The following is a 121,896-nucleotide window of genomic DNA, read 5'->3' as shown; positions in this document are numbered from 1 at the left end:
AAAGGACAAGTGGACACGAAATGACCAACAGTCCGGCAATACAGACAACTCTTCGTGTCAGTCCTGTATTGCCAGCCTTGCCTAGTGGCATAGGCTCAGGAAGCGGTGACTCAGCCGTCTTCCTCAGCCCTCGGGGAAGGTTGGGAAGTCTTGGGTTCTCTCGGCAACAAGACTGTTGGGATGTTCCGGGATGACTCGGAGGCAAGGTGGGATCCCTGGGTGTGCGAGCGAAATCCAAATTCCTCTCCCTCCGTCGTTCCCGTAATCGCCCATCGATATGGATGGTCAAAGTGATGAGGGAATCGAGCGCTGTAGGTAACTCCCAGAATGCAAGCTCGTCCTTGACCTCTGAGACGCCATGCAGGAACATATCGAACACTGCCGCTTGATTCCAAGCACTCTCCGCTGCCAACATGCAAAAATCAACCCATAATCAGCTACACTGCGGTAGTCCTGCCGAAGCTGGATTAGCTTCCGGGCGGCCTCTCGCCCTGAGAATGGGGCATCAAAGACCTTCCTCACTTCTCCCATGAACCCCTCCCGACTAGAGCATATGGCCTGCTGTTGTTCCCACATGGTAGTAGCCCAGGTGAGAGCCCTCCCGGACATCAGCGTGATGAGGTAGGCTATCTTGGAGCGATCCCAGGGGAAGGAGGAGGGCTGAAGCTCGAAGACGAGGGCACACTGAGCTAGGAACGCCCGACAGGTGCTCGGCTCTCCATTGAAGCGTTCCGGGGGAGGTAAGCAGGGCTCCCAAGAAGGTGGAGTGACCGATGAGATGGCGCTGCTAGCAGCTGAGTCGCTGAAGAGCTGTGGGTTTACCACTGTGGTAGGCGGCCTCGCAGACAACCCGTGAATTGCTCCAGCAAACTGTCCAACGCCCGGCATTCAGCCAACGTTTGGACCCCCTCCACAAGGCCACGAAGCAATTCCTTGTGCATACCGATGGTGGCTCCCTGGGTGGAGATGGCATTGCGCAGCTGTCCCAGGTCTGCTGGGTCAGTCATGGCCAGTTCGTACTATCAGGTATCAAGAAAAGACTCAGATGCAGACCGTGGTGAAGTAACAATGTTTATTGCAGCAACAGGGGCAAAGGTACAGAAAGGCAGGCAGGCTCAGGGTCAGGTCAGGCAGAGGTCAGTAATCCAGAGATGGGGCAAAGGTACAGGATGGCAGGCAGGCTCGTGGTCAGGTGCAGACAGAGTGGTCAGGCGGGTGGGTACAGGGTCAGAACAGGCAAGGGTCAAAAACCAGGAAGACGAGAACAGAGACACTGGGGAAAAGCAGGAGCTGAGACAAAAAACGCTGGTTGGCTTGACAAACAACACGAACTGGCAACGGACAAACAGAGAACACAGGTATAAATTCACAGGGGATGATGGGGAAGATGGGCGACACCTGAAGGGGGGTGGAGACAATCACAAAGACAGGTGAAACAGATCAGGGTGTGACACATGCAACAATTTCAAAGATTTTACTGAGTTACAGTTCATAGAAGGAAATCAGTCAATTGAAATAAATTCATTAGGCCCTAGTCTATGGATTTCACATGACTGGGCAGGGGCACAGCCATGGGTGGGCCTGGGAGGGCATAGCCCACCCACATGGGAGCCAGGCCAGCCAATCAGAAAGAGCTTTTCCCCACAAAAGGGCTTTATTACAGACAGAAATACTCCTGAGCACCCCCCCTCCCGATCCTTGTACGATCCCGCAGGTGAAGAAGTCGGATGTGGAGGTCCTGGGCTGGCGTGGTTACATGTGGTCTGCGGTTATGAGGCCAGTTTGATGTACTGCCAAATTCTATAAAACGACGTTGGAGGCGGCTTATGGTAGAACAATTAACATTAAACTCTGGCAACAGCTCTGCTGGACATTCCTGCAGTCAGCATGCCAATTGCACGCTCCCTTAAATCTTGAGACATCTGAGGTATTGTGATGTGTGACAAAACTGCACATTTTAGAGTGGCCATTTATTGTCCCCAGCATAAGGTGCACCTGTTTAATGATCATGCTTTTTAATAAGCTTATTGATATGCCACACCTGTCAGGTATATGGATTATCTTGGCAAAGGATAAATGCTCACTAAATGGATATAAACACATTTGTGCACAACATTTTAGAGAAATACGATTTTTGTACGTATGGAACATTTCTGGGACCTTTTATTTCAGCTCATGAAAAATGGGACCAACACTTTAAATGTTGTTTTTATATTTTTGGTCACTTTCTATAAACTGACATTATTGGTCATTAACCAATCCCAGCCCTCCTTTAGGATTGTACATTCAGCAAATCACCAGTAGAGGGAGCTCCCTTTCCATCCATTTTCCCAATCTCTGTGGTGGTGGTGTTGGTGGGGGTCAAAAGATTGATCATAACTTCAAAATTAGTAAGAGAGCCCACTCTAGAAATGTGTGGTACTTGTAGAGTATTTTGTTCCAAACATATACGGTTGTAAGAAAATGAAGGACAGCAAAACCATCTTGATTGTAAGACTCTTTACTTTCGTATCCGGCAGCAGAGTAGGAGACAATATAGCAGCAATGAAGCAGTGTAGCCATGTTCCTAACTCTGGGTCCAGTAGAGTAGACTGAACCAAGAGCTGAGTTTGCCCTCAGCTGTTGTAGTGTTTTACCTCTTTGATCTATGCCCCAACCTGAAGAACCATTTTAAGCATTAGCATGCCCATGTTCTAAATGCATGTTAATTGATTTGATAGTTCCTGTCACACCAAACTTGATTCCTCACCATCACTGGGTGTGGTGACACCTTCTCCAAATGAATAACCTTATAACACAAATCTACATTTTACACGGTTCATGGATCATAGGGCCTTACATGAGGCATGTTTAAGTTTAAAAAGAGCCTAAAATGTCCACTTTCAACATGATCTCCTCAAAAATGGTTTGTGATAGAAATCTGAGATACCAAAAATATTTTACGTCCATGCTCACATGAAATCGCTCTTATCGTTTAAAAGGGGCTTGAAGAATTGATTCTTAAAGAATTTAACTTATAAATGCCTTCTGAGCTTAGTTCCACTGTCATACCCCATCAGAACCCAAAATAGAAGCTTGTTTTACTCCAATGTTTGTAAACAAAGTAAATGTAAACAAATACTGTACAGCCTAAAAACATGGTCAAAACTATTATCTTGATATCATGGATGGTCAGTCCTTGCATCCATACCTCTGTCTATGAATTTGATAGTAGTACATTTCTCCAGCCCCATCCCTCAGCTTTTTAAATAAACAAGGGGGAATGCTTTGTTATTGTTTCTACTGCTGATTGACACTTTAAATAAGATGGGAGGCCAACTAAATAAACACTTGAATTTTCTCACAATTTACAATTTGGAGAGATGGGCTGAATGATCCATGAATTTAGTCATTTCCTATGAGCACGTATTTTATGAGGAGGCAAATACAATTTTCACACAATCACCAAAAAACAGAACACAGATTTCTGTGACTTTCAGTCCAAAACCCCAGTCCTAGATTCAAAATATTTTATTTGTTAGGCCAAGCAATTGACCTAATGCAATTTTTGGCACATGTCAAGGCTGGTCTTGGGCTGATTTAAATGTGTAAAGCCAGGCGCAGCTAGCTCATCAGCATTAGGTTAATCTAGGTCATTAAGAGGTATGCCAGTCCATCATTGTTTACATTGTGTCTTTGAAGCAGTTGGCTTCTCAATGAATCACCTACCTATTTACAGTGTTATGCATTGGGGCGAATGGAATGGGCAGAATAAAAGGCAAGCAGATCTCTAATCTAGACAAATGCCAAGAACTGTTAACACTGTCTATTAGCACTTCATCTAATGACAAACCAGATTTCCATTGTGTCTTTGCATCTCATGTTAATCACCTTTTGATATTGGTATTTGGGTCAAGATCACAAGAGCACAATGATGCTAGACCCGCCTAGATAACATTCCAAACCTTAATTTCCCACATTTCTCATCAGGACATCTACAGCAGTGGTTGCACCATTTTGGAGAGCACACCCTTTTCTCAAATATCCCAGAAATACACATTAGACATGACACCATATATGGAATTGCAAGAAAATTAGCTTTAACACTGCAAAATCTTCAGTGCACCCAATGACAAAATGTGAAGAATTGCAGTAAATAAGGGGCAGAGGAGGAGCGGGATATTCCCCAATGCTGGATGGGGGGCCTGAGTGAGTGTCACAGGAAGTCCAAGAAGATCATCATGGACCTCAGCCACCCGAGCCAAGGTCTGTTCACCCTGCTCCCATCTAGAAGGCGGAGACAGAACAGGTGCATCAAAGCTGGGACCGAGAGACTGGAAAATAATCTCCAGGCCATCAGACTGTTAAATAGTCACCACTAGCTGGCCTCTGCCCAGTACCGTACCCTGAACTTTAGTCACTGTTACTAGCCAGGTACCACCCTGCACCTTAGAGACTGCTGCCCTATATATACACTACCGTTCAAAAGTTTGGGGTCACTTTGAAATGTCCTTGTTTTTGAAAGAATTTTTTTTTTCTCCATTAAAATAACATCAAATTGATCAGAAATACAGTGTAGACAATGTTAATGATTGTAGCTGGAAATGTCTGTTTTTTTATGGCATATCTACATAGGCGTACAGAGGCCCATTATCAGCAACCATCACTCCTGTGTTCCAATGGCACGTTGTGTTAGCTAATCCAAGTTTATAATTTTAAAAGGCTAATTGATCATTAGAAATCCCTTTTGCAATTATGTTAGCACAGCTGACAACTGTTGTTCTGATTAAAGAAGCAATAAAACTGGCGTTCTTTAGACTAGTTGAATATCTGGAGCATCAGCATTTGTGGGTTTGATTACAGTCTCAAAACGGCCAGAAACAAAGCACTTTCTTCTGAAACTTGTCAGCCTTTTCTTATACTGAGAAATGAAGGAAATGCCATGCAAGAAATTGCCAAGAAACTGAAGATCTGGTACAATGCTGTGTACTACTCCCTTCACGGAATAGAGCAAACTGTCTCTAACCAGAATAGAAAGAGGAGTGGGAGGCCCCGGTGCACAACTAAGCAAGAGGACAAGTACATTAGAGTGTCTAGTTTGAGAAACAGATGCCTCACAAGTCCTCAACTGGCAGCTTCATTAAATAGTACCCACAAAAAAACAGTCTCAAAGTCAACAGTGAAGAGGCGACTCCGGGTGTTCCTCTGTCCAGTGTCTGTGTTCTTTTGCCCATCTTAATCTTTTCTTTTTATTGGCCAGTCTGAGATATGGCTTTTTCTTTGCATCTCTGCCTAGAAGGCCAGCATCCCGGAGTCGCCTCTTCACTGTTTGTCGTTGAGATTGGTGTTTTGCGGGTACTATTTAGTGAAGCTGCCAGTTGAGGACTTGCGAATATGACATTTTTTTGATAACCTTATTTGCATAAGTCTTCTGACCCTTTGCTATGAGACTCAAAATTAAGCTCATGTGCATTCTGTTGCCATTGATCATTCTTGGAATTGTCAGTAGAGCTCAGAGACAGGATTGTGTTAAGGCACAGATCTGGGAAAGGGTACCAAAACATTTCTGTAGCATTGAATGTCCCCAAGAGTGGCCTCCATTTTCTTAAATGGAAGAAGGTTGGAACCACCAAGACTCTTCCTAGAGCTGGCCGCCCTGCCAAACTGAGCAGTAGGGAGAGAAGGGCCTTAGTCAGGGAGGTGACCAAGAACCCGATGGTCACTCTGACAGAGCTCCAGAGTTCCTCTGTGGAGATGGAAGAACCTTCCAGAAGGACAACCATCTCTGCAGCACTCCACCAATCAGGTGGAAGCCATTCGCCAGTATAAATGCACATGACATCCCACTTGGAGTTAGCCAAAAGGCACCTAAAGGACTCTCAGACTATGAGAAACAAGATTCTCTGGTCTGATGAAACCAAGATTGAACTTCTTGGCCTGAAATACAAGTGTCACGTCTAGATGAAAACCTGCCACCATCTCTACAGTGAAGCATGGTGGTGGCAGCATGATGCTGTGGAGATGTTTTTCAGTGGCAGGGACTGGGAGAGTGCTCAGGACCTCAGACTGGGGTAAAGGTTTGCCTTCCAACAGGACAACTACCCTAAACACACAGACAAGACAACGCAGGAGTGGCTTCGGGACAAGTCTTTGAACATCCTTGAGTGGCCCTGCCAGAGCCCGGACTTGAACCCGATCTAACATCTCTGGAGAGACCTGTAATAGCAGTGGAGTGACACTCACCATCCAACCTGACAGAGCTTGAGAGTATCTGCAGAAAAAAATGGGAGAAACTCCCTAAATAAAGTGTGCCAAGCTTGTAGCGTCCTACCCAAGAAGACTCAAGGCTGCCAAAGGTGCCAAAGGAGCTTCAACAAAGTACTGAGTAAAGGGACTGAATACTTATGTAACTGTGATATTTCGGTTTTATTTATTTACTTCATTTATGCTTTGTCATTATGGGGTATTGTGTGTAGATTGGTGAGGGAATAAAAATATATATATTTTAGAATAAGGCTGTAACGTAACAAATGGGGAAAAAGTTAATAAATGCATTTCTATAGTTTCCAAATTCGGTGCCTTTTTTTGCACTTGCAAAGTTTTGGCACATTCATTCCGTGTAGACAGGGTTTAGAGGGAGGCGTAGATGATGCGTCTCTATTGGTCAACCCGTTTTGGAGTAACAGTTCATCATTATTTATATCCGAGCTAGCAGCTTTTAAAACAATGACCAGCACAACTACAGTGCATTCGGAAAGTATTCAGACCCCTTACTGTCTACATTTGTTCTTGCCATGTGCATTCTATTACAGACACCTTGTAGCAACTGATAATGTAATAAAATGCCAATAATGTATCAAATGCTGATAACGTAATAAATTACTAATATCATAATAAATACTTTGAACACATAACAAATATGCAAAGAGAAACAACAGTCCATCACTACTTGAAGACATAAAGGTCAGTCAATCCGGGAGATTTCAAGAACTTTGAAAGTTTCTTCAAGTGCAGTCGCAAAAACCATCAACCACTATGATGAAACTGTCTCTCATGAGGACCGCCACAGGAAAGGAAGACCCAGAGTTACCCCTGCTGCAGAGGATAAGTTCATTAGAGTTAACTGCACCTCAGATTGCAGCCCAAATAAATGCCTCACAGAGACAACATCAACTGTTCAGAGGATACTTTGTGAATCAGGCCTTCATGGTCGAATTGTTGCAAAGAAACCACTTTTAAAGGACACCAATAATAAGAAGAGACTTGCTTGGGCCAAGAAACACGAGGAATGGACATTACACTTGTGGAAATCTGTCCTTTGGTCGAATGAGTCCAAATTTTAGATTTTTGGTTCCAACCGTGTCTTTGTGAGACACATAGTAGGTGAACGGATGATCTCTGCATGTGTGGTTCCCATCATGAAGCATGGTTGAGAAGGTGTGACGGTGTGGGGTGCTTTGCTGGTGACATTGTCAGTGATTTATTTAGAATTCAAGGCCCACTTAACCAGCTTGGCTAGCACAGCATTATGTACGATAGACCATCCCATCTGGTTTACGCTTAGTGGGACTGTCAAACCCTGATCTGTTTCACCTGTCTTTGTGCTTGTCTCCTCCCCCCACCAGGTGTCTTCCATCTCCCCTCATTATCCCCTGTGTATTTATATCTGTGTTCTCTGTTTGTCTGTTTTGTTCGTCAGGCCAATCAGTGTTTTTCCCCTTGCGCCTGTCATTTTAGTTTTCCCAGTTTTGACCATTCTGCCTGCCCTGACCCTGAGCCTGCCTGCCATCCTGTACCTTGCCCCACCACACTGGATTATTGACCTCTGCCTGCCCTGACCCTGAGACTGCCTGCCATTCTGTACCTTTTGGACTCTGATCTGGATTATTGACCTCTGCCTGCCCTTGAACTGTCGTTTTGGCTGCCCCCTATTCTAGTAATAAACTTTTGTTACTTTGACACTGACTGCATCTGGGTCTTGCCTAAAACGTGATAGTATGAACTGGCCTAAAATGTGATAGCACGAACTGGCCATGACCGACAAAGCAGACTCAGACCAGCTCCACAATGCTATCTCCCTGCGAGGAGCCACCATTGGATGACACGAGGAGTTACTGCAATGTCTTATGGAGTGACTCCATACCCTGGCAGAATCCCATGACCAAGCGTTTGACTCTTTGCTGGAGCAATTCCGCGGATTCCCCACTGGGCAGCGGGTCACACCCGTAATCTCCCAGCCTACCCCAGTGTCCCGAGAACCCTGCTTACCTCCTCTGGAGCGCTACGCTGGAGAATCCAGAACCCGGCTTTTCTCTCCCAGTTCTCCCTCATTTTTGAGCTGCAGTCTTCTTCGTTTCCCTCAGACCGCTCGAGGATAGCGTACATCATAATGCTGATGTCCGCGAGGGCACTCACCTGGGCTAGGGCGGTGTGGGAGCAACAGTCCACCATCTGCCTCATTCTAGAGGAGTTCGTGGGGGAAGTTTGGAAAGTGTTTGATTCACCGTTGTCCGGCAGAGAGGCTGCTCGTAAGCTGCTCCAGCTACGCCAAGACTCCCATAGTGTGGCAGACTACGCAATGGATTTTCGCACTTTGGCAGCTGAGAGTGCCTGGAACCCGGAAGCATTGTTTGAAATGTTCTTTCACGGATTTTCGGAGGTGGTCAAAGATGAGCTTGCATCCCGGGAGCTGCCCATGGACCTTGACTCCCTCATAGCCTTGACCATCCGGATCGATGGGCGGCATCGAGAACCCTCCTTCCCCTCGATTCCCTCCTTTCCTCTGAAGAATCCCAGAGACCCCCCTGAGTGAACCCGACGTCACCTGAATTCTGTCGGGAATCAATGAGGGCTGCCGACTCATCTCCTTCGGAAACCAGGCACCTGGGCAGGGCTAGATTGACTCCAGCTGAGCGCTTACGTCGACATCACACCCAGAGCTGTCTATATTGTGGAGCTACGGGACATTTCGTAGCTACATGCCCATTAAAAAACAGGATCATCTAGAATCAAATCAGGGGCGAGTACTCTGGTGGGCCTTATGGAGAACTTTACTTCTCCCCTTACTCGCACCCCTTTCCTTTCCATGCCATCCTGCTGTGGGGGAACCAGTCAAAATCTCTCCGGGTAATCATCGAGTCTGGGGCCGATGAGAGTTTTTTTTGGACGCTACCCTGACTTCCAAGCTGGGCATCCCCACTCAGCCCCTCTCCATTCCCATGGACATTAGAGCGCTCTAGGCCGGGTCTCTCACAATACCACTCGCATCAACCTACAGGTGTCAGGGAACCACAGCGAGGCAATCAATTTTATGCTGATTAAGTCTCCTCAGGTTCCCGTGGTATTGGGATTCTCTTGTCTCCAGCCACACAATCTTGTCTCAGACTGGACTGCTGGTTCCATTATAGGCTGGAGCCCATTCTGCCACGCCCGTTGTCTGAAGTCAGCGCAGCCTGCCATGGGACATCTTCCTGTGGGCTCGGAAGTTGCCCCGGACCTCTCCGCCATTCAAGCGGTGTACCAGGATCTCCGTGAGGTGTTCAGTAAGGCCCGGGCCACTTCGCTTCCGCTGCACCAACCCTATGACTGTGGGATTGACCTTCTCCCAGGATCCACTCCGCTCCGGGGACAACTGTACTCTCTGTCGGGTCCGGAGACCAAGGCTATGGAGACCTACATTGAGGACTCCATAGCTGCAGGGTTCATCCGTCCTTCTGCCTCCCCTGCCGTGCATCGACTAATGGGGCCTGAACAACATCACAGTGAAGAACCGCTACCCTCTACCACTCATGTCCTCGGCCTTTGAGCCGCTCCAGGGGACCACCATGTTCTCCAAGCTGGACCTACGAGTGGAAGACAAGTGGAAGACTGCCTTCAACATGGCCAGCAGTCACTACGAGTATCTGGTCAGGCCATTTGGCCTTACCAACGCCTCAGCTGTGTTCCAGGCTCTGGTTAATGATGTTCTCCGTGACATGTTGAACCGGTTCATCTTCGTCTACCTCGACGACATCCTCGTCTTCTCCCACTCCGCCCAAGCACACGTGCTCCACGTTTGACAGGTTCTCCAACGCCTCCTGGAGAATCAGCTTTTTGGGAAAGTGGAAAACTGTGAATTCCATTGCTCCACCATCCGCTTCCTGGGTTACATCGTCACTGCAGGGTGTGTGCGGATGAATCCCGGGAAGGTGAGAGTAGTGGTGAATTGGCCCCAGCCTACGTCCAGGGTGCAGCTGCAATGTTTCCTGGGATTCGCCAACTTTTATCGCCACTTTAGCTGGGGTTACAGCACCTTGGCTTCCACCCTGTCTGCACTCACCTCTCACAAGGATCCATTCACGTGGTCCCCAGCTGCTGACCGGGCGTTCCGGGATCTCAAAAACTGTTTCACCACAGCTCCCATCTTGGTTCATACTGACCCGTCCCACCAGTTTGTGGTGGAGGCCGAGGCATTGGGTGTCGGAGTGGGGGCTGTCCTGTCCCAGCCTCAAGTTACATCCCTGCGCGTTCTTCTCCCAGTGCCTCAACGTCACTGAGAGGAACTACAAAGTGGGAAATTGTGAGCTTCTCGCGGTGAAAATGGTGTTGGAGGAGTACCCGCAAAACACCAGTCTCAACATCAACAGTGAAGGGGTGACTCCGGGATGCTAGCCTTCTAGGCAGAGTTCCTCTGTCCAGTATCTGTGTTATTTTGCCCATCTTAATCTTTTATTTTTATTGGCCAGTCTGAGATATGGCTTTTTCTTTGCAACTCTGCCTAGAAGGCCAGCATCCTGGAGTCGCCTCTTCATTGTTGACGTTGAGACGGGTATTTTGCGGGTGCTATTTAATGAAGCTGCCAGTTGATGACTTGTGAGGCGTCTGTTTCTCAAACTAGACACTAATGTACTTGTCCTCTTGCTCAGTTGTGTGCCGGGGCATCCCACTCCTCTTTCTATTCTGGTTAGAGCCAGTTTGTGCTGTTCTGTGAAGGGAGTAGTACACAGCGTTGTACGAGATCTTCAGTTTCTTGGCAATTTCTCACATGGAATAGCCTTCATTTCTCAGAACAAGACGAGTTTCAGAAGAAAGTGCTTTCTTTCTGGCCATTTTGTAATCGAACCCACAAATGCTGATGCTCCAGATATTCAGCTAGTCTAAAGAAAGCCAGTTTTATTGCTTCTTCAATCAGCACTAGTTTTCAGCTGTGCTAACATAATTGCAAAAGGGTTTTCTAATAATCAATCAGCCTTTTAAAATGATAAACTTGGATTAGCTAACACAACGTGCCATTGGAACACAGGAGTGATGGTTGCTGATAATGGGCCTCTGTACACCTATGTAGATGTTCCATAAAAATGTGCCGTTTCCAATAGTCATTTACTACATTAACAATGTCAACACCGTATTTCTGATCAATTTGATGTTATTTTAACCTTAACCCTAACCTTAACCATTCGGAATTAATGCCTACATTTAAGTTTAACCCTAACCTTAAGCATTCGGTAGGGATGCCCAAACTTCAGTTTTTGTTTAAACATTTGCAGAGTTTAATTGACAGTAAAGCTCTGGCCCACATGGCATAATTAAACATCAAGCCATGGCATAATTCTGTGACAGCTAAAATATGACAACACATGACGCAATTCTGTAAACTTCTGGCCCTACTTTGGCCACTGTGTTAACTAACCTCCAGACGAGCTTCAATGCCATACAACTCTCCTTCCATGGCCTCCAACTACTCTTAAATGCAAGTAAATCTAAATGCATGCTCTTCAACCGATCGCTGCCCGCACCTGCCCGCCCGTCTAGCACCACTACTCTGGACGGTTCTGACTTAGAATATGTGGACAACTATAAATATCTAGGTGTCTGGTTAGACTGTAAACTCTCCTTCCAGACTCACATTAAGCATCTCCAATCTAAAATTAAATATAGAATCGGCGCCCTATTTCGCAACAAAGCATCCTTCACTCATGCTGCCAAACATACCCTCGTAAAACTGACTATCCTGCCGATCCTTGACTTTGGCGATGTCATTTGCAAAATAGCCTCCAACACTCTACTCAGCAAATTGGATGCAGTCTATCACAGTGCCATCCGTTTGGTCACCAAAGCCCCATATACTACGCACCACTGCGACCTGTATGCTCTCATTGGCTGGCCCTCGCTACATATTCATCGCCAAACCCACTGGCTCCAGGTCATTTATAAGTCTTTGCTTGGTATAACCCTGCCTTATCTCAGCTCACTGGTCACCATAGCAGCACCCACCCGTAGCACGCGCTCCAGCAGGTATATTTCACTGGTCACCCCCAAAGCCAATTCCTCGTTTGGCCGCCTTTCCTTACAGTTCTCTGCTGCCAATGACTGGAATTAATTGCAAAATTCACTGAAGCTGGAGACTCATATCTCCCTCACTAACTTTAAGCACCAGCTGTCAGAGCAACTCACAGATCACTGCACCTGTACATAGCCCATCTGTAAATAGCCCATCCAACTACCTCATCCCCATACTGTTATTTATTTATTTCTCTCCTATGCACCCCAATATCTCTACTTGCACATTAATCTTCTATCACTCCAGTGTTTAATTGCTAAATTGTAATTATTTCACCACTATGGCCTTACCTCCTTTATCCTACCTCATTTGCACACACTGTATATAGACTTTTTTTGTATTATTGACTGTATGTTTGTTTATTCCATGTGTAACTCTGTGTTGTTGTTTGTGTCGTACTGCTTTGCTTTATCTTGGCCAGGTCGCAGTTGTAAATGAGAACTTGTTCTCAACCAGCCTACCTGGTTAAATAAAGGTGAAATAAAAATAAAATACAATTTCAATTTCAATTTCAATCCATGGCATAATTCTGTTATTGCAGTTACGCCACGGGTTTGCATTTTACTTGGAGATTGGGTTGATAAGATCCCACCTTGTCTAGCATATTTTGTTTTGTTGACATTTGTGACACATTTTCCGTTTCTATCTGGTCTGCAGTGACATTTTTTTATCCGCCTACTTTACTTATATTCAAAAAGTTTGGATGGAAACCTGGTTAGTGAATTATTCTTTTTCGCATTCATTTAACATTAATTTGCTCTTGCCATTCAAAATGAATTCCATGCAATATGATTTATTTAGATGTCAATACTTTTGGGTTATTGTTTTGCTTTCAATATCATTATTATCTTTGTTTGCAATAATAAGAATGTTGTTCTCAAATTCAAACGGGTTTCTTGATATTAAAGGCACAAAAGTAATTCCATAAATCTCTAGCACTAGTAATACTGTAGCCTAGCTATGAAACATCAGTGTCGAGCTAAACTAAAAGTGAAAGACTTCTGATGTGAGCACCTCACAGGCAGCCAACAGTTAGGCTACGACTCTTTTTGGGCGCAATTCACTGACAAGAATATGCAATAGTATGATATGTAGGCTACATTGATTTGTAAACTAAAATACAAATAAAATTCTTATTATGATAGAGGGAATAATGTTTTATGAAAAAAGACTTGGCAGCTTTGGTTATCTCGTTTTGAGTCTCGCCGCTGGCCGCCCACTGCCCTGTCCATGGTCCTGCAATAGGCTCATACACATTTATAGTGTAGGGTAGACAACCAATGCTAAATTTGTGTTGCGAGTATTTTGAGCTGGGGCCCTAACAAGATACAACAACACTACTGACACACACGCACACGAGGAAGGGAGGATGGGAAGCGCGTCACTAGCACACTACGATTGGTGAAGTGAGAGAGAAAATTGTGCAAGTGCCTTGTACGGTGAACCCCCATTCTCAAATGACAATGCGCGCTCCCGGCGTGAGAAGGTGTGCTCGTTTCAGGGGCTGCGGTCCCATTGACTGTTCTACATCTCCCTGACAGCGGCAGCATCAGCAGCAGAGCGCGGCAGCGTTAGAAAACAAGGCACCCAGCCAGCGGATCAACCTGGGCAGCGGCAGAGTAACATCTCTCCGCTGTGAAGAAAGCTAAGCCTTCCCAGGTGACCGAGTATCATTCTCCACCAGAGATGGGTTCCTGGTAACTGGAAGTGGAGGGGAGAGGCGGGCGGGCGGGGGGTGGGGGGGAGAAGAGAAAAGAGCGAGAGAGAGGCAGAGGAAAGGCGACTAGGAACCGAAGAAGCACTACAGCCGTGGGTGCCCTCCACCATGGGAGCCTTGCATCACTTGCCCGAGCCGTTGCTTCATCCGTGGGCCATGTCGTGATACGTGGGCTCCGCCAGTGGGATTTCTGTCCGTAATCCGAGCCGCCGAGGAAGGGGGGAGAAGATGTCCGCCTCGGTGGGCCCTCGGGGCGGCCCGCGCCCACCCGTTGCGCCGGCGTCCATGCCTGAGCCGGACCTGAGCCATCTGACTGAGGAAGAGAGGAAGATAATCATGGCTGTGTTAGCTCGACAGAAGGAGGAGGAGGAGAAGGAAGAGGCCATGTTAAAGTAAGAGAGACACTGGGGCTATTTCTGCTCTGGAGATGTTTGGGAGATGTAGTACAGAGATGGTACTCATACTGCTGCTCATTGGCTGCTAGGCTACCAATAGGCTACCAAACCTATACAAATATCTGCCTACCTAACCTTAACCAAAAATGCTATCTACGTGTGTGTATGTGTGTGTGTATCAGCATGTATAGCCCCAGCTCCTCTCAAGGCAAATATAGTGTAGCCTATTTTCGCCCTCACTCTCATCCATCTACAGCCTATAATTTAGTCTACACAGAGTCAAGGGTGACCTAACAAGATGCCCTAACACGCTGTGTGTGTGCGTGTGTGAAAGAGAGAGAGAGGAAGAGGTTTCTGAGTAAGCATGTGTTGGGTCAGCGCTGTCACAGGTGTAAGAGACGAACAGGGGGAGAGAGGGGGGGAGAAGGGGGAGAGAGAGGGGTGTGTCGTCCCTGAGACACTCAGCAGCGTCACACTCCAGTGTCTTCTGATGCCCTAACTAAATTCTTCTCAACCTCACCCATTTCCCGGAAATGCAATCATGTGTTCTGTCATATCCGAACAAATTGCTGGCTATATAGGTTATATATAGCCTATAGCCCAGTATCTTGAGCACTGCGTCCGCAGGCTATAGGCTAACTTCAGGCTGCGATTGCACAACGTGATTTGACCGAGATTCTCTTAATTTCTGCTTGTAAAATCAGTGCATATCTGCTCTAGCGGAGTGTTTCCGTCCCGTATCTCAACAGCTGTTTGCGTGTTCGGTCGCTGCTTTGGCGATGCGGTGGGTTGAGTATAACAGCCCAAAGTAGGCCAGCGACAGTCCATCTCTACTGAAAGGCTAGCGTAAATGCATGTAGCCTAGTCCATGCCCTATGTGCTGTTTTATTATAGTTGATGATGGTCGGAAATCAGCACAGTCAGCCTGTGCTATTTTAGTATTTTCACACACAGAGCTTGAGCCGGTGTGGAAGGAGCACGTCTATTGTATTTGTCACGCCAAAACATCGAAGGTTTGTTATCGTGAGTTAGATGTAACCTTATCTGAGTAGCATATTACTCCACTGATTGCCTGTCAAACTGCAGCGAGGCGATATGACGTTAAACAAGTCACTGCTATCGCATAGTCTTATAGCGAACGAATAACCGGGCTCCTATGAGAACTCCTCTGCTATTCACGTCTGTGTTCTATTTTAGGCTCCTTGTGCAGAGTGATGGCCCTGTACTGAAACTGCAGATCGATTCATTGCATCTAAAGAAGGAAGTGTCCAATGCACAAGTGGTCATGCATAATTTTCATCTTAGGCTATGCATTAGCCCTGTAACACTAGCATGTGTGTGTGTGTGTGTGTGTGCGTATGCATGCTCATGTGGTTTGCTGTGTGATCTTAATTGCAACATATGCTACAGTAGCCTGTGTGCTCTTACTCTAGTGAGGAAAATAGCCTTTTAAGTCTTCCACTCACAGAACTCACCTATATCTGATAGCATCATACACTCTAATCACAACATCAGATTACAGTAGACGCGGGCTGAACTGATACGTCATCTAATCTGCGCATTCTATGCTATAAAGCTATTCGATAAACCCACTAATGTGAGAAGCACAGATGAAACATAGACACAGGACTATGACACCCCATATACAGTTCCAGTCAAAAGTTTGGACAAACCTACTTATTCAAGGGTTTTTCATAATTTATACTATTTTCTACATTGTAGAATAATAGTGAAGACATTAAAACGATGAAATAACACATATAGAATCATGTAGTAACCAAAAAAGTGTTAAACAAATCAAAATATATTTTACATTTGAGATTCTTCAAAGTAGCCACCCTTTGCCTTGATCACAGCTTTGCACACTCTTGGCATTCGTTCAACCAGTTTCACCTGGAATGCCAACAGTCTTGAAGGAGTTCCCACATATGTTGAGCACTTGTTGGCTGTTTTTCCTTCACTCTGTGGTCCAACTCATCCGAAACATCTCAATTGGGTTGAGGTCAGGTGATTGCGGAGGCCAGGTCATCTGATACAGCACTCCACCACTCTCCTTAGTCAGATAGCCCTTACACAGCCTAGAGGTGCGATTTGGGTCATTGTCCAGTTGAAAAACAAATGATAGTCCCACTAAGTGCAAACCAGATGGGATGGCGTATTGCTACAAAATGCTGTGGTATCCATGCTGGTTAAGTATGCCTTGAATTCTAAATAAATCACTGACAGTGTCACCAACAAAGCACCCCACACCATCACACCTCCTCCTCCATGCTTCACGGTGGGAACCACACATGCGGAGATCATCCGTTGACCTACTCTGCGTCTCACAAAGACATGGCGGGTAGAAGCAACAATCTTACATTTGGACTCATCAGACCAAAGGACAGATTTCCACCGGTCTAATATCCACTCCTCGTGTTTCTTGGCCCAAGCAAGTCTCTTCTTCTTATTGTGTCCTTTAGTAGTGGTTTCTTTGCAGCAATTTCACCACAAAGGCCTGATTCATGCATTCTCTTCTGAACAGTTGATGTTGAGATGTGTCTGTTACTTGAACTCTGTGAAGCATTTTTTTGGGCTGCAATCTGAGGTGCAGTTAACTCTAATGAACTTATTCTCTGCAGCAGAGGAAACTCTGAGTCTTCCTTTCCTGTGGAGGTCCTCATGAGAGCCAGTTTCATCATAGTGCTTGATGGTTCTTGAAATGTTCAGTATTGACTTACCTTCATGTCTTCAAGTAGTGATGGACTGTTGTTTCTCTTTACTTATTTGAGCTGTTCTTGCCATAATATGGACTTGGTCTTTTACCAAATAGAGCTATCTTCTGTATACCACCCCAACCTTGTCACAACACACCTGATTGGCTCAAACACATTAAGAAGGAAAGACATTTCACAAATGAACTTTTAACAAGGCACACCTGTTAATTAAAATGCATTCCAGGTGACGACCTCATGAAGCTGGTTGAGAGAATGCCAAGTGTGTGCAACGCTGTCATCAAGGCAAAGGGTGGCTACTTTGAAGAATCTCAAATATAAAATATATTTTGACTTATTTAAAACACTTTTTTGGTTACTACATGATTCTATATGTGTTATTTCATAGTTTTGATGTCTTCACTATTATTCTGCAATGTAGAAAATAGTAAAAATAAAGGAAAACCGTTGAATGAGGAGGTGTGTCCAAACTGGTACTGATCACACACACACACACACACACACAGGCTAGGATTTAATCCAATCTGCCATATCAATATTTACACACTGCTTTTGTATTCATACTATCTGCCCTTGCATATGTGTGGGTGTGTGTGTACTGTATGTGCAGATATCTTCATGCATAGGTCACAGTCAGAAAAAAATGATCTGATGGTTGTAAGAATGCAGTGTGCTCCTCTGGTACTGTTTCCTAATAATTAGGTTTTGCTTATACATCAACTTTTTCACCCAGTCGGTGTAATTGAAGAATGGAGGTTTGAACAGCTGAAATACTGGACAGTCAGACACAGTTGCTATCGAACCCATTTTTTTTTCATAACACCCATCTAATGACAGCTCAAACACAATGTGTTATTACAGATCTGTCACCCCTTTCAGTTTTAAACAGAACGCCTCCATGTTGTGGGGTTCTCATAGGGATTTATCTGTGATCATCCCATTGAAGTGTCAGATTACTGAGGGGGGAAAAGAAAACAGTAGATATTTTGAGGTAAAAGTGAAAACATTCCAGTGTATAATTATTTTATCAGAAATATTATTTTTTAAGTCATTGTTATGTATGATGAATCAGTTCTTTGTTATTGTAATTGATGATCTACATAGCAACTTATTTTCTCTATTCTGATTGGTCAGGTGTTGGTTAATTGTTGATGGAGAACAGGAAGTAGTGGAATTGATTTATGGCTGTGAATGGGTTTTCACTAGATAGCACAGTCACAAAGTAAAAATTGGCTATATCATAACAATTCATGAAAACAAAAATGTGCTTTTTGGTCTAAATTTAAGGGTAGGGTTAGGCATAAGGTTAGCAGTGTGGTTAAGGTTAGGGTTAAGTTTAAAATCACATCTTAATAAGATAAATTGTACAAATAGGTGGGGTTTATGACTTTGTGGCTGTGGTAACTAGTGACGACCCTGTGAATGTGGTAATTTCATCCATCCAATGTTTAATCGCGTTCCCGTGCTCAAACGTTGCATGTATCAACCAATGGTTGGGTGCCATGTCATCGACTGTGCATTTGGGCACCAGATTGCCATAACAAATGATGTGGTTAGCTGATATGTAAAATACCTATTCAGGCATTGTAAGATCTAGCAGGTGTCAGCAACGTCTGAGCAGAGGAATCCGACCAATGTCTAAATAGCATCCACCTTCTAAAGAACCCTCAAACTACACCAATGTATAACATTTGACAACATTTTCTGACAACATTCCAACCACATTGTTCCTTTTGTGTGTTCCAGGGAGGAGAGGCCCATCCAAGCAAGAACTGTGAACCTGGTAGGCCAGAAGAAGCCTCCTCAGCAAAATGATGTCAGGTAAAAACCACTATACAACCCTATTTTGCTGACTATTTATTTTTAATGGTCAGCTGGTTATTGCAACACAGTCTTGGAATGGTCAGAAGGCCTGGGTTTGAGCCCAGTCGGTCACATTGCTTCCTAAACCGGGATGGGTCTCTGAGGACATTGTGGTCAAAGGGGGTGGAAGTGTAACGGATGTGGTTTGGTGCGCGCGTAATGCGTAAACTTCCCTGAGACCTGAAGATTTGTGTTAGCTCCCCAAGCTAATGGACAACATTCCACAACCCAGTGAGAAGATGGACATCACTTGTCAATTAACTCTTAAGTACTATTGAGCCATCATGTAGTCTTTGACATGGGTTTGTGCTGTGGATATGTGGTTAAACCTGATGCCCCTAACAGCTGGTCCACGGTCAGATATTCTGTATCCTCCTAGAGGTTAGAAAGTTAGAATTTGCGGTTGGGTAATCTGAGCCCAGCAACTTCCTGTCACTCTGGCTCTGATGAGAAAAACAGCCAGTATCCACCCAGAGTGATAAGTATGTCATATCGAAGTACCGGTATGTCAACTATAAGTCCAGCATATACATTTCCTTTGACTGAGGCAAGTTTGAGGATGCAGTTGAGAATGGGTAAGTGTTTGTCAGTATGTTTCGGTGTTTTTGGTAGTGGGAGGTGTGGTCACTACTTTACGCTTATGTCTGTAATAGAGATTGTCTCGGTAGCACATTGAACACAAGTTATGTGTGTACGTACTGTAAGTAATTATCTCTGCACAGTCGTGCACATTTATAGTGTGTGTGTGTGTGGTTGTCCATAAGAGTGTTTTTTTGCATTGACTTGTGTGTTTTGTGCAAGAATGCATGCGTGTGTGAGAGGTTGGATCAGAGAGTGGTGGGATGAAGGGGTAAATCACATCTGCTTCCCAGAGGAATCCCGGAATGTGGCCCATTATGACATTATGCCACGACTCCCAGTCAGTATTCTGACACATACGGAATGTCAGCAAGCCGTCAGAACGGGATACAGATAATAATAACCTCTATGGGCTAGCGTCCCACCTACTCAACAGCCAGTGTAATCCCGTGGCGTGTTATTCAAATACCTCAAAAATGCAAAAAGTTAAATTTTTCAAACATATGACTATTTTACACCATTTTAAAGACAAGACTCTCGTTAATCTAACCACACTGTCCGATTTCAAAAAGGCTTTACAACGAAAGCAAAACATTAGATTATGTCAGCAGAGTACCCAGCCAGAAATAATCAGACACCCATTTTTCAAGCTAGCATATAATGTCACAAAAACCCAGAAGACAGCTAAATGCAGCACTAACCTTTGATGATCTTCATCAGATGACACACCTAGGACATTATGTTATACAATACATGCATGTTTTGTTCAATCAAGTTCATATTTATATCAAAAAACAGCTTTTTACATTAGCATGTGATGTTCAGAACTAGCAAACTTCCGGTGAATTTACTAAATTACTCACGATAAACGTTCACAAAAAGCATAACAATTATTTTAAGAATTATAGATACAGAACTCCTCTATGCACTCGATATGTCCGATTTTAAAATAGCTTTTCGGTGAAAGCACATTTTGCAATATTCTAAGTAGATAGCCTGGCATCACAGGGCTAGCTATTTAGACACCCAGCAGGTTTAGCACTCACCAAAGTCAGATTTACTATAAGAAAAATGTTATTACCTTTGGTGTTCTTCGTCAGAATGCACTCCCAGGACTTCTACTTCAATAACAAATGTTGGTTTGGTCCCAAATAATCCATAGTTATATCCAAATAGCGGCGTTTTGTTCGTGCGTTCAAGACACTATCCGAAAGGGTAAATAAGGGTTACGAGCATGGCGCATTTCGTGACAAAAAAATTCTAAATATTCCATTACCGTACTTCGAAGCATGTCAACCGCTGTTTAAAATCAATTTTTATGCCATTTTTCTCGTAAAAAAGCGATAATATTCCGACCGGGAATCTGCATTTAGGTAAACAGACGAAAGAAAATAAAGCATGGGGTCGACTCGGGCACGCGCCTAAGCCCATAGTACTCTGATCGGCCACTTGCCAAAAGCGATAATGTGTTTCAGCCAGAGGCTGCCTCGATATCGTTCAGCTTTTTCCCGGGCTCTGAGAGCCTATGGGAGCCGTAGGAAGTGTCACGTTAGAGCAAAGATCCTCAGTCTTCAATAAAAAGAGCCAAGATGAACAACAATTTGTCAGACAGGCCACTTCCCATATAGAATCCTCTCAGGTTTTTGCCTGCCATATGAGTTCTGTTATACTCACAGACACCATTCAAACAGTTTTAGAAACTTTAGGGTGTTTTCTATCCAAAGCCAATAATTATATGCATATTCTAGTTACTGGGCAGGAGTAGTAACCAGATTAAATCGGGTACGTTTTTTATCCGGCCGTGTCAATACTGCCCCCTAGCCCTAACAGGATAAGCACTTTACTTTGATGAAAAGCAGTGAACTATAAGGAATTTGGTATCACTTGACATGCAGGCTGTTTTGTACATGCACTATCTGTTTTTCTATATATGATCCTAGATGAGCACAGATGTTGATCTGTCAAATGAATTTGGGGAGCTCAAGAAATGCAAGCAGATTTTTGTAAAGGGCAAGTGAAGTGAATTCAGAATGCATTAATGATAGACCTACTATTCCTGTTGATAGAGAGAAAGGTAAACAAATAGAGAGAAAAACTTTCATAACTCTCTGTACGTTAAAGACGAGCCCTCAACAGCCATGTAATTATTTAGAATGTGAAAAAATATATAATAATTTAGGAACTCTGTCGGGTCTCAACTTACTGTTGAGAGTATGAATAGTAGAATACACAAGGTGCAATTTTGATACTTAGTTGTGCATCAGCATTTTTCCTCTTGTTTTATTTCACTCACTGACATGTCAGTTAACACTTTTTAGATTGGTAAATTAGTCTAGTTAGTCTAGCCAGCTATCTAAACTTGTAGTAATCATGACTGAATTACCGACCCGGCATGCAGGGCACATGTCCAGGGGCCCTGACCTCCAGGGAGCCTCCATTGATTTTGTTTTTCACTCTCACTCATACAGTGGCTTGCAAAAGCATTTTTCCTATTTTGTTGCTTTACAACCTGGAATTCAAATGGATTTTATGGGGTTGGTATCATTTGATTTACACATCATGCCGACCACTTTGAAGATGCAAAATATTTTGGGGGGGTGAAACAAACAAGAAATAAGACTAAAAAACAGAACTTGAGCGTACATAACTATTCACCCCCCCAAAGTCAATTACAGCTGCAAGTCTCTTGGGGTATGTCTCTATAAGCTTGGCACATCTTGCCACTGGGATTTTTGCACATTCTTCAAGGCAAAACTGCTCCAGCTCCTCCAAGTTGGGTGAGTTCCTCTGGTGTACAGCAATATTTGGATTGAGGTCTGGGCTTTGACTAGGCCATTCCAAGATATTTAAATGTTTCCCATGAAACCACTCGAGTGTTGCTTTAGCAGTATGCTTAGGTTCATTGTTGTGCTGGCAGGTGAACCTCCGTCCCAGACTCAAATCTCTGGAAGACTGATACAGGTTTCCCTCAAGATCTTCCCTGTATTTAGCGCCATCCATCATTCCTTCAATTCTGACCAGTTTCCCAGTCCCTGCCAATGAAAAACATCCCCGCAGCATGATGCTGCCACCACCATGCTTCACTGTGGGGATGATGTTCTCGGGGTGATGGAAGGTGTTGGGTTTGCGCCAGACAGTGTTTTCCTTGATGGCATAAAAGCTCAATTTAGTCTCATCTGACCAAAGTACCTTCCTCCATATGTTTGGGGAGTCTCCCACATGCCTTTTGGCAAACACCAAACGTGTTTGCTTCTTTTTTTCTTTAAACAATGGTGTTTTTTTCTGGCCACTCTTCCGTAAAGCCCAGCTCTGTGGAGTGTACGGCTTGAAGTGGTCCTATGGACAGATACTCCAATCTCCGCTGTGGAGCTTTGCAACTCATTCAGGGTTATCTTTGGTCTCTTTGTTGCCTCTCTGATTAATGCCCTCCTTGCCTGGTCCCTGAGTTTTGGTGGGTGGCCCTCTCTTGGCAGGTTTGTTGTGGTGCCATATTCTTTCAATTTTTTAATAATGGATTTTATGTTGCTCTGTGGGATGTTCAAAGTTTTGGATATTTTTTTATAATCCAACCCTGATCTGTTTCTCCACAACTTTGTCCCTGACCTGTTTGGAAAGCTCCTTGGTCTTCATGGTGCTGCTTGCTTGGTGGTGGCCCTTGCTTATTGGTGTTGCAGACTCTGGGGCCTTTCAGAACATGTGTGTATATACTGAGATCATGTGACAGATCATGTGACACTTAGATTGCACACATGTGGACTTTATTTAACTAATTATGTGACTTTGGAAGGTAATTTGTTGCACCAGATCTTATTTAGGGGCTTCATAGCAAAGGGGGTGAATACATATGCACGTACCACTTTTCCGTTTTTAAATGTTTTACATTTATTGAAACAAGTTATTTTTTTTCATTTCACTTCACCAATTTTGACTATTTTGTGTATGTCCATTACATGAAATACAAATAAGAATCAATTTAAATTACAGGTTGTAATGCAACAAAATAGGAAAAACGCCAAGGGGGATGAATACTTTTGCAAGGCACTGTATATCATATTAAAATGGCATTTGTCAGCAAAATTTGTCAAATTGCAGGAAATTAGCTGTAAAATTGCAACAATTTTTTTCTTCTTCTGTAAAGCAAACTAATTTGTTTACTTTTTGTTAATAAAATACTTTTCTGCTAAAAGATCCCTATGTACGTATGAAATTATCATTTTTATTCCCTGTACTAAGTTAATGTGAGTTAATGTGTAGCGGCTAATTGTATTGCTTATCGGCTATGTGTTTGTAGATCGACTGAGGTGAATGAAATTACAGCAACCAATGTGATAATGGTTAGGGTCATTTTTGATTGCTGTTCTCCAATAAGTATTTTAGACTGTTTAAATTGTATAGAAATGCAGTCCATCCGTCCGGGCTTCACTAAAACTCAGACCCTGGTTACGGCCCTGCTCCTGCCCACTGACCAACACAGGCTATGTAAGATAACCTCTTAGCATTAGCATCACCTACCTCCAGGTAGCATTCTTGCTAAAACTCAAGTCAAACATTAGCTAGCATAAGTCACAGTTTCTGTAACTTTATATTTACCATATAGAGCTTACATTACTCTTCTCTCCATATGACAGGGATGTATGTTTGTAACTTTCTATAACAATGCACATACAGTACCAGTCAAACGTTTGAACACACCTACTCATTCAAGGGTTATTCTTTATTTTTTACTATTTTCTACATTGTAGAATAATAGTGAAGACATCAAAACTATGAAATAACGTATATGGAATCATGTAGTAACCACTACTAAAGGACACAATAATAATAAGAGACTTCCTTGGGCCAAGAAACACGAGGAGTGGATATTCGACCGGTGGAAATCTGTCCTTTAGTCTGATGAGTCCAAATTTGACATTTTTGGTTTCAACAACTGCCATGTCTTTGTGCGACGCAGAGTAGATGAACGGATGATCTCCGCATGTGTGGTTCCCACTGTGAAGCATGGAGGAGGAGGGTGTGATGGTGTGGGGTGCTTTGCTGGTGATACTGTCAGTAATTATTTAGAATTCAAGGCACACTTGACCAGCATCGCTACCACATTCTGCAGCGATACGCCATCCCATCTGGTTTGCGCTTGGCGGGACTATAATTTGTTTTTCAACAGGACAATGACCCAACACACCTCCAGGCTGTGTAGGGGCTATCTGCATCAGATGACCAAGCCTCCACAATTACCGACCTCAACCCAATTGAGGTGGTTTGGAATGAGTTGGACTGCAGAGTGAAGGAAAAGCAGCCAACAAGTGCTCAGCATATGTGGGAACTCCTTCACGACCATTGGAAAAGCATTCCTCTTGAAGCTGGTTGAGAGAATAGCAAGAGTGTACAAAGCTGTCATCAAGGCAAAGGTTGGCTACTTTGAGGAATCTAATATCTAAACTATATATTGATTTGTTTAACACTTTTTGTTTACTACATGATTCCATGTGTGGTATTTAATAGTTCTGATGTCTTCACTATTATTCTACAATGTAGAAAATAGTAAAAATGAAGAAAAACCCATTTATGAGTTGGTGTGTCCACACTTTTGACTGGTACCGTATATAAGGCCCAGCTTCTTTCACTATTATACCCTTTGGAGCAGAGATGCACCTGGGAGGATACTAGCCAATCACAGAGCACAGGAAGTGACTACCTGCCAATCCCAAAGCTCAGGAGTGGACAGCAGTGTTTCAAGAGACTGCTTTTAATCACGTGTAGAATATGCAAGGAGTTCCTGACTGCTTACTTCTGTGTGTCTTCATAGGAGAAAGCATGGATACTGTACACACAAGAGAAGCACAGTTAGTACACATCTTACTCAACACAACCCAGTATGACTTATGTCCTGTATTTCTCTGCAGTTACAGGATATTGTTCTTTGTGTGGTTCAGCTCGGTGTGTGTGTGTGTGTGTGTGTGTGTGTGTGTGTGTGTGTGTGTGTGTGTGTGTGTGTGTGTGTGTGTGTGTGTGTGTGTGTGTGTGTGTGTGTGTGTGTGTGTGTGTGTGTGTGTGTGTGTGTACGTGTATGTGCATGTACGTGTGTGTGTAGGCGTTGCCCATCCTACTGAAGATGGAGCTTCATACAGAAGTGTGTTTGTGTGTGATGGTAGGTGTGATTGTAGACTGTGCACTTCCCACCCTGCCGAAGGGCTCTGTACGACTGTGCCAAGCCATATGAAGCTGGGCATTTCCATGTAAAAGGACCCATGATCAACAACATGTGAAGTTCATAGGAGCATGTTAAATTGGGTGTCAAATGATCTAAGAGTCTATGTATTTTCTAAATTAAGGCAGATATACATTTTTCATACATTTTCCATCCTGAAAATCTGTAACGCTAAAATGTAGTGTAAATCCTTCTTCAGGATCAGTGTCCCATCCACGGGATGGTTGAGCTAACATAGGCTAATGTGATTAGCATGAGGTTGTAAGTAACAAGAAAATCTCCCAGGACATAGACATGTCTGATATTGGCAGAAAGCTTAAATTCTTGTTAATCTAACTGCACTGTCCAATTTACAGTAGCTGTTACAGTGAAAGAATACCATGCTATTGTTTGAGGCGAGTGCACAATTTTGAACATGAAAAGCTATTAATAAACAAATTAGGCACATTTGGGCAGTCTTGATTAAAAAAATGTATCCGCAATGCAATGGTTCATTGGATCAGTCTAAAACGTTGCACATACACTGCTGCCATCTAGTGGGCAAAATCTAAATTGCACCTGGGCTGGAATAATACATTATGGCCTTTCTCTTGCATTTCAAAGATGATGGTACAAACAAAAATACAAAGAACGCTTGTTTTTTTCTTTGTATTATCATTTATCAGATTGATTCTGTTATATTCTCCTAAATTCATTTCACATTTCCACAAACTTCAAAGTGTTTCATTTCAAATGGTACCAAGAATATACATATCCTTGCTTCAGGGCCTGAGCTACAGGCAGTTAGATTTGGGTATGTCATTTTAGGTGAAAATAATGTAGGCAACAATAACACAATAATGTTTAAGACCCCTGCCAACTAATATCAACACTTATATTTAGTTTTGGAGAAAGGATTTGCCTTCTGTAAGTTAAAGAAACATTGCCTTGTGCCCACAAATCTTTAAGATGAGGAGGAAGGATAATGAAAGTTAACAGAAGTAACAAGTAAAGGAAGACATATCAAATAGTTATAGTGTTTTTACTGATTCATTGTTAAGTGTTTAATTAAAACTCGTAATTATGTTACCATATCGGTAACAGAATTACTGTAATTGAATTGGCTAAAACTGGAAATCATAGCAGTCACAAACCACAGTTGAGTCACCTGCCACTGTCCTCCCTTCTACTGGCATACTGTTATGTTCAGCTCATAACTGTTTTCTTTTCTCTTTTTGTTGTCTGTTGGTCAAAGCAAGACTGTGAAAACAGTCTGGACAAGCCCCACTCTCCCTCTCTCTCTGCTTCTCTCTCTCTCTTTCTCTCCAGTTAATGTCACCTCTCCTGGCTCTTACTGACTTCTACAATAGCACCTACCATCTATCCTCTTTTCATTTACAGTAACAAGTATCCTCCGCCACTGAACACTTACTGACACCAGATGTCCATGGACGTTGAAAAGTAGTTGACATTTGGTCAGTCTGACCTGGCCAAATCTGAACCAGTTTGGACTAGGGTTGAATATTTTCCCGAGATTAAATCACTTTTCTTCCGGTATTTCCCGCCAAAACCAGAAGTGTAATTCAAAAGCATTATAAAGCATATAAATGTATCTGGATTATTTTAGAGCTTTGATCAGAATGAAAATTCAAACCTGATGCTACCTGAGACTGATGAGCCATATATTAAATACATTTTATGAGCCCTACTTTAATACCATTTAATTAGCCCAAGCCCAGAAAAGCTCAAATTATGTTATCGTTATCCAATACGTATATGGGCTAATGCACATTACACATGACAGAAAAACATAAAAGCCCATAGAAGTAGCTACCTATATCCTCTCTTGGGTAAATAAATGAAACTAACTCCAGTCGGCTAATCTTTTTGTGTGTGAACTGTATTACTGTACTGTATTGTATTATATGGACTGGAATTATGCACATCATTCAAACCATGATAAAGTAGAAGAGAACATGGGATTCTGGTGCACCACATGCATCTACAAAGTTACATGTATAGACTACCGAATTTGATTTTAATTTAGAAATATAATAGGGCCTATTTGTATAATTAGTAGGCTGACCCATATATACCTTTCATAATATTTCCCTTAATGTTATTAGCCTACCTTCTCTTTCTCTCTCTATTGTTGCTTCATTCCTTCCTCGCTTTCAACAGTTAAATTAAATAAGTTTCCTTATCTTCATCATTCTAATGACATCCTTGAGTAATATAGGACTATAATTAAATACAGAAGGCTTTCACTTCTCTTCATGGAGATTGAATGGCTGTGGGGCTGAATAAATAACTGCTATAGCCTACCACCATCTTGCGTTTGCTCTTCTTTCAAACTACCCGTGAGGTCTATTGGCTGCTGTATTTAACATTCAACAAAAAAGAGCTTGCGTCCCTCTTTTTTTTAATAGTCTATTGGTATAAATAAATGCTAAAAAAATTATGTCCAGCAAGCTATTCTAGTCTACCTTTTCCTGCATGGGACTCCAAGAGCTAAGGTGCATTTTTAAGGAGAGAGGCCAGTGGAGGACAGGTGCATGCCTATTGCGCAAGAGACAGAGCTATAAGTTAGAAGCTTATTATGCATAACCCATCATTAATTAGCTAAATATAAGGCTACTACAGCATTGTATTTATTACCTGAAAGAGGTAGGCTAGGACATCTATATATAGGGCTATGTATCGATCTAGAACAGGATTATCTATTTTGGATGCAATATGAATAGAGTTGATGGAGAGAGAGAGAAAGACTGTGAGAGATTGCTCGCACGTGTACTGATTTAAAGCAACGATATTCAAGTGATAGTCTGATTTTAAACTCTGCAGCTGCAATTAAAAAAATATAGAATCTTTACAATTAAAAAACAAGGAGACCTCCGAAAACAAGATAGAGATGGATAAATTAGACGCATTCGGTCAGTACGTTACTGTAGCATACCTGTCATAAGAAAAAGAGTTACCAGGATAGGTAGGTCTACATGCTTTGTGAACTGCACTTCATACTGAGATGGGCTGTCTGTCCCCACCCTGAGCATTGATTCATCATGCAGAGGCCATAGAGAAGGCATTTTTCGACATCACAAATTATTTAACAGTTCCATTTCACGTTATGATGTTCATATAAATAATTTGTTATAATTGACCGGTTACTTGATGTTATTTCTCCCGGGAAAAGGGAGTGGTTTTGCGCGGTAAATCCCGGTAACCGGCTCCCGCCATTCAACCCTAGTTTGGACAGCACAGTACAATACAGCAAAGTAGAGAACAGTAAAGTACAGTACAGTAAAGTAGAGTACAGTACGGTACTGTACAAGTGCCTTCAGAAAGTATTCACAGCCCTTGACTTTTCCACATTTTGTGTGTGTTACAAAGTGGGATCAAATTGTCAATGTTCTACAAAAAATGGTCTAATGTCAAAGTGGAAGAAAAATTCTAACATTTGTAAAAAAAAAATATAATAATAAAAAAATTAAACACTAATATATCTTGACTAGATAAGTATTCAACCCCCCTGCATCAATACATGTTAGAATCACCTTTGGCAGTGATTACAGCTGTGACTCTTTCTGGTTAAGTCTCTAAGAGCTTTCCACACCTGGATTGTTCAACATTTGCCCATTATCATTTGATCATTGCTAGACAACCATTTTCAGATCTTGCCATAGATTTTCAAGCAGATTTAAGTCAAAACTATAACTCGGCCACTCAGGAATATTCACTGTCTTCATGGTAAGCAACTCCAGTGTAGATTTAGCCTTGTGTTTTAGGTTATTTTCCTTCTGAAAGGTGAATTGATCTCCCAGTGTCTGGTGGAAAGCATACTGATACAGGTTTTTCCCTCGGATTTTGCCTGTGCTTAGCTCCATTCAATAATTGTTTTATCCTGAAAACCTCCCCAGTTTTTAATGATTACAATAATACCCATAACATGATGCAGACACCACTATGCTTGAAAATATGGATAGTGGTACTCAGTAATGTGTTGAATTGGATTTTCCCCAAACATAACACTTTCTATTTAGGTCAAAATTGAATTGCTTTACCAACATTTTTGACATATTACTTTAGTGTCTTGTTGCAAACAGGATGAATGTTTTGGAATATTTTTATTCTGTACAGGCTTCCTTCTTTTCACTCTCATTTAGGTTAGTATTGTGGCGTAACGAACATGTTGTTGATCCATCCTCAGTTTTCTCCTATCTGTAACTGTTCATCTACAGACTAAGCCCTGTCTAAGCCGTGGGGGGTCAATTTTTTCAACTGGTACCGGGGGACTTTCAGACGAGTCTTGTGAGGCTTGTGGGCATCCTAGAGTTAAACAATTTACATGTACGTGTTCACGAGAGTCTCACCCTTCCGCAGAGGATTATTGTGTAGCCCAAACTGTTCGGACGCTACAGACAGAAGTTAGCAGATGGCTGTACCAACTTCAGACTAGTCCCAAGATGCTTGTGGGGGTCATAGAGCAAAACGGAGGGCACCACCATGTTTGTGAGAGTCTCATCTTTCCATATGTCATAGTTTGTAGGCCAAACCATTCGGACGCTACTGACAATTTTGTGAGAAGATCCATTTTTTTTTAGCTCTGTCATCGACGGATTTATGAATAACTACCTAATCTCTGTACTCCATACATACAATTATCTAGTCCCTCAGACGAGCAGTGAATCATCGGTGGATGCTGTGGATTGAGCATTGCAAAAAAACAAATATCTCAAGCTTAAACAGAGATTTTTCATGGGGATTTTTGTATTTTGCTAATTTATTTTCTGCGGGGTGCAGACATTGACTCTAGTCAAGAATAAGTTTCCATTGGAAAACTTCCCTGGTCTTTGTGGTTCAATTTGTGTTTGACATTCACTGCTCAACTGAGCGACCTTACAGATAATTGTATGTGTGGGGTACAGACTCAGGACATTTGCCTTCAGAAAGTATTCACATCCCTTGACTTTTTCCAGTTTAAAATGAATTAAATTGAGATGTTGTGTCACTGGTCTACACAATACTCCAAAATGTCAAAATGGCGTTATGTTTTTAGATTTTTAAAACAAATTTATAAAAAATGTAATCCTGAAATGTCTTGAGTCAATAAGTATTCAACCCCTTTGTTATGGCAAGCCTAAATAAGTTCAGGAGTAAAAATGTCACATAATATATTACATGGACTCACTCTGTGTGTAATAATAGTTTTTAAAAAACTTTTCAGGATCGAGCCCTTTTTTTAAATTTTGGCCTAAAATGACATACCCAAATCTAACTGCCTGTAGCTCAGCAACTGAAGAAAGGATATGCATATTCTTGGTACCATTTGAAAGGAAACACGTTGAAGTTTCTGCAAATGTGAAAGGAATGTAGAATATAACACATTAGATCTGGTAAAAGATAATAAAAAGAAGAAAACGTGTTTTTTTATTTTTTTTGTACCATCATCTTTGAAATGCAAGAGAAAGGCCATAATGTATTATTCCAGCCCAGGTGCAATTTAGATTTTGGCCCCTAGATGGCAGCAGTGTATGGGCAAAGTTTTAGACTGATCCAATGAACCATTGCATTTCTATTTAAATGTTGTATCAAGACTGCCCAAATGTGCCTAATTGGTTTATTAATAACTTTTCAAGTTCATAACTGTGCACTCTCCTCAAACAACAGCGTGGTATTCTTTCACTGTAATAGCTACTGTAAATTGGACAGGGCAGTCCGATTAACAAGAATTCAAGCTTTCTGCCAATATCAGATATGTCTATATCCTGGGAAATGTTCTTGATACTTACAACCTCAAGCTAATCACATTAGCCTATGTTACCTCATCTCTGTACTCCACACATACAATTATCTAGTCCATCAGACGAGCAGTGAATTTCAAACACAAATTCAACCACAAAGATCAGGGAGGTTTTCCAATGCCTCGCAAAGAAGAGTGCCAATTGGTAGATTAGTAAACATAAAAAAAAGCTAACATTGACTATCCCTTTGAGCATGGTGAAGTTATTATTTACACTTTGGATGGTGTATCAATACACCCAGTCACTACAAAGATACAGGCATCCTTCCTAACTCAGTTGCCGGAGAGGAAGGAAACCGCTCAGGGATTTCACCATGAGGCCAATGGTGTCTTTAAAACAGTTAGAGTTTAATGGCTGTGATAAGAGTAAACTGAAGATGGATCAACAACATTGTAGTTACTAAACACTACTAACCTAATTGACAGAGTGAAAAGAAGAAAGCCTTTACAGAATACACATATTCCACATCATGCATCCTGTTTGCAATAAGACATTTAAGTAAAAGTGCAAAAAATGTGGTAAATAAATTAACTTTATGTCCTGAAAACAAAGCATTATGTTTGGGGGACAATCCAACATAACACATTACTGAGTACCACTCTTCATATTTTCTAGCATGGTGGTGGCTGCATCTTGTTATGGGTATGCTTGTCATCGGCAAGGACTAGGGAGTTTTTGGGGCCAGGGACCCCTTTTGTGGTAGTAAATTCATCACCCCCACATAATCAGAACACAACTTGATTGAGATAAAAAAATAAAATTGCATACAAGGAGTTTAACTATGACTTCAAACCAAGTCTTGGGCCCTGCAAAGGAACATTTTAAAGGCCCATCTCTTGTCACCGGAGAGAAAATAATTCGTTTTTCAGCTAATTTCTTGCAATTCTAGAGATTCTTTGGGAGGGTATTGAGTTGAAAAATGTATAATTGGTAGAGTACTGTGGATACCAATATCTGTGAGCTTTCCAGGCCCATGTTGCACAGGGTTAAATTGTAGATTCATAATATTACATTGTGTTGTATTACACCCTTTAAACTTATTCCACTGATCCCTTGGCCAAAAGTAATTTAATCTTGTTCTAAACTTAATTGAATAATTAAATATTTTTTATTTGTTTTGAGATCTGGACGTGGACCCCCTGCAGTACCACGGACCCGGACCCCACTTTGAGAACCCCTGCATTAGAGCGCACTAGAGTATAGTACAGTATAATGTACTGAACTCTACTGTGATGTGCTTTACTGTACTGTACTAAACTCTACTCTGCTCTTCTGTGCTGTACCGTGATGTCCAAACTCGTGAAACATAGTCGTCTATGATTGTTTCAGATTTGATCTGGCGAAGACCAACCAAATGTTAGCTCATTACAATAATACCCACTTATGCAAAAAAGGATATTAAATTGTTCTACCTTTGTGTACCTATTCAGGAAACATCACCAGGAAGAGAATTATATTCATATCACTAATTGTGCATTTCTGTAAAGTACAGATCAGGTACCCATGATGTCATTCTGTTACCGGAATTTCATTACCCGACCAAATCCACTTCACCTACTGTAGTTCAAAAACGAAAATATATTTTTTCAAACTCAAGGTGTCATAGCTGACACACCATTCTTTCTGCAGACATATTTGAATCTTGAATCAAGGAGATATTTAACAGAGTTTTTGAAAATGTGGTTGCATAAAAACTGAGGGAGATTTTACCGTAATTCTGTTACCAAACTTTGCATCTACACAGTTCTTCCAGTCAATGTGTTTTTGTGAAATGTTCTTTGTAAATTGTTCAAAGTAGTCCTTGTGCATAGAGTTGTGTGGTTTGTTAAACTTTGAAATCAATGGTTTTTGTTTGGCATACATTTTAAAGTGAAAAAGTCCAAGCGTAATTGCGTTAGCATGGAATTGCCCAGTTCTGTCTGGGGAGCACACTACCCACTTAGCTCTGCTGTTGGCTCTGGTGCTTTCTCCATCTGTCTTCCCCATCTTCTATTTCCATCGCTCAATCTCTTCCTCTATCCCTTCCTCTTTATCTCCTCCACACTGCCTGTCTTTTATCAGTTTTATAAAGCCTAAAATGTGGTGTAAAAATAGACAACCTCAGGTATCTGGCTAATTACTGTGTGCGTGCGCGTCGGCCTTCCCGCCTGTATGTGTGTGTGACTTTAGTGCTCTTTAAGCTTGTGACAGTGTGTAAGTAATGAGGTGTGTTATTGACAGAGTGGAGTGTCTTCTCAAGTGGACTGAATCTTACTCTGTCTCTCTCGACCCCCCCCCTATCTCGTCTCTCTCTCTCGTCTCTCTCTCTCGTCTCTCCATCCATCGCTCTCTCTCTCTGCTGGGAAATGTTATTGTCTACGAGCTGTAGGTTTCTTGAAGTCCCACTCAGTAATGAGGATAGGCCCTCCAGACCAGCCCAGTCTAAGACACGTGAATGCTCCTAAAGAGGGGAGATTAATGTTACTCCATGTACCCAAGGAGAGTTTGTGTTGCATAGCCAATAATCAATACAGTGCATGTGTCCTGAGGTTGGTGAACCTAGATAATCACCAAAATGGCCACCCGGCATAGGTTGAGGGAATAGGGAGGCAGAGATGAAGACAGGAAAGAGCATGTGTGTCATAGAGAGAAATGTGTCAGAGAGCAGCTGAGCTAAATAGAGAGTAGAGAGAGAAGAGCAAGATGGAGGAAGGGAAAAAAGCTAACCATGGTTGAGGAATATGCACACCAGAGGAGAGGAATTCCGAGAGGGGAGGAGGGAGAGAGGTTGAAGCAGGATGAGTGAGAGACTGAAAGAAAGGATGGTGGGACAGGGGGAAGGTGAAGCCACGTGGGCCACTCAGCATGGCGACAGTTCCGGCGGAAGCAAGGGAGGGAGGGTGGAAGTGCAGACCCTGCCAGAGAGAGAAAAAAATGAAAGAGTGAGTGAGAGGGAAAGACAGAAAGACAGACTGTGGCATATTGTATGTCGTTGATGCCATATGGTGGTGAGGTGCCACCCAGAGAGGGCACAGACCACTGCACCTCACCACAGCGGGCACAGACCAACCCTCCTAGCATAGGAACAGAGGAGAGCGACTGAGTATGGGCTAAATAAGAAACACTAAAGTGTTTTTTTTGTCATTATGATGTAAAGGCATCATCATCATTTTCAACCCCCCAGCTAAACACACACACACACACACACACATACACACACACACACACACACACACACACACACACACACACACATACATACATACATACATACATACATACATACATACATACATACATACATACATACATACATACACACATACACACACACACACACACACACACACACACACACACACACACACACACACACACACACACACACACTCACACTCCTCTGTCCTTTATTCTACGTCTACAGGGGCCAGCCACAAAGCTGGCACCCTTTACTGCTTTCCAATTTTGCAAATAGCAAAAGGAGGAATCTTTTTTTTTTTCAAGCTCATCTATTATAGGATTGTGAATTTACAGAAATCAATCAGGTGGATGACGCCCCCTGTTTGGAGAAAGAGAGAGGGAGAGAGAGAGAGAGAGCTTAATTTCTAAATGGCTGCGAAGTGATTTTCTCTCGCTCTTATTTGACACTCCCTCATTGTTTTTTGATTCATGCCCGCTTGCCTTTTGAATATCGATTTGAGAGGAGAGGGTGAGTCAGGAAGGGAACCCTTAGTCACTGAAGCTCGATTAGGCGGCATGGGACTGAGTTTATTAGTACAGATATAGAGTATCGGTAAGTCTCATGGATCAGTGGGCTTGTAGGGTTGTGGGTTGGATTCCTGCATGGGGTACATACACTGAGTGTACAAATGCTGTCCAATGTTGATTCCATTGCTTCCCACAGTTGTGCCAAGTTGACTGGATGTCCTTTGGGTGGTGGACCATTCTTGATACACGGGAAACTGTTGAGCGTGAAAAACCCAGCAGCGTTGCAGTTCTTGACACACTCAAACCGGTCAGCCTGGCACGTACTACCATACCCTGTACAAAGGCACTTCAATATTTTGTCTTGGCCATTCACCCTATGAATGACACACATACACAATCCATGTCTCAATTGTCTCAAGGCTTAAAAATCATTCTTTAACCTATTTCATCCCCTTCATCTACACTGACAGAAGTGGATTTACATCAATAAGGGACCATAGCTTTCACCTGGATTCACTTGGTCAGTCTATGTCATGGAACATTCAGTGTATATTGGACACGTGTGTAACCGGTGGCGTGCAACATGAAGCTCCGACTCCCACTAAATAATAATATAGTCATTAATCAGATTATTTTATCCAAAGCGACTATAATTTAATATGTGATCAGTGGTCACTTCTATCCCTCTGTCTCACCCGCTGGGCGTGTCCAAGGAAGAGGAGAGAGGAACTCAGTGTAACGTTTACTGGCGCTGTTATACACACAATACTTTCAGAATATTTAAGACTCTCTGGATTTGGGCTGTCACTGCTCTCATACTCCAAAGGCATGCCAACCTTCTAAATGATAAAACAATCTCCCGACAGAAGGAAGCGCTCTGCTTAAATAAACTGGCACAACCACACCCTTGATTAGCCAGCTGGACGCACTTGGCTGGCGATACAGTGGGATAGAAGGCACTTTAGTGGCCACCGGTCACATATGAACTCAAAGTTGAATAAAAGCATCTGATGAATGCCTATATTATTATTTAGAGTGATTATAAGGAGGGGCTAGGGAGTAGGGGCTTGGGCTCTATTTTTTATTCAGCACTAAATATGCTCCCAGTTCCCCTCAGAGAGAACTATAATTGGAGACCTCTCCCAGCTGATAACATGAGATTCCATTACCCAAAGTCCATTGTAATGGTGCTAGGACATGCTCATCTATGCCCACTCTCCGGTCAAGTGTGAAGGAATTTTTAGAGTGATGTTCACCCCCCAATCCTGAAACAGCATCTAGCCTCTTGCCCCCAGGCACTTCGTGTAGATCAGAAGGAATTTGACAGGTATAAACAGTAGCTTCACATTGCCCTTTGATTGGTTTCGTACTAGGACTGTTCACCATATTGTATTATAGCTATCAACATAGGGACACAACTTTTGTTTTAGAAGTGGGGGGGACATAACTTAAAAAATATATATTATTCGGATAAACACTCCAAACACTCCAAACAGCCTACCCGACCGCTCGGAGGCGTCATCATGGTCCTAAAGCACACCGTTGTCTCGTTTTGTATCACATTCCAATGATAAAACTAACAGCGGACAAAAAAATGCAATTTCAGAATGTAGGGCCCGTCCCCTGCATCTCCACACGTGTGATGGGATGTTTCTGGATTCAGGACACTGGCGGTAGATTTTAGGATTTTAACAGGAGTCAATGAGCTGCACAGCTCTATCATACGCGTGTCCCACATGTTAGAGACAAATCACACAGACCCATTGATCCTCTGGGACATCGTAGGAGTGCGTACTGTATGTGCATGCTTTCATGTGTGTGTTGGAGGATTTACAACCAGCGCTGTTTATAGGGACCAGGGCCATCCTGCCAGAGCTTGATGAAATGGGGGACAGCGTGTGTGTGTTCGCAGGACGTTTGTCCTTGTTTGGTGGCTGAGATACTGCTGGCTTTTCACGTCTGTCACATCACGTCACGCCTTCTAAAGGCCTTCTTTGACTCCCTCCCCCTCGGCTGGAGAAGACTGGGGAAATGATCGAGCTCCACTGCACAGGACTGTGTGAACAGCCACACCATTCACTCTCATTCATTCTCGAGGCAGCGAGGTAGATCTTGCCACCTACATGATCATATCCCCCAAGTAAGCCCATCTGAAATATCCATTCTCAATATGCCTATTCGCTGTGTGTGTTTACAGGTGTGCATACAGTGCTGTACAGTACGCTTTGTTGTAGCTACAGTAGTCCTAGAGTCTCAGCAAGCTCGCTAGTGTTGCATGGCTTAATTATTATATGTGATGCTTTATGCTAATGTTGTTTCCCCAGATTGAATTGTTTGGCGCGATTTGTTTAAAAAACACACTTGGACAAATTTGCATTTCACAAAGGGATTATTTTTATTTCTTAAAAGAGAGATAGTACTGAATGGTGTGACGCAAAGGGAAGTGTGTGTGTGTCTCTCTGTGTGCGTTGTGTGCATGTGTGTCTGTGCGTTCATTTGTGTGTGTTTGTTCTGGTAGAAGTAAAGCTTGGGCTCACTGGTTTAAGCTTGTATCTCATTTATGCATCTGTGTTTTCTAGCTTTTCTTAATGAGCTCCTGTCAGACAGTCTCTCCTGAATCTTGAAAGATGAGCGCTCTCTCAGATCTTCTCATAAATACATATTTTTCGCTCTATTTCTCTCTCCTCATCTCTGTTCACTTTTAAAGATGTTTTTCATGTATCGCTCAAAAACATTCAACAGTGTTGCACAATCTAATGGAGATTTAAGTTTAAAGTTTACCCATCTGAGCGAGAGAGTTCGCCAGAGCAGTTGCGTCGGCTTGAGTCCAATAGTTGGAGATAGCTTCCTTCGCTCATCTCCTTCCCGTAATTGACTGGTGAAAGGAATGTTATGAATCCATACTCTCACCTATTCAACTGCGTTTAAGCGGTGGTTACCTCAGAGGGGAGTAAGGAAGGATACATTTCTAAATTATTCAAACCAGGCCTAAGTATTGGAAAGGGGGCTTGTGACAGTGTGATTACGTGAGAGTCATGGAGCTGAGGATATAAACCCTGAGGAGACAAAGCAGCAGGTGACCCCTGTCTAACCTTTAGGGCCAATAGATAACAGAGATTAGGCCCGGGGCGCAGCGAGGAAGACGGCATGGGATGGGAAGGGGTTTTGTATTTTGTGTGTGTGTAAGTGTGAGTGTGTGTGTGTGTGTGTGTGTGTGTGTGTGTGTGTGTGTGTGTGTGTGTGTGTGTGTGTGTGTGTGTGTGTGTGTGTGTGTGTGTGTGTGTGTGTGTGTGTGTGTGTGTGTGTGTAAGTACGAGTGCGGGTGTGAGTGAGTGTGTGTTGAAGTGTGTGTGTTGAAGCGTGTGTATTTACAGGGATAAGATACAGGAATACAGGGATGTCACTGTTGGTGGGATAGTCCAGGGAGGAGGATGTGTTTGAAGGTATGATAGGGGAATAGTTTGTTTTGTGACACCAGTAGTAGAGTGAAGAATGTGGATATTTAGCCTAAGGCCTTTTGGATGTTTGATGCAGTCAGTTGTTTGGGACCTCCTGTCCTCTTGGGAATTGTAGTTTTTAAGGCTGGTTTTATGGGGAGGAGGCTACGCCAATGACACCCTGTCTGTAAGTAAAGATAATACATCTAACGCTACCTATAGTATTTGAATGTTACAGTATTTTGGAAGCTACTATCTGCTCTGTATTTGATTCTGACTAAATGTGTTTATAATTGATTATGGATGGACTGTATCTACAACTGTATACTGCCTATTATCACCCTACAACAAAGTTACCTTGTCTATAAGCATTTGAAAATAGCTCATATTAACAGCATTTATAAATAACATACATAGGTGGTAATATGTATTACTAAACATACTATAAGCATTACCAATAGCCAATGGCTGTTTACAAGAGACCATATAAATGCATCTATAGTATAACGTGTTGAATCCTGTCTCATATTTTGGTCTGGTTCAGCATTGTCAGGTGGGTGCAGTTGCGAGACAGACAGAATGTTAGAAGGAAATCAAACTTGCAATTGTACTTGCTGCCACAGGGTGCTCTGTGTGCAGTGCGCTGACAGATTCATATACTTTTTAAATGTCTGTTATCTGTATTATGTCTTTATTATATGTCATGCAATATGTACATACTGTATCATATAGTCACTGTCGGATTCTCCAAAACAGGAACTTTTCAGGAAATGGAAAAAAACTGCCTTATTGTCCCATTAACGAACGTATAATTATGAAACCTCAGAATCTATTTTGAATACATTTTGGCAAAAAGGAAGTTACCAGGTTTTCATCCGATTATGTAAAGATGTGTGAAGACAATTCATGCTGAGAGAATTCATTCATGTGGCAAAGTTAATGCTTCAAATGCTTTGGCGAGGTCTTAAAGTATGTAACGTTAGCTACCGTTGCACCTTTCCTCCCCTCCTGTTCTCTCAGAGGTATCCAGCAGCAGTTGTCCAGCTACAGGGAGACGGTGCGGCGGGTGGGGGAGGAGACGCGTCGGCAGACCACCACGAGCCAGCATCGGGACGACGCGCCCACCTGTGGCATCTGCCATAAGACCAAATTTGCTGATGGCTGTGGCAACCTCTGCTCCTACTGCCAGATCAAGTTCTGTGCCCGCTGCGGGGGGAGGGTGTCCCTGCGCTCCAACAATGTAAGGCAATGTATACACACACACACACACACACACACACACATGCACGCACGCACAAACACATGCCCCCTGTTTACTCCACTTTCACTGACAATGTGTTGTCTAAGTGTTTGTGCTCAGGTGGAGGAAAGGTGCTGGGCCAGATTAGCTGTAGAGTGAGTGTGTTCGGGGAGGGGGGGTTAGGGTGGGCTGCAGCAGTGTGGTACCCAGGTAGAGGCTGGTAAAGGTTAATTTGGAATTAGACAGGGACTGGGTGCAGGAGGATCTCTTTGTTCCCCCCGGGGATCGGGCCGGGACTAGAGACACAGTGGAGTTGTGGGGGCCCCATGCAGGGAGCCCACCCGGCCACCCACAGTGTGATATTTAATTACCCCCCCCCACACACACACACACATCATGCATTCTAATTATGTAGCCCTAATGAGCACAGTGTGGAGAGGCCACTGTGTGTGAGAGAGGGGAGATAGTTGTGGGGGGCTTTTAAACAGGGATTACCAACCTGTTGAGTCCCCCCCCACCTCCACCACCTCAACTCATAATCAATCAGGCTTGTGCTGCTGTTAAGGAAGTTTGTGGATAACCTCATTTTGATTTGGATGAAAACATCTCTATCACCATAAGGTGTGTGCTCTCAAGCAGGTTTTCGATTTTTTTTTAGATGTGTCCTCATCTCCCCTTTTCTCTCTTTCCCTATTTCCCTCCATCTCTGTTTATTTCTCTCTCATATGCCACCTGGATGCTGACAACAGGAGGAGAAAGTGGTGAGTGTTTCTTCTTTCTGTGAAGACATACAGTATGTGGTTTAGTGAACTCCATTTGCACCCAGAACTTTTGCAGCATTTTGACAGTGTCATGTTTTTTAATTACAGGTGTCCGAGGTGTAGATGCAGGAATGTGACTCATTAAGACCTTAAAGGGATAGTGTGAGATTTTGGTAACTAAGCCCTTTTTCTACTAAGTCAGAGTCAAATGAACTCATGGATACCATTATTATGTCTCTGCATACAGTTGGAAGAAAGTTTCTAACTAGTGTTAGCGCAAGCTAGAGGTTAACACAGGAACAGGACTCCCGCAGGATTCTGGCAGGAATGGGAGTAAAGTTCTAGAGTCAAGTTCAGGACAAGATGAAACAGGATCAACAGTCCACAGGAACAGGCAGTACCTGTTCATGTGTAGAGCATTTCATAAAAAAACAACAACTGTGTAGGCTAGGCCTAATATAGTTTTGCTCAATAAAAATCAGTGGAGGCTGGTGGGAGGAGCTAAAGAAAAAAAAGGGTAATTTTCCCCCCTCCCCCGGCTCACTCTCATGCTTACAGTATCTCCAGTTCTAGCCAGTCACTATAGGCTACCTCAGATGCCAATCTACATCAGTTTGCTAAATGAGGAAGCCTTTAATAGAGGAATTGCAACGTCTTGTTGCAGCCAAGGACCCAACACTAACATTGACATTAGAGCCAAGGAAAGAGTGATGTTTTAGCTAAATTTGATGGAGTAAACGGCTTGTAAAATATGCTGCAGTTTAATCAAATAGGCTACCAACCGGAGAGCGGGACAATAGCTGCTCTATTCCCAACAACCTTACAGTCAAGCCCAATTGTTGGCGTATTTAACTGAACCCGTGCCATCTGAGCTGAAGAGTGAAATACTTATGCAGTACTGCCGCTCAGGTTTAAAAAATATATCATTTTGTTCATGTAGTAAATGTTAATGTGTTGCAAATGTTAATGCGTTGTAAATGTTAATGTGTTGTAAATGTTAGTGTGTTGTTAATGTGTTGTAAATGTTAGTGCTGTAAATGTTAATGTGTTGTAAATGTTAAAGTGTTGTAAATGTTAATGTGTTGTAAATGTTAATGTGCTGTAAATGTAAGTGGTGTAAATGATAGTGTTGTAAATGTTCATGTGTTGTAAATGTTAAAGTGTTGTAAATGTTAAAGTGTTGTAAATGTTAAAGTGTTGTAAATGTTAGTGTTGTGAATGTTAATGTGTTGTAAATGTTAATGTGCTGTAAATGTAAGTGTTGTAAATGTTAAAGTGTTGTGAATGTTCATGTGTTGTAAATGTTAATGTGATGTAAATGTAAGCGTTGTTTATGGAAATGAGTTGTAAATGTTAAAGTGTTGTGAATGTTCATGTGTTGTAAATGTTAATGTGTTGTTAATGTGTTGTAAATGTTCATGTGTTGTAAATGTTCATAAACTCAGCAAAAAAAGCAAACTTAACATGTGTAAATATTTCTATGAACATAACAAGATTCAACAACTGAGACATAAACTGAACAAGTTCCACAGATCTGTGACTAACAGAAATGTAATAATGTGTCCCTGAACAAAGGGGGAGGGGGGGTGGGGGGTCTTAATCAAAAGTAACAGTCAGTATCTGGTGTGGCCACCAGCTGCATTAAGTACTGCAGTGCATCTCCTCCTTATGGACTGCACCAGATTTGCCAGTTCTTGCTGTGAGATGTTACCCCACTCTTCCACCAAGGCACCTGCAAGTTCCCAGACATTTCTGGGGGGGAATGGCCCTAGCCCTCACCCTCCGATCCAACAGGTCCCAGACGTGCTCAATGGGATTGAGACCCGGGCTCTTCACTGGCCATGGCAGAACACTGACATTCCTGTCTTGCAGGAAATCACGCACAGAACGAGCAGTATGGCTGGTGGCATTGTCATGCTGGAGGGGCATGTCAGGATGAGCCTGCAGGAAGGGTACCACATGACAGAGGAGGATGTCTTCCCTGTAACGCACAGCTGTGACACAACGTCCCACACCATGACGGACCCTCCACCTCCAAATCGATCCCGCTCCAGAGTACAGGCCTTGGTGTAATGCTCATTCCTTCAACGATAAATGCGAATCCGACAATCACCCCTGGTGAGACAAAACTACGTCTCATCAGTGAAGAGCACTTTTTGCCAGTCCTGTCTGGTCCAGCAACGGTGCGTTTGTGCCCATAGGCGACGTTGTTGCTGGTGATGTCTGGTGAGGACCTGCCTTACAACAGGCCTACAAGACCTCAGTCCAGCCTCTCTCAGCCTATTGCGGACAGTCTGAGCACTGATGGAGGGATTGTGCGTTCCTGGTGTAACTCGGGCAGTTGTTGTTGCCATCCTGTACCTGTCCCGCAGGTGTGATGTTCGGATGTACCGATCCTGTGCAGGTGTTGTTACACGTGGTCTGCCACTGCAAGGACAATCAGCTGTTCATCTTGTCTCCCTGTAGCGCTGTCTTAGGCAATCTCACAGTACAGACATGGCAATGTATTGCCCTGGCCACATCTGCAGTCCTCATGGCTCCTTGCAGCATGCCTAAGGCACGTTCGCGCAGACAGGCAGGGACCCTGGGCATCTTTCTTTGGTGTTTTTCAGAGTCAGTAGAAAGGCCTCTTTAGTGTCCTAAGTTTTCATAACTGTGACCATAATTGCCTACTGTCTGTAAGCTGTTAGTGTCTTAATGACTGTTCCACAGGTGCATGTTCATTAATTGTTTATGGTTCATTGAACAAGCATGGGAAACTGTGTTTAAACCCTTTACAATGAAGATCTGTGAAGTTATTTTGGATTTTACGAATTATCTTTCGAAGACAGGGTCCTAAAAATGGGATGTTTCTTTTTTTGCTGAGTTTATGTGCTCAGTGCTCAGCTATAGGCTGATGCTGAGCAGACCATCTGACTGGGGTCTCAGTCCTCATCCTCCAGCTTAATCAATCTATATTTAGGTAATTTAGAATGCGCTCTTTTATCCAGATCGACTTAGTCTTACAGTCAGTGCATTTAACTAAGATAGGTAAGACAACCACATATCACAGTCGCATATTGCATTACTGAAATCATTTTCAATAGGCTTACTTCCTAAACAAACACAATAACCTACATATTTCTGCGCGCAAAATTGAGCGCAGGACAGGATGGGAGTGATTTTTATTGGAAAGGTAAAGGAAAGTTCTGGGGTTATAGAACTGTTGCGGGATCAGGATAGTACAGGAAAGTAATTGACAGGACAAGACGGGACAGGAATGAATTTTCACTCCTGTGTCAACCTCTAGCGCAAGCTAGCTGTACCTATAGACTTCCAGTCATTGTGCTAACGCTAGTAAGAAACAACTCGCCGAAACAACCTTGAACTTCCTTCAAACTGCACGCAGAGACATAAAATGATATCCATGTGTCCGTCTGCCTCTTGGTAAGTAGAAAAAGGGCTTACTTGCCAAAATCTCGCACTATCCCATTAAGATATGTAGCCAGCAAGAAGGTAGAACCACTTCCAGTGTCAACCAATAGTACTCCACTAACTCTCACTAGACCACCAGTAACATACAACACACCACTTACACCATTAGGTATTACTCCAGGCATGCCTTTTACACCTTACAGCACTCACACTTTTAGGTTGAGTTTAAACCCTTACATGCCCTTGGCCCTTTTCCTCAGTGGCGCTGCCAAACTATCACTTTGTTGGTACTTGGCTCAGTGGTGCTCTGGGCTTCCAACAATGCATTAGAGTAGTGTAGACACTAGTCCAACCCCCCCACAGCACCGTACAACAGCACTAACTCTAATGAGGCTTTGGCAATAAGTGTCTGTTTCTTGAGTAGTATGTGTAAACTCTGTCTATTACCTGTGCAGCCCCTATGTATTGACTACATAGCCTTGAGTATAAGTTGTGGGGACCCTGAATATAGTTTGTATAACACCAATTTCTAACCTATGCTGCCCTCTGTATCTGTTTGAAGACCCAGATGGGGTTTTAAAAAAGAGAAAGCCCCTGTGTTGAGACTACGTATCCCCTTATTGTCATCAAAACTGTTAAAAGGTTTTAAAAATAATTATAATAAATACTACTGTTGAATGCACTCATATATGCATTTTGTTAATGTATCAGGTATTTAAAAAAAATATGTGTAAAATGACACATGGCAAATTTGCATAAATATGCCACTTGTGTTTGCATATATGAAGGCATTAACATAAAGAGGTGGGACAAGGCTGCAACCACCAAACACTTGTTCTGTCTACCCTACCTGCATTCACCTGCGCTGTCTAGACAGCATCATTATTTACTGTTGTTGTCATGTTCTCTTGCATAATTCAACAACTGTGTCAATAGCAGGATGCCATCGGATTAAAGGTTAACACACTTAGCTCTAGATAACATCTAAACATACTTTACATTGTTTGCAAGATCAGTGATAATATCACTGTAATCCGATTGTCCATTTTTGGAAGTTGCTTTCATTTCAGCGCATCTAATTTGTAAACATTATAACTGTATTTAATTATAACTTTTTTTCAATTCCACTTAAAATTAACAGCCATCAAAATAAAGTTACCCTTCTTCTCTTTCTTGTGATGTAAATGTTGAGACGGTGCGTTAAATCCCTGACAAAGCGTTCTTTTCGATTCAGCGGTACAACAATGTATTCCATAGAGCCAATTTCTGCCATTACCGGGGTGTGTTTGACAGGTCATTACAAACATTTCCGTAGTCGTAGCGCTAAAGGGAAAAAAGTCAGGCACAAGTAAGAGTATGAAAGAGTCACAGGAGTAAAATGAAAACAGTCAATCCAGCGAGATTTAAGTGACAAGTGAATTTTGCACCCCTCAAACACAGGAAAAAGATGGCTGAAAAAGACAGATCCTCAGGTGGGCAGGGCATGCACGTTGCTAATCCCTTATGTATAGCCTTTCGTATGTGGCCACTGTTTATACTGTAGCTTGCATAGCCCATATGTGACGGACCAGCTCGATTCGGTCTTATGTAGAAAAAATTGAAATGGTGTTTTTTACATTGGATAAAAGCAGAGACTCAGAGCTAGAAAATGGTATATCATACACTACAGTTGAGGAACAATGGGAAAGTAATACTGCTTTGAAAGTTGATTAACTTGTAAATACCACTTTTGAGAAAATGTCCCTTGAATATTTTGGTACACCTATTGGAGTGCTCTCTTTGTCTACACCATTTCAGCGTCGTTCACGCCCTCTTAAGCCTTAGCCCCACACATCTCTTTATGGATTCACATGTGAGGCCATGTGCTAAACAGAGTGAGTATGGTTGTGTACTAAGCAACCAAAGATTTCAAGACTAAAGGCTGTTTTATACTATGTCTATCGACATGTTTGTAGACAGTTATCGCAGTGATATCATGCGATGTAATTTGACATCAAACTTGTCGTTGTCATTATGAAAAAGTATAAACACAAAAATGACAGGCTTCATGACATCAACAGCCTGGTGGTCCAACATAGCATAACTGGTGTATTTGAATACCAATAAACCCATCTGTTTAAAAATGTATTTAGTATATGTCAATCTAGCAAACCAGGCAACTAAAAGCAACATTCTAAACAATATTTTGGTTAGTTTGTAGCTTGTTAGCTAACTAGCTAACATTAAGTTAGCTGGCTAGCCAGTTCAAATAATGACCATATCATATAGCTGACAATGTCTTAACTTTAGCTAATTTGCATTAATTATTACAGGAAAATAAACATATTTACAAGTTAATGGCAAGCTAATTACAAAAAATATCTTACAGTTGTGAGTGTGACAAAATAAAAGCAGGGCATTCTACTGGATTTTTTTACAACTTGGACACTGTCTTGTTAGCTTAATGTTATATCCTAAATGTGACTTTGGTGCAGGTCATGTTGTTTTTCACATTACTGTCTCTAGTAAACACACACTATATCAAATAAAATCTAAGTTTATTTGTCACATGCACAGGATACAGAAGGTGTAAACGGTACAGTGAAATGGTTACTTGCATTGTGGAGTCTTTTGTTTAGACATGTAGCTAGCTAGCTAAACAATGAACCATAATCCCAACTCATAATGTTACTAAACTGCATGAAGCTGCAGGTAGCTAAAGCTAACCAACTAAGTTCAATGTTAGCTAGCTAACATTAGGCTATAACCAGCAATGCAAATGGCTCTCAGAAACGAATAATATTACTACACAGATCATACACGTAATGTTAGCTAGCAAGCCAGCCAGCTAACATTAGCTAGCTAGCTAACAGTACGCTTTAACTTGAAAACAACATGAAAATGACTTTCTGACAAAATTATAAATATATAATATCTGAATATGTAGCTAGCTAGACTCTCACGGATGTCATGGTTGCCCTTAGTTTGAAGATGTAATCCAGAGACATGTGTTTTATACAACAGCCTTCTGTGTGTTTTCTTTTCGACTCCCTCCGCATATTTGCAATCAAACGCCAGAATTTTCTCAATCTCCTTAGCTATCATACGCTGCTTCCACGGCACATTCCACTGATTTCAAAACTCCATGAAGTGAAGCGCATTAGCAACACTTTTGCAGTTCTTCATGATGTCATTCAAAATAGCATTGTTAGAAACAATTACCTACACATACTGAGCAGCTCATGTTATAGACAGAAGGATGCTACATGGCAGACCAATACGAACTCGTCTCTCGGCATGTCCAGTCCATCCATTATGTCAGCCAATCATAGCTAGTGGGAAGGTTCCTGACTTTTTCCGTGGCTAAACCAACTGGGCTTGTAATTTAACAATTGTATTCGTATTTACAGATGGCATACAAGTTTGTTTTTAATGCACTTGAAAGATCAAATGTTCCAGAAGGCATTTCTGCCCCAAAAAAACTAATTTCGATAAAAACATTTTTTTTTACATTCAAATGCCTGTCCTTTGCAGTAGTGATGCACGACATACGCCAAGTTTCCTGAAATGAGTCACATATGTGTCATGGCTAATGATAAGCAGTGCTCATTGTCTACACTAATGGCAGATCTAATGGTGAAAATCTGTGTTAGAGCTGAAGCCAAGTGTTTCTCACAGAAACACTGTTTTCGATGTCTGATTCCTCTTCCAAGACAGTAAGCGCTCTCTCCCCTTCCCTTTCCCTCTCTTTCTCTTTCCTTCATATTGTAACATCCAAGGCTATGTTTTTAGAATGTGTTGATTAGGCTAGAAAACAGACTGTTTAACGTTTTTTCAGGCACTGTAGTAGTATTTCATCATAGCGACAATGTAGTCATATCACTGTTTGATACTCTCTTAGGGTAGCGTTCAGTGTGTGTATACCCAATGTCTCTCCCTGCAGCAGTTTGGTAGTGGCTGAGAAACAGAAACACACAGCGTTGTGTCATCTCCCCTGAAGTCAAAAGCGCCTCATGATTACTATTGATCACAGTCTCTAGCCTCCCTCCGCTCTGCCGTTCATTCACCTCATGGAAATGTCTCATTGACTGGGACATGACACAGAGCTATCTCTCAGTATCCTACTTTTGTTTCAAACATATAGGTACAACACATACCATTACCTAACCTACACATATTCCATTTTATGAAGCCTATGTTTCACATGTTATATAAAATTGACCTCAAAGAACCTGAATATTTTGGATCAATTAAAATTAACCCACATTTTTTATCAATTAAACAAACAGATTGGTTGAGAAAGCCTACTCATACTTTCTTGGAGGACACAACAAAAAAATAGACCAGCCCACTGAGGAGGGTGAAAGCCCTTACACACTTATCTAAGGACAATGTTGTCCCCTCCCCAAGTGCAGCAGAGAGACATCTAGTGGAGACAGGTAGAAGTACAGTAGACTTACTCTCCAATGCATTACAGTAGTAAAGGGGCACTGTAGAGATAGTGTGTGTGTGTGAGGGCACAATGAAACATAAACACACACCCAGTGTGAGTGAGTAAAGACCTGTTCCATATATTATATATTTATATGTATTATATATTCCACACACTCACATTCATAGATCTATTGAGCGGCTTAATTTACAGAAAAGCCTGTGTTTGGAGGGGAGGCCGGGCTAAACTTGACTTGGGCATCGGTTTACTGGTGAACTGTCAGAGGGAAACATATGCTTTTGTAACATCAGCAGGGACCCAAAGTTAATTATTTACACAATTAACTGTGTGTATGTGTTTGTGTTTCTATGTGGATGGGTCTGCGTGTGATATAATTGGGGTCTTCATTTACTGTGACAGTGTGTGTGGCTGTATGTTCTGTGTGTATGTGGGCATGTGTCTTGGTGTGTAACATTACATTTTTCCATGTGTGTTTGCGTGTGCTTGCGTGCGTGTGTGCATATGTATGTGTATGACTGAGGAGGCTGTCTGGGTGTGATGATATACATTCTCATTAACCCCAATGGACACTAATCTCCTTTGCGGCACTCTTTCATCCTGACCTAGGATTTATAGCCTGCTGAATTATGGGTAGTGCATTGATGTTGCCGCCTCCATCCATCATCCATTTCACCTGTGAGGAGACGCTGACAGCAGTGACTCACTACTCATGGTCCTTTTGCCTGTCCTCTTCACACTAGTCAATGGAGACAAGATCATAGCCCATTACATTATAGCACAGTGCATCATATAGATGGTGCAGGGGCCTGCTGGGAAGGCTAGAGCAGGGTTTCTCAATCCAGGGCGTGCACATTTCTGATTCAACTATTTGAGGCCGAGTAGTTGATTAATCAGGTGTGTTAGTGCTGGGCTAGAACAAAAACCTGCATCCCGGTTCCCCACAGCCCCACCCAGAGGCTCTGATGTCAGAGTGATCACTCCTTGATTGGATGTTAATTATGATGCAGCCAAATGTTGTAGCTGATAATTTGTGTGATAACGAGTTAGTCACTGATACCCCACCCCCTTGGGGGTCTGAGACACCCCTCTAGGGGGAAACCAGTCATTTACCAGTCAGCCATTTGTCTTTGACCTTCGTCACAACCCCTATGAATCCAGTCATCCAGCGGTTGTACTTTTCTTTTCCTACTCTCCCCTTTAGGAATCCAGTCAGTATTTGGCTTTTAGTTTCTATCGTCTCTCTTGGAAATCATCTTTCACTAATCTTGGATTTTTTGAAGGATCATTATTCTAGGAAAAAACCCACATGTTGACATCACGTGATCATGCGAAACCTTTACCATCGCAAATGCCAAACAATAAAGACAACACAGGTTAATTTGGTTCTTCCATTTCTGCTTGTATCTGGATGTTGTAGCTATGCATGTCACACTATACGTGTTAAAAAAAAACTCTTCCCCTACACTAGAGGTGCTTACATGTATTGCAAGTCTGCTGCAGTGGGAAGGATGCTCTCCCCCTATGCCTTGGAGGTGGGAAGTGTCTGTTTACAGGTCACAACTCTGACCTCTCATGGGACCCTTGACCCGCCAATCATCCCCCTTGACCTTGCCCACCTTGGCCTTGAGCCAATAGAAACTTTAGTCCAGAACTGATATCAGCCATCCCATCCCGGGGTCAGAAGTCAGTTTCATTTATCCAGTGAAAGGAGTAGGCTACTCTACGGCAACTGGACATTTCCATCGGCTCTTTTCTGCCAAAGGATTCTAAACTCTGAACCTCCCTGGTGTGATGTGAATGCGTCGATGATGATAAACCATTCATTCAACTACACCATGAAGCCGTGTGTGTCTGAGGCAATAAAAGGGTTGAACTTGAGTCCGTGTCCTGATCGTCATTGTGCCTCTAACCGGGTACCCAGAGAGATCATTCCTTATCTTAACCGGCACCTTCATTTTTGGAGTCCATCACCAGTTGGTGGAGCTGTTTTTCAATGAGCAATCTCTTTCATAGAACACTATGCTGTTCCACTACAGAGACCTTTAGTTGACACATACCTGAAAACAGAGAACGGGGATTCCCACAGTGGAATGTTATAACATGCGGTAACTATGGTTACACAGCGGGTTAGTCTTTCCAGGAACCAGCAGCGATACAATAGCAGCTGAAAGATTTCAGCACTATTCATTGTTATTTCACACACACACACACACACACACACACACACACACACACACACACACACACACACACACACACACACACACACACACACACACACACAATGCAGTCACACCACACACGCAGTGAAGAACCAAAGCACATCCACTGAATAATGTAATGAAATATGTATGCTCACGAAAAAATAAACGTGATCTGTGGTGAAGCCAATCCCTCTCTCTCTCTCTCTCTCTCTCTCTCTGGGGGTTTCTTCTGGTCATATTACATTCTGTCCCCCCCTCTCTCTCTCTCTCTCGGTCTCAATCTCTCTGTCTCTGAGGGTTTCTTCTGGTCATGTGACGTGTTGCTGTTAGGAATGAGAGTGTGTGAAAAGGCTTTGTGTTTGCTGCAATCTGTCCGACTGTGACTCCATCCAGCTGACTGGCGGCCTCCTATCAGAGGGTGATCTAATACCAGGATTACTCCTGGATTATCTGTGGATCCCATGGGAAAACAGAAGTTCTTAGAGTCCTGCACTGCCTCTCTAATGTTGTTCATTTGTAATTGGTGTCAGAAGTTGTCATCTGGACGTTGATGAATGCTTCTGCACTGTGTGAGGCAAAATGGTGCATGAGCATTTTCAATGTTGGCCAAACGGATTGTTTAGATTTAGATTGTTAGGATTTTGTATTGTGACTCTGTACCTTTGTCTCTCTCTCTCAGTTTCAATTACATTTCAATTTAAGAGCTTTATTGGCATTGGAAACAGATGTTAACATTGCCAAAGCAAGTGAAGTAGATAATAAACAAAAGTGAATTAAACTATACAAATGAACAGTCAACATTTCACTCACAAAAGTTCCAAAAGAATAAAGAACAAAAGGGAAAATAAATAAACATAAATATGGGTTGTATTTACAATGGTGTTTGTTTGTTCTTCACTGGTTGCCCTTTTCTTGTGGTAACAGGTCACAAACCTTGCTGCTGTGATGTCACACTGTGGTATTTCACCCAACTCACTGTGGTATTTTTCTCTCTCTCTCTCTCTCACACACACACACACACACACACACACACACACACCGACACCGACACCGACACCAACACACACACATACACCGACACACACACACGCGCATCTCTAATCCTGTACTGCAAGGGTTCATTAGTGTGTGTGTGTGTGTGTGTGTGTGTGTGTGTGTGTGTGTGTGTGTGTGTGTGTGTGTGTGTGTGTGTGTGTGTGTGTGTGTGTGTGTGTGTGTGTGTGTGTGTGTGTGTGTGTGTGTGTGTGTGTCTCAGTAGTAGTAAAACTGTTTAGTGTCAGATGTTATGTGTCTGACTGGGGTTTTGAAAAGGAACACGTTGTTTGGTATTGTAGTGGTTGTTTATACTGAAAGAAGATGGAAAACAAGAGGGAGAGATGGAAAGTAAGAGAGAGAGATGGAAAGTAAGAGAGCATAGCCTTGCTATTGAGAGAGGCCGCCATAGATAGCCTGTCTTCTCTTGAGAGCCAGGTCTATGTGCACACTGCCCACAAAAATGTGGAAACTGATCTGCACTTCCTAACCTCCTGCCAAATGTATGACCATATTAGAGACACATATTTCCCTCAGATTACACAGACCCACAAATCCAATTTTGATAAAATCTCATATCTATTGGGTGAAATACCACAGTGTGCCATCACAGCAGAAGGGTGTATGACCTGTTGCTACAAGAAAAGGGCAACCAGTGAAGAACAAACACCATTGTAAATACAACCCATATTTATGTTTTTTTATATTTTCTCTTTTGTACTTTAACTATTTGCACATCGTTACAACACTGTATATAGCCTTTTGACATTTGAAATGTCTCTATTCCTTTGGAACGTTTGTGACTGTGATGTTTATTGTTCATTTTGTATTGTTTATTTCACTTTTGTTTATTATCTATTTCACTTGCTTTGGCAATGTAAACGTGTTTACCATGCCAATAGAGCCCTTGAATTGAGAGAGCGAGAGAGAGGGAGAGATAGCGAGAGCAGAACACAAAGGTACTTAGACATTTAAGCTGTTCTAAGTAGTCATGAACTGTTACGAATGAGTATAGCATTCTAATCATGTACTATAGACGATACTAAGCACTATACACAGGTGACTTATGAAAGTGTCACCCACAGACATTCAACTGGGAATGATCAGTGCCGCTATAGCTGACTAGCAAAGCTGGCTGTCGTGTAATAAACTAGGACGGCAGCAATGGCAATGGCGGGAGGCATATGCGACTGTGCGTTCATGGAGAGTGCGTTCTGTTGGAGAGCTGCCTCGTCAGGGAGTGCGTGTGTGTGTGTGTGTGTGTGTGTGTGTGTGTGTGTGTGTGTGTGTGTGTGTGTGTGTGTGTGTGTGTGTGTGTGTGTGTGTGTGTGTGTGTGTGTGTGTGTGTGCGCCTGCCTGCCTTTCCTCTTCCCTGATGGTACTGGGCGGATGGTAGGATAAATATAGCTGCGTTGGTGTGAGGCTGTTTTCTCCTCGGCTTTAATCAAAAGCAATCTGGAGGAGTAGAGAGGGGGAGAGAGAGAGGGGAAGAGAGAGGGAAAATGTGGAATATGCCAAGGTGTATGCCAAGGTGTTTTATTTTAGTTCTCTTTAAGGAGCCATAGGGGACGCTTGTGGAATAATGATAACCCTGGTGGCCAGAGTAAAGGGTCTCCTTCTCTCCCCTCGCTGTCCTCCCTCCCCTCATCTCTCCCCTTCTCTGTCTTGTGGTCCTCTTTCCCCTTATTTTATTTTCTCTCCTTACTACCCCTTTCCCTATTTTCCTTCTCTTATTTTCTTTCTACATCCCCTCTTCCCTACACTCAGCTCAGAAATAGGCAACAATGTGTGTGTGTTTCTTTTCACCTTCAGGTTTAGAAGATGTATTTATGTTTTTACATTTGACTTTTTAGTCATTTAGCAGACACTCTTATCCGGAGTGACTTACAGTTAGTGCATTCATCTTAAGATAGGTAGGTGAGACAACCACATATCACAGTCATAGTAAGTACATTTTTCCTCAATAAAGTAGCTATCAGGAAAGTCAGAGCTGTGGTTTTGCTGTAAGGATGTAAGCCAAACTGTTTATTACAATAGATGCCATATTGTTATGCCATATTATTCTTTTAATCATAAAAGCCCTCTCTCCACACTGTTATACTGGCAGCAGTATACTCCTTAGGGTGCATGATTCCCCCTTGGCTGTTCTAAGCCATTGTTTTCCTGTGATGCTGAATTTCACAGTTAGTCTGTCACTGTTCAAATTGGCTCAGTGCTTATCTTAATTGCTTGTGATAATAATAGCTACTCACAATACACAATAATACTGTGTTCTCCCGTGATATTCAATACAATATGTACCAAATAAGTTGGTAACCAACTAATAATAAAGCAACTTGGGCTTTAAGTATGTAGATTATGTAGATTCTCTTGACTTTAGCAAACAAACACAGTATGTATACATTTCCTCCAGGTGATGTGTGTGTAATAACTGTGTTAGAAATCCTCTTCCACCAGGTGATGTGTTTGTAATACCCTTGTTATAACCTCTTCGTTTCAGTTGATTTGTGTGTAATAACCTTGTTATAACCTCTTTCGCCAGGTGATGTGTGTGTAATAACTGTGTCATAACCTCTTCCTTCAGGTGGTGTGTGTGAAATAACTGTTATAAGCTCTTTCTCCAGTTGATGTGGGTGTGTAATAACTCTTATAACCTCTTCCTTCAGTTGATAACTGTATAATAACCATATAATAACTCTATGTATGTGTGTTTCTTCAGGTTATGTGGGTGTGTAATAACTGCCGTAAGCAGCAGGAGATCCTCACTAAGCCAGGGGAGTGGTTCTCAGGTCCAGGGAAGCCAGGTCTAGGCTCAGGCATCAGTGACCCAGCCATGTGTGGCCTGAACCCCAGTGACGAGAAGCTCCGTTCCCTCTCCCAGGTCCCCCTGGGGCCCCACGACGCCAACTGCCCCGGTGACCCAGGACTGGCACCAGGAATGGACCTCCGCTCACGCAGCGAGCCGCCGTAAGCCCCAGCCTCAAACACACAAATGGTTCACCTGTAAACCTACTTAAACATTACTCTAAACTGACATACACCTCATAATTTCTCCCTCTGCCTCTCTTCCTCTCACCCACCAGGAGAAAGCCCGGTGATCAGAACAGTAAAGGTCGAGGTGAGCGTCGACCGGGTCATCCCAGACTCCACACCCAGGTGTCTGTGGACCGGGACCAACGGGAGCGAGAGCGGAGGGAGGGCCGACGGCTGAGTAAGGGCCGCTCTCTGGAACATGACCCTGTGGGAGCAGGGGTCCCCCGATGGACAGAAGAGGGCTATCACATAGACCCAAACGCCCCCCGACATTTAGCCCAGCCCCAGCCAGGGGAGCCACTGGGGGGCAGGCACCCTCTACAGCCCCTGAGGCGAGGCAGGGGGGTTGAGATTGGGTTTGAGGGTGCTGGGAGTGTTGGGGGCCAGCCCGAGGCTATGCTGGGCCAGAGGACGGTGGTGGGGGGTATTGGGGGGCCACAGGACCTTGGCCCTCCACATCTCCAGACCTCAGAACTCAGGGAACCCCCTGGGTCAGCCCCCGTCCCAGAACCCGGCCCCCTCCTGCGCCGGTCCAAACGGGAAAAGGCTGAGAGCATGCTGCGAAACGATTCGCTCAGCTCGGACCAGTCAGAGTCTCTGCGGCCGCCCCCGCCACGGCCCTACAAGTCAAAACGTGGCGGTGCTGGGAAGAGACAGACATCAGTCAGCAGCTCAGAGGAAGAGGGAGGGACCACGCCAGAGTACAGCAGTTGTGAGGACGCCGAGATCGAGAGTGTCAGTGAGAGAGGTGAGAGAGGCTCCAGTGTAAAAGTTTCCCATAGACACAGATCTAGTTTCAGCGTACCTCCCCAAATCTTAACCATAAAATATCAAGGAACAGACACAACCCTGACTTCAGGTCAGCTTCTAGGGCCAGCTTTATCCTATACTGTGAAAGAGCTTACCAATACTGTATGCATCCCATACTGCAGTGAAAGAGGTAAGAGAGTGTGGTAAGATTGTTTTCAAGACATGCTGAGCACAATTTTAAATCAGCGCTCACTCATTGTGTGTGTGTGTGTGTGTGTGTGTGTGTGTGTGTGTGTGTGTGTGTGTGTGTGTGTGTGTGTGTGTGTGTGTGTGTGTGTGTGTGTGTGTGTGTGTGTGTGTGTGTGTGTGTGTGTGTGTGCGTGTGTGTGCTCACCGCAGTTTTAACACACTCACACATGGGAAGTGATTGTAAAAAGTAGCGACTAGCGAGAGCTGCTCAGCCTCTGTCTGCTCTCTTCATTGTAACAATCCAAACTCGAGGTTGCATCTACTATATTACAGGTAAGTAATCATAGGAGGTGCTTATGAAATTATTAGATGAGAGATAGTGGCATTTGATTAATTGACTCTAAATGTGGAGATGTTTTTGTACTGTATATAATGTAATATATTGTTACATAGGGCGTGCTTGATCTCAGCTTGTTTTTTACGTGATCAAACATATTTAGTTAAGTTACTCAGTGGATGTGTTTTGGTTGTTGAGTGTGTGCGTGTGTGACTGCATTGCATGTTTGTATGTGTGTGCAGTTGTGTGCGTGCGCTTGTGTGTGTATAATATTCTGGCCATGGCTTGGCCTGAGGGGATAGAGTCCCAGGCGGGCAGGATAGGTTGACCCTGTCCTACCCCCATGTGACCCTGCGTGACAGAGCTAGGACACAGGCTGCAGCCCTGGAGCCATGGGAACAAACACTAGGCTGGATGCTTCTATAACGTCGTCATGTCTCAGCTATGTTACTGCAAATGCTAACCATGTCCTAACTCTTTCCTTCAGGTCTTACCGTATCAAAGCCATGCACTTTTAGTTTGAAGCGAACCATGCCACTGTACCTAACTATGTCCTAGCGATTTATGTTAGCTCTAACCATGTCCTACAGTTGGAACTATAGTCAGAGACTGTTATGTTTAGGCTACATACAGCTCACCTAGATACATCACATTTGCGAGCAGAAGAAAGTAGATACTATTGTTAAACCCAGTACTGTTTCGAATAGGCTTCAGTCCACTTTGATTTAATGCCATTTGTTCCACATGCCAACCTGGATTGAAACCAGACTAAGCTCTCTAATGACTAATCGATCATATGAGAGAAGAAGAGGGGATTTGTCAAAACTAGTTCTAAACACACCAGCGCAGTAGCGAGCCATGTTTCCTTTTTTAGCTCGGTCCGAGATGGGTTGAGCACAGCAGGAGTGTTCAGGCATTCAAATCTTTTTCTGAGTGCGTGTGCACATACTTTTAGTTCGTAGGTGCGTCACAATGTACGTAAGGACAATGGCAGTAAGGCTGTTAATTGATTTCCCTTAACTAGACTTCCTAGTGAAAGTTTGCTCAATAATCACGAAGAGCTCAACAAACATGCATCACATGGAGACTCTCTTACTTTCCTAATCACTAAGAGGAGTATGGGGTCCAGCCCTGGGTGATTCTGGTGAAGTGTCATGTCTTGAAACAAAATATCCAAACATCTAACGAAGGTCCAGATCTGGCTCAGCTGTGTATAGTGGCAGCTGAGCTGGTATGTGCTGTGTATACACTTTCTCTTTCCTTGCTGCAACTCCTGGCTCTGTCTTTCTGTCTGTCTGTGTGTGTGTGTGTGTGTGTGTGTGTGTGTGTGTGTGTGTGTGTGTGTGTGTGTGTGTGTGTGTGTGTGTGTGTGTGTGTGTGTGTGTGTGTGTGTGTGTGTGTGTGTGTGTGTGTGTGTGTGTGTGTGTGTGTGTGTGTGTGTCTCCTTCCATCTACTTCTACTGGTTGAGTTGATCTCATTTCTCGTGTAGGGGACTGGGAGTGCTACCCGCTGGACCCCACTGTGTGGCATGTAAGTGATTGATTCTCTTTTTGTATCTCTTTGAGTGAGTGAGTGAGTGAGTGAGTGAGTGAGTGAGTGAGTGAGTGAGTGAGTGAGTGAGTGAGTGAGTGAGTGAGTGAGTGAGTGAGTGAGTGAGTGAGTGAGTGAGTGAGTGAGTGAGTGAGTGAGTGAGTGAGTGAGTGAGTGAGTGAGTGAGTGAGTGAGTGAGTGAGTGAGTGAGTGAGTGAGTGTTTGTGTCTGTCTAGGTTTGTAAGTGTGTGTGAATTTCTATATAGTATGTGCTTGTCGATCGAGAGAGAGAGTGAGAGAGAAACAGAGACAGAGACAGAGAGACTGAGAGAGTGGGTTAGGTATAATGTGGTTGCTCCCAGGCTGTTAGATTAAATCAGTGTATTGTTCACAGCATCCGGCGACATGGCAGCCATCCAAAGAGGGTGACCACCTAATCGGCCGAATCACCCTGAGCAAGAGGAGCGTTATGCCTAAAGAGGCCGGGGCACTGCTGGGGCTGAAGGTTAGAGCTCACACCAGACACGATCACACTTTGGCTAGACTGTTTTGTGTGTGTGTGTGTGTGTGTATGTGTGTGTGTGTGTGTGTGTGTGTGTGTGTGTGTGTGTGTGTGTGTGTGTGTGTGTGTGTGTGTGTGTGTGTGTGTGTGTGTGTGTGTGTGTGTGTGTGTGTGTGTACTTGTGTGTCTTAAGTTTGGCCATTGTTTTACTTGACTGTGTGTGTGTGTGTGTGTGTGTGTGTGTATGTGTATGTGCACATGAATGTCTTCAGGTGGTTGGGGGAAGGGTCACAGAGGCGGGCAGACTGGGAGCCTTCATCACTGTAGTCAAGAAGGGCAGTCTGGCCGACATCGTGGGACACCTACGAGCAGGTATGCAAAGTGTGTGTGTGTACATACAGTATGTGCGTGTAAATACGTTTGTGTGTGTCGGTTTTGAAGAATGACATGACATTGTGTATTTTCAGGGGATGAGGTTCTGCAGTGGAATGGCAAGATGTTGCCAGGAGCAACCCAGAAAGAAGTTTACAATATCATTCTCAATTCCCAAGCAGAACCCCAAGTGGAACTAGTGGTGTCCCGGCCCATTGGGTAAGTCAGGAATAGGAGACTCTTTGATGAAAAGACACCAAACCCTGATAGATGCACTATGATTAGGGTAGAAACTCTGTGACGCTTGGATTCAAGTGTCTTCTTTGGCACTGGTGAGATAATGCTTAGGTTAGCCCATAGCCCAATTTAATTTCCCACCTTTCTCTCCAAATTGTACATTCATGCACTTTCCCTCATAGATTTACAAGGAATGGACTGGTGTATGGAATAGGGTGCCCACTGGGCACAGATGTCAGTTCAATGTCTAGTTTTGATTTACATTTGGTTGAGTTGTCAACTAACGTGAATTCAACGTGAAATAACAAAAACAAATTCACCCTGTCATTGGATTTAGGTTAAAAGTTGGGTGAAAAAAATCCCAACGTTGATTACTTTTTTCAAATCCAATCAGTTTTCCACGTTGATTCAAAAACTGATTGAATCAACGTCCCCATTTTTCTGGGTTGAAGTGACTCAAACATCAATGTGGTGCTTTTAATTTCTTTAGGGCGAATGAACGAGTTTACGCTGAGGAGAAGGGGGTGAAACAGAATTGGCCTCGTTTTAATTGGGTGTCACTCTTTACTCACTCCAACCACAGACTGTACATACATTTGGTTTTCATTTTGAACAGTTGTTTTTTTCTGACCTGACTTGTCTTGCTCCTTTGTTAAAAAATATGTATTTCCAAACACTTGTGAAGGTTGTATAAAGCCTATCAGTAAGTAAAGCTGCAGTATTAGGACCCCTCTCCTTACACAAGCACCCTCGTCCTCCCCCAACATGTGACCATAGAGCTGACGAATGCCTAAATTAGTAGACTGCAATAAGGGATTATTGGTTGTAAAAATGTTTCTATATTTATCCTACTCTTTCTATGTCGATCCTACTCTTTCTATATTGATCCTACTCTTTCTATATTGATCCTACTCTTTCTATGTTGATCCTACTCTTTCTATATTGATTCTAATCTTTCTATATGTATCCTACTCTTTCTATATTGATTCTAACCTTTCTATATTGATCCTACTCTTTCTATATTGATGCTACTCTTCCCTCATGTTTTTACCTACCAACAGTCAAGACAACACTACATAACAGTCTTTGTATACTTGTGTTATCCTGTACTATCAGATGTTAGTGTGACTTTAATTGATATGTCTCTGATTGATTCCAGTGATATCCCAAGAATCCCAGACACATCCCACCCGCCACTAGAATCTAGTAGGTATTTCATCTGTTCTCTCTCTCTTCTCTGTGTGTTTCTCTCTCTCTTTGCTTTTCTTTCTCTCTCTCCCTCCCTCTCTCTTTCTCTCTCTCGCTCTCTCTCCTTCTCTCCCTCTCTCTCCTTCTCTCTCTCTCCTTCTCTCTCTCCTTCTCCCTCTCTCATTTTCTCTGTCTCTGTCTCTCTCTCTTTCTCTCTCTCTCTGTCTGTCTGTCTCTCTCTCTTTGCTTTTCCTCTCTCTGTCTCTCTCTCTGTCAACTATCTCTCTTTCTTTTTGACCCTAGTTGTTAGGGGTTTAACTGAGCTTCGCCCTCACAGCAGGTTCCAGTTCATTCGAGTCCCAGAAGATGGAGCAGCCATCTATATCAGTCATGTCCCCCACCAGCCCCGGTGCACTAAGAGACAACCCACAGCTCACAGTGAGTACACACCAACAGACATGTGTGGGATTATTATGCATGTGTATACGGTATGTATGTGATAGTAATCTGACTCATAGTGATCATTTCCATTATGTGTGTGTTTATGTGTGTGTTTTCAGGTATTGCCCGGACAACTTTCAGTAAGTCAATACCAAATGATTGTCATGCCATGTATCATGAGTGCAGACATTTGGGGTTGTCTTGTATTTCTATGTAGTTTGTAGCCTACATCATATCATTTAAGATGGGTTGTTGGCTCCAAGTGATCATGCTTGGGTGTGTCTCTGTGTGTCTGTGTGCAGGTGAAGCTGTGGTATGATAAGGTGGGACACCAGCTAATAGTGAACGTGGTCCAGGCAACGGAGTTGCCTCCCCGACCGGATGGGCGACCCAGAAACCCCTACGTCAAAATGTACTTCCTGCCGGACCGCAGGTACGTCATCGTAGTATACAGTTGAAGTCAGAAGTTTACATACACCTTAGCCAAATACATTTAAACTCAGTTTTTCACAATTCCTGACGTTTAATCCTAGAAAAAATCCCTTTCTTAGATCAGTTAGGATTACCACTTTATTTTAAATATGTGAAATGTCAGAATAATAGTAGAGAGAAGGATTTATTTCAGATTTTATTTCTTTCATCACATTCCCAGTGGGTCAGAAGTTTACATACACTCAATTAGTATTTGGTAGCATTGGCTTTAAATTGTTTAATTTGGGTCAAACGTTTTGAGTAGCCTTCCAGAAGCTTCCCACAATAAGTTGGGTGAATTTTGGCCCATTCCTCCTGACAGAGCTGGTGTAACTGAGTCAGGTTTGTAAGGCCTCCTTGCTCGCACACCCTTTTTAAGTTCTGCAACAAATGTTCTATGGGATTGAGGTCAGGGCGTTGTGATGGCCACTCCAATACCTTGACTTTGTTGTCCTTAAGCCATTTTGCCACAACTTTGGAAGTATACTTGGGGTCATTGTCCATTTGGAAGACCCATTTGCGACCAAGCTTTAACTTCCTGACTGATGTCTTGAGATGTTGCTTCAATATATCCACATAATTTTCCTTGCCTCATGATGCCATCTATTTTGTGAAGTGCACCAGTCCCTCCTGCAGCAAAGCACCCACACAAGATGGTACTGCCACCCCCGTGCTTCACGGTTGGGATGGTGTTCTTCAGCTTGCAAGCCTCCCCCTTTTCCTCCAAACATAACGATGGTAATTATGGTCAAACAGTTCTATTTTTTTTATCAGACCAGAGGACATTTTTCCAAAAAGTACGATCTTTGTCCCCATGTGCAGTTGCAAACCGTTGTCTGGCTTTTTTATGTCGGTTTTGGAGCAGTGGCTTCTTCCTTGCTGAGCGGCCTTTCAGGTTATGACGATTAAGGACTCGTTTTACTGTGGATATAGAGACTTTTGAACCTGTTTCCTCCAGCATCTTCACAAGGTCCTTTGCTGTTGTTCTGGGATTGATTTGCACTTTTCGCACCAAAGTACTTTCATCTCTAGGAGACAGAAAGTGTCTCCTTCCTGAGCGGTATGACGGCTGCATGGTCCCATGGTGTTTATACTTGCGTATTATTGTTTGTACAGATGAACGTGGTACCTTCAGGCGTTTGGAAATTGCTCCCAAGGAGGAACCAGACTTGTGGAGGTCTACAGTTTTTCTTCTGAGGTTTTGGCTGATTTCTTTTGATTTTCCCATGATGTCAAGCAAAGAGGCACTGAGTTTGAAGGTTGGCCTTGAAATACATCCACAGGTACACCTCCAATTGACTCAAATTATGTCAATTAGCCTATCAGAACTTCTAAAGCCATGACATCATTTTCTGGAATTGTCCAAGCTGTTTAAAGGCATAGTCAACTTAGTGTATGTAAACTTCTGACCCACTGGAATTGTGATACAGTGAATTATAAGTGAAATAATCTGTCTGTTAACAATTTTTGGAAAAATAACTTGTGTCATGCACAAAGTAGATGTCCTAACCGACTTGCCAAAACTTTAGTTTGTTAACAAGAAATTTGTGGAGTGGTTGAAAAACGAGTTTTAATGTCTCCAACCTAAGTGTATGTAAACTTCCGACTTCAACTGTATAACTGACACACTACCACGTAGAGAAACAAACAAATATGTTAACTCCTGTCTGTCTGTCTGTCTGTCTGTCTGTCTGTCTGTCTGTCTGTCTGTCTGTCTGTCTGTCTGTCTGTCTGTCTGTCTGTCTGTCTGTCTGTCTGTCTGTCTGTCTGTCTGTCTGTCTGCACTCAGTGATAAGAGCAAGCGGAGGACTAAGACAGTGAAGAAGACCGGAGAGCCCATGTGGAACCAGACTTTTGTGTACTCCCACGTCCACCGCAGAGACTTCCGCCAACACATGCTAGAGCTGACCGTGTGGGACCAGCCTCGCCTACCTGACGAGGATAGCATGTTCATGGGCGAGGTACACACACACACACGCACAGATACAGACACTCAGGCAAACATTGAAGTTGATGAATTGCATTCATTGGCCTTGTGTTTAACTGATTGTGCTAATATTGGTTACGTTTAGATCCTGATAGAGCTCGAGACAGCCCCTTTGGATGATAAGCCTCATTGGTACAATCTGCAGACCCACGACGTGTCTTCCATCCCTCTGCCACGGCCATCGCCCTACATGCCCCGCAGACACACCCACACCGACACACCCAGCAAGAAGCTGCAGCGTAAGTCACAGACAGGTCTATGTGCGATGTGTCTTCACAATATATTTCTTTGTATTGTACAGATGTAGGATCTTAATTTGATCACACTCTTGTTGCTGAGAATTGTCCTGCACCACAGGAAATGTAGATGAGCTTTGTGATGAACCTAAATTCACTGAAACCCACACTAACACATGGTTATATTAATAATATTGCACTTTTCATGTAGCCTACTTTTGGCCAGCTAGTAGCCTAACTACCGATTTTGCAACATCATGGACTAAACGTTCAAATCCTGCTGCTGCAGGATTATTTTGAGCTGACAATATAGGTGTAATTAAGATCCTACATATGTATGTGGTCTGCTTATCCTATTTTGTGTTTGTTGTGATAGTGTGTGTGTGTGTGTGTGTGTGTGTGTGTGTGTGTGTGTGTGTGTGTGTGTGTGTGTGTGTGTGTGTGTGTGTGTGTGTGTGTGTGTGTGTGTGTGTGTGTGTGTGTGTGTGTGTGTGTGAGTAATGTGTGTGAGTTTGAGATATTACAGTATGTATATAAATGTGGTTTGTGCTTGTGTGTGTGTGTGTATGTGTCTTCATGTCTGTCGGCATAAATGTCTCGATCAATGTGGTCTGCTTACCGCATTCCTTCTGTATATGCCTGTGTGTATTTATGTGACATCCACCATTGTGCAGGTTCTCAGCTCGTTACAGAGCCTGAGTATAATCAAATCAAATGTATTTGACAAATGCTTCGTAAACAACAGGTGTAGACTAACAGTGAAATGCTTACTTACGGGCCCTTCCCAACAATGCAGAGAGTAAAAAAATAATAATAATAATAACACGAGGAATAAATACACAATGAATAATGGTAACTTGGCTATATAAACAGGGTACCAGTACCGAGTTGATATGCAGGGGTACGAGGTAATTGAGGTAGATATGAACATGATAGGCAACATGATAGATAATAAACAGTCGATGAGTCAAAAGAGTTAGTGCAAAAAAGCTCAATGCAGATTTTTTTGGGAAGCTATTGGTTAACAATTTAACTAAGTATTTGGCAGTCTTATGGCTTGGGGGTAGAAGCTGTTCAGGGTGCTGTTGGTTCCAGACTTGGCCCCAGACTTGGCCCCAGACTTGGCCCCAGTGATGTCCTGGGGAGTACACACTATCCTCTGTTGCGCCTTGTGGTCGGATGCCAAGCAGTTGCCATACCAAGCAGTGATGCAGCCAGTCAAGATGCTCTCAATGGTGCAGCTATAGACTGTTTTCACATTTTCACGTAGGTGTTCCTCTTTTCCTGGTGGGAGAGGGCAGTGTGGTGTGAAATAGAGATTACATCATCTGTGGACTTGTTGGGGCGGTATGAGAATTGGAGTGGGTCAAGGGTGTATGGGATGATGGTGTTGATATGAACCATGACCAGCCTTTCAAAGCACTTCATGGCTAAAGATTTGAGTGCCACAGCGCGATAGTCATGTTGACAGGTTACCTTGGCATTCTTGGACACAGGGACTATGGTGGTCGGCTTGAAACATGTAGGTATTATGGCCTGGGTCAGGGAGAATTTGAAGACACTCAGTGAAGACACTTGCCAGCTGGTCAGCGCATGCTCTGAGTACCAATCCTAGTAATCCGTCTGGCTCCGCAACCTTTTGAACATTAACCTGTTTAAAGGTCTTACTCACATTGGCTACGGAGAGCGAGATCACACAGTCATCCGGAACAGCTGGTGCTCTCATGCATCGTTCAGTTTTGCTTGCTTTGAAGCGAGCATAGAAGGAATTTAACTCATCTGGCATGCTCACGTCACTGGGTAGCTTGCCGCATCGTTTCAATTTATTATCTGTGATAGTTTGCAAACCCTGCATTGACCAACATTTTGACTGTTTGATGGCTCATTAGAGGTCATATCGATATTTCTTATAAGCGTCCGGATTATTGTCTCGCACCTTGAAAGCGCAGCTCTAGCCTTTAGCTCAGTGCGGATGTTGCCTGTAATCCATGGCTTCTGGTTGGGATATGTACGTAAGGTCACTGTGGGGATGACAAAATCGATGCACTTATTAATGAAGCCGGTGACTGATGTGGTAAACTCCTCAATGTTATTGGATGAATCCTGCAACTTTTTTTGGCTTCCCGAGTGGTGCAGAGGTCTAAGGCACTGCATCTCAGTGCAAGAGGCATCACTGCAGTCCCTGGTTCAAAACCAGGCTGTGTCACATCTGGCTGTGATTGGTAGTCCCACAATTGGCCCAGCATCATCTGGGTTTGGCTGGGGTAGGCTGTCATTGTAAATAAGAATTTGTTCTTAACTGACTTGCCTAGTTAAATAAAGGTTAAATAAAATAAATATTCCAGTCTGTGCTAGCAAAAAAACAGTCTTGTAGCTTAGCATCTGCATCAATGGTAGTTTTTGCTTGTCAGCAGGAATCAGGAGGATAGAGTTATGGTCAGATTTACCAAATGGAGGGCGAGGGATAGCTTTGTATGTCTTTCTGTGTGTGGAGTAAAGGTGATCTAGAGTTTTCTTCACCTCTAGTCACACAGGTGACATGCTTGTAAACATTTGGTAAGATGGATTTCTGTTTCAGTGCATTCATTAAAATCACCGGCCACTAGGAGCACCGCCACTGGATGTGCATTGTCTAGTTTGCTTATGACCCTATACAGTTTGTTGAGTGTGGTCTTAGTGCCAGCATCGGTTTGTGATGGTAAATAGACAGCTACAAAAAATATAGATTAAAATTCTCTTGGTAAATACTGTAATATGGTCTTCAGCATATCATTAGGTATTCTAAGTAAGGCAAGCAAAACCTTGAGACTTCCTCAACATTAGAGATCCTCCACCAGCTGCCTTGACGATGCATAGAAAAAAAACGCTAGATGGATATTATGTCCTTGTTCAGCCACGACTTCAAGAAACATAGGATATTACAGTTCTTCAGGTCCCGTTGATAAGATAGTCTCAAACGGAGCTCGTCCATTTTGTTCTCTAGTGATTGTACGTTTGCCAATAGAACGGAGGGTAGAGGCGGTTTATTTAACCTCTGTCTTAAGTCTTGTCAGGGAGCTCGCTCGTTTGCCTCTCTTGCACCGTCTCTTCCTCTTTCGAGTCCCGGGGATTAGAGCCTGGTCACTGTTTTGATATCCAGAAGCTGTTTTCGGTCATAGGAAATGATGGCAGAAATATTATGTACCCAAAAAGTTAACTTCATAGTAAAAAAAAATAGCAGAATTGGTCAGGAGCCCGTAAGACGGCAGCTATCCGCTGCAGCGCCATCTTCCAGTTGTGTCTAAAGGTGGGTGGGGGCATTGGAATGCTGTCTTCTTACTAAGAGAGACATTCCATCGACATTATACAACTAAAATGTTGTTCTGTTCTTGTCAGAACACTCAGAAGACTTCGCTGCCGTATTTGTCTATGATGGTGGGTGTGTGTGCGTGTGGGCATGTGTGTGTGTTTGAAAGACAGAGAGAAAAAAAGAGAGCGAGAGAGAGGAACAGAGAAATAAATTGATACAGCCACTAACCTCTCATTATTTGTCTTGGTAGAAAAACAAATTGGAGATTAAAGGGACCCACTCTCAGCTTTAATGAAGCATTCCTCTCCCTTAAAGATGACGAAAAACACTCACATCGACCTTAGTTAATTGCAGGGTGATTGCAGCGAGATTGTCACTGTTTCGGGATCAGGCAGGTCATTACATCTTTATGCAAGCTGAACATTATAAGCTCACAGGAGGAGGTTGTTTGGTAAAGCAGGAACACTGTGTATCCTTGGGTTCAACTGGAAGGAGTAGTTTGTATTAGTACTGTCATATTAGCGCTGAGGGCTAAAATTGTGCCAGCTTGGGACAGTACAGTATGTCGTATGTATGTTTTGCTTTTATGAACAATGCTTCTCTCCCCCTGTGGCTGTGTGTGTGTGTAGCAGCCGAAAGAGGCTCGCGGGAGAGGGAGAGGCAGCAGAGGGTTCCCCACGCCACCACTCTGGAGGTGCCGGAGCAGCAGAGGACACCCCAGCATCGCTCTCGATCTGTCTCCCCTCACAGAGAGGAACAGGGCAGGGGCCGATCACGACCCACCAACGTCCCCACCCAGAGGTGAGGGGAGTGGAAAGGACAGGGGGGAGATGGGGTGTTGATGAAGAGAGCGGGTTAAGGAGAGAACTTTAGGGATAAGTTTGTGTTTCGGCCTTTGTGATCCAGAACAATTAGTGCTGCCAATATTGCTCTTACTGTCACTGCCAACACAGCCAACACATACACTGTTACCACAGCTAAAAGCCTTGTTCTCTCTTTCTCCCCACCCCCACCTCTTCTCTCTTTTGCACTCTCTCCCTCTTCCTCATCTCCATGTCTTTCTCAACCCTCATCTGTGTCAGGAGTTTGGATGATGAGATCCACCATAGTAGGAGGTCTAGTTCTCCCACCCGCTACTACGACTCTGCCGGAGGACACTACCAGGAGCAGGACTATGTAGATGACAGGTGTGTGTGTGTGTGTGTGTGTGTGTGTGTGTGTGTGTGTGTGTGTGTGTGTGTGTGTGTGTGTGTGTGTGTGTGTGTGTGTGTGTGTGTGTGTGTGTGTGTGTGTGTGTGTGTGTGTGTGTGTGTGTGTCCGTGTGTGTCCGTGTGTGTCCGTGTGTGTACAATCGGGTGGCCCTGGATTATTTTTCCCTTTTGTCTTTTCCAGTTCAAACGGTCCTTTAGTTGTATTTCTTCCTTTGTCTTCTGCTCTCTTCCTTTCTGTGATTCAGCACAATGAATAGTCAGGATTATGTTTGGATATGGCTGCTCACTTGTTTGTTTGTTCTCAGTTGTTTGCCGATTCAGACTCTCAGAACAATGAAGTTATAGCCATGAGACAAAAGTTTGTTAAGAGTTATAAGGCGTCGAAGCATCTCTTGCTGTCATATGTGTACCTGTCGGAGTAGGTAGAAGTTGCCCTTAACCACTGATACAGGGTCATATTTGTTCATCCCCTGTAATGTTTAGGGGTAGGATATGGGATAGAATCATCTGATCCTAGATCTGTGGTTAGGGGCAACTTCTACCTGTCCCATTGTTCTCCGCTGGCTCAGCTTTGTATCTATGTTCTTTCTCTGTCCTCCGGTTTGGCTTCCGTTGTTTATTTCCTCATGTGTCATCCATCCCCATGGTAACCACAGTGAGGTCATCTTGATCCACCAATCAATGCGGGGCAAAAGTGCAGAGTGCCTACACACTAAAAGGTAAACAGGAGTCAGGACGTGTTATTATTTGTATTAGGTATGATCATAATCCTCATTCTCACCGTCCATATGAAGCTTTATCTTAAGTGGTCCTTGTCTTTTTCCATTGATTTTGGAGCTGCATATAGATGTGTGGAGATTTCTTACATGACTTCACCCTTGATCTAAATGCTTCTTATTCTGTCATAATGTGTGTGAGAGAGCAACTGACATGCAATTTCAGTGTGTCCATCCTATCCCATGTGACAGTGACACAACACATACCCGATCAGACGTCAACACTGGGACTGTCCACCGCTGACCGCACATAGCCTCTGCTGACCCTGGCCAATGCCTGAGGGGCAGCTAGTTATTCAGAGTTAGCGTCATGTAGCTATAGTGATCTGTTCATGGTTGTAATAATGTGCCTCGAGCACTAGAGGGCACTTTTTGACACTAGTTCAGTGCATTACCATATCCATTATATTGGACAAAGGTGCAATACTGTCCCAGTGAGCCCACCCATAGAGGTAAGTGGCAAAGCCTGGCTGGTACATGGCTGGAAGAGACTGGCAAAGGCTGGCATACATGCTTCCACACGGCTGGCATGCTGCTCTCCTGTCTTTCTTTAGCAGTAGTTTGGGAGTTGTATTTCCATTCTGTTAATCCATCTTCCTCCTTCCCCTTTTTCTATCTCCATCTCCTGCATGCACACACACATCACACCTCAGGAGGTCTTCTAGACATCGGTGTAAAGTACTTAAGTAAAAATTCTTTAATGTACTACTTAAGTAATTGTTTTCGGTATCTGTACTTTAATATTTATATTTTTTACAACTTTTACTTTTACTTCACTACATTTCTATAGAAAATAATGTACTTTTTAGACCATACATTTTCCTGACACCCAAAAGTACTCGTTACATTTTTAATGGTTAGCAGGACAGGAAAATGATCCAATTCATGCACTAATCAAAATAACATCCCTGGTCATCCCTACAGCCTCTGATCTGGTGGATTCACGGACCAACGAAACCCAAATTCTTCCTTAATATAAGGAATTTGAAATGATTTATACTTTTACTTTTGATACTTAAGTGTATATGAGCAATTACATTTACTTTTGATACATAAGTATATTTAAAACCAAATACTTTTAGACTTTTACTCAAGTAGAATTTTACTGGGTGACTTTCAACTTTTACTTGAGTCATTTTCTATTAAGATATCTTTACTTTTACTCAAGTATGACAATTGGGTACTTCTTCCACCACTGCTTCTAGACACAGTAACACTCTTCCCGCTAAGATGCCCCTCTTAGTCAACAGCATCCACAAGGACATTTACAGGTATGTGGAAGAAGAGAGAGAGGCTGTGTTGGAAAGTCGCTCCCCTCCAAACTTTGTACCCCGTCTCTCCCCCCATGTACACACACAATTATCTTGTAAGTTAGTGTTGTTGTGGTATGTTAAACTTTTGTAGTTTGATGTTCAGGAGGTAATATCACTTGAGTGACTTCATACCAATGTTGCAGTACAGATACTGTATACTGGTCTTACTGATCTTGATCTTACTGATATCCTTGGATGAATTCTATCAATTCACTTGGAGCCGGTACTGAAAGCCGGTACTTAGAGCAGGTACACTTGGAGCCGGTACTGAAAGTAGTCCAATTTACACTTCATGAACAGTTGTTGCAGTCTTGCCCATGGGAGTATTATCCACAGTTGTAGGCTACCACACACATCCTTACCCGTTCTTGGCCTTTGTTGTTTTGATGCTAAGTTGATTTTTGTTGTGTTTTTATAATATGCTTTTATTTTGATTTTTTTTATTGTCTTGAGTGAAGTTCCATGCTGCCTGCATGTCTAAAGACTAGCTCAATGGTGCGCTCCAGTGTTGTCACAGCAACGCGCCGCTCTTTCACACAACGAGTTCTCAGGTTTACAGACAAGATCACCATTAGGTAAGACACACACACGCAGACACAGACACAGACACAGACACAGACACACACACACACACACACACACACACACACACACACACACACACACACACACACACACACACACACACACACACACACAGACCTTTAGCCCTCAATGACCTCCTCATACCATGGTCAAGGACTCTTCTGAAAACCGGAGAACAGGTCTCCGTGACAACCTGACTACCTTACTATCTGACAACATCTTGCATTGCCGTGACTGTAATCAATCACCTAATCACTCGAAACCAGGTTCAGACTAGCATGTCCTTTATGATTTGGGTATCTAACATTTCTTTCTTTTCCATTTTTCTCTTCTTTTTTCTGCATCTCCTCCTATCCTGTTTTCTCCTCTCCTGCATTGGATGGCATGTTATTGGGCTAGTGATCTACAGCCTTCTCTTGACAGGGTTAAGACTAGGAGCGCTAGCACCAACTGTCTGAACCCAGAAAGGAACCATAGTGTTCCTTCACCAGAGTCCAAAAGGTACCAGCCCACTGACTTGTATTCTGCACCCCACCTCCTACACTCTTTTAGTGTGTGTGTGTGTGTGTGTGTTTGAGTGTGTGTGTGTGTGTGTGTGTGTGTGTGTGTGTGTGTGTGTGTGTGTGTGTGTGTGTGTGTGTGTGTGTGTGTGTGTGTGTGTGTGTGTGTGTGTGTGTGTGTGTGTGTGTGGTGGGGGGGGTCTCATGGAGTGAGTGTTTGTACATAGCTACTTTGTGAGAGGACATAAAGGGAGGGTCCCTTTTTTGTGATAACAGCCTTAAACTGAGACTCAGAGATATGATAGACCCATGAACTCGATAAAGCCCCTATGAGAGTGCAGGTGATCATGTGTTTCTCTGTGTGTCCACCGGGGGTGCTGCGGGTCTCAGCTGCTCCCAGTCTCTGCCCCGCAGACGCCCCGCCAGCCCCAGGATTCTAATCCAACACGCCTCCCCAGAAGACGACAGGTACCCCCTTCCCATCCGGCCCCATCCCTCCTGTTAGCAGCTGACCCCAACCTTAACCCCCACACCTGTACTAAATCCCAACACACAGTGTAATAGTTTGCTAACCTCTAACCCTAAACGTATCCCAATCAATCATTTTGCTCAATGGGACTATTTTCAGGGTCTTTTGATGTAGAATCTGGTGGCCTAGTGTCTTGTGCTCTAATTTGTTCTTTAGAATCACTGTTGCTTGTAGTTTTGATTCTAGAATGTAACAGTCTGTAGGTTGTGTTCTACAATCTAGTTTGTGTTCTAGCATTCTGCTGTGTAAACTTTGTGTTCTAAGATCCTTGCAGCCTCTATCTTCTCATGAAGAATGGCTGTGCTGTTTTGCTTTTCGCTTGCGGAGTTGTAGTCTATGAATTGAGGGATTGCAGAAGCTTTTGTCTGTTCATTGCATGCCTACTGAGCTTTTCTCATTATCACTAATGCTTGTCTTTCATATTCATAACAAAAGACACATAATTCAGGATTCAAAGTTGAGCTTCTATCTATGTAAGTCACAAGTGGTGTGTTTGCATCTGTCTGTGTATGTGTGTCTGTGTTTCTCATCATGTCATCTCATCACCTTCATGTTTGTGGTGTGAATGAAACAGATGGATGATGGAGCGTCTAGTACCTAGACAAGAGACAGTAAACCACCTCAGTGCAAAGAAGAGGTACACACACACACAGTACTTGTTCAATGAATGTGTGTGATGCTTCGTCATGATCATTGTTCCATATTCCATTGTTGTGTATTGACAACACAGAGACAGCTACATCAAATCCATATCTTAACTGGCTTCTGTAGAGCGCAAGGCTGTCCGATTCATTACGAATAGAGAATCAGACTTCTCTCACTTACCCCAGCTGTTTACCCCTCTCCCATACTCCATTCATTTATTCATCCCTCCATCCGATTCTTTCTGTTTTCCACTCATCCCCCAATTTCCCAGGCAAACTCGGACCCTGGACTCATCAACCTGTCACACTCTGGGAAAGAAGCTCCCTGGCAGAGACAGGTAAGGTGGCCAACCATAACATATACCCAGGTTTTGTGTTTCAACATCATCACTTCCGGCCCAATCCTTAAACTTTCATAAAATCTCCCATTCACATCAGTACAGGATTAAAGTGAAAGCTTGAGTCGAGCATGTGAATCTCATTGTGGGTTTCATCCTGCCATAATAGTCTGTCCCCTCTCATGTGTTCCCAGAGTAGGATGAAGTTCTCCATAGACATCTAAGATCAGTTTTCCCCCATAATAATTTAGGTTTGTGGGTAAACTGATCCTAGAGTGGGGGTCTACCTCTTTTCTGTTCACAAGTTCATCCACAGTACCACTATTTAAACTTTGATTTGGGAATGAACTATTACTTTAAGAGGTTGTCACCTGTACCTGTACTGTACTGTACTGCAGTGGTTAGCATCAGGGGTTGGAACCAATTTATTTTCCTAATCATTTCATCCAGAACAGAAACATACTTTTTTTAGTTCCGTTCCACTTTTCAGACCAGAAAAATAGAATTCTGAACCGGTTCGAAACAAAAAAAGTTACAGTTTATTTCGTTCCTTTCTGTTCCTTTTTAAACCTCTGAAATCTATATATTTTTTTACATTTAGCTCGACATTAAATTACTTCACCAATGGATAGAGCAGCTTGCTATGGAGCGGGTAAGCTATGTACATGCATTGGACAGACAAGTGTAGGGTAGGGTGTAAACATGTTTTTGCGGGTGAGGATAATGCTGGGCATATTGTTTTTATGACATGCATTATCTGAATTCGGCACACAGATTTATACCTACGGAGGAGTGGCTTATATGAAGGAACTTTAAATGTCTTTGAACTTCAAAGAGTTGACTAAACTAATGTTGGACCAGAGCTAGCCCTTGATCATGACTCTCTGTTACATTACATTTCACTTAATGGTGCCTAGAGTTTTCGAGAGCTAGACCAGAGCTACCTAATAAGCTAGCTAGATAACAAGCTTGTGTGTGCAGAGCGGCACCAGTTATTAAAATAAAAACACGGCTTATCTTTTTGTAGTTAATGAATCCAATATGAAACTATATTATTCTTAACTAGCATTGAAAAAGTAAATCTATTGTTCTCTAATTTGCATAGGCGCTTTGTTGCATTTTTTTTTTGTGGGATTGTTAACCGGTTCCCATGTTTTTAAAATAATGGTTCTGTATAGATCACCTTCGTTCTCGGGTCTGGTTCGGTTCCTTGAAAAATGTGTTATTTTACGGTTTTTGGTTCACTTCCCTGAACCAGTTCCAACCCCAATTCAACAGCTCAGACACAAGACGTATGTGACAGGGTCTACAGACAATCACAGACTACAAAGGGAAAACCAGCCACGTCGCAGACACCGACATCTTGCTTCCGGACAAGCTAAACACGTTCTTTGCCAGCTTTGAGGATAACACAGTACCACCGACGCGGCCCGCTACCAAGGACTGTGGGCTCTCCTTCTCCGTGGCCGACGCGAGTAAGACATTTAAGCGTGTTAACCCTCGCAAGGTTTCCGGCCCAGACGGCATCCATAGCCGTGTCCTCAGAGCATGCGCAGACTAGCTAGCTGTAGTGTTTTCGGACATATTCAATCTCTCCCTATCCCAGTCTGCTTTAAGATGTCCACCATTGTTCCTGTACCCTGTACTGAAAGCAAAGGTAACTGAATTAAATTTATATCACCCTATAGCACTCATGAAGTGCTTTGAGAGGCTAGTTAAGGATCATATCACCTCTACCTTACCTGACACCCTAAACCCACTTCAATTTGCCTACCACCCTAATAGGTCCAAAGATGATGCAATCGCCATTGCACTGCACACTGCCCTATCCCATCTGGACAAGAGGAATACCTATGTAAGAATGCTATTCATTGACTATAGCTCAGCATTCAACAACATAGTACCCTCTAAGCTCATCATTAAGCTCGGTGCCCTGGGTCTGAACCCCGCCTTGTGCCACTGGGTCCTGGACTTCCTGACTGGCTGCCCCCAGGTGGTGAAGGTACGAAACAACACCTCCACTTCACTGATCCTCAACACAGGGGCCCCACAAGTGTGCATACTCAGCCCCACCTGTACTCCCTATTCACCCATGACTGCGTGGCCACACATGCCTCCAACTCAATCATCAAGTTTGCAGACGACACAACAGTAGTAGGCCTGATTACCAACAATGACGAGACAGCCTACAGGGAGGTGAGGGCCCTGGGAGAATAACCTGCCAGGAAAATAACCTCTAAGTCAACATCAACAAAACAAAGGAGCTGATCGTGGACTTCAGGAAACAGCAGAGGGAGCATGCCCCTATCCACATCGACGGGTCCGCAGTGGAGAAGGTGGAAAGCTTGAAATTCATTGGCGTACACATCAATGACGATCTGAAATGGTCCACCCACACGGACAGTGTGGTGAAGAAGGCGCAACAGTGCATATGTATATACTGTATTCTATTCTACTGTATTTTAGTCAAAGCCACTCCGACCATTACTCAATCCATTATTTTACTTTTAGATTTGTGTGTATTGTTGTGAACCGTTTTTAGATACTACTGCACTGTTAGATACTACTGTTCTGTTGGAGCTAGGAACTCAAGCACTTCGCTGCACCTGTAATAACATCTGCTGAAGATGTGTATGTGACCAATAACATTTAATTTGATTTGAACCCATGGTTATCATGGTGATGCTGACGTTAGCATGAGAGCATGGCTCAGGATTCACTGATATGTTTTTACATGTCTATACGGATTTCAACATGTTTGACAATGTTTTTTTTTATTTTTTCATATGTTTTCCTTCCTTTCCTTTCTTTGCTTTTCTTTTTGTCTCTATTCTGTTCTTTTATTTCCTTTTTGCATGCTGCTTTGCACTGTGCGACGGTGTGCACACGGTGTGCACACGGTGTGTATGGTGTGTGTGTGGGGGGCCCCAAGATTAAGCCCACCTCCATCCTGAGGGCATCCCGAGGACGGCCCCCTCCCCTGCGGCCACTCGGTAAGGGGAACCTCCGGGGTTCCCGGGCTCACCCCAAACAAACAGGTGCTGACCTCTGACCCCTTACCTCTGACCCCCTGGAGGAGTGGTCTGAGAGAGAGAGAGAGAGAGAGAGAGAGAGAGAGAGAGAGAGAGAGAGAGAGAGAGAGAGCTGTTACCTTCCTCCTCTGTGTGCCTTTAATGCAGACACACTATTTATTTGACATTGTACTCCAGCCCTGGGCCAATGTGTGGTGGGTTGTGTGTGTAAGTGTATGTGTCGTGTGTGTTTATACAATGGGTGGGTCTAATCCTGAATGCTGATTGGTGTCTATTCCACAAGTTACCACCGGCTAAATCTATGTTGTTAAAATGCCTATTTACTCTGTTCCATCGGACTGCACAATCCACTGTCTCATCTGCCCAGCCATGCTATTTATAAAAGCATCTAGACATTATCTCACATTTCCTTTAGACTACCATTTAGTTTTCAACAGCAGAGATTTGTATAAACATTGCTGTTTGTCTCTCCCACATTTACAACATTGTTTCAATATTCAAATTCGATCTCCAGCTGTCGCATAGTAATGAACGATTCAGGAATCGGGACGAGACAGACAGGCAGACAGCATTTCTCAGCCAGTCGAAATCATGAATCAGAATCATTTTTATGGATATATACAAAGAAATATCACTTGAAAACAGGTCAAACGAAACTATGTGCAGCTATTTGGCAGTCTTTCCAGCTTCAGTTGAAGTGATTGTGTTAGCTGTGTTGTTGGTTAGGTCCTTTGAACAACAGTGTCCTGACGAGAGAGCACATTTTCAATGTCAGGTGAAGTCACGCCTCATTAGCTCATTGTTATGGATGTATCCAAATAAATGTCACTAGAAAACATCTTAGACAAATGGAAATGTAGCTGCTTTGTTGTTCTTGCTGTTTGTCGTGACTGTAAATTGGCTGTCGTTGGCTAGCTAGCAAGCAAGGGATAAAAACTCCAAGTCAGTATGGCAGTAGAACATTTAGAATGGGTCACGTCCATAAATACAGAACAAAAAGACTGAACGACAGTCTCTGGCAACCGAATTGATAGAACGTACGACCAGCCGGCTTGGGTAGGAACCCTAGATTTGTGTCGGGACTATATCTTGTGGAAGGATGAAAATATTGTGAATAATGAGTGAGAAAGTTACAGGCGCACAAATATCATACCCCCAAGACATGATAAACTCCCCTGTTATTATTGGTGAGAGGTTGGCATGTCTTGGGGGTATGATATTTGTGCGCCTGTAACTTTCTCACTTATTATTCATAGTTCATTCAGGATTATCCGTAACCATGGAGTCACAAGCTTGATCTAGTCATTCCGTGCTATGAATATGAGACCAAATACATAACTTTTTACTACTTTAATACACATATAAGTACATTTTTCCCAATACTTTTGGTCCCCTAAAATGGAGGGACAATGTCAAAAAAGTGCTGTAATTTCTAAACGGTTCACCCGATGTGGATTAAAATACACTCAAGTTAAAGCTGACAGTGCACTTTAACCTCATAGTCATTGTATCATTTAAAATCCAAAGTGCTGGAGTACAGAGCCGAAATAAAAAAGAATTGTCATTGTCCCAATACTTTTGGAGCTCACTGTATGTGTACAAACTCTGTGTCCAGCAGTGAAAGGAATAGTTAGTGCTGCAGGATTTCCATGAAGAGATACATCCCCTTGTTGTATCTCTCTCTCTCATTCTTTCATCCTCTTTCTTTCCATCTCTCTCTCTCTCTCTCTCTCAGGGGCCCCCTGCAAGGTGGTGTGTCTCTGTCCTCCTCAGTGACATCCTCGTCAGCAGCTCGCAGGGTCAGACACCTCCCACAGGTCCCCGACAAAAGTAGCAGCCCCGTAGAACAAGGTGTGTCGCTTGCTTGACTTGATTTTTTTTTCTGTAAACCTGAGTGAGTGATATGTGTGTGTGCTTATTTTTACTCATTCCTCTGTGTGTGTGTGTGTGTGTGTGTGTGTGTGTGTGTGTGTGTGTGTGTGTGTGTGTGTGTGTGTGTGTGTGTGTGTGTGTGTGTGTGTGTGTGTGTGTGTGTGTGTGTGTGTAGCTCTAGCAGCGGAGGAACGTGTTCGTCAGCTCCAGATGAAGGTGCAGCAGAGGGATTCCTACAGTTCTGCTGCTCCCTCCACTTCCAGCAGGGACCTGGAGAGGGCGCTTAAGAGCAAACGCGAGGTCAGTCACCTGTCACTAGAGGTCAGCCAATAACCCCATGTCTGTCTCCCTCTCCATCTCTTTCTGTTCCTCTCTCTCTCTCTGTCCCTCTCTCTCTCACTCCCCATATCTCTGTCCCTCTCTCTCGCTCCCTATATCTCTGTCCCTCTCCATTTCTCTCTGTCCCTCTCTCATTCCCCATATCTCTGTCCCTCTCACCATCTCTCTCTGTCCCTCCCTCTCTCATTCCCCATATCTCTGTCCCTCTCACCATCTCTCTCTGTCCCTCGCTCTCTTGCTCCACATATCTCTGTCCCCTCCCTCCATCTCTCTATGTCCCTCCCTCTCTCGGGTCCCATATCTCTTTCCCTCTCACCATCTCTCTCTGTTCCCCTCTCTCTCACTCTCCATCTTAATCTTGCCTCTCTCACCCCTCACTCATCTATCCCCCCTCTCAATTCAAAACAATTCAATTCAGTCTATTGGCATTAAAAACATGTGTATATGTCTTCTCATCCTCTCTCTCTAGCTGTATAAGGACCAGAGGAGAACCAGCTGTGAGAATGTATCCCGCAAGTCTTCAGACAGTGATGTCAGTGACGTGTCAGCCATCTCTCGCACCAGCAGTGCCTCCCGCATCAGTAGTACCAGCTACATGTCCATCCAGTCAGAGAGACCCCGGGGACGCTTCAAGTAAATAGAACCACACACACACACACACACACACACTCCTGTGTGTTGCAGTAATGTCTACAACATGTATTTGTCTGTCTGTATGTATAGCAAGGCGATCCGTGCGTCAGGCCAGAGCATGTTGAAGAGCACCAGCGTGAGCGGTGAGATCTATGGCATTGAGCGCACAGACGGCAGCCAATCAGATACAGCCTTGGGTGGGGGCAAGAAGCGGCGCTCCAGCCTCAGCCAACGGGTGGTTGCCATCGTGGGCCTGCCCTCCAGACGCAGCTGCAGCACCTCACAGCTCACCTCCCAGAAAGGTAACACAGACAGACCACAAAATCAAGACGATCATACACAAGCCCTGGATCCAGCACCCATTTGACAACCTGTTGGTATTGTTCATGCATTGTTGTGTGTTACCTGTGTGTTTGCTGTGTGTGTGCAATAAGAAGCAGTGGGGGTGGATACCAAGAAGAAGGGCAAGAAAAAGAACAAAATCCAGATCCAGCGGAGTACAGAGGTGGGTATGGCTGTAGAGTACCCCCGCCAGGCCAGCAGAGACTCCACCGACGGCAGCATGAACAGCTACAGCTCTGAGGGGAAGTCAGTATCTCTAGCCTCTCTCAGTCTCTTTGACTGTAGCGGTAGTGTCATTCTCAATGCTTATCCAATCTAACATTATTTCAGTAGTCTAACCCCTGTGTGTGCGTGTGCGTGTGCGTGTGCGTGCGTGTGTGTGTGTGTGTACGTGTGTATGTGTGTACGTGTGTATTCCAGTCTAATCTTCTCGGGGATGAGGCTGGGGGCTGACAGTCAGTTTAGTGATTTCCTGGATGGCCTTGGCCCCGCCCAACTGGTGGGCCGGCAAACATTAGCCACACCTGCCATGGGTGAGTGACACGAAGGACTTGTGTAACCTGGCATAATATACTACATGCGGTATGAAACATTCATTGAACTGGATAAGATATATTGTGTGTTTTACAGGAGATGTTCAAATTGGAATGATGGATAAAAAAGGCCAGCTGGAGGTAGAGGTGATCAGGGCACGTGGCCTTAACCCCAAACCAGGGTCCAGATCACTCCCAGGTACAACACACACCGACACACAAACACACGAATGTGCGCACCCACCCACCCACACACAGACAGATAAGTGTGTTTGTTCTCCATACCCTTATTCCTTTCTCCCCCCCACCTCTCTCTCGCTGCAGCTCCCTATGTCAAGGTGTACCTGCTGGATAACGGCGCCTGTAAAGCCAAAAAGAAAACCAAGATTGCACGTAAAACCCTGGAGCCACTCTACCAGCAGGCCCTGCTGTTTGAAGAGAGCCCACAGGGGAAGATCCTCCAGGTAATAAAACCATGGAGCTGTACTATGTGTGTTTGTGCGTGCGTGTTTCCTTGGCCTAACATATCTCTCTCACCTTCCACAGGTAATAGTCTGGGGCGACTACGGGCGACTGGACCACAAATGCTTCATGGGAGTTGCACAGATCCTATTGGAGGAGCTGGACCTCTCTAGCACAGTGATTGGCTGGTATAAACTGTTTCCCCCTTCCTCATTGGTGGACCCTACATTAGCCTCGCTCACGCGGCGGGCATCCCAGACATCCCTGGACAGCTCAGGACCAGCTAATATGCGCTCTTAGTGACCGCAACGCAACCACAAACCCAAATGGACCACAACCAATGGACAACAAATGACCAGAGTGCATGACCACATACCTAGGGCCAATTTCCCTTAGGGCAATAGAGCAAATCAGAGAGAAATAGAGATAGATAGAGAGAGAGAGAAAGGAAGGAAGGAAAGGAGATAGAGAACTAGCCAATCAGAGCTTACCTGGATTCTGACAATCACTTCCCATGCCTCCCTCCCTTCCCTCTTCCCGCCTTTCTCTGGGCTGCCGGGGCCTTACTCCTGAGTCTCACCTCTTGTATTCCTCCTCGTCTCTGACATCTCCTTTCTTTGTCTCCTCTTTGTCCATTCCTCCTCTCCCGCCATTGAGTGTGTTATGGCACGTGCTCCTGAGATAGAAGGGACTCATGCAGCCCACTCTGTTAGGTGGCACAAGGGATGTCAGCCCAGCCTTGGTGAAGCCAATCAGTGAAGAGGTTATTGTGAGGCCATAAAGAGTGTGCAGGAGACAAAGAGATAAGATTGATGATGCCCTGCCGACAGTTGCCCATCACAATGTGTTTCAGCATTGATGACGTCATGGCGTCACTATAGGTGTCTGTGAGGGTTGGGCTGGTTGCACAATCTGTTAGGGAAGGGAGTCTGCACAGGTGGAAAAAACACTTGTTCTAAGATCAAAGCAAGCACAAAAGCTTGATTCTTTTTTGGACAAGGATTGATTATGAAAGAGAAAGAAAAGCAGAGGCCAAATTATGGTTAGATATGTTTTATTCTATTTGCCTAGAGTTCAGAAAGTTACCATGTGGTGCAAACTCCCTGTGCGTGTATTTGGTTTCGAGTGACGGTGGTCTGCAGACCTGCAGAGGTCTCGTCACCCCCCCCCTCTCGTTCCGCCCCCGCGAGCGAGGCAGGCGCAGCATGACTCGGGACCCCGGCCCAAGCTGCATGCACATTTTTTTTGTAAAACAAAAGCCAGACAAATTACTTTAAAAAAAAGAGACTAAATGTGTGTTAGTTCCACATACTTTAGGCCAGCTTGTATGTTGCATGTACTTGTACAGTTTGCTCGTACTGAATATGAATACAAACAGAAAAGCCATCCGCCTTCCAAGGGCGGACACCGGGGAATAAGCTCCGCCCAGGCCACACCTCCAACTCTGGGTATGAATTTCCATATTAGGAAGTCTCCAAAAGCCTTTTTTATTTTCTTGTGTTCCTTTTGAACCCTTTGGAGAGCAGTGCTGTATCATAGTACTGAGCAAACTGGAACCCCCTAGTTATCTGAGGATCTAGGTGCTTTAACAGTAGTCTATGACAGTGGGGCTAGAAACAGAGGTCGAGAATGTGTGTATAAAAACAGAGCTTAATGTATATGAAGTAAAATTATGACTTGACAGAAATTATAAAGATATAGATATATGATTAGCAAATGAGTGTATCTGACTACACGCATTACCTACGCGCACACACACCTTGTAAATATGAGTCAGGGGGAGAAGTTTGACAATATTTACACACACACACACACACACACACACACACACACACACACAACACAAAACGATCCAAACATTCCTGGTCCTCTGGAAACAGATCAGAGCCCCATGCCCTGTGCCACGAGAGGCACTGAGCGGTGCCCAACCACAAGAGGGAGCCAACAGACCTTTCAGTTTCTCGTAATGGCAGCCAACACCAACATGACTATTTGCGACACACTCCATCTTGTTTCTTTAACCGCAAAACTTTTAATCCCCCTACTTTCTCATGGTTTGGACTGAACTTAAAAGCCAATGAAAATCTTGTTTGCTGACCTTTCAGTTGAACACCTTGCGGTGCGGCCCACTGCCCTTTCCTTTGTCAGTATTACTCCACGATACTGATTGTTTACAGTCCATGGGTATCCACTCAAAAACACGATATCTAGGAAATAAGTATTCACTGCTACATTTCTTGTTTGTATAACAGATGTGGCTCTACTGATGTGTATGTTTTATATTCAAGAGTTCATTTTTATTATTTACAAATAAAAGACTGTGTGGAAGAAAAGGGTGAGCAAATCGACTCAAATGAATGTCAATACACGGGTATGCGATTTTGAAAATGACTAACTTATCTACTGCAAAATGGCTGCTGTACAGTACAAAGGAGCCATAACACAGCCCGTGTTGTTCAGCTCCAACATATTAAGCAATTTAACAACTTTCCCTTCCCTTCCCTTAACACTAACCCCTAACCATAACCCTTAACAAAGGTAGGTGCTGCACATCAGCGGTGGGCTGATGTGGGTTGGCCCACTTACAATGCCCACCACTTGAAAGGATTTGCAATGCTACTACAGCCTTTGTTCAGCATCATTCTCTATCAATTGTTGTTAGCGTTCATAACAATATAATTGATGCATGTCATAACTGCTTTAGGAAAGATAATTGATTCACATACCTGAGCTGTTGGAATAATCTCCAGTCTCAGAATACACCTTCAAATGTGTTGATTTTCACTGGTATTGACAATAACAAACCCTTTCCAATACTCCCACTTACTAGTGGCAGTGGACACTGCCTTAGGCCTACCTACACCATGACTGCATTCTTGTATGACTTGCATATTTTCAAAGACTGTGTCGACCTATGGGGCAGCACAGGGCACATGCGTGCAAGCCTGTAATGTAAATTATAACTAATATTTGTTAGGCGTTTGCAAACTATCATATAGGACATACATTCAATTCTGAAAGTGAACGTAACGGACATTTCTCAGTAGCACACAGTGAATGCATACTCAGTGAAAAAAAGGTTTGTCTATGCATCCACATGTAGGCCTGTCGACCGCAAATATATTTATACCTAGGCCTATAGGTCTACATTTGGTGAACGTACAAACAATTCGTTTTGTATCTGAAAGGTTTTCCTTTTGTTTTAAAGATCGATGCACATAGGCCTATGTGTTGCCAAGAGGCAGAGCAGAATAGTTTTGGCGAAATGTTGATGTTTGGTGCGCCAGATGAAATTGTTAAGTGGGGGAAAAAATGTACGCTGTCCATGGTTCTGAAATGAACTGTTGCATAGGCTAATGCAACAATTAGACCTAGTCCTAACAACCCACTCTCCTTAATTTGTGTAGGACACCATCCTGCAATAACTGATTTATCTGTCATATCACTTTTTGATTGACATGAAGTTTCTCCTTCATGGCAGTTTAAATTTTTCCTCTACCAGATTTTCTCTACCCTACCTTTTTATTTGGCTTTCTCTACCTTTTTCTTTCGCTTTGGTTAATAGCGCTCTGACCTTTTGCGTGCTACATAAATTGTTATTATAGACAACGTGCACATGCACCTGCACATCACCCAAACAGATATCATGGGTAGTGGGCGTGCGGCTGTGCCTATAGGACGGATATTAAGAATCATGTCAGAAGGAATGCTATTTTTTGTCGGTGTTAATCATTTGAACAGCGCCGAGTTAAACTCTCTGGGAGTCCATTAGATCATTAAAATAGACTGGTGGAACACCCGCCGAGTCATTACTACACTATTCCCCCGTAAGAGACTTCCACTCACCCTAAACACAGTTTAATCAAATTAGATAGCGGGCTATGTCTTGGGGTTTCTTCTATTGATATTCATTAAAAATACATGATTTATCACTAAGTTCTCTGAGGCATGTCCCATTCATCTGTCTGAAGGTAATAAACGCCACGCAGGCTATAAGAGCACAAACAGTTGGAATGAATTGACTTTGACAGGGAGAGACATTCCACAGTTCTACTGTATGGTGACATGCTTAGCCTATTTTGAGGACAGATTGTCAATAAAAAAAACGTGATTAATAGCGTAATAATAATAATAATAGGCATAATAATAATACTAATAGTCTAATAATAATAATAATAATATATACATGGAAATATAAATAGGCCTAGATAAATAAATCACGATCATGTAATAGAGCAGACTAATACATTGCACCTGCATGATCAGCCCTTTTGTGTGTCGAGCTTCACATAACAAAACCGAATGTCTTTATAGCGACAACGACAACGTAGGCCTAACACAACACAAACAGAGGGGAGGTTTTGTTTCCCGAGAATGTGAGTTTTATCCGTTTGTCAAATAAGTATCATAGATGGTTTTCATGTCTTTCAAAAACCGTAGCTTAACTATGTATTGGTCTGACCTTTCAGGTCTAGCGAAAAAAAATGAAAAGAAAAACTTAACAATTTCGTAAATAAAAACTGCGGATTATATGAGGATTTCCCTCCACATCAATGAATTGACTTTCAATTCACTACTCGTTTTTTCAGGAATACAAATGACATTGATCTATATCATGACGCACTGCATATATTCAAATATATATATTCGGCATATATTCGGCAAAACATTGTAAACTGCGGGCCTAGTCTACTTCAAACATGATGTTTTCCAACTAGGCCTAATGTTTAAAATAGTAGTTGAAACAGGTGACGCAACATGTAGGCCTGTAGACATTTTCACTAACCTTTTCTCAGATTCTCCAATTGAAGTTGCCTTGTTCGTTGTTCTGTTACATTAGCCTGCTTAACCTTGTTTAGAAATAATCTTACTCCCGTGATATACATTCTATTTCAATCGATTTATTTGTTCCTGTAGATGGAGTAGGCCTAGGCTAAAGAGGAGTTGAGCATCAACATTGGAATTTCGATAGATCTCAAATTTCTCCCAGAAAATAACTCTAACCCTACTCGGATATAGACCTACCGACGTTCAAAGTCTTCATAGTGCAAGTCTCCTACGGGGAGTAAACCAGGAAATTGCGTATAGTGTACAATATTGTAATATGCTGCCAATTTCAAGTGGGAGCTCTTGGACTGGACTGACCATGCATCTGTGATTTACTGATGGTTGACGCTAGAGGGCGTCTGAGTCCATGATTGTGGAAGTCATGCCAATGCCATGGCCACCTCAAAGCGAGACAAAACTGAAAAATGGCATAGTCTTGTATCTAGATAAGTTTCAAGGAGTGAATACATTATGCCTACCATGTGGGCTATCACTTTTATGTTTGTGAATATATGAATACTAGTAGGCTTTGGCTTATTATTTATTACTTGGATGAACCTAAAAGTTGGTTATGATAAGCGTGTGATTTTATATTAGGTCTGTGATAAACCCTTGAACATACAGCATTCCATGAAAAATTCAAACTATGAAAATACAACAAACAGTAGGCTATTTATTAGCCTATGAGGGAAACCTCGTGCGCTAAACTTTTAAAGAGACTGGGATTGCGTGCCAAGGGTGTGCGCTTCGCTCTTGGATAAAACGTCCGTCATGGTATTTCAGTTCTACGCAACTAACATTATTGCACTGACATAGGAGGCAGGCCTCCGTTCAACAGACAAATACATGGTTGATGTCCCACGTGGACCATCTCGGCCTCCCCATTTATCACCATAACAAGCGTTCAGTGTAAAATTAACACCGACGTATTAACTACTACAGCCATAAACATGGTCATGCATTACGCGGAGATTGTCGCAGATAGCTGGGTGGTATCCGCAGCCCGTCCGAGGGAGATGGGCGTTTGTGGTATAGGAAACCTGTCCGTTTCCATTAACGCCCGAGTTATGTAATTCATTTGATGAGTTTTGCACCTGTGTGTGGTGTGTGTGATGGTACGCGCGGATGTTGCAACAAAAAAAAAGACACACAAACACACACTAGGAGAGAATGGGAGCTCAATGTGATAATTTGGCCTATAGCCGCATAATCCTTCAAATGTTATCTAATACCTGCCGAAGCCTGGGCGGCATGCGCGCCCATCTCTCGGTGTGATAATGCCACATTGTGAAATCTAGTCCTTAATATTAATTGTAAGGCTGGGAATCATGCCTCGACTAGCAGAGCTTGATATTCTTCGGACAAGGTAAGGCTCGATTTAACAAGGATTGTGAGCTAATTCCCTGGTTTTCTCTCTGATTTGTAAAGAGAAACTTCCATCTTCTTTGCTGGGAGAGGACAATGCTGAAAGAGAGAGAGCGAGAGAGAGACAGACAGGGGGAAGGAGGGGGGCTGCATTTTGTCCGAAATGTTCAGTTTGAGGTAGCCCGGCCAGAATGCCCTCTCTGCTACATCTGACCACGCGTGGAGCCCTGTGTGCGTAAAGACCCACCACAAACACATTGAAGTGGGTGGTGAGTGTTTTCCTGACACATCGCGCATGGGATTACTTTTTTGGTGCTCTTATCAAAGTGAAACAACTTAATTGTTAGTTGTTTTTTAGACATACAATTATTTTTATCCTGGACTGAAACCATAACCTATTTGTGTAGGCCTGCATGCACTTCTCACGATGTATTTTCTACAGATTAGCCAAAATGTGCTTTTAGATATGCCCTCTGATGTCATAACTCCGACGTTTAAAGGTAAGGCTACCGAGTGGATATCATAAGGTGAATGCACCATTTTGTAAGTCGCTCTGGATAAGAGCGTCTGCTAAATGACTTAAATGTAATGTAATGTAATGAGTGGTGCAGCGGTTTAAGGCACTGCATCTCAGTGCTAGAGGCGTCACTATAGACCCTGGTTCGATCCCGGGCTATATCTCAACCTTCCGTCATCGGGAGTCCCGTAGGGCGGCGCACAATTGGCCCAGCGTCCTCCGGGTTAGGGGAGGGTTTGTCCTGGGTAGGCCATCAATGTAAATATTAATTTGTTGACTTGCCTAGTTAAATAAAGGTTGAAAAATAAAATATCATTCACAGCAGAAGCGGTTGAGTAGTCCAATAGAAATGGCTAGAGAGAAGCATTAAGAGACACAGATAATGTGTTTTGTATATTGAGCACTGATTTATTGCGCGAACCTTTGGTCATTTCCATATATTGAAATGTGTACGAGAGCCCAATCACTCAGTTTCTTCGGGGCTCCCGCACTTGGACATGATTTTGATTTTTTTTTTATTATAACATATTAGTTTGCATTAGGTTAGGCTAAAAGACAAAAAGGGAGTGTTCTGTATTTCTCTTTTTGATTAAAATAGATTGAGATCACTGGTCAATAGCCCATTATTTATTATGAATTCACTTCAAACACAAGTCTACGAAAACGTATTGTAAATAAACATGGTAACCCTCCTCTCTCTCGCTCGCTCTCTCTCTCTCACACACACACACACACACACACACACACACACACACACACACACACGCATGCGCGCGCGCACACACGTGCACGTAGTGCATGTCAGTCCATGCATCCATGCAGTGTGGTGCTACATGGATATCTCTAATGCATTAACACCGCCTGACTGATTTATGACGGAATCGGGCACGGTATTTGCATATTGAGATTATCGCGGCCTGGGCTCCCTCCTGCACGAGTCGTAGCGCTCTTTGGCTTTGATCAATGTCCGCCTTGAGTGAGCGGGGGGGAAGGAAAAACATTCTTTGTGCAAACAGATGGAGTGGGGTGTAGGGAGAGGTCAAGGTTAGCGCTCTGTGCCGTAGAATATGGATGTATAAAGCGAGGGCCCCACAAGCGCTTTCACGCATACCGACAGTAGCCTAGACTCCTCAACAGTTTACAAACGCGTTGTCCACGAAATACTATAATTACTTATACAGTAGGCCTATAAAGTGGCGTTATTTTTTTTATTGTGGCAGTTTGGGGGGGAATCGATATGAATCCAAATTGTTAACAACAACAAAAAAACTTTAGCATGTTCATCTTTTCAACTTGTTTTCAACGTTATGATGCTGTTCTTCAACGCTATTGTGGGAAATGTCTCTACAAATCTGCATTTCAATCATTGGGATGCTATATGGTGGGCGGTCCACACTAAGATACGAATCAATGTGAAGCCTATGTGTGAAGCATATCAGTGAATCCTACCAATTTGAAGAGGCCGTGGTGGCCGGCTGTCACTATATAGTAACATAACAGGCTGTTTAATGAATGATCCCGATGATATTCACTGCCCTATTTTATATCGATATGTATTCATTGAAAACAGTAGGATACACAATCGTAGTTAAGGCTACAAGTGAATGTCCTTGTAACATTGTTTATTTGAACCATTGCACCATGCGCGTAAAGCCTGATCTTAAATGCATGCCAGTGTCCTCAAATAATTACAGCGACATTCAAGGTAAGTCCATCAAGGGAATTAAAAGTGTGTCCCAACAGTATTAAGTCCTATATACGCCAGTGTGGGGACACAAGCAACACATTCACTTGATTTAGGTCAATGGTACATTGTGATTAGCCCACCTTTTGGATCAGGCAATCATGTTCCGCTGTATGCAAGACTGAGACAATTGAAACTGGCTAAATATCAGCCATAAATTCACAGAATAAAAAATATCTTCATTTTTTAAACCCCTTAGGATAAATGGCCAAGATTGGATTAGTTTAAATGGCAAACTATGGCATTAAGTATCCAACTGTTTAAAACGGTTATTTAGACATTAAACAATTCTCAATTTATAGCTGTTCCTTTTTGGATATTTACTTTCAATTACTATAGCCTAATGGCCGTTCCAGAACAAGTCTCAAAGAGGTTGCATTGTGCGTAATTGGACGAAAAGGTCTCCAAACAGACGATGAGAACTGCATTTAAAGTTATCAGTGGAGAATCTTTAAATTGGGGACCGTGGAAAAGTGAGATTGTTCTGAAACAGTCACTGATAATTCCTCTCATCTCTTCCGCGCTCTCAGCACTATATAGGGAACATCTGGAATGATCACTGGTCAATTATGTACATATCAGAAAAGTGGAGAATTTACAAATAACTGTATTGAATGTTTCTAAGTCCTTATTGCTTGCGTAAAAACTTTTGAGAAAGTGAAATAAATGTGTGAAGGGTCCACCATTCTGATGGTGATAGACGGTTTTTGTATTCCTTGCGTGTACGCGAAAAAGACAATTCGACCAAGCAGCCTTGGGTCTGTATAAGATACAACTCTAATGTGCTGTAATATTGTTATTGCCAAAGGCTATATAACAATTGAACACAGGATTTGTATCTGCAGCGTCCATGCTGTCGTTCAACGGAATTAGGCAACGTCTGTAACCTATTTTATCAGCGCCTGAACTTTGACGCCCCGTCATTACACAGCCTGTAAGCATAGCCTTCAGTCCTTCCATATGCACCACAGCACACCAGGCACCAAGCCTCGTCCGCGCGCAACGAACAACTAGTCGCAACCTGTAAAATATTTCACTCACTGGTTATACATTTTTTTCGTCGACGTTGAACGTAGCACCTCCACCACTCCGGGTCGTGTCTCTCTCTCGCTCTCTTTATATTTGTCTTTCTCTCCGTCCTATTGTGCTCTGTGTCCCAAGTCCGTGTGTGCAGCACTTGCCTGGCGCGCGGTTCTTCACTCCTGTGCTTATGCTTCAGTCGCTGTCTAGTCACACTTCAGCTATAGCTCGCTATAGTCTGTTTCTCTCCTTTCCTCCACCCTCCCCGCGCACAGCCCCATCTTGTCATTGCATTTTTTATTTGCATGATGTCTTCTTACGGTGTCGTTATTTAGTCTGCACGGGCGGTGTTTAGCTCGTTTTATATTACCAAACCCCCATTATGTGAGTATTTACACCCCTCCCCCAACCACCGATCCAACCTGAAACACATCTGAAACTTATTAGCCTACAAAGGCGCTTATGGGCATACTCCCACGTTCTGTTCGTCAAGGAGTTTGGATTGCACTGAAAGCATATAGTCTCGAAGTTGTACACTATAGTGCCCGCTAACCTTGCCCACTGAACCCCAAACCCAACTCTGTATTCAAACATCGGTATAGCACGGATTGGACACCTCTCTTGTTTCCACGAGTTAAAAGATTTTTGGTCCCGGGATGGTTCTCTATACCTGCGCGCGCGCTTAAGGTTCAACCCCTGTGCCCTCTTTCCAGAACCTGTCTGTCCTGTTCATGCAACCCGATATTTACGCGCTCCGTTTCGTTCCTTTCAATGGCGCTTTGCCCTTTCTCCTTTTTTACCTATTCTACACACACACACACACACACACAATGTTTCTCTTTTTACCACATGGCTAATGTTTACATACTGCTTTACTCATCTCATATGGATGTACTTTATTCCATGCTACTGTATTTTAGTCAATGCTACTCCGATCTTATATTTATATATTTCTTAATTCCATTATTTTAATTTTAGATTCGTGTGTATTGTTGTGAATTGTTTTATATACTACTGCACTGTTAGATACTACTGCACTGTTGGGGCTAGGAACACAAGCATTTCGCTACACCCGCAATAACATCTGCTAAATATGTGTATGTGACCAATACAATTTGATTTGATTTGATGGCTCCACAATGTCCACCACTGCGACTTCATCTGTTAAACGTCTCTCTGTGTTTCTCTCGCTCTCGCTCTCTTTTTCTCTTTCCCTCCCCGCATGCAGCATATGTCCGGCCCCCTCCGAGCTCCTGTCCATTGGCTTTTCTTGCTGTTCCCCCCCCCCCACACACACACACAGTGCACATTGCTTTCATTAGACATCCCTCTCTCTCTCCCTTGCGATCACACACTACCTCCCCCAAATGCCGCTTGTCCGGCCCCCTGATCTTTCTGTCCATTGGCTTCTCCGGGTCTATTTTTCATGTCCAGCCCCTAATGAGTGTCCATTGGTTTTGTTATTTCCCTTCCCTCCTCCCACTTTGCCGCTTCGCCCTGCCCATGTTTTGTATGTCTGTGTCCATCCATCTCCTGACGTTCAAGTTCGCAGAAACGTCACGTCCGCACTTGAACTTGCAGCTCAGGGGGGCTTTTGCCATTTTCCATCTCTCTCTTGCTCTATTTTCAAAAAAGCCATGACGGCGATCCCACTATACATCTTCCCTGCGCCATCGTTGTATTATTTCTAATTTATTTTGGATATCAAAGGCATTGATGAAGATATTTTCTCTGGAGTCTCCCTTCTAACCCGGCTCTCCCGATGTGAACCGAGCTGAACGCCGCCACCAGCCACCATGTCTCGCCGCAAGCAAGGCAAACCCCAGCACTTAAGCAAAAGGGATTTTTCGCGTAAGTACACCTACATTGTCATTTCTACTTTTACCACACTCCTTTTCTACCCAGCCCAATACTGGTTCCATTCAGAAAAACGGAAAATGGGTTACCAGGAGCGTGATTCTCATGGGCACTTTGGACACTGGACAGCACGGACCCGCAGTCAAGTGGACTTCACCGTGAAAGCCTGCCGATAATCTACCTGGGTAAAATACCTATGCGCGCAAAGCATATCCTACCCAAAGCTGAAAGAGAAAAGTTTGATCCAGCTTTCATCCCTGAGAAAAATCGGAGAAGTTTGCAGCGAGAATGGAATTACATTCATACGCACTGCACTGGCTTTAGTGCTCCGGTTGCCTCAGCCACTAAAGTGCATAGGCTACGTTAAGGTACGCGGAGCCTATGAGTTTAGCCTATTCTTTACGCGGAGTTATGTAGAATATCGCACGGAATTTCCGGTATCGGTGCCTGTCTTGGATCGTGGCAGGTTTCCCCCCTCTCGTGCTATTTTTGGAAGGTTTTCAAAAAACTAGAAGTGGATTTTGATTGGGAAAAATCTCGTGTCCGGCTGTTTACAGGCACCGCGTGCATGCGCGTGTAGCTCATCTGCCAACAGAGTCGATATAGATGTCAATAACGGCCTATTTGTACCCTGCTTGTCCAAATATCCTTATCAAATGGATTGTAGTGTTTAGCCTACATTGATTCTGTAAGGTGTTCTGGTATAGTGGCAGGAATTATAGGCTATGCTTCTCAAGTAGCCTAGTAAAATTGGGTGCTTTTGTAAAGAGCAACAGGAGCCACGCTTTTTATATTTTATGTTTTTCTTCCTACTTTTTACAAACCCATATTTGGAGCCATTTGTTTTAGTTTATCATGCAGTTCATTACCCGAAGGTAAGAGAATACAAGAATAACACTGTCATGTCATTTAGAAGGTAATAACAATGTAACGGACATGTTTAATAATGATACTTTTTTAAAGTTGAACTACTGTTATGGAAAACTCCATTACGCGCACATGTATTTTGATATGGAGCCTTTGTTCGTTGATTTCGTTTGGAAACATTACCACCATGTTTACAGTGTTTACAAGCAGCAGGCAGCTATACGCGTTTGTAACTAGAAAAATGACCAAGGTAGCCAGCCCAATGCCCGATGTTGCTACACGGTGTATACGTCTTGCAACCCTTCCTTCAGTAGCGCTCGAATGGTGTTATATGCGATAACATGCGCTACACAGATCCACGTTGTTGTAACATTGTATTGTATCGTGCGGCATTATTAGGTTTTCGCATTTAGTCGAGTGGCCACATAGCCATATATCTGGGGCTCAATGCAGCCAGGGGGCATACAGACCAGCTGCATCGCCAGACTTTTGTTCCTGTCGGAATTTCGTCGCTAGGAGGCAGACGACGATCAGAAACTGGATGTGAACTTGAACCTGATCAATTTCACCGCCATCTCAATCTACATATTTGATGATATGTTTAGAATACAGGGAAACATATAAGGTATACGGCGCGTTCTCCTCCGTGTCCTATTTACTCTCCAGTTTCGAATCCACCGTTTTTTTCTACAGGGGTATAGAAGTTAAACAAATATCATTACAAATGTCAACATTCTGCAGGCCTTTATCTTGTTAAATCTAAAGGCAAAAATCTCTATAGATTCAGACCTATTTTTATTCCATTGGAAATGGTAGAGGATATCCTATTTTACAATGAAAATGTATGTATTTAAGGTGAAATGAATATAAAAACGTGTTCAATTAAAAGGTAGGCCGACTTATATGATGGATCTAAATGAAGGTTAGAATTTTTGCTTTTTGAGCAAATATTTAGTAATAGGACGAAAAGGCCTATACCCAAATTATATATTTGTCGATATTTCCTTCATATAAGAAAGGCGATCATTAGTGTTAATGGTAAACTAATCAAACCCCTAGGAGAAGAGATATGCTACTTATGTTTACCACCTTTTATTCTTATGGGGCTGTGCGTCAAACATCACAACCACCGTTGTTTTAATATCATGCAGAATGAAATTCGCTTCAAATGCATTAATGAATTCATTTTTATATAGCCTGTTAGAAAACAATTGTTCCACAACAGTTTTCATCTTCTGTTTATTGATTTGCCACGCAACATTGAATTAGTGACGAATCATGTTTATCCCACACATTTAATAGGAATACAATATCATTTAGCTCAGTGTTGCTGCTCTGGTGCAGCCTACATTTTTGCTAATCTGATATTGATAGCATCACATTTAGTTTAGGAGGGGGAAATGTAGTGTGGAAGTGCTATTATGCATAATGTGTAAATGTTCAAATATATATGTCCAGGCTCTGTTTCTCTTCTCTTTCAATTTCATTAAAAGCAGTTCAATGTAGTGGCTAGATATGGTGCTAAGTACGTGCAAATGCTCATCAAAACAAAAACAAATATGCAATCAAATGATATCATCATGAAAATAGGTGTTACACTTTGAGATTACATTTGTTGTTTATCTATTTCTTTTATGAAAATACAACAATGCATTATGCAACTCTAAAATCTACTCTCAGTTCAAGTTTAAGGTGAGGGCTTAGTCTGCTTTCATTAGATTTTATCCAGTGAATTTAATGCCCAGCGTTGTTGTATAACCCTGGCCGTTCTGGTGGTTGACCTGACGTTAAATTAAAGGTAGTAACCGGCCGCCAGAATTTATCACATGTTATCTCTATGTCCCAGATCGCTCGCAGATGTCATGTAGGATTGCTCGTTCAAATCATATTTCCTCTCGCGCGCTGGGAGCTACTCCACATTCCTCCCTCTCTCTCTCTCTCTCGCTCTCTCTCGCTCTCTCTTTCTCTCTCTCTCTCTTTCTCTCTCTCTTTCGGTCTCTCTCTTTCACACACTATTTCCCTCTATCTATTCTCTATCTGTCTCTAGGTTGGGCAGAAATACATTTAACCTCAGTTCACAGGATGCTATCTCTTTTATCAAACATTCCTACCAATCATCAGCCACTACAAATTAAAATCTATTTTTTGATTCTCAGTGGTTTTAGGTTAATTAAAATGTGAAATTGGCAGCTTAGTAAAGAAGGTCAAGATGCTTACCCATTAAGAAGCTAAAGGAGAGCTACTCTCACCTTAGAGCGAAAGATTTCAAACACCATGAGCCGCTCAATAGTAGGCTACTGAGACTCCTGTTTAACCTCTCTCTGTGGTAAAACATCTCATTCACACAGCTCGACGTCCGTGTACAAGACTGACACTCCCCGTGTGACAAAATCAACTTTAAAACGAGTCAAGCGTTAACCCCGGGTTCCATGGCGAGGAATGTACTTGAAAGGTTCCTTTTGGCCGATTTCCGTCTGTAAAAGTGGTTATCTAGAAACTGTAAGTCACACACATGTAAAGAGTCCAGGATAGTTTTTTTTTTAATTATTTCGACACACTGAGGCTGCTTGTCTTTTCTGCACATATGTCGGACACATTTGTAATTTTCCACGTAATGAATTGAAAGAAGCAAGCTATGTCCTATGAACTATTAGTCTTCACCACCCAAGAATAGCCAACTCTTTTGAATATGAAAAACACATTTTAGAAAAATATATCAGAATAACTTTTTCATTTTCCCCTTGAGTATGTTGAGTTACCCAACTGTCTCTGTCCTACTGAGCTTTTGATTTCTACCAATCTATAAAACAGTCCTTAAATTATCCCATTTATTATCCATCAGACTATGGCTTCATTTCTCACAGCTCTGTTTCTACAATCGCAAAGAACATTTCTTATCCATTATAACTCCCAGCTTTAATTACACGCCTTTCTCAGTTGTTGTTGCATTCATTTCAATGGATGTAGGAGTGGTGAGAGTGTGAAGTTGAAAGACTTATAAGTGTTAAGTGGAGCTGTCTGTCTAATGCCAGTCTCACAGAGAGTTAGTCACCATTCTTGCTCTGCAACACCACCCAGACATGAATTCTACTGCTAATACTACTACTGGGGGTGTAGTCTGACGACTACTACTAGTCTAGGCAGAATGGTGAGAGAGAAAAACCCAAAGCATGTGACCATTGTTTTGCACTGTTATTGATACTGCTCAATTGAACACACCACCTCTGATTTCTTGTCTGTTTCTCTCTCTCTCTCTCTCTCTCTCTCTCTCTCTCTCCCCCTCCCTCCGACCCTCCCTCCCTCCCTCCCTCCCTCCCTCCCTCCCTCCCTCCCTCCCTCCCTCCCTCCCTCCCTCCCTCTGTCTCTCACTCGTTCCCGGGTTACAGCCGAGCCCCTGTCTGCCGTCGCCTCGGAGGAGCTCTCGTCGGAACGCTGCTCGGAACGCTCAGACCGTTCGGAGAATGGCACGGGCACACTACGGATTGCCGTGGCGACAGAGCAGGATCTGTTGACCTGTGGGCAGTGCCAGGCCACCTTCCCCCTGGGGGACATCCTGCTCTTCATCGAGCACAAGAGGAAGAGATGCCACGGACCCCCCTGTCTGGCCAGGGGCCTGGACAAGCCCCCGTCGCCTACGCCTGGCCTGGCACTCACCCCCTCGCCCTTCCCGGCCTCTCTCCGCAGGCGCCCTGTGGAGGTGGGCGTCCAAGCCACACCGGGGGGCGATGACGACCGCCTCTTGTTGCCCAGAGGGATCTGCCCCAAGCAGGAACACATCCCTGGTAACTACCATTCCCCACACCAAGTTGTCTTTAACCAAACAATAGGAGTTGTGTTTCAAATTCAAATGCAGTATATTTATTGGCGTGGGTGAACGCGGGTAAGCGTGTGTGCACCGTAAAGGTAGGCGTCCATGGGGGTGCGTTTAAGTTTTGAAGTGTCACAATGGGCAATTATATGCAGTGACATGGGAATGTGTATGTCCCTTGTGGGTGTGTTTATGTTGAGGGTTTGGGGGGGGGATTGTATTAAAGCGTTGATGCACTTCAGAATGTGTCGTGCACTTCAGAATGTGTCGTGCAGTGTAGTGCGTGTGGGCGTAGACCGGGTACAGCAGAGGTCACATATTGGGCACACATGTTCCCTTTCCCTGTAGGATTTGTGGTCCTAAGAGACCCAGGGAGAAAAGCACTGCTGTGATTGGGTCAGCTGTCGGGCCTCATTTAAGTGATACATCTGATTGGCCAGAACTGATAGGCTAGGGGCGGGGTCTATTCTGGCTAACCACAACTGTAAAATGTCACAGGGAAGCCACAAGAGAATAGGAATCATCTTATGATTTGATTTATGGATCGTTAGCTCATCCGTGTCTCAGATCGCCTGGTTCTCACTGGCTGGTGTTCTTAATTAGAGACACATAGATATGACAGTGCTGCTGATCTCTAGCTCTGTGCGTGTACATGTATGTGCATGTTTGTGTGTGTGTCAGCCTGCAGAGGGGAAACGGTTAACTTGGCACTGCAGTTGTCCTCAGATCCATTGAGTTGACAGAGAGAGGATAGGGGGAAGGTTGGTTTTCCACAGTAATCAAATACAGCCCAATGGCTAAGTGACACTGGTAACCTTGACTTAGTGGCCATTTTGCGATGGCCTAAAAAAGCGGGGCACAGGGTGGGTGCACTGGCTGGTACTGCAGTGGACTCAACCCACCCACCGTGCAGGGAAACAAAGGTTTGGGGCATCGGTCAGTGTGTGTGTGCTTAAAGAGTTTATTTGTGTAATTACACAGTTGTGCAGTGTGTATATACCTGTAGGAGGGCATACACAGATGCTGTGATGTGTGTGTTTTTCTCTCTCTCTCTCTTTCTGTGTGTGTGTGTGTCCACGGTTTCTTTAAGGATATGTCTTCATGCCTTTTCAGGGTGTGTGTTCCCAGTTTCCTCATGTAGGCTACAGTTTTACGGTGTGTTTCACTCCATGTGTGTGTGTGTATATGCTTCCGTTTGTGTGTGTGTCCGTGTATGTGCTCTTTTGTGTTGTGTGTGGCTATGTGTCCTGTTGTGGCTGGAGAATGTGCAGTATGTGTGCCCTCTTGCATGCATGGTGTGTGTCCGTGTCTCTGTGAGAAATGCTGCTGTGGCTCTCTCACAGTGGTCTCTTCCTTACCACATCTTACACTGGTAAACAGAGACATGCTTACTCTCACTCTCTCGTAGTCCTCTCTACCCTATTACTCTATTTTTCCCTTCTCATCTCTCTAACTCTCTCTTATTCTCTCTACCATTTCTTTTCCACCTCTCTCGCTCTCTCTCTCTGTCTCTCTCTGTCTCTCTGTCTCTCTCTCTGTCTCTCTGTCTCTCGCTCTTTCTCTCTCCCTCCCTCTTTCTTTCTTTTTCACTCTCTCCGTATCTGTGCAGTATAACAGAGAGGGAAGCGAAGTGTACATTCGGTTATTTTGCCTTGCAGAGGGAGAGTGATTTGTTTTTTTTCTCATATGTGTGTGTGTGTATTGTAGTAAATGCCGTTGTATATAAATGCAGGGTAGTGACTGTTTTTCTCTTTTAAGCCACCTCTTGCCATCTGGCTACTCTCTGATTGCCTCTAGAGATCCTAGTTTCAGGAAATGGATCTGGCCCAGATCATCCTCATCAACAATAATTTAGATCTGACCTTTGATCCTTTCATTTTGGATCTGTGATTGGCTGCTTGATTTTTGGTATAGACTCCAGAAAGGCCTGTTTCTGTTTTAAGTTGGTGGGAGAAATGTTGTGTAAGGTGAACCTTACTGTGTGTGATGTGTGTGCTGTGTGTGTGTGCTGTGTGTCAGTTTTACCTGGTTCGCTAGCTCATTGTCTTTACAAGCTTCAGTTCAGTCTTAATGGATCGGCAATTCTAACCAGGGTTGTGTCTCGACTCGTGTGTGTGTTTGTGGTTACGTGTGTGCGTGTCAGCTTAGCCCTTTTGTTTTTAAAGATGTCGCTGCAATTTCAGCACAAATTTAGGCACGCTGACTATGACACACACACGCACACACACACGGATGCACACACACGGTCTCAGTCAGCAGTTAAACTGGGTTATTAGACTTATTTACATCACAATGTAACAGGCGAGACACGTCTGGTTGTGTCAGTGGCGTTACGCGCGGATGTTATGATTCAGAAACATTTGGTGGAACGATTTCTTTTTTTTTTGGTTACAATTTTTTTTATTGTTACTATTATTATATTAATCAATTGCTATTCAAATTTTCAATAGTCATTTTGGTTGTTCTTTGTTGGTTGTTTTTGCGCTGTTGCTCGGACATTAATATGCATGACTGTTTATTATTGCGTTGGTAGGCGTGGTAGTTGGAAGTTTGTTATTGGTATGTACCTTATTAAGAAAATATGGAGCATTGCTCTTGTGGTGGAATACCCTTAGTTACTTATCAAACAGCTCTGTTTGAAACGGCGGTACCTGTCGAGGAGTGTGTGTTCCATGTGGATTGTTGTCCTCGATAAGCTTTGCGCCTCGGCATGATGTGTGTGTGGCACACTAAGGCCATTTTTAATATGACCACACTAGGTTGAGATCTTTGACTCTCTTTAGTCTATTAATCCTAAACTGGGATTAAAAATGGGATTAAAAATTCCTGAATGCCATCTCATCCTCAAACTGACGTTTTAATCAATTGTGCTGTTTCTGTGTGTTCTGTGTATACTAACACAGCACTGACACTGATTGTGCCATGTATAATATCATGGTAATAAAGCATGAATGATTGTGCAACACTGAAATAAATCATTCTTCATCACAATATGATATACAAAGCCCATGAACCCTGGTATTACAAAGCCAACACTGTCCCCGTGGCTTTCTCTGGCTCTATATATTCCTGCGTCCACTATACGGCCTGGTTTTAAAATTCTCTGCATATTATTGTGTTGTTGACCAGAAACCGTGGATAGATGGCAGCATTCGCGCAAAACTGAAAGTGCGAAGCATTTAACCATGGCAAGGTGACTGGGAATATGGTTGAATAAAAACAGTGTAGTTATTACATACGTAAGTCGCAATTCAACGGCTCAGACACGAGACGTATGTGGCAGGGTCTACAGACAATGACGGACTACAAAAGGGAAAAGCGGCCATGTCCGGGCAAGCTAAACACCTTCTTCGCCCGCTTTGAGGATAACACAGAGCCACCGACGCGGCCCCGCTACCAAGGACTGTGGGCTCACTTTCTCTGTGGCCCGACGTGAGTAAGATATTTAAACGTGTTAACACTCGCAAGGCTGCCGGCCCAGACGGCATCCCTAGCCGCATCTTCAGAGCATGCGCAGACCAGCTGGCTGGTGTGTTTACGGACATATTCAATCTCTCCCTATCCTAGTCTGCTGTCCCCATTTGCTTCAAGATGTCCATCATTGTTCCTGTACCCAAGAAAGCAAAGGTAACTGAACCATTGCACTAAGTGCTTTGAGAGGCTAGTTAAGGATCATATCACCTCTACCTTATCTGACACCCTAAACCCACTTCCATTTGCTTACCGCCCCAATAGATCCACAGACGATGCAATCACCATCGCACTGCACACTGTCCCATCTGGACAAGAAGAATACCTATTCAAGAATGCTGTTCATTGACTATAGCTCAGCCATCAGCACCATAGTACCCTTCAAGCTCATCATTAAAAAACCACTTATGTGCATTGAGGTGGGCTGTGAATGGGTAGCCGTGCTAGCCAAGCTTTAGCTTAGCCGTAGCATCAAAATCAAATTAAATCAAATGTTATTGGTCACGTTCACATATTCAGCAGATGTTATTTTGGGTGTAGCGAAGTGCTTGTGTTACTAGCTTCAAAAGTGCAGTAATATGTAACAATACACAACAATACACACAAATCAAACATTTTAAGAATGGGATGAAGAAATATATAAATATCAGATTGAGAGTGGCATTGACAAAATACAGTAGAATAGAATACAGTATATACATATGAGATGAGTAAAGCAGTATGTAAACATGATTTAAACATTATTAAAGTGAATAGTGTTCAATTATTAAAGTGGCCAGTGATTCCATGCCAATGAATATAGTGCAGCAGCCTCTAAAGTGCAGGGTTGCGTTACCGGGTAGAAACCAGCTAGTGATGGCTATTTAACAGTCTGATGGCCTGGAGACAGAAACTGTTTTTCAGTCTCTCGGTCCCAGCTTTGATGCACCTGGGCTGACATTGCCTTCTGGATGATAGCGGGGTGAACAGGCAGTGGCTCGGGTAGTTGATGTCCTTGAAGATCATACAGCCCAACAGGATGTAGTCAATTGTACATCTGTAAAAGTTTGTGAGTGTTTTTGGGGCCAAGACAACTTTGTTCAGTCTCCTGACATTGAAGAGGCACTGTTGCGCCTTCTTCACCACACTGTCTGTGTGGGTGGACCATTTCAGATCGTCAGTGATTTGTACACCAAGGAACCTGAAGCTTTCCACCTTCTCCAATGCGGTCCCGTCGATGTGGATAGGCGCGTGCTCCCTCTGCTGTTTCCTGAAATCCACGATCAGCTCCTTTGTTTTGTTGACGTTGAGTGAGAGGTTATTTTCCTGGCACCACTCTCCCAGGGCCCTCACCTCCCTGTAGGCTGTCATGTCATTGTTGGTAATCAGGCCTACTACTATTGTGTCGTCTGCAAACTTGATGAATGAGTTGGAGGCGAGTGTGGCCACGCAGTCATGGTGAACAGGGAGTACAGGAGGGGGTTGAGCATGCACCCTTGTGGGGCCCCTGTGTTAAGGATCTGCAAAGTGGAGGTGTTGTTTCCTACCTTCACCACTTGGGGGCGGCCCGTCAGGAAGTCCAGGACCCAGTTGCACAAGGCTGGGTTCAGACCCAGGGCCTCAGATTTCAGAGTCTCTCTCATGACATTTTTTTCCTGTCTGTTTCCCTTTTTTATTGCATTTGACCCTTTTTCTCCCTTGTTCTATCTTTTGCTTCTCCTACTTCGCCCGCTTTCATCTCTCTCTCTCTCTCTCTCTCTCTCTCTCTCTCTCTCTCTCTCTATATATATATATATATATGCTTATGTGTTAACAGCCAATGCAAATCGGGGGCGCGCAATTGATATTGAATCAATTACAGTGTGTGTTGGTGTGAGTGAGTGTGTGTATGTATGTGTGTGCATCATATGTGAATATGCGTGTGTGTCTCTGCAGTCTGGGTGCCGCCTGGCACACGAGCCAGCTGCAGTCTCTGGTGCCAAAACGCCACGCTCTGTGCGTGTGAGAACAAAGCATCAGAATCACCCCTCCATTGTTGCCGTCTCATCTATCTCTGTCTAAATCCCCCAACACTTCATACACCACTGTCTGTCACGACACCAGGGATCATCAAAGAGTCTTTTGGTTTTGCTGGGAGGGTGTGTGGAAACATGCTCTCATGCTGAATTAGCAGGCGCATTTCTCTGCTTGTCTTTCCTATGCCAGTCTGTTAGCATTTGTGTGGGAGGTCATTTATTGCACATACGATATTATGGAGCAGTTCTTTGTAGCGTTGAGAGAGGGGATGATCGGCCAAGGACAATGTCTATCTATACACTGTGGCTGGAGATACACACTGAACTTACCATGACAGAATCAAAACGCTTTCTGTCTTTTCATTTCCATTACACCAAAAGGTTAATGGACCCTGGATTGAATTACTTGTTTTGCACGCCTTATTTCGATGGCATGGCAATGATGTGCGTGTTGTTCTTTGATTTCACGACACAGTTTAGACACACACATTGATTTAGAAGTTGTCCTTTGCCCTATTTGGCACACGCAAACCATTGCCCCCTGTTTGGTTTGGATTGAGATAAATGACATCAAGTAGTGGGATAGGGATTGATGCCTAAACGATCAGGCTGATCAGGTTGATATGATAGCATTAACATAATCCATACTGTGACCTATGTCATCAGCAGTTGCTTTTATTTTGGCAGCTGTCAACTCTGACACGCTATGGGTGGAATATTGTTTATGGATTACGTTTGCTGTTTTTTCATCAGATATTGATTCATCAACAGGAAGCTACTGTTTTTTGTAGCACTGCTGTGTGTGTGTGTGTGTGTGTGTGTGTGTGTGTGTGTGTGTGTGTGTGTGTGTGTGTGTGTGTGTGTGTGTGTGTGTGTGTGTGTGTGTGTGTGTCCAGCCCATTATGGTGTGGTCCTAGCCTAGCTCTCTAATGATGTCAGAAGTTGTCTAAAGCTTGTCCATAAAACTGTTTATACGCTAAAAAGCTTATTTATATATCCCAGTGGATTACACACTGCTGTTTTATAAACAAAGTCAGACCAAGCAAAAGAGCCCGGCTCAATTCAGTATATTTGTATATGCATGAGTTTGTGTATACACTCTCTGTGTGTGAGCTGGACATGTGTGTATTACTGTAGCTGTGTATGCTGGTCTGTAGTACTCTACCAGTGTGTGGTGTGTGTGATGTCTGTGTGTGCGAGAGCCTCATTGGGGCATGGGTGAACATAAAAGGGTGTGTGAGTTGGCAGTGTAGCCGCAGGACATCCCCTGGCAGACTGTGCCAGGGCAGATTTGGCACTGACCGGGCCGTGTGTGTGTGTGTGCTTGTGTGGAGGGGCTGGCTCCTCACTGGGGTTTCATGTTCGTCATTTGGCTTCATTACCACAGTAGAGCAGCATTGTGCCGCAGGGGGACACACATACGCCCGCACGCACACAAGCACGCAAGCGTCATTCCTGTCAGATGTCCGTGGTGTGATGACTGTTCTGCTTCTATCGTTAACAAGACAGAGGAAGGACAAGGTATAGTCTCACCAGGATCATTTCTTCTCCTGTCAACATGAGGGCAGTGCCCTCTCACCCATCACCCCTGGCAAGACCATCTGTCATAACTGCTGGCCTATCTCTGACAATCGCTTAATGGCACTATTTTTAAGAACTGAACAAAGCCCCAAACACACACAGGAGAATATCCAGCTGATTCTGCACTCCGTTACACAACAAAGCCTCTTTCACATTTAACTTGTGCTGGTGTATTGTTGCTAGGATCACTATCTGGTTATTCATATCACCTTTTGGTTTAAACTGGTTTGTTATAGTATGAATGTATACTGCACTCTAGTTTGTGCTGTGTCTTTATTGGAGTCTCATAAAATGTGTGTGTCTATAGAAATGATAATACTTCCAGTGTTTGTCTGTCATCCACTACATATTTCATGCCGCCCCCCCCCCCCCCCAAAACAATTCACTCAGACGAAAATATGCGTGTCTACAATCGCACACATACACAAGCATGCACGCGTGCACACACACACACACACACACACACACACACACACACACACACACACACACACACACACACACACACACACACACACACACACACACACACACACACACACACACACACACACACACACACGCAAAGCCCCTACATCCTGACTGAATCTTACTGATAATTTGCTCAGCCTCATTTGAATTTTAAGCACTTCTTTAATCTTCAAAGGCCAAATTGCTTTATGAATATGCATGAAGTGGGCAGACTTTAGTTCATTACCTAGTTGTAAATTCTAATGACCGTTAGGTCCTCTCAGTAATTGCCAATTGTTTTGCATTTTTGATTGGTCTATTACCATGTGCATTCTGAACACATCAGCACGGCCTGTCAGACCTTATGTGTGAGGGGGAGGTGCATTATGTGTGTGCGTGTGTGTGTCTGAAGTGTACATTTGCACAATTGGTGGGGGGAGTGTTAGAGGGTAAGGAAATAGCTTGTATGGTTGTAGCGTTTTTCTGTCAGGGGTTTTTGGCCTAAATTGCTGATGTAAATGAAAGCGGCGTTTTGCATGTGAAGATTGAGAGTTCACTTGGAGATTGGACATATTTAATTTACATGATGACTCGCCTCTCATTAATTACCGCATGGGCCTTTCATACAGCACACACACACACACACACACACACACACACACACACACACACACACACACACACACACACACACACACACACACACACACACACACACACACACACACACACACACACACACACACACACACACATACACAAACAGAACTGCTACCAAACTGAGTGTGTGTTTCGGGACCTTGTGGTGCTAGCCTGACACTTCTCTCCCCCTCCTTCATTTTCGGTCCTTCTCTCTCTCTCTCCCTCTCTCTCTCTCTCTCTCTCTCTCTCTCTCTCTCTCTCTCTCTCTCTCCCTTTCTCTCTCTCTCTCCCTTTCTCTCTCTCTCCCTCTCTCTCTCCCTTTCGCTCTCTCTCTCTCTCCCTTTCTCTCTCTCTCTCCCTTTCTCTCTCTGTCTCTCCCCCTTTCTCTTTATCCCCCTTTCTCTCTCTTCTCTCTCTCTCCCTTTCTCTTTTCTCTCTCTCTACCTTTCTTCCTTTCTCTCTCCCTCTCCCTCTCCCTCTCTCTCTCTCTCTCTCTCTCTTTCTCTTTCTCTCTTTCTCTTTCTCTCTTTCTCTCTTTCTCTCTCTCTCTTTCTCTCTCTCTGTCTCTCTCTCCCTTTCTCGCTTTCTCTCTCTCTCTTTCTCTCTCTCTCTTTTACTTTACCCTTCTCACCCTCCCTCATTCTCTTTCCTCTCTCCTTGAGGAAACAGATGTTAACCCCCCCTCCTCCCCCTTGCTCTGATTTGAATGCGGTGCCATTTTGAAGAGAGTGATTTGTCTTACTTACTTTCTCTGTTAACACGGTAAAAATGGGAAGAGAGGGAAATGAATTGCATCATTCAGCAGTGAGATCTGGTGTGACCCTGACTATGGCCCAGATGAAAAGATAAGCTGAAAAACAGACTCTTGATTTGCCCCACTCACACAGACACACTCATACAGAGGCATGCCAATATAGCTGCTTTCCCACCCCAGTGGGGAAGGACCTGCAGCTGTGGCTGAAAAAGTGGAGAGAAAGGGGAGAGGGAGATTTGGACAAGAAAGAAAGAGACAAGTCAATCAAATAAATACATTTGCGGATAATAATGAGGCTAGAAAATGAAGCAAAAGAAAGGAAAAAAGACGAAAACAACAAACAACGAACAACAAACAAGAAAGCACAAGGGGGCATCTTTTTCCCTTTTGGTTCCTTAGTTGCTTGTTGTTTTTTTCCTTGTTTTCCCCCAGTCCCTTCTTTCCAGTTTGTGTACAAGCGCTGGGAGGGAGTTGTGTGAAACCTACATTGTGATGAAACAGAATTCTTAATCGGGGAGAAATGAGGAACAATGTGAGCGGCGGTCTATTGGACACATTGAAGGGAGAGAGGGAGGGGTAGAAGTGGTGTGTGTGTGTGTCTGTCTGTGTATGGGGGGGGGGGTTCTTGTCTCCGGTGGGACCTAGAAGGCTTGTTTCCTGAGGACTCTTTTAGCCCCAAACACACACACACACACACACACACACACACACACACACACACACACACACACACACACACACACACACACACACACACACACACACACACACACACACACACTCACTTCAAAGTTGTTAATATTCATCTGGGAAACCGTATCCAAAACACAAATAAATTATTAAGTGCATGAACTTTTTAGGCAGTAAGATGAACTGATGGGGCACATCTGTGAGATCCACCATCTTTTGTGTGTGTGTGTGTGTGTGTGTGTGTGTGTGTGTGTGTGTGTGTGTGTGTGTGTGTGTGTGTGTGTGTGTGTGTGTGTGTGTGTGTGTGTGTGTGTGTGTGTGTGTGTGTGTGTGTGTGTGTGTGTGTCTGTGTGTAGGTGTGTGTTGGTGTGTGTGTGTGCGCGGTAGTGGATCTGCCCTCTTCCACTTCCCTGTCTCTGGTCTTTGGCCAAAGGCATGCATAATTGATCCCACGCTCGCTATCATTTTCTTGATGTAATTGCCTCGGTAAGATATGATGAAATCGAATTGATAATTTATCGTTCCAAAATGGGTAAAGAAACAGTGAAATGTCACAAGGGTTTTAGGAGTGTGGGTGGTGTGTATGTGTGTTTAAGAGAACGTGATAATGAGGTGGTAGTACAGCAGAGGGACAGCGGTGTCTGGTCGAGGGCAGAGAGAAGAGAAGAGGGGGGTGAGAATGATAGAGAGTAAAGAGAGGAGTGAGAGAGAAAAGGGAGAGAGGCAGCAGAGAGTTTGGAGAGAGACTGCGGTAGATACAGACAGTCAGAGAGAGAGGGGGGAAAGAGGGGAAGTTCATATTTGGCGACCCATCTTGTCCCTGCCACACCCCTTCAGATTTGCTGCCTATCCTCATTTCCAGAGATAGTGTCTATCTCCACTATATCCAGGCCTTAGAGCTTCGTAGGGAACAATACAACTCTTCCTTCTTTAACAGACACTCGCAAGCATATTCTCCCAATGTCGAAAGCATGATATATTTAATACCTGGCTGAATGTTGAAGCGTGAAAAGACTCTGTAATGCCTTGAACGTTTTCCTGACAAAAAGGACATGAAAAGGAAAGCCGCTTTTCTCACGCAGTGTCTGTACAAACTGAAATACATCTTCAACCTGCCTCCACCTCTTTTCTCTCCACCCCCTTTCTTTCTTTGTTCATTTTTCCTGGCCTTTCTTTGCCAAGGTATCTGTCTCAACACGCGGTGGGCTCGCACTAACAACTCTCTCTCTTACATGGCGAAGTTGACTGGTTAGAAGAGATGGAAGGGGACGCTTGTGCCGTAGTGTAAGATGTCCACAACACAAATCTATATTTGTTAAGTAGAGCAGAGCGAAGGGGCACAAAGGGGGAGAGAGTGGTTGTGTGACCCCATGGAAGCCCCCCCATGCAGCCCCAATTCTGCCCCTACAGTGAGGCAATGAAAGGGGCCTCTACAGGCCCCTGGGTAGGCACAGCAGGCAGACTGATAGAAGGGCTTTGGGCAAGGAGTGTCCAAAGCCCCCCCCCCCTTCCGCATGCACACATGTGCACACACGTGCGCACGCACACACACACACGTACACACCTCTGTTTATCTCCTACTAAAAGGGGAAGGCAGGAATAATGTACATCTCGCTTTCCACAGGCCTGGAGAGGGCCAGACAGAGAGAGCGAGAGAGGGATGGGGCTATAGGGGGAGAGGTGGCCTGGGGGGGTTAGGGAGGGGGAGAGAGGGGTAAGGGGGTAATGCCTGATGGTGGTTGTCCATTAACAGATGAACTTGGCAGAGAGCCAACGGTTTGATGAGACGGGCGTCACAGACTGTGTTCTGGGGCCGCCCTCCCTCTATCTCCCTTTCTAGTCCTTTCACTCTCTTCTTTTCTCATACTCCTTCTGCCTCTTCTTTTTCTCTCTCCCTCCCTCCTTTTTCCTGACTGTACCTGACTATAGATCAAATTCTTCCAGGTTCCGTTTTGGCCAAAGGCGAAAAACAGCACTGCTCCTCTGTGCTCTCCTCCACCCTACCACCACCCTTCTATGCCCAGAACCAGTTCAGACTGGTTAGCTGGCCTTGGAGCCGGGGCCTCTGTCATCTCTCCTTAACCGAGTAGGGGAAAGAAAAACAACAAAAACACCAAAAAGGAAAATTAAAGCTAATTTCTGACTATGAAGCTGACCTGAGTGTCCTTAGCCGGTGGAGAGAGAGAGAGAGAGAGAGAGAGAGAGAGAGAGAGAGAGAGAGAGAGAGAGAGAGAGAGAGAGAGAGAGAGAGAGAGAGAATTAAAGAGACCAGGGCTTATCAAGGGAGGGGAAAAAAGCAAATGAGAAACGCCAGTGAAATGAGTTTGGTGTGTTTGTGGGCAATTTTGCAGGGTTGTGTTGAAAATGTAATACAGTTTTTTACAATTACTTTGGCACTAGTTTCAGAACCTGGATGTCATTTTTCAAAACTCCAGACACAAAACTCACATCCGATGATCAAAATGCACGTTTTTCAAAACTCTAACACTTTTTCCAATTGCTTGGATACAATACACATAAAGCTAAGATCATTTGTTCATTGAACTAAAATCACCTGTTCAAAATGACACAACTTAACATCAAAGTATTACCATTTCAAAATGCAATTCACACATTACATCTGAGATGACTGTCTATTCATTTCATTACAATGATCTAACTATCAATTGATACAACTGCTCCAAATGATAAGTAGCTGTTGCATTACTCTTAATGCATAGTTTTATTAAGGAAACTGACTAACAATATTCCATGTTCAGATCATGAAAGTTTCAGGATAACGAGATCCATTGACACCAATACCGTGGAACATGAACCAATTGGACTACATTATCTATGGATGTAATATTTCATCATCATTCTTTATCACTTTTCCAGACCATGTTTTCAGATTTGACATTACTGTATACACACTTTATTAGGTACACCTATCTAGTGCTGGGTAGGACCCCCTTTTGCCTCCACAACAGCCTGAATTATTCACGGTGTTGTACGTTAAGAGATGCCCTTCTGCACACCACTGTTTTAAACAGCTGTTATTTGAGCATTTGTGGCCTTTCTGTCAGCTTGAATGAGTCTGGACATTCTCCTCTGACCTCTCTCATTAACACGGTGTTTCCGCCCACAGAACTGTCGCTCACTGAATGCGTTTTGTTTATCGCACCATTCTCTGTAAACTCTAGAGACTATAGTGCGTAAAAATCCCAGGAGGGCAGCTGTTTCTGAGATGCTGGAACCACCATGTGTGGCACCAACAGTCATACCACTGTCAAAGTTACACATCTTGCCTGTTCTAATGTTTGGTCGAACAACAACTAAAGCTCTCTACTCTATATACTCTACATATTGATTTGCTGTTCAAAGGAGCAGGCTATTTGTGTTAACACAGCAGGTGTACCTAATAGAGTGGCCAGTGAGTGTGCGTATGCAGGCCCTTGTAATTGCTTTTCCAATACTGCCAACTCGTTACTGATGATTGATTTTACATAGTGGCACGAGTATATAGTGAAATGAGTGGTATCCACCTGCAACAACATAGCGATAACATGGAGCTGGCAGGTGATCCAGGTCACAATAGAGGTCAAGCAGTGGGAGGAGGAAGACGAGGAAGACGTGGTGGTCAAAGGAATGTCAGAGGACAAGCACCCATTTTGAGAGGTGGTCGTGGGCCTCGTTTGAGAGGTGTGGGCGAACGTGGTAGAGGACAAGGCCACGGACCAAGACAGTGGCAGCAATGGCAAAGAGTGTCCAATGAAATCCGAGCAATAGTTGTAGACCACGTCGTAAATCATGGCATGACAATGACTGAGGCAGCTACAATGATTCAACCAAATCTCAGAAGATCAACCGTGGCTTCAATCATCAGAACTTTCTGCAATGAGAACCAGTAAGTCTTCAGCATGCACTAAACATTAGGCTACTCTCAATTGTCAAATGACTGTATACTGCATGCCAATGTGTACCACAGAGTAGGTGATGTGACTAAATGTGTTCTTACTGTAATTTTCCCAACAGAATTGAGACTAGGCCAAATAGGGGAGGCAGAGGCTAAATTCTGACTGACCAACAAGAGTGGGCTGTGGTCAATTTGGTTCAGGCCAGAAATGATATTCGCCTTACAGACATTCGGCAGCACATTTTGGACAATGACGACATGTTCAACAATGTGGAAGCCAATAGTTTGCCGACTATTGCACGCATGCTGAAAAGGCACCAGGTGTCTCTAAAACAGCTATACTGTGTGCCTTTTGAAAGAAATGCAGACATAGTGAAGCAACTGAGGACTGAGTATGTTCAGGTATGTTCAGTTTCAAGATTCCGGTTGTGAAAAATTCCCCCAAAATTCTACATCATTGTAATCAGTAATTCTCTTTCCAAAATGTATTTTTAGAGGATAATGGAGCTGGATGCTGATGAAAACCATCACAAATTCCTCTTTTTGGATGAGGCAGGCTTCAACCTGGCCAAGACAAGGAGGAGAGGTCAGAATTTCATTGGCCAGCAGGCAACCATCCAAGTACCTGGACAACGTGGGGCCAACATCACCATGTCGGAAGATGGTGTGGTGGGACGCAGACCTCGTATTGGATCATATAACGCAGCTCTCCTTGTAACCGTCCTTGATGAGCTAAATCAGGTCTATAGAGCTGATGGCATGACCTATGTCATTGTGTGGGATAATGTCAGGTTCCACCATACTCAAATGGTGCAAGTATGGTTTCAGACCCCTCCACAATTTACCACCCTGTACTTACTCCCATACTCTCCTTTCCTTAACCCGATTGAGGATATTTTCTCCACATGGAGGTGGAAGGTATATGATAGGCGCCCTCACGAACAAGCCACCCTTTTCCAGGCCATGGATGACGCATACAATGACATCACGGCAGACCAGTGTCATGCCTGGATTCGCCCGAAGATTCTTCCCAAGATGTTTGGCTAATGAAAACATCCATTGTGATGTAGATGAGAACCTATGGCCAAATCCACAAGACAGGGTTGATGGAAATATAGAAGTTCAGTAATCAATCTATTGTTCTGGTTTTTACAGTGAGCCAGGTGAGGAACACTGCAGTTCACCTTTAACTGTTTTTTCTTTTTTTGTAGCTAATTATTTTTGCTTTGATTAAAAAAAACCTATGTTGTGATTTTATTGTATTTCATCAATACATTTCAGATTTTGTTCAATGATTCCACTGTATCTGTAGTATTCTCTCTACTAGTCCTTTTACAGTGATGTATTTACGTGTAGTACCATAATGAAACATGTATCACATATTTTGTACTACAATATTTAATGATTGTACAAACAACTACACAGTGAAACTATCGGTGTCTTGTGTGTGGGTGATCTAAATTATAAATTAGTTATTTGAACCAATGATTCTGCAAGTGCAAGGTTTCTTTAAAGATATGAATGCACAATGCAATGTTTTGAACATTGGACAGCTGTGTTACAAGTGATGACCGTTTTGAGTTTTGTGTCTAGAGTTTTGAAAAATGACCACAAGGTTCTGGAATTAGTGCCAAAGTGATTGTAAAAAACTGTAATAGAAAAATGTAGTTGAAGAAGGATGCAGAGGAGGTGGGAGGAGCTGTGTGTGTGTGTGTGTGTGTGTGTGTGTGTGTGTGTGTGTGTGTGTGTGTGTGTGTGTGTGTGTGTGTGTGTGTGTGTGTGTGTGTGTGTGTGTGTGTGTGTGTGTGTGTGTGTGTGTGTGTGTGTGTGTGTTCTACATTGCCATGTATGTGGAGGGCAGACAGCAGAAGTTGTTCATCTTTGGGGGTGTATTGGGGTTGTACAGCTAGATATACCCCCTCTCGGTCTACACAGTATAGAACTTGGTCACAAGTTCAACCTTTACCCTTCAGGTCAGTCCTTACACAAGTCCAGTTCTTTCATAAGGGGTTCATAAGGTCAAGGCTGCCCCCATGCTGCTGTGTATGGTTGGGGTATGTTTCATGCTCTGTTGGTCTAGTTGGGTGTGGCGGTGGGAGGGGGAAAGGGGCTATCTTTCTGCTTTCTGTTTGACAAGTAGGTCACGTTGGTCCTGTTGGTATATGTGCAATACAGTACATTAGTGGTCAGGTAGTTTGTGTGCGTGTGTGTACCCTCGGGTGGACAAGTGTGTGTGTGTGTGTGTGTGTGTGTGTGTGTGTGTGTGTGTGTGTGTGTGTACCCTCGGGTGGACGTGTGTGTGTGTGTACTCTCGGGTGGACGGTGTGTGTGTGTGTGTGTGTGTGTGTGTGTGTGTGTTGGTGTTTCTGTGCCATTGGAGAGGGCATGTGATATGTGGACATGGTATGAAGGACGCACAGTATTTATATGAAATGTGATCTGGACACGATGACCAGCATGGCCAGGCCTGTCAAATAGAGACAGCAGGTCTAGAGAGACAGAGAGTAAGGTATAGATAAGTAGATTGCAAACCACATGCATAGAAGTATAGACAGACGCGCACGCCCACGCGAGCACACACACCATCCTCTCTTTCCCTGGGCTGTCCTGTCAGCAGGGGAGTGGGAAGCAGGGTAACTTACTCTCCCTACCCCTGGCTATTACTTGCTTTGCCCTTAACCCATAGGCTATTTGTGGCCAAATTAGCTGCATTTAAAATGCAGTTGAACCTTCCAGCTATGATCATGGAATAACTCGTTTTTCCCCTTTGATAATCTATATAAGCATTTAAATCAGCAAAACATGCTTCATCCTGTGCCAGTGAAATCTCTTGATATCGTTCTCCCCCTAAAACTAGGATTAAAATGTGGATGCCTCCATTCATCTTTACAGAGAGTGCTGTCATCCCTTAATGCAGTTTTACCCTTCCCTCGGGGTGCTAACCTCCCACTCCCGCATCAGAGATGCAGGGATGGAGAGAGAGAAGGTGAAGGAGCGACAGGGAGAGGAAATGAGTCAGAGAGGGAGAAAAGAAGAACGGGAAAGATAAGTAAAGGAGGGACAGACGGAGAAGGAAGAGGACAGGGAGATGGGGATGAAGAGAGAAGACAAAGAGGAGAGAGAGAAATTAGGCAGAGGGTACAATGCATTGGGGATATCCTTGTAGATACCCAATGTTCAGCTAATGGGGTCAGGTGTGTGTGTGCGTGTGTGTGTATGAAAAATTGGGTGCCGTCGCCGGTCAGTGGTGTGAATGATGACTTGAGATGTCCACCGGATTCACCCGAGTACCTGTGGTACCTGGCTCTCCCGCATTGGGCCTCAGATACGGGTCTCGCCCGGCCTGGTAGCATAATTTTCTGCTCTGTCTTTTTTTGACGGAAAGGTATAATTTTCTGCTGGTGTTGGATTTCATTCTCATGTCCAATGTGCAGATTTAGATGAAGGGGGCTGCTGGCTGGTCGTGTACTGGTCTCTCTCTGCTTGCTGGAACGGGTCTGTGGAATGGATTGGTCCAAGTATTTACAGCAGGCCTCGTCTGGAAGCCTCTCACCCCTCTGTTTACTTTGGGCTGGTCCGTGTCCTGCTGAATCCTCTCTCACCCCTCTGTTTACTTTAGGCTGATCCATGTCCTGCTGAAGCCTCTCTCACCCCTCTGTTTACTTTAGGCTGATCCATGTCCTGCTGAAGCCTCTCTCACCCCTCTGTTTACTTTGGGCTGGTCCGTGTCCTGCTGAATCCTCTCTCACCCCTCTGTTTACTTTAGGCTGGTCCATGTCCTGCTGAATCCTCTCTCACCCCTCTGTTTACTTTGGGCTGGTCCATGTCCTGCTGAATCCTCTCTCACCCCTCTGTTTACTTTGGGCTGGTCCGTGTCCTGCTGAAGTGTCTTTTACTTTTACTGGTTGTGTCTGTCTGTGTGTCCATACAATACTTGTTTGCACCTGCAAGCTTAAGTCTATGTTTATATCACAGGCGGCCGGTGACGCCTTAATTGGGGAGGAAGGCTCATTGTAATGGCTGGAACTGAATAAATGGCACGGTATGGAAGACATGAAATACATATTTTCCATGTGTTTGATACCACTGCATTCAATCCATTACAGCTATTATTATGAGCCGTCCTCCCTTCAGCAGCCTCCGGTGGTAGAGACTCTTCATAAGGGCTTTCTAAAGGCTATCCACAGCCGAGTCAGGGTGCCGTCTACCACTAACAGCTTAATTATACCAGAACATATGACAATGTACTTTCTCTGATGAAGTATTTCTTGGAGTCTTGACAGTGTAGAGTGTGCAGTGTGTATTCATAGTTGTGGTAATATTGACTTAAAGTCATGTGTCTCCTGCAGAGCTGGATCCTATGGCTATTGCAGTTTGTCTGTTCGTTTTGACTTGTTTCTGCGCTGCTCTCTTTAAATTCTCTCGCTTTCTCTCTGTCTCTCTCTCACTCTCTCGTCCTCTCTCTGTCTTTCTCCATTGTGTGTTTTATATTTCAGCTCGCCGGGCTCCACGAGGCATGTGTAGGTGTGTGTGGTGTTTTGGAGTGTTCCGTTTTTGTAACTAAGGGGTGTGACTCTGTCAACTGTGACCGCTGGGAGGCTGCAGCAGAAAGATGACAATGCCCGGGATGAGTTATAGTCTGGAGGGGGCGATGAGTTATACTCTGCATGGGGTGATGAGCTATACTCTGCAGGGGGTGATGAGTTTTCTCTGCAGGGGGTGATGAGCTATACTCTGCAGGGGGTGATGAGTTATACTCTGCAGGGGGTGATGAGTTATACTCTGCAGGGGGTGATGAGCTATACTCTGCAGGGGGTGATGAGTTATACTCTGCAGGGGGTGATGAGTTATACTCTGCAGGGGGTGATGAGCTATACTCTGCAGGGGGTGATGAGTTATACTCTGCAGGGGGTGATGAGTTATACTCTGCATGGGGTGATGAGCTATACTCTGCAGGGGGTGATGAGTTTTCTCTGCAGGGGGTGATGAGCTGTACTCTGCAGGGGGTGATGAGTTATACTCTGCAGGGGGTGATGAGTTATACTCTGCAGGGGGTGATGAGCTATACTCTGCAGGGGGTGATGAGTTATACTCTGCAGGGGGTGATGAGTTATACTCTGCAGGGGGTGATGAGCTATACTCTGCAGGGGGTGATGAGTTATACTCTGCAGGGGGTGATGAGTTATACTCTGCAGGGGGTGATGAGCTATACTCTGCAGGGGGTGATGAGTTATACTCTGCAGGGGGTGATGAGTTATACTCTGCAGGGGGTGATGAGTTATACTCTGCAGGGGGTGATGAGTTATACTCTGCAAGGGGTGATGAGTTATACTCTGCAGGGGGTGATGAGTTATACTCTGCAGGGGGTGATGAGTTATACTCTGCAGGGGGTGATGAGCTATACTCTGCAGGGGGTGATGAGTTATACTCTGCAGGGGGTGATGAGTTATACTCTGCAGGGGGTGATGAGTTATACTCTGCAGGGGGTGATGAGTTATACTCTGCAGGGGGTGATGAGTTATACTCTGCAGGGGGTGATGAGCTATACTCTGCAGGGGGTGATGAGTTATACTCTGCAGGGGGTGATGAGTTATACTCTGCAGGGGGTGATAAGGTATACTCTGCAGGGGGTGATGAGTTATACTCTGCAGGGGGTGTGTGTGTGTCAGACAGATCTTTGTCTGGGTGCCCAGGAGTGGCTGTTTGTGTGTGGGGTGTGTGTGTGTGTGTGTGTGTGTGTGTGTGTGTGTGTGTGTGTGTGTGTGTGTGTGTGTGTGTGTGTGTGTAGGTGTGTGTAGGTGTGTGTTTGTTTCATGTGGCTCTCATACAAACCAGACACTACTCTGATTTTGCACATGGCAGCTTCCCCCTGACCACTGGACCACTGGGGCCTCCACAGCACTTTCCTCATGTTTCCACTCTCTCTTTCTCTCTCTCACTCTCTCTGCGTTGTTGTTCTCTTGGCCTCTTTGTAGCAGTAAATACCCTTGTTAACCGACACAGATACACCTTTCTACTTGACCGGGCAGAGAGAGAACAGGGCTGACGGGGGATTCTCCAGTGACCCCCTGGCCTCCGTTTTGAAGGACAGTTAACACACTCACTCTCTCTGGCCCTGTTTCTGCTTCCCTCCTAACTTTATTTTTCTCCTGAAACACAGAGATGGTTTAGTCTTTAACATTGCCTCCAAACCAGCCTTTTCCAGGTGAGGGAAACCTCCTGGGTGTGTGTGTTTCCGTGTGTGTAAAAACGAGAGTTTCATTTGGTTGGTTTTGCTGTACATTTGCTCTTCCTTCATAATGTGTCCTTAATAATAAGACCATAGACACACGTAGCATGGAATAACTAGCTACTCATGTGGCCGTTAACTCTCTCTCCTAACCTCTACAGTGACGTTAATAGTGACTAGGCCCTTCCAGTAGGATGTATTGCTACTCATGGTTTAGACAGAATTGTCTTTTTATGTATATGTCAAAAGCCCAATAAAACCTAGAAATGTTTATTACTTGCACGCACGCACACACACACACACACACACACACACACACACACACACACACACACACACACACACACACACACACACACACACACACACACACACACACACACACACACACACACACACACACACACACACACACACACACCCCTTGGTACCACGTTCTGCCAAGTCGGACGGCAGGCTGCCAGTAAAAAGGCCTGTGATTGGGCTGTGATCATCTGTCAACACAGGGTTAGCCAACCACAGCGTCCAGAGTGCCCCCCCAGACCTCATTTAGATCAACAGGGTTAATTAGCTGAACACGGCCCCCCGCCACCGGCCACCAGCACACCACAGAGGAGCTCCCCGCTGAAACCATGACCAGCACCAGAAGGTACTAGCGCCGAGTCTAAAGCTAGGGCCAACGTTAGCCCCGTCACTAGCACAGACACCACAGCTGCCGCTCGTGTTAGCAGTCTGACACTGATGCTAACTCCACCACTACTACTAATACCCCTTACTTCCTCTAATGTACATCTGTTTGTGTGGCCCTGGGGAACAGCAGAGACAAGGCAGTGTAGAGAGAGAATAGGAGTGTATTGTGGTGGGGCTATGGGTCAGTGTGAGCTGCTACTGGGTTTGCTTTCAATGCATTGCTTTTGGGGGTTGTTTTTCTGCTGTACATATCCAGTACACACGCACATCATGCACACCATCACCCCAGCAATCATAGCAAACCACAAAACAGGCAGTGAGAGACTCACGGGGGGGGGCGTTTCTGTCTGTCTTTTCTTGTTTGGTGCCGTAGTCACCTTTCTGGAGTTAGTGTGTGTGTGTGTGTGTGTGTGTGTGTGTGTGTGTGTGTGTGTGTGTGCATTCTGTTTCCTCCTGTCTATGGAGTTTAAATGCCCTTGGTATTACTGTAGCGTATTGTGGCCATTGGTGTGCCATCTCATCTGGCACGCGGGTGTGTGTGTGTGTGTGGGAGCTTGTGCTTGTCAATTTGTATGTGTGTGTGTGTGTGTGTGTGTGTGTGAGCTTGTGTGTGTGTGTGTGTGTGCGTGTGCGTGTGTGTGAGCTTGTGCATGTGAGCTTGTGCATGTGTGTGTGTGTGTGTGTGTGTGTGTGTGTGAGAGAGAGCTTGTGCGTGTGAATTTGTGTGTGTGTGAGAGAGAAAGAACATGTTCAGCTTCCTCTTTTTGTGTTTTTAAATAAGGATGTGTGAGGTGTGTGTGTTGGCCTGTGTCTAGGAACACCCAGGCTATTACTGATACCACACTGCAGCTGGGAAAAGCAGCCATTTTGGTTCTGTCACCAGAAGCCATTTATAGAGCCTTGATGTTGGCTTGGGCAGCCTGGTGGTCAGGGCCTGGACACTGGGCGTTGGTGAGAGTGGCGTGTCAGAAGTGTGTGCCATTGAAGGACGATAGAGTTTGACGCCTTTTCTCTGTAGCTGTGAGAGGGAGAGGGGGGAGGGGTGGGAGGTTACACCCATAGCATCAGAACTCAGGCCTGGCTGGGAAGAGAGAGAGAAAGCGAGAGGCAAGCAGGCAGTGAGAGGCGTGAGAAGTAGGAGTTGTGAATGCCTGTGAAGTGTCTTTCTCTCGTTCTCTCTCTCGTGCGTGCCAGTGTCGATGTGAGCCAGTTCAGTCTTCTAAGTGACAGGCTTTTCAATTACTACATCTAAAAAACACTTAATAGTAGTAAGCTGGTAAAACACACATATATTATATACTGAGTGTACAAAACATTAAGAACACCGTCCTAAATTGAGTTGCAACCCCACCTTTTGCCCTCAGAACAGCCTCAATTAGGCGCCGCATGGACTCTACAAGGTGTCGAAAGCAGTCCAGTTGTGTCAAGTTGACTTGATGTCCTTTGGGTGGTGGACTATTCTTGATACACAGGAAACTGTTGAGTGAGAAAATCCAGCAGTGTTACAGGTCTTGACACACTCAAACCTATGCGCCGGCCACCTACTACAATACCCTGTTCACAGGCGCTTAAAGCTTTTGTCTTGCCCATTCACCCTCTGAATGGCCAACATACAATATCCATTTATCAATTGTTTTAAGGCCTAAAAATCCTTCTTTAACCTGTTTCTTCCCCTTTTCTTATTTATCTTTTATTTAGCTTGGCAAGTCAGTTAGGAATAAATTCGTATTTACAGTGACAGCCTTAAACTGGAGGACGCTGGGCCAATTGTGCACCGCCCTATGGGACTCCCAATCACAGCTGGTTGTGATACAGCCTGGATTCGAACCATGGTGTCTATAGAGACACCTCAAGCAATGAGATGCAGTGCCTTAGACTGCTGCGCCACTCAGGAGCCCCTTCATCTAAACTGATTGAAGTTGATTTAACTAGTGAAATGCATAAGGGATCATAGCTTTTTGTCATGGAAAGAGCAGGTGTTCATAATGTTTTGTGCACTCAGTTGTACGTGAATGTTTGGTAATAAAAAACAGAAACAGTTATATGTATATTTTTGTCTCTTTTCCAAATGCGCCCTGTATAATACAATATAAAATACACACTCTACACATTCAAATACAAAAACACTAGCAGAAATAAAACATCACAAATCACCCAGAATAAAAAGTGACTTTCCATCTACAAATAAGTCCCTAATCAATACTTTAAATAGCCCGGAACATCAAGATGAAATGTATTGTGAATAATGTTCCTAGCTCGGTGGAGACCCTAGGAACCTCGAGAGTTAACCAACCCTGTGAGCAGGTTAGGCAACTCAGGTGTCTATACGTTATCAGCAAAGTTAGATAAGACGTCCGTTTATGAAGGAGGGCCTATGAATGAGGATATGGTCAGCAGATGCGTTTACCGACCTAAATTGGAGCACCGTGCTCCAAGCCCGCCGCACCGTAATGGTGGACATGCTTGTTATGAAGTAGTACGAGAGGAGCGTGAAGTGCTGTAGCCTAGCCCTGGATGCTAAACAGTGATATGAACTCAGTGATGGATTGAACAGGTGCTGATACAGACATAATAGACGGGGTATGCCAGCTTATGTAATGCATGTCTGTGAGGCATCTCAGAACGTAACAACCTTGGGTGCACAGTCAGGTTCCTGCATCAGAACTTGCGAGTTGTAACCCGATCACTCAGTATTCACAGACAGACAGGCAGACAGATGCACACACGTATGCCCCCCCCCCCCACCACCACCACCACCACCTTCCTGTCAGCCTACATAACTCATATATTTCAGGTCAGAGTGAACCGTTCTGTCCTGACTATCTATTTATCGTCTTTTTTTCTTCTGGTTTGACTCTGGGGTCTAAAACATTTTTGTTGCTGTCTGGCCCCTCTTGAGATAAGCATCTGAGATATGTTCCCTCAACCGGCATGACCTTACGGAAAGAACGAACTTTAACCCTCCCTTACCGCTTTCACACCCTCCCTCTCTGGCAGTTCCGGCAGTTCCTCCTATAGGCTGCATAGGGGGGCCGGCCAGCAGGGACACATTTCTGGTCAAGGGTTAGTAGGTGAGCGCACACACACACACACACACACACACACACACACACACACACACACACACACACACACACACACACACACACACACACACACACACACGTCTGCCATGTTTAAACCTGATTTACTGGGCAGCTGCAGAGGGGAACGGAAGAGAAGGGAGCTCACAGGTACTGGGACTGGGAATTGCTCATCTAGAGCGTCTGGTTTTATAACCGTCTTAGACGGAAGTAAAGTAAAGCAGGTCAGGGCTTTTAAAGGAACATTTAGTGGGCTTATAACATTTAAACTGGCCTTCCCAGTTTAAATGTTGCTAAGTGATTCATACCAGCATTCTGCTTATGGCCTTGTGTACTATTAGAAGCTATTAAGGGCCAAGGAGAAGACAAGCACATTTTTCTGTTTTCACATACACACACTGACACAACACACACACACACCCACACCCACACCCACACCCACACACACACACACACACACACACACACACACACACACACACACACACACACACACACACACACACACACACACACACACACACACACACACTCTCATTGGATTCAAAGAGAGTATTGGTTGCAGACAACACTGTGCCCTGCCTGCCATTGTAAAATATTACAACAACACTGTGCCCTCCCTACACACACACACACACGCGTGCACACACACACATGAATAGTATGAAGTGATCAGTAGGACTGGGACTGGCCAGAGTGACTCTCTAGATGAAGAATTAGAGTAAGAAGCAGCACAGCCCTGCAAGCACAGCATCCATCTTACACCACTGTTATTGATGGTTAACATTAGACTCTTGGATTAACGACTGCTCTGCTCTCCACACCAAACTGAGACACACACACACACACACACACACACACACACACACACACACACACACACACACACACACACACACACACACACACACACACACACACACACAATCTCTCACCCTTGGCCCCTCTGTCTCGCTCTCTCCCTCATTCCCCCACTCCTAATGTCCTCCCTTTTATCTCGTACCCTCTTGCTCCCTCACTTATTCACATCAGTACTTTACTGCTACCTCTCCCTCTCCACCCCTCCCCTCCGCTCCTGTTAGAGAACCACTAAGCTTTTTACCTCTTCAAATTTCCCAGAATTTCCATTCTCCATGAATCCCGAATTGGGAATGTTGATGTGTTGCTAATGTAGCGAGACTCCCTTTGGCAGGAATGTCCATTCATGCTCCATGAAGAGTCTGAGAGCTCAGCGTTCCCCATCTCCCTTTCAAACCCCCCTCCCTCTCCAACTCCTCTGGAGTGTTTGTATTGCTGCCCGTCCCTCTCTCTCTTCTCTCTCCATCCCCCTCTCTTTTCTCAATCCATCCCCCTCTCTCTTCTCTCTCCATCCCTCTCTCTCTTCTCTCCCCATCCCTCTCTCTTCTCTCTCTCTCCATCCCTCTCTCCTCTCTCCATCCCTCTCATCCTCACAGATTCCAATTATATCCTTATTCCCGTCCTTTCAGAATACCTTCTTTTGGGTGACTTTTTTCTGACCAGTGTCACTTTTTTCTGACCATAGGGAACACTCGACTGAGGGGAAATCTCATATCATGGCCTATATTGGTGGTTTTGAATTATGATGCGTGTTATAACAGTGCATGGTTAAAGTTGCTGCAGACCAGCGGAACGTAGCCCAAAGCGAAAAGATAGACAGGCCATGTCTTTATGCTTCAACTTTTCACACTCGGCTAGATTCTTCCCAGCTGTGTCCCTGATGCCTACCGTGAAATTGCAATGTCTTCGGCTATGTCTGACACAGAGCTGTGCTTGTCTGAGAGAGAGAGAGAGAGAGAGAGAGAGAGAGAGAGAGAGAGAGAGAGTGTGTGTGTGTGTGTGTTTGTGTGTGTGTGTATACGAGTGTGTGTGTGTGTTTGGGAATGAGAATGAGAGTGTGTTTGTGCTTGTGATGCAGTAAGCAGACTGACTAGAGTCATATGTGGAACTATCTGTGACCATTGACTTCCCTTTAAGTCTGTACTCTATTTGTCTCTCTCTAGGTCGGCAGACCAGGGTTTTTGTCAGGAAGCTGAAACAACTCCAAACCTTATAGATTGTCTGCTCTTTTAAGTTACCTGTCTGCAGTGGTTCAGCATGGGGTTTTCCCTTTCTCCTTCTCTCTCTCTCTTTCTCTCTCCAAATCCCTGTCCCCTTTGTTCCTGTCCCAGCGCATCCCTCCATCCCATCCCCCCTTGCCCTCCCGGGCTTTTGGAAAAAGGATTTGGGACAGGAGTGAGAGAGATGGAAAGAGAGAGTGAGAGAAAGAAAACAAAGCCGGAGGAACACAGTAAACACACGGTTGACAGGGAGAGGACAAAGACCGAGGGCGTGGAGATTTCCCAGATTCCCTATCCGCATTGGAAATATGTGCGTCAACGACAGTTTGGGAACTCCTGTACGAACTTGACTTTGGACAAGTCTCAATAGCCTGAAGTGGCTATCCTTTCCTCATCAGTCTTCCTTTACCTGCACTGATATGAACAGGACAGGATAGATCAAAACAATAGAGGCCAACTGGAGATTTCCTATTACTTTGTTCTTTCCTATCAGTGCAGATGAAGAGAGGAGACAAGGAGAGGATGCCACTTTGGAGTATTGAGATACAACCTTGGCATGTACTTGAATACCGTTCTATTGAAATCTTTGAGACTCCATTCGCTTGATAGACTCCTAGCTGTCCTCTTTCTGTGGCTGAATATCCTACGAATGTCAATTTTATCCTGGCTTTTAATGGCAAATAAAAAATAATTTCCCGATAAATATGCCAATACTAATAGCTCTAGAGTTGCTTGGAGCAGTTTAGGCTGAGGTCATTAGTACAGAATGGTGTTTGTGTGTCGGTGGTGTTTGGGAATGGACTGAGAGGCGCTGTCCGCCCCTGGAAGGGGGGCTTTGGGGCGTCCGGTGCCCACCAAGTGCCCAGGAGGGTGGGGTTTGGGAGTGTGTGGTGCAGCACTTAGA

At 43.8% G+C, this 121,896-nt stretch overlaps 2 protein-coding genes across 10 annotated transcripts in view; both read left to right on the top strand.

Annotated features, from left to right (window-relative positions):
- Window positions 1-14,028: 14,028 nt before the first annotated feature.
- Window positions 14,029-81,763, top strand: LOC106607091 (regulating synaptic membrane exocytosis protein 1). 9 transcript variants are annotated; one of them, XM_045720897.1, is made up of 32 exons: window positions 14,029-14,407; window positions 18,871-18,945; window positions 39,696-39,915; window positions 40,665-40,676; window positions 54,478-54,725; window positions 54,842-55,539; window positions 57,558-57,598; window positions 57,993-58,103; window positions 58,373-58,472; window positions 58,568-58,691; window positions 59,869-59,915; window positions 60,238-60,335; window positions 60,458-60,478; window positions 60,641-60,771; window positions 62,599-62,770; window positions 62,882-63,035; window positions 66,951-67,122; window positions 67,404-67,508; window positions 68,189-68,251; window positions 70,606-70,707; window positions 71,097-71,174; window positions 71,810-71,872; window positions 72,152-72,217; window positions 76,985-77,100; window positions 77,297-77,442; window positions 77,930-78,093; window positions 78,184-78,395; window positions 78,528-78,681; window positions 78,856-78,968; window positions 79,066-79,167; window positions 79,293-79,432; window positions 79,515-81,763. In XM_045720897.1, the coding sequence occupies exons 1-32, from the start codon at window positions 14,244-14,246 to the stop codon at window positions 79,728-79,730; spliced, it is 4,428 nt and encodes a 1,475-aa protein (XP_045576853.1). In that variant the 5' UTR covers window positions 14,029-14,243; the 3' UTR covers window positions 79,731-81,763. The 9 variants fall into 9 exon arrangements, with proteins under 9 accessions (XP_045576853.1, XP_045576858.1, XP_045576854.1 ...); XM_045720902.1 differs by having other exon boundaries at window positions 14,030-14,407; window positions 60,235-60,335; window positions 77,297-77,421; XM_045720898.1 differs by having other exon boundaries at window positions 14,030-14,407; window positions 60,235-60,335; window positions 78,531-78,681.
- An 8,702-nt stretch (window positions 81,764-90,465) lies between these two features.
- The window catches only part of LOC106607083 (B-cell lymphoma/leukemia 11A-like), a 49,601-nt gene continuing 18,170 nt past the window's right edge, over window positions 90,466-121,896 (top strand). Inside the window, exons 1-2 of the mRNA XM_014203678.2 lie at window positions 90,466-90,754; window positions 95,014-95,409. Of these exons, the coding sequence (XP_014059153.1) occupies window positions 90,700-90,754; window positions 95,014-95,409 (451 nt within the window). The 5' untranslated portion in view covers window positions 90,466-90,699. The remainder of the gene's footprint in view (window positions 90,755-95,013; window positions 95,410-121,896) is intronic.

Source organism: Salmo salar, chromosome ssa01 (genome assembly GCF_905237065.1).
Source record: "Salmo salar chromosome ssa01, Ssal_v3.1, whole genome shotgun sequence".
NCBI classification, from domain to species: domain Eukaryota; kingdom Metazoa; phylum Chordata; class Actinopteri; order Salmoniformes; family Salmonidae; genus Salmo; species Salmo salar.
The sequence above is the reverse complement of the archived record's forward strand: the minus strand, read 5'-3'. Positions and strand labels throughout refer to the sequence as shown.

Excerpts from the sequence above, each read along its gene's own strand:
- LOC106607091 (XM_014203717.2), top strand. The coding sequence starts at position 14,244 with ATGTCCGCCTCGGTGGGCCCTCGGGGCGGCCCGCGCCCACCCGTTGCG. Across the intron at positions 70,708-71,096 it reads CCTTCACCAGAGTCCAAAAG|CTGCTCCCAGTCTCTGCCCC; the intron begins GTACCAGCCCAC and ends TGCGGGTCTCAG. Across the intron at positions 78,969-79,065 it reads ATTAGCCACACCTGCCATGG|GAGATGTTCAAATTGGAATG; the intron begins GTGAGTGACACG and ends TGTGTTTTACAG.